The 127,208-nt window shown below is 40.9% G+C and overlaps 6 protein-coding genes and 1 long non-coding RNA gene across 13 annotated transcripts; 5 read left to right on the forward strand and 2 right to left on the reverse strand.

The window, feature by feature from the left end:
- The first annotated feature begins 3,023 nt into the window (after positions 1 to 3,023).
- Positions 3,024 to 7,735, forward strand: TAS2R40 (taste 2 receptor member 40). The gene is given in 6 exon segments (XM_077159080.1): positions 3,024 to 3,096; positions 3,514 to 3,575; positions 6,806 to 7,244; positions 7,247 to 7,543; positions 7,546 to 7,704; positions 7,707 to 7,735. Coding segments are annotated over 6 exon segments (1,059 nt in total).
- A 26,055-nt stretch (positions 7,736 to 33,790) lies between these two features.
- Positions 33,791 to 38,744, forward strand: GSTK1 (glutathione S-transferase kappa 1). 2 transcript variants are annotated; one of them, XM_077148355.1, is made up of 8 exons: positions 33,797 to 34,108; positions 34,674 to 34,755; positions 34,947 to 35,075; positions 35,391 to 35,491; positions 35,700 to 35,735; positions 37,472 to 37,588; positions 37,972 to 38,065; positions 38,406 to 38,744. In XM_077148355.1, the coding sequence occupies exons 1-8, from the start codon at positions 34,037 to 34,039 to the stop codon at positions 38,453 to 38,455; spliced, it is 681 nt and encodes a 226-aa protein (XP_077004470.1). In that variant the 5' UTR covers positions 33,797 to 34,036; the 3' UTR covers positions 38,456 to 38,744. The 2 variants fall into 2 exon arrangements, with proteins under 2 accessions (XP_077004479.1, XP_077004470.1); XM_077148364.1 differs by lacking the exon at positions 35,700 to 35,735 and having other exon boundaries at positions 33,791 to 34,108.
- Positions 38,745 to 43,692: 4,948 nt separating this feature from the next.
- TMEM139 (transmembrane protein 139) lies at positions 43,693 to 45,858 on the forward strand. Of its 2 annotated transcripts, XM_077164644.1 has the most exons (3): positions 43,693 to 43,722; positions 44,664 to 44,913; positions 45,135 to 45,858. In XM_077164644.1, the coding sequence occupies exons 2-3, from the start codon at positions 44,681 to 44,683 to the stop codon at positions 45,514 to 45,516; spliced, it is 615 nt and encodes a 204-aa protein (XP_077020759.1). In that variant the 5' UTR covers positions 43,693 to 43,722; positions 44,664 to 44,680; the 3' UTR covers positions 45,517 to 45,858. The 2 variants fall into 2 exon arrangements, with proteins under 2 accessions (XP_077020759.1, XP_077020749.1); XM_077164634.1 differs by lacking the exon at positions 43,693 to 43,722 and having other exon boundaries at positions 44,643 to 44,913.
- Positions 45,859 to 47,586: 1,728 nt separating this feature from the next.
- On the forward strand, positions 47,587 to 67,712 carry CASP2 (caspase 2). 4 transcript variants are annotated; one of them, XM_077148376.1, is made up of 11 exons: positions 47,587 to 47,743; positions 49,492 to 49,642; positions 50,371 to 50,538; positions 50,684 to 50,765; positions 51,355 to 51,449; positions 51,722 to 51,898; positions 57,406 to 57,534; positions 57,690 to 57,780; positions 61,184 to 61,333; positions 61,540 to 61,649; positions 61,816 to 67,711. In XM_077148376.1, exons 1-11 carry the CDS (start codon positions 47,670 to 47,672, stop codon positions 61,945 to 61,947), a joined length of 1,359 nt encoding a protein of 452 aa, XP_077004491.1. In that variant the 5' UTR covers positions 47,587 to 47,669; the 3' UTR covers positions 61,948 to 67,711. The 4 variants fall into 4 exon arrangements, 3 of the variants coding, with proteins under 3 accessions (XP_077004491.1, XP_077004510.1, XP_077004498.1); XM_077148383.1 differs by lacking the exon at positions 47,587 to 47,743 and adding an exon at positions 47,778 to 48,009 and having other exon boundaries at positions 61,816 to 67,712; XM_077148395.1 differs by lacking the exons at positions 61,540 to 61,649; positions 61,816 to 67,711 and adding an exon at positions 57,866 to 57,926 and having other exon boundaries at positions 61,184 to 61,292.
- Positions 48,027 to 79,854, reverse strand: LOC143673645 (uncharacterized). The gene is made up of 4 exons (XR_013170497.1): positions 79,736 to 79,854; positions 69,347 to 69,509; positions 49,523 to 49,646; positions 48,027 to 48,732 (listed from the first exon to the last, which is right to left on the reverse strand). It is a non-coding gene; the product is annotated as an uncharacterized LOC143673645 (long non-coding RNA).
- Positions 72,953 to 104,359, forward strand: CLCN1 (chloride voltage-gated channel 1). 2 transcript variants are annotated; one of them, XM_077148429.1, is made up of 23 exons: positions 72,953 to 73,212; positions 76,024 to 76,141; positions 76,420 to 76,551; positions 77,164 to 77,292; positions 77,539 to 77,672; positions 78,890 to 78,967; positions 79,428 to 79,506; positions 85,554 to 85,679; positions 86,059 to 86,143; positions 86,390 to 86,491; positions 86,815 to 86,899; positions 87,171 to 87,320; positions 92,846 to 92,915; positions 93,107 to 93,217; positions 94,879 to 95,092; positions 95,340 to 95,473; positions 96,805 to 97,049; positions 97,446 to 97,557; positions 97,891 to 97,973; positions 98,217 to 98,255; positions 101,207 to 101,311; positions 101,401 to 101,487; positions 102,117 to 104,359. In XM_077148429.1, the coding sequence occupies exons 1-23, from the start codon at positions 73,033 to 73,035 to the stop codon at positions 102,486 to 102,488; spliced, it is 2,970 nt and encodes a 989-aa protein (XP_077004544.1). In that variant the 5' UTR covers positions 72,953 to 73,032; the 3' UTR covers positions 102,489 to 104,359. The 2 variants fall into 2 exon arrangements, with proteins under 2 accessions (XP_077004544.1, XP_077004536.1); XM_077148421.1 differs by lacking the exon at positions 79,428 to 79,506 and adding an exon at positions 80,106 to 80,184.
- Positions 103,851 to 113,319, reverse strand: FAM131B (family with sequence similarity 131 member B). The gene is made up of 7 exons (XM_077148413.1): positions 113,226 to 113,319; positions 110,491 to 110,600; positions 110,141 to 110,176; positions 109,738 to 109,831; positions 109,242 to 109,439; positions 107,743 to 107,886; positions 103,851 to 107,518 (listed from the first exon to the last, which is right to left on the reverse strand). Exons 1-7 carry the CDS (start codon positions 113,251 to 113,253, stop codon positions 107,046 to 107,048), a joined length of 1,083 nt encoding a protein of 360 aa, XP_077004528.1. The 5' UTR covers positions 113,254 to 113,319; the 3' UTR covers positions 103,851 to 107,045.
- Positions 113,320 to 127,208: the final 13,889 nt, after the last annotated feature.

Here is a 127,208-nt window from a genome sequence, read left to right on the forward strand (position 1 = left end):
TAAATTCAAAATTGAAAAATATATAAATATAAATTAGAAATGCTTTATTCATAACATTTTATTTAACAATTCGTCAACTTTTGTTTCGGAACCAGAAATTCTTCACTATTTCTTCCACACCAATACGTCCTTGTGAAATCCGATATTTCAAGAAGCAAAATGAACACAGAATTCAGCCTTGACTAGGAACCATTAACTAAGAGTGACATTCGGTGTTACTTAGTTTAATAACAGAAAAGAGCAGTTCACAAGCATAGATATTTGCTAACAGGGATAGAATCCTTGCACAATCAAGGTATTCGTAGGAGTCTGGTGTTCTAGTGTGGCTGTACTTAATATCTGGTCTTGAATCACACTAGAGCATCCTTCACACTACAGACAACAATCAATAAAAGTGCACAGAACAACGGGAGGTTATTTTTAGAGAAATAAGTTTTCACAAATTTTATCACATGGTTCAAGACATCTGCTATATTTCAGAAAACTAATTCTAACACAGTAAAATCACTCCATGCCAGATTGATTTCTCCATAATGGTTTTATAACTACTTGTGGATGCCTTTGGATTGAAATATGCAACCCAAAAGACCAATTGCTGGTGAGCATACATAAAGATTATTTTCCTCACATCATGTGGATAAGTCCATTTCTCCAACCTGGAACTCTCCTTCAGGACTGTGCTGTGACTAAGGAAACTACCCTACGTGTAGTAAGTGCCATCACTATGTTGTGTGCACAATACATCAAACAGCCTCCTCCAAATGCTCTGTGACTCAAGCTCCAGGAGGAGACCTAGTTCCCAGTGATGAATATTGTGGCTGTGATATGTCCCATTTGTAACTTCTAGCAGAAAGCAATTCCCGCTGAATAATGCAAATGGATAGATTTAAAGTCTGTGTCCTTACAGAACTTGCCCATGGTGCTTAAGTTTTATTGCAGCCTCTATCCCAAGAGCAGCATCTAAAGGCCCAAGAATCCCCTACATCAAATTGTTTAAAGTTTCCTCTATTCACAAAAAAGATAAGTTACTTCCTGGTGTTGTGCCTGTCATAGGCACTCTGTCCAAAAGATTTTCGATCTTATTACTAAAAACGGGTCTTCATCGGCTGCAATAGCAAAAGTCCCAGTTTTTTTTTTAACATTTTTTAACATACATCTTTTTTATTTCATTGCCATTTTTTCAGTACACTGAGCAACAGAATTTCTGGTTACACTCACATTTGCACCTGCTTGTATCTTTTCAGAATGCACATTTTCCGCTACATTCAATAGACTCTCTTTTACAACTTGCTATCTATGAAGGATTTCATGTACCAGACAAATTTTTGTACTTAAATACACAACTGCTCATTTTATGAACAACCAAAACAAACACTGTTAGCATTTGAATTCTATTTATCACACATCATTTCCATCAGTCTTTGTTCTTACAATGGTTTATTTCATAATGGCATCCAGACTGTTTTCCTAAATTACTGATGCCCCTTGCAAAATAAACACAAGAATGATCTTCACTTTTACAAAGTGGAGTATGTGGCCCTCTCAGTCTATCTTCTTTTTTCTACCCCTCATAGAAGTATGGGTACAAGAAACATGCTGCTTTTCCAACGCTACATAATGGATGTGATTTCCACCAGCCAAAAACTCAGTTGTACAAAATGTTATTTTTTTTTTATAATTCAACTTGTAGATTGGTCTTCTTCCACCTGCTGGAAGGACATGTCCTCTCAGTCTTCTCAGAAAGTCGCTCAGTCACTTCTGCAAGGATGGTAAGCAGTACTGTTTCTGTTGCTTCATAATTGACCCCACAGCCATACTATAAACCATAGGGTAAGTAGCTCTGAAGGGCAGTGGCTCACCATCCCTACCTCCTCCACAGTAGAATCACAATGGGAAACTCCAAAAAAAATGCTAATGTTTGAGCTCCTACTCAAGTGAATTTTCAGAATCTTTTTGAGGTGAGACATGGGGTATGGATGTCTTTTAAAAGCCCTTCAGGTAATTGAAGTAATTCTAATCTCTAGTCAGTGCTGAGAAGCAGGATCTAAAGAAAGCAATAAAGAACTGGAGTCACCTCTTTTTAAGCCAACCTGGCAGGTTAAGTCACTGCCCTCCCTGCTACATGGAACGTGACTCCCAGAGGTGCAAATCTCCCTGCCAACGTGGGACAGAACTCCCAGGGATGAGCCGGGACCGGGCATCAAGAAATTGAGAAAGGCTTCTTTACCAAAAGGGGGAAGAGAGAAACGAGACAAAATAAAGTCTCAGTGGCTGAGAGATTTTAAACAGAGTTAGGAGGTTATCCTGGAGGTTACTTTTATGCTATTATATAGATATCCCTTTTTAGTTTATGGTGTATTGGATGGCTGAAGGGAAATACCTGAAACTGTTGAGCTGTGTTCCAGTAGCCTTGATTCTTGAAGAATATTGTATAACTGTTTAGGTTTTACTGTGTGATCATGTGATTGTGAAAACCTTGTGTCTAATGCTCCTTTTATTCAGGATATAGGCAGATGAATAAAAAATAAATAGATAAATAATAGAGGAAGATAAAGGATAAAAATTGGGTATATTAAAATTCTGTGGGTCAATGAGAGGAAGGGGTAAAGGGTATGGGATATATGAGTTCTTTTTTTTAAAATTTTTATTTCTTTTTCTGGAGTGGTACAAATGTTCTAAAAATGATCATGGTGAAGAACACACAACAATGTGGTGATATTGTGAGCCACTGATAATATGGTTGGACTTTATGTGTGTGCATATTTCTCAATAAAAATATTTAAAAAAGAAGAAAGAACTGGGGCCAGATACCTACATGCAAAGCTTACTAAGAGGCAGTAGTGCCAGCCCCACTGCAAGCAGCCACCATCCCAACAGCAACACTCACCTAAGCATATACATAAATTAACGGAGGAAGAGTGGGAGAAGGGGAGGGTTTCTGGAAAGGGCAGCAGAGTACAGAGTTTCTGCTGACCCCTCCCAAGAACTCTTCCCAAGAACTCTCCTCCCAAGAAAGCCCACACATGCCTCCCTGCCACCCAGGTGGTGTTGACCAGGGAAGCAGCAGCAGTCACAAGAAAGTGATTACACCAGCAGGTGTGAAATAAGGGACACTGTCATTTGTCTCTGTGCTCATTCCAGCCCACTGGAGGTCCTTGGTCTTGAAGAAGGAGAGAGAGATATCTCAGGGCCCAGCCTGTCCCCCTCCAATTTCAGCACCTAAATTTGTGCCTGGTAGAAGGGAAAAGATAAGATTTAAATCAAATATGAGACGAAACTGAACTGAGTGTTAACAATCAAGAAAGAGTGGAAATTATAAAACCTGACCCAGGTATCACTTTGGAATGGGAAAGGAGAGTCAGCAGCACAAAGCTGAATACGACGGTTGAAGGGGAAAAAATGTATTCATGTTTATCCCCCGCCCCAAGTTGACATTACTCCATAAACGAATTATACCTTAGCATTTTCTCAGACACATCAGGCTTAAACACTGTCATTACCTGATTTTCTCAGGATTTGACCTGCCTGAGGTGACACCTGTGTCCCTTGGGGATCAAGAGGACTTGGCATGGGGGGTGAGGTGTGGGGATCAAGAGGACTTGGCATGGGGGGTGAGGTGGAGGAATCTCTTCATGGCCGTACATCTGTCCTTCCACTGGCCTCTACTGAAGGTTCCACACTTCTACCTGAGCCCACGCTTGTGAGGTCTCCTTGATGTGACCACTAGAGTCTTTCAGGATCCACTAGCCCTGACAGTGTTCTGACATGAGCTATGTCCCCCAAAAAAGATATGTTGAAGTCCGAACCCCAGTACCTCAGAATGTGACCTTATTTGGAAATGGAGGTGTTATGGATAGAATTAAAGTTAAACAAGTCCATACTGGAGTAGGTTGAGCGCTTAATCTAATAGACTGTTGTCCTAAGAGAGAAGGGGAGAGGAGACACAGACAGACACAGAGAGAAAAGAGTTATGTGACAACAGAGCCTGAGATTGGGTTATGCTATAACTCAAGAAACACGAAGGATTTCCTTCCTATTGCCAGAAGCCTGGAGAGAGACATGGAACAGATTCTTCCCTACATGCTTAATAGGGAGCAAGTTCCTTCTGACCCCTTAATCTAAGACTTTGAGCTTCCAGAACTATAAGACAACACAGTTGTTTAAAGACATACAGCATGTTGTGCTTTGTTATAACAGCCCTAGGAAACAAAGACACTCAGCACCCTTCTGAACACTTTTTGTGGCACAAGGAAGATCCAGCAGCTCTCTTAAGCATGGATAGGCTGTAAGAGATTCAGGGGCTTCCAGGCAGCCCTCTGTGTCTTCCACAACCCCATGAAGACATGAGTAGGAAGCCAAGACGCAGTCCTAAACTATTCTAACTCTTCCCTGCCTCCTCTTCTCTCATTCCTCTCCTATTTGGAAAAGCATTATTAGTTTGTGAGGTTGAAGGACAAGAAGGAAGTGAAAGAAAAAAGGTTGTCCTAATCAAATATTCTTCCAAGTCTCATCTGTCCTGTACTTAGTCCAAAACTTTTGAGCTTAAAAGCCAAGAATTTGAAACCTTTGTCCTTTGGTTCCCCAAAGGACAAAGATCTATGAGAACTTCTGTAAAGTACAGTCTCCCTTCTAGTTTTCCAGATGAGAAAGGAACACAAAAGGTAAAAATGAATTGGCTCTATACTCCTACAAATATGGTGCTGTGAGTGGATCAGAGATGGCAGCTGAGACTGCCAGCCTGTGCAGAACCTCAGGTCCACTCCCACCCCCATCCACTGCTCTCCTCCCTACCCCTTCCTGCCAGTGTCTCTGGGGGCTGCTGCAAGGAGACTCTGCCCATCAGCCCGCTCTGCTCTCATTTAAAATCACAGAAAAACATGAATGAAAAACAACAGCAAATTGTACCAGAAAAGTACAAATCAACAATTATGTGCAAAAAACTTGGGAAGATGTTATATACTGCAAATTTGCATAAGTTAGGGCAAAATAAAGAGAGGAGTTTGATATTTTTGGAATATGTGAACACTGCTGACAAATACTACCCTCCTCTATTAGGAGAAGTAACAGAAATTAATGAGTATCTTACAGAAGATACATAACTTATCAACAAATCTTGTTTCCAGGTTCTGGCTGTTATGAACAAAACTGCCATGAATATTCCTGTGCAGGCTTTTGTGTCAACATGAGTTTTCATTTCTCTCTGTTTTGCAGTAGACTTCTTTGTTTTATGCTAGTTTTATACAATATGATTACATAATATAGGACATTCTTATAATGATAATAACAATAAATCTCCTACTTCTTTCTTTTAAATAAAATGAACCTGGGGCTGAGGAATCCATTTTTATCATCCCTCCACGAATATTATTTAAAAAATAATAGGACAAACACTCTGGTAAATGGTGACTGGCACTTGGCTTCAGTGTCAAGAAGACAACGAGGAATTCATGGCGACCAAATCAAACTGAAAAGTGAATGCCTTGTGATTAATGAGTAGCTGCAACTCAGTTTTAGCTAATTCATGATACAAAAATGCAGATCTGATATTGCCAAATTTTCCAATTTTTGAAGGGAAGGCAGATTTTTTTGTACATGTTTGTAATCTCCTAAATTTAAAATGCTGGCCAATAATTAAAAAAAAAAAAATTCTAAGCCCTGGGTGAACTAATGATCTCCAATATTAGATAGTATAAAATAAAACACATCTCCAAGACAGATTTGGCCCAGTGGTCATCAGTCCCTAGCTAAGACTGGTTCTTAATCCTGGCTATGCTCCCTATGACATTTTAGCTTTTTAAAAATATTGCATGCCCAGACTCTATCCCAGATTCTGATTTGGTGAGTCTGTGATGAATCCTGAACACCTATGTATACTTTTTTATGTGCCAGAGATAATTCTGTTTTGGGGCCAGGGTTAGGAAACATGCTCCTAAATAAGGAAAATAAATTTCAAGTTATGCATTTGGTTGCATTTCCCAACTTTAACACCATGTTCAGCATACTCTGAAGCTTTCCCAGGCTAACACTCACCTGATTTCTGTCAGCATTTTCCCTGAGCCTCAAATAGCTATGTGGATCTCACTAAGTTGTCATTAGTTGTGCATGTACAAACAATGAAAACTTTCTTGTTCCCTTTTAACCCAAAGGACATCCAATTTGGGTCTTTCTGTACATGGCTTGAGGATACTATAATAGCTGGCCTTTCTGAAAGAAACTTGATTTCAAGTAAAAGTTTTTCATGTATAAGCTGATGGGAATTTCTCATTCACAAGTGTGGTAACCATAGGAATATAAACTCCTGCCTCTAAATCAGGGAGACAAAAAAAAGGCAGCAGGACAAAGCAGATAAAACAAACTGTCTAGGTTTTTTACAGATAATTTAGCAGTGAATAAAGGTATTAAAAAACAAGTAAAAAGGCCATTGAGACACTAAAATTCCTAACCTGTGATTCTTACCCTTTTAGATGAATATGGACTCAAAGTAAATAAGGTAGGAAGGTAGTGTGAGAGAAAGCTGTTTTAAAATCTTTCCAATGACCTCCTAAAAGCCCAAGACAAATGGGTCTTTGTGGAAAATGGAGATAGAACTAGTAACCAGATACTCTTAGGGTTTGCATTTCAAGCCTCTAATTTATAGCCATGTGAAAAGCAAATGAAGAAAAATTGGAAATGACCATTAACTGAGAAAAAAAAAATTACAATAACATTGAGCAAGGGTCAGCAAATTGCAGAGCAGGTACCAGTTATTGGCTTGGAAACCTGAAAGTTGGGGCCAAAAGGATGGCCACTATGACACGGAGACCAGGATAAAGACACAACAAGGTTTAAAGTCATTTTCACCTGGGTGCTCTCTGGAAGAGAGTGCACCACTGGCATCACTGGAAATGGTTTTATCATAGTCATTCATGGGGTCGAGTGGGTTAGCGGCAAAAGACTCCCTATTGACGACTACATTCTGTTGATACTGAGCTTTTTTAGGCTCTTATTATAGATTTGGATGATGCTGGAGAATATTTACAGTCTACTATTCCAAGCCTCTTATAACCAAAACATAGTATATGTACTTTTCAAAGTCATCATTATGTTTCTGAACTATTCCAGGCTGGCTGTCTGGCTCAATGTCTACTATTGACTTAGACTCATGAATTTTACTCACCTGTTGTTCCTTATGATAAAGAAGAAACTCATGGGATGTTTATTTTGGCTTCTGAGGCTGTCAGTGCTCATTTCCTTATGCTTCAGCTTTTTCTCTCTACAGACATATTCAATTCAGATGCAAATAGTCCCATTCCTAGCCCCTCCTCCAACTCCATTGTGAGGCAGTGCTTCTCTGAGACCAAAGTGGTCAACACGGTTCTTCTCTATAATTTGGGGATCTCCATCGCTTTCCTCACGTTCATTTTCTCAGCCACACTGGTCATCATCTTCCTCAGGGGGCATACCCTACACATGGAAAGCAATGCCACCGGCTCCAGGGACACAGCATGGAGGCTCATATGGGGGGCCATCAAACCTATAAGCATCTTTCTCATTCTCTACATTTTTGTGCAGTTGCTCTATTTCTTTCCATGTCCAACATATTTGAGACCAACAGTTCCTGGAATATTTTGTGCAAAATCATCGTGGCTTCCTACCCAGCTGGTCACTCAGTGCTGCTCATCTTGAGTACTCCTGGGATAAGAAGAGTCTGAAAGCAGTTTCTGCACATCTTTACCTAAAAAAGCAGACTCTGTGACTGGAATCCAGAGAACACCACAGGACCAGGTGCAACCAGCTATGCCTTTTTTCCATCTAGACCTCTCTTCTCACTCATCTTTTCTACACCAAACCTGCAGTGGCTCTCCTCCTCTGGTAACTAGATCCTCTCATGAATGTTAAGTTGGTTTTTTAACTTGAGATTTTATGCAGGAGAAGCTACACAATTCAAAGATGGATTTATGAGAACTTCTTGACCTATGCTCATTCACATCCTGCCTAGATTTCCTCTCCACTTTCGTTCTTCCCAATCCTTAAGGAGAAGGTAACCAAGCATCTCAATTTGTTTGAGATAGTTTCAGTCTATGCATGTTGTACAGCTTGATTTTTCACTGAGCACCCTTCAATTCTCAAGGATATCCTGTCCTGGAAAATAGATAATATAGTCCCCTTACTTAAGGACACCCACAGTTAGACAAAACAAGGAGCAAAGCTAGTGAAGAGCACAGCATGCAGTCCAAGAAGTATAAGGACTACCAATAGGCCTAAAGAGAAAAGGCATTTAGAAAAGAAGGACTAGTCAAAATCATCAAGAGCTACAAATGTTTCAAGGAAAATGAAGACCAAAGAAAAGGCCTTTGTATTGACTAAAAGAAGGCCATGTATGCTCCTAGTGGAGTGAGGCAGGTGGTATCCAGACTGCAGGAACTTCCGAACAGAGCAGTTGATGAAAAAGTTGAGGGTGTTTGTAATTTTGGAATTTTGTCTGGAGAAACTCTAAACATGAAATATAGGATGGGAGGTGGATGCAGCGACAAGGTCAGTTGAGTGCTTTCTTTTTCCAAATGTGAAGGGACAAAGTGAGAAAAAAGGAAAGGAAGAATATAGGGGAAAAAATGAAGTAAGCAGGAAACATAAAGAAAAAGGAAAGAGCCCAGAGTGACTGAATCTGTACTTTGCTTAGCTCCTGACTCTGTGACAATCAATGCATGTGGTACCTGTGCCTCTAGCTTTACCTTAAGATAATTAGTGGGGCAAGGGCAGGTTACCTGGGAGTGGCTGTTTGGGAAAATGGAAAACATTATTTTTCACTGTCATTCAGAGTGATACAGTAAACAAACATTGCCTCAAAGGATTATTCACAAAATAAGACACCCTACTCCCAATATTTTGGCACTAGCAAATTGGGGATTTGGGATTTCCTTGTATTAAGTAATTTTAAAATCATAATTAAGTGAGGAAAATGTGTAAGAATTGACCACACTGAACTTACATAATTCCCAAATGAAAGCATCGGTCGGTAGCAAAGACCAAATTCTGAGCTGCTGGGCTCTAAAGTACATTTTCAGAGAGTTTCTTACTTCTATAAACCGCAAAAAATCACACAGACACATGCTTTCCTTTCTAGTTCAGGCAGCTTGGGACTTTAACTAGAAAGTAACATATTTAGGAAAGCATATAATTTTGATAGTTCTCTTAAGCAATTTATTTACATGATTATTGAAGTTTGATATAGTTGTTATTACAAGGCAAATTAGATTTTGAAGTTGTATTCCAATTCAGAAAGAAGAGAACAATGAATTATTTCCCAATTAATACACACTGACCAAAGGACACACATATCCATGAGGGTACTCTAATACATCACAGAGAAAAACAGAAAATTGGTTTAAAGCCACTATTTTCTTAATACGAACCATGCCAAGATAACAAATTGGGTAATCAGTGTGTTCATTATGAAGAAACATCCTATTGTTTGCAAGAGCCAAAAGCAGCAAAGAGTTAACAAGAACTTCAAGGATAATAACATTCCCATCAATGCCTCACCTTCAACCAAATTATCTCTCCAATTCTTCTTCCTCATCCTTTATGTAAAATCTACCTAAGTTTCTAGAACAGGCCAGAAGACACTAGTATTAAATTGATTGTCTTTGGACAAAAATTAGAAGTCTGACATGAACGAAAAAACTGGACTTTCCTGGACTAAAGCCAGGAACCAAATATAAAGCCTGGCTTGCTGTTTGCCAGTCTCTTTGCTGGGACCCCCCCCCCATGCAGGCTCTACATGACACTTTCCTCCTCTCCCCACAAGAGGTTGAAAGTTATACTGCAAAGGAGTCCTTCGCCCACAAAGTCACTCTGGGCATTCATCTACCAAGCCCAGCATCTAAGAGGACTTTGGTTGCCAAGGGATTCCAACATGGAAGTTTCAGCACAGGGGCAAGGTATGCCTTTTTTCCTAATAACTGGTCAGGTACTCTCAAATGAAGACTAGACTAGCATTCAAGTCCTATTTAAGGGCTGTATTTTGGGGGTACCAGATTGTCCATAGCCCAGTATGATCTTTCCCTTCCAGTTAGCTAAGTGTCTGTCAAAATTCCACTGTGATTGGACAGAAAATAAAAACATATTTGCAAAGTCACCTTAAGGAACGGGGGAAAAAGTTGGAACTATTAAACTACCCCACTTGTGGAACTACTGATATTCTCTCAGGCATTAGGGACTCCCAATTTAATCAGCCAATCCCTTGATCTTGAGGCTTGCCCTTATGACACCTTTCTAAAATGGCAAAGGTAGGCCTGCATGTAATTATGCCTAAGAGTAACCCCCAGAGAGGCTTTTTTGTTGTTCAGATGTGGCCTCTCTCTTTAAGTCAATTCTGCAAATAAACTCACTACCTTTCCCCTCACCCCCACCCCCACTTTGACTCCCAGGAATGAGCCTGGCCCTGGCATCGTGGCATTGAAAATGACCAAAAGGGGGGAAAGAAATGGAACAAAATAAAGTTTCAGTGGCTAAGAGATTTCAAATAGAATCAAGAGGTCATTCAGTAGGTTACTCTTATGCAAACTTTAGCCAGGTATTTCAAACTACCCCAGTGTGCGATGCCCCAACCAACAGTGTTCCTGAGAACCCAAGGGAGCGCCCTGGGTTCTACCTAAGTTCCCATAAAAGTTTTTCTTAGTAGGTTTATTTTCTCAGAAACTTAAGACTTCCAAATTGATCCTAGGCCAAATAAGTCTTGAAACCTAGAGGTACCAGCCTGTCAAAGAATAACAACCTGGTTCATTCTTCTACCCCAGAAGGTCAACACCCCTTTCCAGCACAAAGAAATTAAAATGGTCATTCTCCAGATATCCCTGAACATTGAGAGAAAAATCAAATGAGAGGAAGGAAGTGGTAACTGAGAAATTAGGATTTAACAAATGACTGTGACTGCTGACTCATTATATGGCTATTTCTTTTTTTTAATGTCTAGTATTTTAAAATAACCAGAAGGAAATACCTGAAGTTACTGAACCTTAATCCACTAGCCCTGATCTTTGATAATGACTGTTTAACTATATTGTAAAAAAGAAAATGCTGCCATGTTTGTATGGACCTAATTCTGGATGTTTTGTTTAGTTCCATGATATATACGTATATATATATAGAACTATCTCTGTCAATACTACATGGTCCTTTGGGTAACTGTGTGACACCTAAGTCTCAGAATAGGACTTCTGCAGGTCTGAAAGTCAGCATTGCCACATAAAACAACTGTTGAAGACATTGAAAAAGAGATCAGGCTTAACCTAGAATTAAGAACAAAGCCAGGGTGAGCCACAGTGGCTCAGCAAGCAGAGTTCTTGCCTGCCATGCCAGAGACCCATGCAAAAAAAAGAAACCAATTGGGTCAGGACCAAGGTAAATCAGAATACAGGGGTAAAGAGGATATTATCTGTATTTTAGAACTCTACCTACTCTATGAGAACAAAGGAAGAGAGGTTTATTTTGCCTAAAACTTTAATTTTATGGTAGCACATAATTTAACTTAACCTGCCTGGATATATCATTTAAACAACCCAAACACATGGAGCCCAGTATGGGAATGAGGGTTTGTAATCTATATAGCTTAATTTAATACCTGGATACGTTCCACGGTATGTTGAGCAGATAATTTAAAAGTATTGGCAAAGTCCCTTGAGGGACAGGAGAAAAAATATGAAACTGTTAAATTTTCCCACCAGGAAATCTCCTGATACTGTCTTACACATTAGGGATTCCCAAGTCAATAGGCCAAGCCCTTCATCCTGAGGCTTGCTCTTGTGAATCTTATATATATAGCGGAAAAGCTAAGCCTACCTGTAGTTAGTTATACCTAAGAGTTACTTCCAGAAAACCTCTTTTGTTGCTCAGATGTAGCCCAATAAAGCCCAACTCTGCAAGTAAAATCATTATCTTCCCTGCTCCATGGGACATGACATCCAGGGGTAAAAGTCTCCCTAGTGACATAGAATAAGATTCCCAGGGATGAGCCTGGCCCTGGCGCTGTGGTATTGACAATGCCTTTCTGACCAAAAGGAGAAAAGAATTTGGCAAATAAGTTATAGTGACTGAGAGAGTGCAAATGGAGTCAAGAGGCTACTCTGGAGGCTTCTCTTATGTAAGCTTCTGCCAGATATTGCTATTTATCATGGTTTGCCAAACCCCAACCAAAATCATTCCTGCCAACCAAAAGAACACCTAGGGCTTTATCTGAGATTCTACAAATGTTCCATGCACTATGATTACTTTCCAAAAATCTACCATTTCCAGTTGGGTTCCTAGGCCAGATAAGTCCTGAAACTCAGAGTGTCCAGCCTCTCCAGAACGTCAACAAGTTCTATCACCCTATCCCATATTATGACAGTGCTTTCCAACATGAAAAAGTTAGAATGGGTACAGTCCAAATACCTCTAAACACTGGGCGAAAGATCAAGGGAGAAGGTGGAGTTATAACAAAGAAGATAAGATGAGCAAATGAGTATAACTGCTGACTCATTATATTGGTATTTCTTTTGGTCTCCAGTGTTTTGAAGCAGCTAGTAGAAAAACCTCAAATTGTGGAACTGTCACCCATACCAAATTCTGAAATCTGTTCTATAACTAATTGTTGCAGTGTGCCTTGAAATTTATTGCTTTTTTGTATATATGTTATTTTTCACAATAAAAATTAAAATAATAAGAAAGAAAAACTAAAAAAATTTGAATAATAAAAAATATTTAGTACTCCATCTTAGTTAACCTACTAGTATTGTAAGTTTTAATCAATAAGAGGGAAGGCAAGGGGTTTGGGATGTATGGGGTTTTTCTTTTGTCTTTTTATTTCTTTTTGGAGTAATGCTAATGCTCTAAAAATGATCATGGAAGTGAACACACAACTATGTGATGATATTGTGAATCACTGGTTGTACACTTTGGATGGATTCTATGGTGTGTGAAGGTATCTCAAATAAAATACATAAAAATTTTTTAAAAATTCACTGTGATTCCCACTTTTCTTTGAGTTTACACTGCATGAATCCTCTTTTATTATTCTCTCAGATAGTCTTATTTTGGGACTAGAGCAGAAACATCCACTTAATGAGAGCGTAGATAACAATAAGTTCAATCAACCTAAAACAAGTCTCAAGTTGGGAGGTCCTTACTGGAGAGTGAAAGGGGTAGAAATTCCTTACATATTCAGAAATATTGATTTGTGGGAGAAGGGGAAGGTAGCATCTCTTCAATGCCTGGAACACAGGGGAACTCTCTGTATCCCTCTTCTAAATTGGGGGGACTTGCCCAATACAGAAGGAGTAAAAGTGGAGAAATGATCATCTCAGGGTCTTTTAGAGAGAGGTAACATATTACACTGCTAAAAATTCTCTTGGTGGGAGGATGTGAACAATTTGGAAGCTGCAACAGGCCCAGGAAGGCAGGCCTGGACAGAAAACATCAGTGGATATACTAACAGTCTGGGGAAAAGGCAGGAGGAGAAGAAACTGTGAAAGGGAAGGTGTGAAGGTGTTGAGTGCTGAAGGCAAACTTGGCAGAGGGGAGAATTACACCACTTAAAGCACCTGCCTAGGCCTTTGGAGATAATCCTTGAAAGAATCCAAACAAAAAGTCTTCCAAGAGCTTTCAAGAGGAACATTTCTGGGTGGGACCCTTCACGGTTCAGGGTGTGGCACTGAGAAGGTTCTCTGTCTGTGATACCAGTCTGTCAACCAACTTCAATGCTCAACATCATTAGTCATTAGGTGACTGCCAATCAAAATCACAAGAAGATACCACTTCACCCCTGGCTAAGATGGATAAAATGAAACAGACAAACAATAACAAGTATTCATAAGGATGTAGAGAATTAGAACATTGCTAGTGGGATTGTGAAATGGTACAGCCACTTTGAAAACCAGTTGGGCAGTGCCTCAAAAAGCTAAACATAGAATTATGAGTATAAATCAGCAATTCCACTCCTAGGTGTATACCCAAGAAAATTGAAAACACATAGCCACACAAAACCTTGTTTATAAAAGCATTGTTCATTACAGCCTAAATGTAGAAAGACCTCAAATGTCCATCACCTGATCAATGGATAAACAAGATGTAGTACATCCCTTCAATGAAATATTACCCAGCGATAAAAAGGAATGAAGCTCTGATACAGGCTACAACATGGATAAACCTCGAAGACGTACTAAATAAAAGAAACCAGAAACAAAGGCCACTTACTGCATGATTCCATTTACATATCAAATATTCAGAATAGGTGAAGCAATAGAAACAGAAAGTCAATTAGTGTTTGCCAGGGGCTGAGAGAAGGGGGAAATGGAAAGTGACCACTAATGGTTAAAGGGTGATGGAAATATTCTGGAATTAGTTAGTGGTGACAGTTTCAAACTGTGAATACACTAAAAATCATTGAATCATATATTTTAAAAGGGTGAATTTTATGGTATGTGAACTATATCTCAGTAAAGCTATTATTAAAAAGAGAGAAGCTTGGCTTTGGACTCTGGCTCTGCTACTTACTTGTTATGGGGCACAAGCATTTTATTGACTCTCTCTGAACCTCAGTCTTTATATCTGTAAAATGGGAATAATAATAATAATAATAATATTACCTACCTCCTAGGACTACCTCATTTTAAAGAAATAAGTGAGTTAAAGTATTCAGACCAGCGTCTGGCAATTTCTCAATAAATGTTAGCTTTTAGAATCAAAAGATAATGGACTTACTCCCAAAGGTTTAGAAAATAGATAGATGGATAAATAAATAATAGACAGATAAGATAGAGAGATGACAGATAGAAACATGGTAGAATGATATGGCAGATGTGGCAAAATGTTAAGTTAGAATATCTGGGTATCTGGGTGGAGATGTTTTAAGTCTTTGCATAGGATTTTTGTTATTTTTGCAACTGTCCTGTAATTTTGAAATTATTTCAAAATAAAAAGTTTTAAAAAACAAAACAAAACTGGTGATTGGTTGATTATGGAAAGGAAATCAGTTAGCTGAAGGACAGCAATGTGAGAGAAGCCTACATTTTACTCTTGATTACTCTTTTGTATCATTTTAGTTTTAAAAACTGTGTATACATATCATATCTTAGATAAATAAATAATTCATTAAACATTGTAAAACAAAAAAGGTAATAGAACTGAAGTTGAGAGGTGGGTGTCTGGAATGAGGATATTCTAAGCAGGCCAGGTATAAAAATGCCAAAGGTCAGATTGGGAGGAAAGCACCCACAGGGCTGAGCCTTTACAGCGGTCCAATAGACTCAGGGCTAGGACACGCCCTCCAGGTCAGCAGCAGTCCAATAATTTGAGTGGCAGGAGAAAGTAGAGGTGCCCTGCAGCATTCAGCTCCTGCACTGGCTCCTGGAGTATGCCACAGTTTAATCCCTGGCAATTATTTAAGTGCCTATTTTGAACAAAGCAGGGCTTTAGGCCAGGGGTCAGCAAACTTTCTGCAAAGGGCTAGAGAGCAGATATTTTAGGCTTTGCAGACCACATGTTGTCTCCGTGGCAATTTCTCAACTCTTCTGTTGTAGGGCAAAAGCTGTCACAGACAATGTGTAAATGAGTGGGCATGGCTGTGTTCCAATAAAATTTTATTTATGGACACTGAAATTTGAATTTCGCATCATTTTCACGTGTCATGAAATGATATTCTCTTTTGACTTTTTTTTCAACTATTTAAAAATGCAAAAACTATTCTTAGCTTGTGGGTGTACAAAAACAACTGGCAGGCCAGATTTGGCCCACAAACTGTAATGTGCTGACTGCACTCCGTATACTCTCCAATCCTAGGCAGGGTATGCCACCAAACCCCAGTCACATTTCACTGTGAGCCAGGCACACTTATGAGGACAACATTTTAGATGTTTGACCATCGCAACTTTCCCAATATTTCTGACACTTGTAATCCATTTTCCCCAGCTTCCCCCATCGTCGTGCGGTACCTAAAGCACCATCCTTTAGTTCGTTGTAAAAACAACAACAACAAAAAAAAAAACTAATGCCCTATTCCCGTATCCACCACCACCATTATGTAAAGGACAAGAACAGATACAGGGCTCCAAATTTGTTTTTATCTAAATTTGCGAAAGCTATTACTCTGAAGCTATTCAATCAATAACAATGAGTAAAAAGTGGTAAACAAACTCCTTGGGAATGTTTTGAAGGCTACTTCTCTGGCTTGAAAATAATCTGTATTTCCACAATTACATTTGCATAATTTCCATAATTAAAAATAATGCCCCTTAAACCATCACTGGCAGAAGCTGAACAGGAGGCTGTGGGTTTGGTCTGGCATAGGAATGTTCATATGTTTGTATTCTTTATAAATGATGGAGTAACTGGCTGATTTAATGTATGGTGGTAGGAAAGGCCTCGAGTCCATATGACACGTGGAAAGAACTTAGACTTTGGTGTCAAAGATTTAGATTTGAGTCCCCACTCTGGGTGATCTTGGGAAAGTCACTTAATCTCTCTCAGCCTCAGTTTATTTATCTGGAAAACTTAGATGATCCATTATATCTGCCTCAGAGGGTGGTTGTGAGGGTTACAGGAAATAATATAAACATCTGTAATAAACTATAAACCACCATGCAAATTTTAGTGCACTTATTCATTCAGCAAAAAATTATTGAGCGTATGACGAAGCACTGAGCTAGGTGCTGGGAACTGAGAACTCGAATACTAACGTAAAAAAAAATGTTCATCCTCCCGGAACTTGTAGACTGGGAAGGAACAACCAATTAAAGTTACAATGTGGGAAAGACTTCAGTGGAAATCCGTGTATTGTGCAGTCAAGGATGTACCTCAAACTTCAAATGTTCACAATTAAAACTCCTTCCCTAAAAAATGAAATTTGATCTCCGTCCTTTATCTCCTTTGGGAAAACAAAAACAAAAGCAAAAATCCTGAGGATTAGTCTCATGAGACCAGTTATGAAAGACCAGGATTGAGAAAGGGAGAGATTTTCCACCAACCATTCTTAGAGAACCCCATCAGAATCTGAGATGCAAAACAGAGAAGGGTCCCGTTATGTTTAGCCCTCTCCAGGGAAATCTTTTTGCGTCTTCTACTTAGAACCCTCAGAGACTGCAAACAAATCCATGGTTTATTCAAACCAGATGCTGGGTCATAGATTATGGCCAGTAGCCCTGAGCACAGCTGGGATCATGAGTGATAGAGATGCTTAGCAAAGAGAGGCAATGCACTCTCAGAAAAGAGAGGAGACCTCAAAAGACCCCAGTGTGGTTTCTTCTCTTACTGCAATTCTCAGTGAAATACAACCACATATTCACCCCTGCTCATAAAGACAGTGAGAGAAAAGTGCTTGCCTTTGGATTCCAAGTCTGAGGAAATGCCTTGGAAAACTCAAACTAGCCACTTGCATGCCTTGCCTATACCGGGCCCTGCAGTCACACTCCCACATTTCATCACAGCTATGACTTGGCTCCCCAAGCCACAGTGGAGTATCTGTTGGAAAGGTTCTATGGGGAAGGGGATGAGAAAGCTGGATTTTTTATTTGTTGAAGTTGAAGATAGGAGGAGCCAGGAATAAATCCCCAGATTCCTTGCCCCAGCAGTGGGTCTATCTTACTCAGATTCCCCCCTCCACTTGAGGATCCCCTAACAGGCAATGGGATCACCAAAAAAAAAAATGGAGGGAAGCATTTTCTCTGCATTCTTTTAGTGTATGGAGAGTTCAATAGGGAATAGACAAAAGAATAAGTACAGGTCATAAAGTGATTCGAGTGTGAGAAAGGAAAGGCCATTTGACTTTGTGGAGCTCTGATTTAGGTATGTTTGATCAGTCAGGCTACTGCTATAGCTAATCAGTGCCCAGACAACCTCAGTGAATAAGCCCAAAAGTCCAAGCAGCAAACCCAAGAGGAAGGCAATACACTGCTGGGATCTGCTCTCTAAGCCGCCTTTGCCTTTGTCTTTGCCTTTCACAAAAGAAAAATATTCGTTTTCAAAATTGGGAGACTGTAACTCATCTTTCTATTCCCCTGAAGCCCTTAGCCAGGACCCCAGTCATAACGCAAGGTAACAAATGCCAAATTGAATCAGTCAATCAATTAATTAAGAATAGTAAGATGAGCAAGTAGGGTAAAATTATTAGTGCTGGAGTATATTGTTAGCCATATGTTTATATTTTATATTTCTATTTTTGACTCATTTGTCATTTCTCATTAATGATTAAAGCCTAAATTGTGTTCAACTTTATGTGAGTTATCTTAATATAATAAAATAAAAAATAAAATACTGTAAATTGGAGATTGCTGCAAACTTTTTGACGAATTAAATCGTTAAGCCATTTTAAAATGTCTTTGCCTTTTTGCTTTTCAAGAATTTTAACTAATTCTTATGCCTCTATTCTAATAGTAAAGAGTACTAATATGATCATTTTGGGCACTGTTCTAGTTTGCTAGTTGGCTTTTAATAAAAGGGGATTTATTTAGTTAACATATAGTTCTTCAGAGGAAAGGCAGCTAACTTTCAACTGAGGTTCTTTCTTACATGGGAAGGCACAGGGTGATCTCTGCTGGCCTTCTCTCCAGGCCTCTAGGTTCCAACAACTTTCCCCGGGGTGATTTCTTTCTTCATCTCCAAGGGCCCGGGCTGAGCTGCGAGTGCTGAGATGCAGTATGCTGAGCTGCTTGGGCTGTGCTACGTTGAGCTCTCTCATTTAAGCCAGACAATTAAATCAAACATCATTCATTACAGCAGGTGCACCTCCCAGCTGACTGCAGATGTAATCAGCAACAGATGAGGTTCACGTACCATTGGCTCAAGTCCACAGCAACAGAACTAGGTGCCTTCACCTGGCCAAGTTGACACCTGAATCTAACTACCACAGGCACTAATCATATTAACTCTATTCGTTGACAGAAGTTTTTGTTTTTATTCTCTGAAGGTTCAGTAAATGAAGAATATGTCTGGCACGTCCTGTTATGAGGAATTTATTTGAAAAAAGTCAAATCCTATGCTCAGAATCTCCATCCTGGCCTGGGGAAATCTTGACAAAACCCTCTGTCTTGAAATGCTTTATACCTGGCTTCTATATCTGTTCATCTGCCTGGGCTTTCCCCTATTTCTTTGACAGCTAATATTTCAAACACCCTGCAAACAGAGTGGTCACTCACAATCTGTACACTTGATTAGCTGCCACCTCTGAGGTAATCAACCATCCGGGTTTTAAAACTGAAAGTCCTGTAACCACAAAACCCCTGGGCAAACCAGGTCAGTTGGTCACCGTAGCACAATTCAAGTGATTAAGGCTATACCATGTTTCATCTACAACCACGATATTCACTCCAGTTCCATTCCTTTATGGCCAGGACACACAAGCACATGCCTCTGAACTGTGCATATGCACACACCACCACCATCTGCTCCATTGGCTCCCCCATTGTCCCCAGACCTTTCAGACTGGTATGCAAAGCTCTCAAACCTACCTTTTCTGACAGATCTTTGTGCTTTATTTTATTCACTTTACTGAATATAATCATTTCAAGGGCCAGATGGTATGACTCTTTTTATTATTATTTTGGAACAGTTCAAACATATGCAAAAGTAAAGAGAATAGTACAGTGAACTCTTATGTATCTATTACTCAGCTTCAACAACTATCAACATTTTGTCAGTACTGTCTATTGCAAGCTTTTGAGAAGGGAAATTAAATGATTCAAATATGTTTAGTTGCTTTAACACAAAAGAATGTGTTGGTTCTTTGGATCCAAGCTAAATATTTAGTTCCTATTAAAATTGATTATGTTCTAATATATATCTAGAAATATACAATATCTGAAATATGCAAAAATACATATTACGTTTCTAGTAAAGATGTATATCTTTCTTCTAATTTTCTTATCATGGGTGATAAAAATCGAAATCAACTCAAATAAGCAAAAGTAAAACGGAAAATTATTAAAATGATTCAGGGGCACTCATAGGATCCATTTAGTAAGGGTGACTTCATGAAAACTGGAAAGTCATGAGGCATTCTCTTTTTTTTCTCTCTTTCTCCTCTCTCTCTCTCTCTCCCTCTTTCTGTAACACATACATACACACACACAGGAGCCGGCACCCCCAACTCTCTCACCAAACAGTTCTTATCTCTATTTCTCTCTGTGCAGCTATCTGTTTCAAGCTCCTCCCCTCAAGCCCCTCCCACTGGAAGAATAGTCATTCATTCCATGTGCCCTTATCATCCCAGTTTGCTTGTAGTTTCAGGTTGCCATGACCACAAAGCTAAGCAGTCTTATAACTCCAGTGTGTAATATTGTCTATGGGTTTCTGTGTCTTTTAGTTGAAATTCTCAGAAGATACTCTAACTAGTCCATCTTGAGTTAGGGTCTAAGGAATTATAACAGGAGGCCAGATGATATAACCTGCTGCATATTTTCCTTCAGGAGGGGCTGTGGAAGCATTTCAGTAAAACAGAACATGGGCTGGGATTACAAACATATCTCTCCAACCACGAATTCTGTGAAGAATCAACTTCAGGTGTATTCTTCTAATACATTACAATATCAATATAGGTTGAGAGTGATTATGCTTATAATAATATTGCAATATCCCTCTGAGCTGTTGTTTTCTAACTATAATCAAAACAAATAAAGGGTCTTCTTTTACCAGTTAGGATAGTGTGTGCATATGTTTTAGGGACGAGGAAGAGGTTGAAGTTGTAGCACTGTGGCTGTGTCATTTCCGCTAACTTCCATTCTTCGTCTGTGATTTGATCCCCTTCACATTGGTATAAATATGATAGTTCTCTGAATTTCAGTCTTACAAATCTATTTGTCCGTCTCAAAAATCTTTAAGGAAGATCCTGCTGTATTTAGCTTAAATTCCTCTAAAAGTGGTTCTGCTTGTTTTTTCCTACCTCGTCGTTTTTAATTTAGGCTCTATAACACAGATCTTGCAATTGTCATGTTTTCTCTCCTCATAAAGCAGTTGAGCAACCTCACATTTAAGCAGTTTTGCTCTAGTTATAAACTACCTGTTTCTATTCAAACATTTGTAAAAAAAATTTAAATAAAAATCTTCTTTCAAGATCTCTTTATCTTACATTCCCGCCCGCCCACCCCCCAAATAACAACAGATTTTCATTACTTTTCAAGTATCTTTTCCAGTTCCCCTAAAGAAAACTTATGGCTATCTCTGAATTCTTAAGTCATTCTTAAGCGAAATGTTGGCAAATAGACTGGGGTGGAGGGGTGGGGGTGGGATTGGCAGGGGGTGGCAGGAAGGCAGTCTGCAGGGAAGAGGGTTGTCCTGATGTGTAACATTTGCTGATTTCTATCATGTAAATACTACCACCATGTTGGAATTCAGCTACCAACGTGATTTCTGAATGGAGAGTTGTGAAGAGAGGCACACAATCTGCACCCCGGAGTTGGTAGGATCTCCAGCACACCAGCCTCTCTTCCTCTCAGGCATCATACGCAACTGTTGGGGGTATGGATTCTAGAGTCAGGCGGCCTAGATTTCAATACGGGCTACTACAGGTACTAGCTTTGTGACCTTGGGCAATTTGCTTAACTTCTCTGAACCTCAATCTCCTCTTTCGTAAAACTGGGATAAATAACAATCTCTGCCTCATGGGCTCATTGTTGAAACATGCAAAATTCTTAAGAGTGGTGCTTGCATATAATAAGAATGTAGGACTGAGATTTTGATTGTGTTCTTGGATTTATTGCTACTATATGACATACTCTTCGTGTTTGTAGTGCAAATCTTTTCTGCAAAGGTATCTACAGCTCCATTTCAAACACATCTCTAATTTCACTATATGAAGTTAACTAGTTTCATCTCCCAGTTTAAGCCAGTTTCCTGTGAAATTCCATTGGGAACTCAGCTAGTGATCCTTATTGGTAGCCATGTCTAAAGTCTATGCAGAAGGTATTTTCAATTAAGAGTTGCTTATCTTATTTAGTTATTATAAAAAATTAAAACCAAAGCCATATTATCCCTGTTACAGGGTGGTTAACTCCCTAATCTTTAATCTCCGAATCTGTTTCTCTTGCTCAAAAGATGACAAGATGTCTTCAAACCTTACCATTAACACATGATTTATTTTCTGCCCAATCACAGAAAGAAACCATAAATCAGTTCAACAACAGTTCAGTTCAATAAACATTTATTGAGCAGCTGTATATATACATGTCAGATATTTTGCTAGATAGTGAGGATATAAAGATTAATAACAATTATATAGAAGCAAGGAATTTTCCTATCAACAAATCCACTAGTCTTTCTGGTCATAAAATATTAATTTTTTATGAACTCAACAATTCATTCTAAAACTTAGTTAGAATAATAATGGTCCTTGCATAGTTAATATCTCTAGTTTATTAATAATTATTTTATTGTAACCATTATATAATTTTATTATACTATTAATAACTTTATTTTAGTATACTACTTAACATATTTAATATACTGATATGACCGGAAAACAAGCATAAAAATAAAATTTATTATCTGTGGGAACTTAAGATACAATAAAAATGAACTACATCTAAGTAGCAAAGCATAGATTATTTATTAAATGACACTGGGGAAAAGGTTTACTGTTGGGAGAAAAATATAGTTGCATCCTTTCCTCTTACTTTATACAGAGGCAAATCCAAATGAGCAAAAGGTCTAAATGTGGAAGGTAAAGTTATAAAACTAATAAAAGAAAAGGTTGAATAATTTGTGACCAAAGAGTGGGAATAGCTGAGACCCCCAAAAGCTCAAAACAAAATGCAAAATTTGGGTTTCTGTTCAATGAAAGGTACAGATGACAGTTAAGGAGAAAACATTTACAACATATAAAAGCTACAAAAGTTCAGCATCTAGATTACACAAGGAAAATGAACAAAATATATATACATGTAAATAGGCAGAGAAATATGGTCAACAAGGAGAAAAAGAGATGCTCATCCTCCTTTGTAACCAGAAATACGCAAATTAAAACAAGACACTATTTCATACTCATCAGAATAGCCAAAAATTACCAAGTGCTGGCAAAGATATTGTTCTAGTTTGCCAGCTGCCGGAATGTAATATACCAGAAATGGAATGGCTATTAAAAGGGGGAATTTAATTAGTTGCTAGTCTATAGTTATAAGGCCGAGACACTGTCCCAATTAAAACAAGTCTATAGAAATGTCCAATCAAAGGCATCCAAGAAACGATACCTTGGTTCAAGAAGGCTGATGAAGTTCAGGGTCTCTCTCTCTCAAGTGAGAAGGCACATGGCAAACACAGTCACAATTTCTCTCTCGGCTGGAAGGGCACATGGCGAAGACAGCATCAGCTGATAGCTTTCTCTCCTGGCTTCTGGTTTCATGAAGCTCCCCGGGAGGCACTTTCCTTCTTCATCTCCAAAGGTCACTGGCTTGTGGACTCTGCTTCTTGTGGCTACGTCATTCTTCTCTGCTATCTCAGAATCTCTCATTCTCCAAAATATTTCCTCTTTTATAGGACTCCAGTAAACCAATCAAGACCTACCCAAATGGGTGCAGACACGTCATCACCTAATCCAGTTTAACAACCATTCTTGACTAAATCACATCATCCAGGGAGATGATCTCATTACAGTTTCAAACATACAGTATTGAATAGAGATTATTCTACCTTTATGAAATGGGATTTATATTAAAACATGGCTTTTCTTAGGGGGCATACTTCCTTTCAAACCAGCACAGATATGAAGAAACAAGGACCTTGGTGTTGCTGGCAGAAGTGTACAATCATATTTTCATCTTGGAGATCAATCTGTCAATACTGATGACTCAGGGAGCCATCCTGAGTAGGTCCCCAAGGGGAGCTCAAGTACAGGTTCTGAAGGGGATAATAAGGATATTCCTTGAGGCATTACTGTGACACTAGAGAGTTGAAGACACCCCAGACTAAGAGAATGGATCAGTAAGGGGTGGATGCACAGTATAGAATATTAGACGGCAGTTAGAAGTAGTGAACTGGATTATAAATAGAACGTGGAAAGAATGTTGAGTGAAACATATAAGGAGCAGGACAAGATCTGTAACCTAGTGTCATTTGTATATATGAAAAATACCTTAAAAACATACAAAACAACCCTATGCATTTTAGGAGGTGATATTCATGTCCAGGGAAGTGAACAATCACAATAATGCCAGTATCTAGAAGAGGCATATAACAGGCTAATAAGCCATGTAACATGGCTTTGGACACTTGGGTTCAAGTCCTACCTCTGCCACTTACTTGTTGTCACCTTGGACACATCACTTAACCTCACTGAAATCAGTTTCTTCATTTGAAAAATGGGAGCTGACGATTATATTAATTATCATTTGTTATTAATTATTTCTATGATATATAGTGTGTGTTATCTATTATAATATTTAATGTGGTACTTAATTGTTTATTAATTATTGTTAATGAATGGTTATATTAACTATTAGTTAACTGCTAATGGATAATCATTGTTTAAATGAGAGGTAGTAACCTGACAGTTATGAGGATTACCTAAGTTAATTCACCTAAAGTACTTAAAACAGTGCCTGGCACTTAGTAAGTACACAATAAGTATTGTTATAATCGATCACAATAGTGGCAGATCAATAATGATACAAGTCAAGGGATCAATGGTGGTAGAGAAAGATAAGATTAAAAACAAGCAAGGGAGAAGATTTGTATGTTTGATAATGGTGAGCTATGAATGGAAGGGAATGATTAACTTAACTTTCTGTATCTGTTGTTGAAACACACACATACACACAAGCACACTCAGAGCTTGCTCCCTGCAGCAGTTTACAATATGATGGGGGAGACAGATAACAACAATATAATGTAATAAGGGAATTAACTGGGTGGTAGGAGAACACAGTGAAGGACGCGTAGCCTGGCTTGGAGGTCCACACGTGGATTCTGGAGAATAGCAGTCTTCTGGAGCAGTATGGTTTAGGGCCTAAGATTTGGGATCTGGGTTAGAATCACAGTTCTGCCTCTTACTAGTCTGTGTGATTTTTGACAAATTACACCCCACAAGCAATGGCACCTAAAAAACATCTATTCCCCATGAATATGTGCAGAACTCAAGGACCTAGCAGAACCTTGCAGTCATCTCTTTAAGAACAATCCCCCCTGAATATCACCAAACATTTATATGATGTTAACCTAGAGGTGTAGAAATGCATCTCCTTTTACTGATTTTATTGCTTAGCACACGTTGGAGATGAGTTGTCTCATTCTTTTGTAATCCTGCACAAAGTAAGGATGCAGAGGATTTAGATTCATACTAAATCTTGAAAACAGAAGGGGGTGATGACTGTGCTGACTTTTTTAAAATCAGGAGGAAGTAATTGCCTGTCTGAAGCAAAGGATCTTTCAGCAATTGGTTCACGGACTCCTGAAAGCCATCCCACATGCTCTCATTGGTATGTGACTATAGGCTGCCAACTATCCTGTTAAAAAGAAATCAACTAGCTACACACATTAAATTAGTATCTAGAATGTTATTTTATCCTAAGACAGTGGTTCTTGATCCAAGAAGGAGAATTTGGTCATAGGAGAGTTCACAAATCCCAGCTGCAAAACACTCACTAGGTTTGTTCACTTTTCTCCCAGAAGGAGCATGAAGATAAAAATACTTGAGTGACCTAAAATTTGCTTAGGGAGTGCCCTTACAAGTAAAGAAGGAAAAGAATATCATAGAAATTCCTTAAGGCATAATTCCCATGACCAGAACATGTTTTTTTTAGCAGTTTTGGAACCAAAATTTTGTAAGGGAGAGTAGACAAGTTTCACTCTAAAATTGAGAACAATTACAAAGGAAGTGACCATTAAAGTTTAGTTGTAAATCTACAGATGCTAGCAACAGATTAAAAGGTTCAATTTCCACCTCCACCACTTGTTCAAGTTTCCTAATCTCTCCATGATTCAATTTCCCCGTCAATAAAATGGGGATGATGGTGATAAGAGTATTTACTGAACAGTTACTTTGGAGAACAATTTACCAATTTCCTCAAAAGTTAAATTAAACTTACCACAAAACCAGCAATTCCACTCTTAGGTATCTACCCAAGTAAATAAAAACATATGGTCCACGCCAAGACTTGTTGCAAATATTCATAGAAGCATTGTTCATAATAGCCAACAATTGGAAACGATACAAATGTCCATCAACTGGGTATAATGGAATACTATTCAAAATAAAAAGGAAAGAAAAAAAAACACTGATATAAACTACAACATGGATGAACCTCAAAAACCTTATGCTAAGTGAAAGAAGCTAGATGCAAAGGACTACATGTATGATTCCATTTATATGAAATTTCCAAAAAAAAAAAAAAGATATCTATAGAGATCATCAGTAGTATCCTAGCGCTGGGGCTGGGAATGGGATGGGATTGATGCAATCTGACACTACAGAACTTTTGCTTTTACCCCCAGAAAAATCATGTTCTTTTAATCCTCATCCAATCTTGTGGGAGCAGACCTATTGAAAGGTGGGCCCTGTTGATTAGACTGTTTCCATGGAGATGTGATCCACCCAATTATGGGTGGAATCTTTTGATTAGATTATTTCCATGGAGACGTAACCCCACCCATTTAAGGTGGGTCTTAATTAGTTTACTAGAGTCCTTAAAAGAGAGTCTTAGAAGAAGAATCTTAAAAGAGAGAGGGGTCAGACCTGGACATGGAGAGCAGAGAAATGAAACCAAGACCTAGATATTTGGAGATGCTAAGCTAAGAGACTAAATCCAGAATTTGCCCCAGAGAAGCCAAATGTGGGTCCACAGATGCTTAGAGTGAAAGCCAGTGGAATCCAAAACTGAAAGCAAGAACCTGGAGCAAGGACCAGCTGAAGCCAGCCATGTGCCTTCCCAGCTGGCAGACTTGTTCCAGATATTGGTTGCCTTTCCTCCAAGAAGGTATCCTCTTGTAGGTGACTTAATTTGGACATTTTCATGGTCTTGGAATTGTAACTTGTAACTTTAATCTCCTTTGTAAAAGTTAATCCATTTCTGGTATATTGCATTTGACAGCTAAAGCAAACTAAAACATCTGGATTGTGGTGTTGGGGTGTTTCAGTTTGCTAATGCTGCTGGAATGCAGTATACCAGAAATGGATTGGTTTTAAAATGAGGTCTTAAAATGTACAGTTCTAAGGCCATGAAAATGTCCCAAAGTGGATGCCTTCACTCAAGAAAGGGGTTTCTGTCACATGGGAAAGCACATGGTGACATCTGCTGGTCCTTTGCTCCCAGGTTTTGTTGCTTTCAGCCTATGGTTCCAGTGGCCTCCTCTCTGAGTTTCTGTTTGTCTCCAAGCATCTGAACTCTCTACTCTCTATATCAGCCGAGAGCCAGTAAACTGATTAAGACCCACCTTGAATGGGTGGGTCGCCTCTGCAAGAAAACAACCTAATCAAAATGTCCCACCCAACAATAGGTCTGCACCCACAAGACTGGATTAGAAAAATATGGCTTTTTTGGGTTACATAACAGTTGCAAACTAGCACATGGGGTGATGGCTATGAAACTCTATGAATTGACAAAAAAAATTATTGAATAGAATACATAGAATAGATGAATTTTATGGGATATAAATTATACCTCAACAATATTGTTTAAAAAAAATAGTACCTTCCTTGTAGGTTTGTAATGTGATTAAATGAGGTAATGTTATAAAGCACTTAGCACAGTGTCTGACGTGTAGTAAGTTCTATGTGTGTTTGTTAAGTAATGAAAATAAAATTTGTGGCTATGTGATTCATCACATAAGTAAATTGCTAACAGCTCCTGTATGTTTGTCTATACCACAGGAGGTAATTGTTAAGCAATGGAATTAATTATCTTCTATAAAATACTTCTCTAAGATTATATGAAGCTTAGGGTCAATCAAGACGAGGCTCCAGTGGAACTTGTCACAGGATCTGGCCTCTACCTGCCACTTCTTCAGTCTCATCTCTTTTCATTTCGCTCTTTCCAAATCCTCCAGCTGAAGAGAACTTCTCTCAATTCTTAGAGTCTAGGCAATGGGCTTTCACACATGTTGCTGGCTCTACATGGAATATTTGCCTACTCTCCTTCTCAATGGCCTAACTCCTACAGACCTTTCAGATGCTCACTTAGGGTCATTCCCCTTGGGAAGCTTTCTCTGATTCTTTCTAATTGTACCCTCCCCCACCACACGTACAGACACACACACATACACATACTTTATATTGAATTTGCCTACCAACTATTTTCTTTTTGATTCTGTAATCAGAGGGAAAACCAATTTTTGTATCCCCAAATACTCAGAACAATACAAGGGATATAAGAAGCACTCAATAAACACTAGTGGATCAATCAACCAGGGTTGTTTTTAACCCCCAGAAGACATTAGGCAATTTCATCACCCCCAAAATTCCCCTAGGGTCAATTTTCAGTCAATCTCCCCACTCAGGGAAAAACACTGATCTGCTTTCTGTCTTCTCTGGAAATTTCACATGCTTGAAATCATGCAGTATGTAGACCTCGTGTCTGCCATCTTTCATTTAGCATAGTATTTGATTGTCACTACTGGGAAGAGGAGGAGTGTTCTTGGCATCTAAGGGTAGAGGCTACGAATACTGTTAAACATCCTTCAGTGCACAGAACAGCTCCTCATAACAAAGAATCATCCAGATCAGTATGTCAATAGTGCAAAGGGTAAGAAACCCCGGGCTAATGGAATAAAAGTGTGACTTCATGAACAAATGAATTCTTTTTGAGACCTGAATTAAAGGGGATTGTTCTCTCTAAAAATGTTTCAAAATTCCTTCCCTTCCCTCAGCTTGAACTTTGATTCTCTAAAAATAGCATTTCCAAAGAACTCCCCAGAATGGGAGAAATATCAGTTGGATGATTTTTACATCAGAGGAACCTGGGATGCTCTGCACAGATCCCCTTCAGACACAGCCCCCAGCTGGTGGGTGATGCCAGTAGGCAGTGCTCAGCTGTCAGCACTCAGCTGAAAAGAGTCACCTCAACCAAGCTCAGGCCCCCGACAGCCCACATGCTAGGAGACGATATAAACGTCATGCCTCTCTTCCATACTCAGAGCCACTCTGAAGGCTAACCCAGCTTCAGAATTTCTGGTGGGGTCAGCTGAGGCCTTTGCCAAGACAGCATCACAGCTCAATTTTTCCCTCAGCCTGATCCTGCTCTTCCCTCGCCTCCCCTTCCTATCCTTCTCTTTCCCTGTCCCTCTATCCTCTTCTCTTATCTTCCCTCCCCTCCCTTCCACGGGTGGTAAGCATGAAAACACTCCTGCACTAACCTCCAAGTCTGCTTCCTAACTAGAGCAGTATAAAACAATGCCTCTGGCTTCTAAAAGCTATTGTAGGACATGAAGATTTTGATGTCTTTTTCAAGACACTAATCTACAGTGAAAGAATACAAATCAATGGTTGGTTGGAGATGGAGGGCAGAGAGTGGTGGTAGGTAGGGATTTAAAAGGGTCACGAGGAAACTTTGGAGTGATGGGTTTGTTCACTATGTTGATAGTGGCAATGGTTTCACAAGTGTATACATATTCTAAAATTTGTCAGTGCATATACTCTTTAAATATATGCAGTATTGTAGTTAATTATACATTAATAAGGCTGCTTTATAAAAAAGAAGACATTATCAAAGCCATAAAGAGAGTCCGAGAAATTAAGAAATCTGTACATAATCCCTAATATGCCATTTTCACTTTCCCATTTTCTTTTGTTTTTGTCCATATGTACACATACTTTATAGACGTATAATTAAGAAAATTTGTATATAATCTCAAAAATGGCTATTTACGTTTTCCCACTTTCTTTTGTTTATGCCCATATGTATACATACTTTATCAAAGTGTAATTACAGCATATGTTAGCTATTCTCAGCTTTTATGTCTTGTCACACTAGTATGTCCTCATGAAATGTGAGCTATTTCAATTAAATTTGCTATTAATCATATTTCAAGTGCCTCAGTTTACAAAGATTTACCTCTCTTAATACATCACTGCATATTTGGAATTAGAGCTATAATAATGTAGATTTCAGCCTGTACAATTTAGTATGGTTTCTTAACTGAGAAACCTAGCATGCTGAGAATTTCACGGAATCCTTGGTAAATCCTTAGAAAATGTCAAGCATTTCTGAGAACCAGTGATGTGAATATACAGTTGTGTCTTGGCAAATATTATATCTGAACATTGTGTCACACAAATTGTTACATGGTCTTCATATAAATAATAACAGTCTTCTTGCAATCTGCATCCCCTTCTGCCAGTAAAAAATTTCTAAAGGCAAGTTCTTTCCTAACTTTTTCTTCCTTACTTTCTTCTTTACTTCTTCCCCGCTCCCTTCTTTCTTCCAACCCACTCTTCCTCTCCTCCCTTCTTCCTTCCTTCTTGTCTTCCTATTTCTTTCTTTCCCTTTCTTCCTTCCTCTTTTTTTCTCTTTTTCAACATTTTTTTTTAAGTACATTAGGTATAAATAATGAAAACTCCCTCCCACCCTGTCTCCCAGTCACCTAACTCCTCTCCTTAAAAGCAACCAATTTTATCAGGTTTTTTGCTTCTCCATCAACAATACCAATAAGAATATATGCTTATGTGTATACAGGAAAACTTAGTGTTTTGACTCTTAAAAAAAATGAAACAATATCACCATTTACCACTTGCTTTTTACACTTATTAATATAGGATGTCATTTAACATTAATTTCTAAAGAACTTCCAAATTCTTTTTGAAGTTGCAAAGTATTTCAAATATTAATATGATGAATTATTTCCCCTATTGATGAACATTTAGGTAGTTTCCAATCTTTGGGCATTTAAACAATGCTATAATGTAACCTCATACTATATCATATTGCATGTAGGTAAGTGTATTTTGAATATAAATTCTTAAAATTGGAATTGTTGGGTTAAAGGGTGTGTTACATTTTTAAAGCAAAAAGATATTACTAAACCGCCCTCCACAGAGGTTGTACCATATTACGCTCTCACCAGCTACATAAAAGAATGAGTTTCCACATATCCCTGCCAACAAACCGAGTCATCAAACCTTTTGATCTTTATTAACTTGATAGACATAATGTAGTTTTACCCCAAAATTTTCATAAGTATGGACAAGCACTTTTTATGTTTGAGAACCATCTATATGCCATTTCTGTGAACTGTTTTGTTCATATCATTTGCATATCTTTTTACTGGGCATCTGTGCTTTTTCCTCACTGATTTTTAGCTCTTTCACATTAGTATAATTAACTTTTTAACTGTGACATGATTGTGACTATTTTACCCAGTTAATGCTTTTTGGTTTACTGGATTTTGCCAAAGTTTTTTTATTTATGTAACTGAATGTATCAATCTTTTCTTTTGAGCTTCTGCTTTCAGTGCTATAGTTGGCAAGTTTGTTTGCACTCCCAGATTTTTTTTTAAGTATTTCCATAAGTTCTTTGGGTACTTTAGTTTCTTTTTTTGTAATAGATAAATATTTGATCTGTCTGGAGATGCTCCTTGTATAAGGTAAAAGGTTCAACTACTTTTTTTAAACCACCCAGTTGTCCCAATTCCATCTATTGACTAGACCATGTTTTACTAATTTGAGAAGGCAATAGATTTAAAGCAGTTCTGGCTTTAATTCTTTAATTCCAAACTATATGATTATAGCTCTATTTGTTGATATTTCAAATATAGCCAGTATCCATAGACTCTCTTCTATGAAAGATGAAAACACCACTTATCTCATTCCTCCAATGTTTTGTAATTATATTACGTTTAATTCCTCTATTGATTACTCTTGCTACTTTAAATAATTTATTTGCATCACTATTTCCTGTTCCTAAAACTCTAATCCATATCTAGATAGCCCCTTGGAAATATTAAGATAATACATAGAAATGTACATCTTTTTTTTACTGTCGTCCCCATTCCATGTTATCCATAACAGAGCTCAGGCATGTGATGATAATAATGTGATGATGATGATGATAAAGTGTATGGAGGCAGGATGTAAAACCAGTGGTTTTACAATCCTATGATTCTTAAAATAAATATCCATGAGTACATACTGATATAAATAAATGACTGAAAAAATAAGTTGAGGGAAGGGACGAGTCTCCTTTCAGAAAAATTCCAACTAATAAGTATAGAAAAAATAAGGGAAATGGAAAATCACCATTAGAACCCCACAGTAATATCTGCTATAGGCAAGATCCACTGATGAATGATAAAATTGATGAGTGGAAGTTTAAGGAGCACCAGAAATATTGTATAGAATCAAAGTCCCTCCCTCAAAATATTTATTAATTACTATAGTAGTGTTAACATATGTCCATAAATTCTTTGATATTCGTCTCTTTGGTAATCTACTCTCCTCCCACCCCCCACCCCCCACCTCCAGTGTGGCTGCACTTAGTGACACCCTTCCAAAGAACAGAGTGTGTAAAGGGGGAAATAGTGACTTTACAATGGAGAAATTTGACAGACACCACTTTAACCAAGCCATCAGGGTTAACATCAGTAATAGGTCAGGTGGATACCATGTACCCCCTGACATGGTGTCAGGAGAAGGAGACTTCCAGCTGTGTTATACTTCCCCCAAATCCATAATCCCAGTGTAATCATGAGAAAACACCAGATAAAGCCAAACTGAAAGACACTACCAAATATCTGACCAACACTATTCAAAAGACACAAGAAGAGGCCAAGAAACGTCATAGATTGGTCGATACTAAAGAGATACGATGACTAAATTTAATGCAGTGTCCTGGATTGGCTCTTGAAACAGAAAAATGTCATTAGTGGAAAAACTGGTGAAAACCAAATAAAGTCTGTAATTTAATTAACATTAATGTACCCATGTCAATTTTGATCATTGTCCCTGGGTTATATAAGATTAAGATTAACATAAGGGGGCAGGCCATGGTGGCTCAGCAGGCAAGAATGCTTGCCTGCCATGCCAGAGGACCCGGGTTCGACTCCCGGTCCCTGCCCATGTAAAAAGAAAAAAAAAAAATTAACTTTAGGAAAAGCTGGGTGAAGGTATAGGGAAATTCCAAATATGAAGGTTTTTATAAATATGATCCACTTTTAAAATAAAATTTTATATTAACATGTGGAATTAGCTCTTAGATACTTTAAAAATTAATACTACTAAAGAAAAACGAAGTATAATTTTTCAGTTTCAGAAATTGTCAATTACTTTAATCCGCAAGTAGGTAATGGTAACATATGCTACGTTCCGCTCTATGTAAAGCTTTACATTGTGTTTGTATTCTGATAGCATGGAATTGTTTTTTTCTAATAAATACAAATGAGAAGTGGAATCTTTATGATGTGTTCTCCAATTTATTAAAATTATTAATATTAAAAATAACTAACAAAATTAAGCGGGTTTTTAAATTCCATGATTCTTACAATAGTCCTCATATAAAACGAAACGACCTATTTGCAAATATAAATAGGGCAGACCATACCCTATTATCCCTCCAATTGGTTGCAGCTGGGCCGCCACATCCCCTCCCACACCTTCTCCTTTCCACTTGCTCAAAAACTATGTATCCAGCCTGGCAGTAAGCCAAACTCTGAGAAGAACTAACATTTACAGGAATCCTTTCATTGATATTACATTTAATCCCTACAACAACTCCATGAAGTAGGCATCATCACTACTTATCCTCCATTTTTATGAGGGACGAAGAAACTGAAGTTCAGAGTGGCCACGTGACTTGCCAAACGCACAAAGCTAAAACGTACGGCAGGAATTTTCAAACCACCACCTGTCCGTTCAGACTCAAACCCTACTCGGGCCAGTGACTACACACGGCGCCCTGGGGGGAGTGGCCCCATCCTCCCGCCTCCTTTGCCCGACCTTCCATGTAGAACTTTCCTGCCCGGGGGCGGGCTTGTCCAGAGACAAGCGGCGGCGGCCCGGCGGCGGGCCAGGCCAGGAAGCGGACTGGTGCCTGCGCGCTCCCTAGGAAGGAAACTCGCCCTTGGTCGCTTCCGGAGCCACTCTCGCGCCGCCCTCGCTGACCTCGGATGCTGCAGAATGGGACCTCTGCCGCGGACGCTGGAGCTCTTCTACGATGTGCTGTCCCCCTACTCCTGGCTGGGTTTCGAGGTGACGCCAGGGGAACCGCCTCGCCAAGGACTGGGGTGGGGGCGGGGGAGCATAAGCAGAGGAAGGGCACAGGGACAGAGATCTCGTGAAATTCCTGGCGCTGTCATTTGTCCGAGCTTCTTGGCAACCCCGGGTTAGGACAAATAGAAATGACTGAAGGTCGCTTTATGTTTTAAAATGGGACAGAGTCGCTGGTCCCAGGCCGAGATCTTATATCCTAGGCAGCAGCTTTCCCTACAGCACTTTGGAAGAAGAGAGGCACCTCCAAAGAATCAAGGAGAAATGCATGACACCGCTCCCCATCCTGGCTCTCTGATGTCAGTTTTGGGAGATGGGGTGCAGAATAAGATAGAGACAGCCCACAGGAACTGCCCCTATACTTGGAAAGATTTCTAGGAGTGGAGGGAGTTTTGTCATTTCAAACCAATTTACGTCCTCACAACCCTGCAGGGCTCTTAGAGCCTCGAGGTAATCCATTGTCTTGAAGCACCTCTTCCCCTTCTCTCTGTCATTAGACTTGTCATAAACCAACATACTGGCTCATTCTTTGCCTCTGCCTCTGCAGATCCTGTGCCGATATCGAAACATCTGGAACATTGACCTGCAGTTGCGCCCCAGCCTCATAGCAGGGATCATGAAAGACAGTGGTATGAAGGGAGTTACATTTGGGGCAGGGGACAGGTGGAGGAAGAGTGTCTTCAAAGGCTCAAGGGAGCTGCCCTCAACTGGGTCTTTATGCATCAGCACCTAATAATTTGCCTTTTGCCTAAACCCAGGAATGGTCCCTCAACCCTTCTTAAGCCTTCTCTCAGCAGTGTGCCCAATGTTCCACTTGCAGGAAACAAGCCACCAGCTCTACTTCCCCGGAAAGCCAAATACATGACCAAAGACATTGAACTCCTGAAACGGCATCTTGAAGTCCCCATCTGTTTCCCTAAGGATTTCTTCTCTGTGATCCTTGACAAAGGTGACAAGAGTAGGATGTGCATGGGATTATTGGGTGGAGATCAAAAAAGTCTAAGAATGTAGGGCTAAGAAGGAGCGGCTGGGAAGACAAAATTATCTGAGGTTTGGGAAACCTCAGCAACAAAGTTGAGTGAGCAGAAGTTTGAGGGGAAATCAAGTGGTAGGAGAGTGGGACAAATTGGTCATACAAAACTTGGTGAAAGCTTAAGGGTGAATGAACTCTGGGTGTCATCAGCAGGAAAGAGCTGCCTTCCACAAGGAAACAAGCTAGGGGTGGGGGGTAGGGGTCCTATCTCTGAATGTCTCTACCCCACAGGAAGTCTGTCTGCCATGCGATTCCTCACAGCTGTGAGCTTGGAGCACTCAGAGATGCTAGAGAAGACGTCAAGGGAGCTGTGGATGCGCGTCTGGTCACGGGTGAGGGCAGGGCTCTGGAAACCCGTTTGTTTCTCTGTGTAGGCAATAGCCTGACTTGGGTCACCCTAGATGACTTTCTGACCCTCCCCTGGGCCCATTTTCAGAGTTATGATCTGGCCCTACCCACGTGATTTGCTGACCATCTGTCCTCCACCCACACCACTTTTTTTTTACCACCCCTTTCTGCTGAGTGTTCTCTCCTTCCCAGGATGAAGACATCACGGAGCCCCAAAGCATCATGGCTGTGAGTGTACCAGTTCTGACCCCACTCTTCTCTTAAGGAAGCCAGAGCAGTTGGCATTTGGGAGCGAGAAGGACATTTGGTTGTTTTGCATTTTTGTTGTTGTTGTTGTTAATTTTAATTTGGTAATCTAAGTCAGTGTTATTTGGGGAGAAAGAATGTCAGTGTGTGATGGGACAAATTACTGAAAAGTTGGAACTAAGAGGACTAGCTAAAGAATATCTGGGTGCACAGATGGTTCAGTGGTAGAATGCTCGCCTGCCATGCTAGAGACCCAGGTTCAATTCCCAGCCTATGCACAAAGAAATAAATAAGTAAATAAACCTGATGGTTGAAAGAGAAAGTGCAAAGGAACAAGTAAACAAAATTTACTTGAAATTTTCAAATGACTTGAAAAAGTCAGTGTTGGCAAGTCTTGGCTCCATAGACTCCAAGACAAACCTCACCAACACTCCCGGAGGAGAAAGCAGGAGCCGGCAGGGAGAAGAGGCTTTAAAAATACAAAAAGTCAAAACTGACCAAAACCAGAATTATTCAGAAGCCTGAGTGAGAACAAATAGAAATAGCTCAAAACACTGACATTTGTGCCACAGATGCAGATATGAGAAATAAAAGTTTTTCTTAGAAATAAAATCACAAAATTCAAAATAATATTTTTACTTCAGTTTATAAAACATAGTTTAGGCATATTCAACTGAAACATATGAAATGGCAACTTACACAAAAATTAAATATATAAATTAAAGACTGACCAATGCATCTGTCAGGTTTTTTTTTTTTCCTGGATAATATATGTAATTTTTAGCTTGCCTTTTCTCATAATATTTAACACTTATTTTCCATGCCATTTTATATTTCAATCTTTTTGAACACATAGTTCTTAGTTTCTAAATAGCATTCCATTCCATGGACTTTCTTCTTTACTTAACCACTCCCTTATTATTGAACATTTGGATTGGGAAACAATTCTCTGAATTAATCAAGTCAAAGACAGTGTCCCATTAAAATTGATCACATAATTTCTTTTGTCCCCCTCCAGGTCTGGGATGTCAGGTTGCAGGGGTTTTCAACCTTAGCTATACATTAAAATCACCCAAAGCACCTGGGTGCCCCCTCCAGAAATTCTGATGTAGTTGTTCTGTTGTATGACCTGGGCATTGGGATTTTTTAAAGCTCCCCGGGAGAGTCTAACATACAGCCAAGGTTGATAACCACTGACTTAATTAAAATGGTAAAATCCCAAACTACAACAATATACCCATTTATCCTTCTCTTGAAACCAGGCAGGTGGTTGCAGCCACATTCCCTACTTGGAAATCCTCAGGAAATCCCGTAGGGATTAGAGTCCACTCTTGTTTTTTTAAAAGCATGAGATATTCAAGGATTCTGAGAAGTATGAAGGAAGGAGTCCTGGACTTGAATTCAGGGGACTTGGATTCTAGTATTAACTCAGCTCCTAATGAGCTCTTAACTCTGAGCAAGTAATATATAACCTCTGGACTTTAGTCTTCTCATTTATAAGATGAAAAGGTTGGGCTAGTTGATCTTTTAAATCCTTCTGACACTAAATTTCTCTGACTGTGACTTCTGTGCCACTTGCTTTCTCTACTAATCTCAAGGATAGACCTCCACATCATGGGTGGGTGAAGACATTGCATGGAGAACTTAGGGGTAGAAACTAAAAAGGCCAGTTTCCTCCTGAGATTAGCCTTAGTTGTGTCCCCTACCATATCCCCTAGGCTGCAGAAAAGGCTGGGATGTCTACAGAACAAGCACAAAAGCTTCTGGAAAAGATCTCAACACCAAAGGTGAAGAACCAGCTCAGAGAAACCACAGAGAAAGCCTGCAGATATGGGGTGAGGAACATTTTATGTGTATTTCCAACGCCCATCATAAAAACAGAGACAGAATCTCTGCTGTGTGCCCATGCTTCTGTCTCAGAGACCACTTCCCCCATAATTCCTCTTCAGCTCCCACAAACAAACCACATCCTCTCCCTTCCTTTTCCTGAGTCCAAGAAAAGGAAGGGTAGGAGGTAGAGAGTGAGAAAGAAGGTAGGGTATCTAAAAGTTAGAAACAGAAAAGTCGCCTTGGAGCCATGGAGCCTCTCATCAAACACCTCTAAGCTGCTTTGGCTCCTCTGCTTCTGTGACCCCAAACAAGTATTGACTCCAGGTTCTTAACCCCACCCTAATAAACACCATCACTGTCCTTTTTGCTCTGTAACTTCTTCCTCCAGGCCTTTGGACTGCCCATCACTGTGGCTCATGTAGACGGTCAGACCTACATGTTATTTGGCTCTGACCGTATGGAGTTGCTGGCACACCTGCTGGGTAAGTTAAAGGCTCAACACGGAGCCGCCCTTGACCCTCTTGAGCCGCCCTTGACCCTTTTCCCAGCGCCATTCCTAGTGCATCAGTTAACCAGAAGGAGGAGTTCAGAGCAAAAAAATGTTCTTGGCACTTCCAAAAACAAGTCTTCTGAGGACACAGTGCTGCTCTTGGTTGAAGGGGGAGGAGCAGCTCTCACCCCCCTGGGAGAGAAGGAAGCTTTGGGCCTTAAAGCCAAGCAGAGCTCTTCCTAGAAAACCCTGGGGGCCCCTGAGGGGCTAACCTCTGCTCCTAACACACCTGAGGATGCTGTGTGGATGGGGATGTAATTTTCTTCATCCAGGTGAGAAGTGGATGGGCCCTACACCTCCAACCCTGAATGCCAGACTTTAAGAATGCCCAGAGGAAGCAAAACTAGAAAAAAGCAAGTCATTCTGCTCTACCCGTCATCCACAGCGGACCCTGGAACTCTGATTTCCCTATCTGGTTTGAAGTATCCTCTGTGACTCTGGGGTCTATCTCCCTTCCTCCTAATCCCCAGGGGAGCCGTGGAGGGGGCTGCCTGGTATATGACCTACCGTTGATCTTTTGTCTGCCTTTACTTTTAGGCCTCACAAGTGCCTTTCACAGAGCCCCAAACTCTGCTTTCCCACAAAATAAACCTCATGCATTAGGAAAAGTGCTTCTGGTCTGTGTCTGTCCTGGTGGTGTTAGTGTGTTATTGTTTCTGTGGTCACATCCTGCCCACTTCAGGGGTTCATGAAAAAGGGTACTTTTGAACTCTAAATAAGTATTCCTTCATTCAGATAAGATTTCTTGACATATACAGCAATATACTACAACTGAAAATAGGGGATAATGTCCAGTCTTTAAAAATACAAGGGCAAAGTAAAAAATATCACTTTATGTTTACTTTATTTTTACAAAGTAAAAAATATGTCATACTTGTCATAATATGCCTCACAGATATTACATGTTCAGTTTCAGACTATCACAATAAAGCAAGTCACACAAATTTGTAGGCTTTCCCGTTCATAAAAAGTTATGTTTACGCTATACTATAGTTAAATGTACAGTAGCATATGTCTTTTTTAAAAAGCAATATATATATACCTTAGTTAAAATGTGACCCAGAGATACAAATGCTGTTGGGAAAATGGCATAGCTAGACTTGTTCGACACAGGGTAGCCACAAACCATCAATTTGAGTTTAAAAAAAAAAAACAAAAACAATATCTGCAAGTTGCATTAAAGCAAAGCACAATAAAACAAGGTATGCCTGTATGTCAAAGCTGCTAAAAGCATGGTGAGATGGAGACAAGATTTTATGAATAAAGATGGTTGGCTCCAATATTTGTGATTTAAAAAATTGTAAACAACTTAAATATCTAATAGCAGGAGGATGCTTAAGTAAATTATGGTACATCCAGGGTATACTGTTTCAAAGCCATCAAGTACTATACTTGTGAGAAATTTTTTAAAACATTGGAAATTCTTAGGATTTAATTGTTTTAGTTTCCTAGTTTCTCAAGCAAATACCATGCAATAGTTTGCCTTAAACAATGGGAATTTATTGGCTCCTGGTTTTGTGGCTAGCAGTCCAAAATCAAGGTATTATCAAGGTGCTGTTTGCTCCCAGAAGACTAGCATTCTGGGGCTGACTACTCATGATCCTTGGTCCTTGGATTTTCTGTCATGTAGTGATATACATGGTAACCTTTCCTTTTTCTTCCCTGGTCCCATTAACTTTCAGCTTCCAGCTGCTCCCTCTGGCTTTTTTCTGCTGATTTTCACTCTGCTTGAAAAAGGACTCCAGTTATCAAAATTAAAGTACAACCTAATTCATCTGGGCCACACCTTAACTGAAGTAACATCTTGAAAATATCTTATTTATAATGGGTTCACACCCACAGAAATGGATTAAGTTCAAGAACATGTTTTTCTGGAGTACATAGCTGTAAACCACAACAAAATATCAATTGGAAAAAAAACAGATGAAAGTATACAGTATTGTATTAGTTTCCTATTGCCCTATAACAAGTTGCCAGAAATGTAATGGCTTAAATGTCCTACAGTTCTAGTGATCAAAAGTCTCAGTAGACCAAAATCAAGGTGTCTGTTAGTTTCTTTCTGAAGGCTCTAGTTCGTTTTTCAGAGCTGCTTTGAGAAGTACCACAGAGTGGCTTAATCCACAGGAATTTATTGGCTCACAGTTTGGGGGCTAGAAAGGTAAAATTTAGATATCAGCAGGTCATGCGTTCACTGAAGTCTGCTGCATTCTTGTGGTGGCTTGCTGGCAATCAATTTCTTGCCTCCATCACGTGGCGCTCTGTCCCTTTAATCTCTTCCTGTGGCTTCTGTTTCCATATCCAAAATTCCTTTGCTTATAAGGACTTTAGTCATATTGGATTAAGGCCCACCCTGCTTAGGTTTGCCCTCATTTTACTAGGATCTTCAAAGATCCCGTCTACAAATGAGTTCACACCCACAGGACCAGGGATTAGAACTTGAACTTGTCTCAACCACAAGGAGAACCCTTCAGCTTCTAGAGACCACCTGCATTTCTTGACTTGGCTCCTTCCTTGCATCACTCTTACCTCTTACTATCCACTGTGATCTCCTGCCTCCCTCTTTCAAGTACCTTTGTGATTACATAGTTTCCTCCTGGATAACCCAGAATAATCTCTCCGTCTCAAGATATTAACTTAATCACATCTGCATCTTTGAAGGGCCATTATTTAGAACAAATACCACAAATATGATCTCAGTTATGTCTCTATCATGATGTATAAAATTATATTTCATTACAGTATTATGTTGATCCGGGAATAAAATATTTCAAAATACTTCACTTTTACCTGTATATCTTTTTAATTTCCATTTAAAAAAAAATAATTGTTCCATCTGTTTAAAACAGAAAAAAATATGAAGATATAGCAAGATTTTAAAGATTCACATTTGGGTACAATTGAATACTCTCCCCATTACTTTTTAAATGTATCAATTGATTAACTTAATCCTGAGGTTTATCCCAATTTTAAATGGAATAATCTCTTATTGAAGTTGCATATTTCCCAGCTCTGCAGTCTTCCTTCAAAGTCTTTAGCATCCTCTTTTCCTATTCCAGTTGAAGACTTTAATTTTCTCTACATAGACTAGAAATATTCTAGATTAATCATAAAGATGATATTCAGTAATATCCCTTACACACTTAATTTAGACCATAATTTTGAACTACCAGTAGGATCTAGCAAAAGCTGTGGAATCTAAATGCCCCTGTATTTTTGGTAGCAAAGAAACTGTTAGTTCTTCCTCTACCTCACTTCTGAGTAATAGTTTTCAGGTGGTTATGTAATATAAAATTTATAAGCAATTATGTCAGTAATCAAAATTCAATATAGAACCACTTTCTTATATTGTTATTCAAATTCCAAGCTTAGCAAAACACTTAAAATGTTTTATATATTTATTTTCTTAGGTAAAATTCCTTGAAGTAAAATTCTGTTGATAAGGGGAAAACACAAGTAGTAATTTTAAAACAGATTATACATGCATACGGTCCCCTTCCAAAAAAAATGTATTGCTTTTTTCTTTCTTTGCTTTGTATATATGTTATATTTTACAATGTAAAAAGTTAAAAAAAAAAAAAAAGAACATAGCCTTTTCCAGGGTACATAAAAGATTCAAGCCAGCCCTGGGTAAGCATAAAGAAGAATTTGAAACCATGCAAAGAAAAATAACAGAACATATGGGAATGAAAGTTATAATAACTGAGATTTAAAATACGCTACAGGCATAAAACAGCAGATTTGAAGAGGCAAAAGAATGGATCAGTGACCTACAAGACAAAGCATAGGAAATCAAAAACAAAAGAACAGATAGAGAAAAGAATGGAAAAATTTGAGCCAAGGTCTCGGTGAACTGAATGACAACACGAAGTGCACAAACATATACATCATGGGTGTCCCAGAAGGAGAAGAGAAGGGAAAAGGTGCAGAATATTCGAGGAAATAATGGCTAAACACTCTCAACTCTTATGAAAGACATGAATACACATGTCCAAGAAGCACAGCACCCTTCAATGGAATACACACAAACAGATCTACTCCAAGACATTTACAAATCAGAATGTCAACTGCCAAAGATAAAGAGAGAATTTTGAAAGCAGCAAGAGAAAAGCGGTCCATCACATACAAGGGATGCCCAATAAGACTCAGTGCTGAGCTCATCAGAAACCATGGAGGTGAGAAGGCAGTGGTATCATATATTTAAAATACTGAAAGAGAAAAACTGCCAAAAATTATTTATCTGGCAAAAATGTTCATTAAAAATGAGGGAGAGTTTAAAATAATCACAGATAAACAGAAGCTGAGAGAGCTCATTAACAAGAGACCTGCCCTATAAGAATACTACAGGGAGTTCTGAAAGCGGAAAAGAAAAAGGAGAGAGAGAGAGAGGGTTAGAGGAGAACATAGATGGAAGATTATCATAATGGTAACTAAAAGGATAAAAAGAGATCTGACAAATAAAAGCCAAAGGATAGAATGGTTAAGTATATACTACTTTAATAGTTATAACATTGAATGTTAGTAGATTAAACTCTCCACTCAAATGACAAAGATTAGCAGAATGGATTAAAAAATATGATCCACCTATATGCTATCTAAAAGAGACTCACCTTAGACCCAAGATACAAATAGGTTGAAAGTGGAAGGCTGAAAAAAGGTATTCCGCACAGATAGTAACCAGGAAAAGAGCTGGGATAGCTATTCTACCAGACAAAATGGGTTTTAAATGCAGAAACTGTTCTAAGCGACAAAGAAGGACAATTGCGTGTTAATAAAAGAAGAAATAGCAATTATAAATGTTTATGCACCTAACAAGGGTGCCTCAAAACGTTTAAAAAAACACTGGCAAAACTGTAGGGAGAAACAAGCATCTTTCCAATAATAGTTGGAGACTTCATCAATAGATAGAATATCTAGACAAACGATCACTAAGGAAACAAAGAACTTGAATAAAATGATAAATGAACTAGACCTAGCAGACATATACCAAATATCGCAGGGTATACATTCTTCTCAAGTGCCCCGTGCATCATCTGCCAGGATAGACCACATATTGGATCACAAAACAGGTCTCAATAAATTCTAAAAGGCTGAAATTATACAAAGCACAGTCTCTGATCATAATGGAATGAAGCTGGAAATCAATAACAGGTGGAGAACAGGAAAATTCACAAACAGATGGAGTTCAATCAACACACTTGTAATCAGTGGGTCAAAGAGAAAATTGCAAGAGAAGTTGTAAGACAAATGACAACAAGAACACAACTTAAACTGCCTAGTAATTAAAATGCAATGTGCACTGAGAATAAAACAGAGGAAAGGTTAATTCTAACTCTGGTCCTAAGTACAAAGATCATTGATAGGGAAAAAAATGTTCTCATTAAGACGCTGTAGGGGTGGGTGGAGTGAGTAAAAGCAAAAAAATCAAGACGGGGCAGTCAGAGGTCTGCAGGAGGGAGGAAAGGGGAGGAGGAAGACTGGGCAGGGACTAGGGGATTGAGGTGGAAAAGAAGGTGGAGCTAATGGGCTCCACCTTCTCTCCTCCTCCTGCTCCCCCCACAACCTACTTTCTGCAGAGTCTGGCTGAGACAGGTGAGGGAGAATCTTGTAGGGCTGGTGTCACGGGTGATAGAGTGTCATTGGATTGGGGCTCGGGGTTAGGAGGGGATCCGGACCCTTTGTCAAGTCTGTGACTCCTTGGTATACAGAGTTCAGGGAACTCCTGACACGCTGGGTTTGGGTTATGGGCTGCCTAGGCATTCTTGCTGTGTTCCAAGGAAAGAAAAACCTTCCTCTCCCCTCCAGCTTCCTAGCTTCTGAGGTTAACTCCTGAAAAGAAGCCTGAAATCTGAGTTAGGGCTAGCAGGGGTTGGGGGCACCCTGCCTGATATGGGGTATAGAAGAAAACAGCAGTTATCTGGGCCTTTGTCTGTAAGGTTGTTTCTCAAGTATCTGTGTCCACGTATATTCTCTCTCTCACCCACTGAAGCATGGGCCGAGCAGGAAGGAAATGGGAAGACAGGTGTCAGGGGGTGCGGAGCTCTCTCCCCCATCCCACCCACCTCGGGGTCTGACTGAGGGCCTCTGACTGAGGAGGTGGAAGCGACAGTCAAGGGCAGTACCAGCCCCATCACCTGAATTCCACAGATACCAGTGAGCAGTGAGGCCCAAGGCAGGGCCCTCCCAGGACTGGATCTTGGATGATATAGAGGGCCAGAGCTGAAAGGGAGACCCCAGGAGCAAAGAAAAAATAAGAAGGCAGAGCTATGTCACCATAAATTCCCATGAGGTCTGGGAGCCAGAACTCCTGGCCTGATTTCCTATAGCTATTCTAACCAAGCTGATACCATGGACAACAGTGTGGTCCTAGAGATAAGTACAGAGCTGGAGGGAACCCAACAGACAAGTTATTTTGGCCATCTACTTGAGATTGAAGAGCCTGAAACCCAAAGCGCATACTATGATTACTCAAGTATCGGATATAGCCGTGATGCCAATTGCTAGTTTAGACACAACTATGTGTCTTTTTGCAGGAGCCTGGAGAGGGGCCATGCTGCCCAGACACTTGCTGGGGCGACTAGAGAAGCCGATTTTCTTCCTGTGCTGTGCCTCCTTAATCCTGGGGCTGGTTTTGCTGGTTATAAGGCCAGACATTGCCCCTGTTGCTTATTTATTTTTCACCTTGGGTGGCTTTTTCTTGTTTGCCTGCCTCCTTTCCTGCTTTCTGGAATACGGGCTTCGATCAATGCAGACAAACAGCCCAGGACCCTCAGACAGTGCACGGTAAGTTAAGGGGTGGGCAGAATGAGAGGAATACACCTTGACACAATTCTCCCTGAATCCCTCTAGTTTCTCAGGTATAGTCTCTGCTTTCCCGTGTCACGCGTCAGTGAGAAGAGGGGCCAGCAGTCAGTAGAGAGGGTCTATTGCCAATAGCAGACAGCAACAGTTAGAAAAAGGGCTCCTTTCAGGAAACCACCCCGACCTTATTTCTCCTCCCTCAGGGATAATGAAGCCTTTGAGGTGCCAACCTATGCAGAGGCCGTGGTGCAGGAATCACAGTGCCGCCCCCAAGAGTTGGGTGAACCACCACCCTACAGCAGTGTTATCCCTCCAAGACTTGAGGAGGGAGAGCCAAGCCATCCAGAGGAACGTAGGACAGCCAGACTGGAGAAACGAGCGGGCTCAGAGGGGTCTATGAACCAGAAAGGAAGACCTGGATTGGTTCCAATCAGCCTTAGGCTTCGGGGACCACGGGCTGTGTCCACTGTTCCCGATCTGCAGAGTTTGGGGGTGCCTCCCAAATTGGAGCCTCTTACTCCACCTCCCACCTATGATGTCAGCCTTGGTCACCTTGATGATGATGTTTTCTATGAAAACAACTGAACACCCTCCTGAACTACCGTCTCATGATATAGCATCTCTCCACATCCGACCCATTCATTCATTTGACAAAATTTCCCAATGACTACTATATATCAGGAGCTATGTTTCTACCTGTACATCACAAATGAACACAAATGAACCTATAAGGGATCAGGCTATACTATATCCTTCCCAGTTGAGATGTGGGTGACATAGTTTGATTCTTGCAACATTCAAATAGTTACCTTACCCCAAATCAAATATTTTCAGAGTTAGATTATGGGGGAGGTGGGGAAGTGATCAAGAGACTGGAAAAGGAAGAAAATAAATGACATTTGAGTGACAACTTGTTTCTTTTCCAGGTGCTTTGATTCTATTAAATTGCTTATGCTTTCCAACCTTGTGAAGTATTATTATTGCTTTCATTTGAAAAATGAGAATCCCCAGGGTCAGGGAAGTTTGATAACCTGCAGAGGGCACAATACTAGTAAATCGTGCAAAAATTATTTGAACTCTGCTCTTCCGATTCCAAAGTTCACTGTGTGTTCAATACAAGATAATAGGAAGCCAGGCTATCCATACATTCCCAGTCCCTGTTTTGGGGCAATTGCTGACAAGAGGTAGAAGACTCTTCATATTAACAGAATGGGGACCAGTTGTGGCTACAGATAGGGTGGGCTGAGTGTGACCAGGAGTGTGCTTACCCTTCCCTAGGAGCGAAGCTAATCAAAGCTCCAATGGGGTGCAGTTGCTATGTGCCTCCCCAGCTCAAAGGCAGGAAAATGTCCCCACTACAGGGTCCCTTTTCTGACAGGAAGCAGTGGAGTAACTTTCCCCAGGTAGCAGAATTTCCAATTTTGAGAATTGGTGACTGTGACAGTCAGAATGGATAAAACGTGAGTTTCTTGGCAGAGAATGAGGGGAGGAGTGGAAAGGAGACAAAGGGGGCATGTCTAAGACTTCTGATGGGTTTCTCTACCCGGAGGGAGGAGAAGAGGACAAACTCGATCAAAGGAGTTTTACTGGGAGGCTATGAGGTGGTGGGCTGATGCCTAAGATGTGACAGCACTGAGCAGGGGAAGGGGTACAGCTTGTACAGGATAGTTGGGGCGGGGGAGGGAAAGGAAAGTGGATTTTTTATTGTTTACCTTGGGAGTGAGAAATTGGCAGGCTAAGCTGGGAGTTATTGCAAACTTGTGGCCTCCCAGGGCTGTAAGTGCCAGAGGGAGGATGTTGGATAAGGGGAGTTATAGCAGGAATGCAGCTGCCAGAGATGGGATGCAAAAACACTCATACAACTGCCATGTGGGCTGGAGCAGTTTTGGTTTTGCAAAGGGGTCCCTGGAAGTTACGAGTGGGGGAAGTTTCCTGGAGTGGTTACTAAGGGTCGGTTATTCCAAAGGGAAAAGGGTTCTGCCTAACAACATCCCTTTGAATAGTCCGTCATGAAGCACGGGGGCCACTTACCCTGGGTTTTCAGCCGCATCCTTGCACTCTAACCATTAGGAGTTTACTCCAGGGTCCCTGTCCTGCTTCATCAGATCCCAGTACGGAACATCAGATTTCTTGGAAGCATGTGCTGCGGCTGGGATGTAGGTTTTAGCCAGGGGAAGAAGTTAAACCACCAGTAACCCCACCGCTTCTCAGGGGGTGCACTCTCCACTGAAGCTTTCATTCATTGGGCTGCTATTTGTCTAGGGCCTTCTAATAGTCTGCACGTATTCCTCACCCTGGCTCCAAAAGCTCAACTTTAATAAAGTGAAAAATCTGGTCATGCCTTTCTTCATAAACTTAATGAGATACGCAGGCATTGGGGACGGGTGGGAGTGGAGAGGAACTAAGGGAGTAGGAACCATGATTTCCGCGGGAACCAAAGACCAATCGGATTCCCGCGTAAGATACGGCCGCCTCCTCGCTCTTCCCCCTCCGCGTCTCTGTCCCCGAAGCGCTCTCTCTCTCCCCATTGGACGGTGCATCCACAGGCAGAACTCTGCGCCTGCGCACGCACTAGCACCGGTGGGGCGGGAGCCGGCCCCACGTAAGGGTGAAGCTGGGGAAAGGCAGCGCGCAAGCGCACTGTGCGTCTGTGGTTGGGGGAGGGATGTGGAGGAAGCGACCGCTTTCGGTTTGTTTGGGTTGTGGGCGGTGCGCGCACAGCCCGGGAAAAGCGGGAAATGGAGGCGCCAAGCGCGGGATCCCGGCCAGCCTTACAGCAAAAGGGGTTAATGGCCGCTGACAGGGGGCGCAGGTGAGTGGGAAAGGGTCCCAGGGGCCCCCACTGGGGTCCAGGAAAAGGGGATGCGAATTCCAGGCATATGGCCCTTGCGCCCCCTCCCCTTGGAGCCCCTGAAAGCAACCCTGTCAGCACTTCTGCGGAGGGTGGGAGGCCCAGCTCAGCACCTCGATCCGCGTTGAGCCTAGTGCAGCGCAAAGAAGGGCCTCTGGGGCTTGTCCTTCGTGAGCCAAGACTACCTCTGCCTCCCTTCGTGCATCCCAGGGGGGCGCTGAATGATGGTAGGTCTTTCCAGGCCTGCAAATTTGGGCTTTTATTAACAATTCTCTATTCTTTTCTCTGGTTCTCCTATGAAGAACTGTACTCCGTCCCCTTAAAAATCTTGAGACCGTACGCTTCAGCATTCTGTACAATGTGCATTTGGTTTGGATTGAATAGGTCTTGATCCGTATTGCTCTGGGTAAAATGAGCACATTTTTCAAAGAATTCACACAGATTTTAAGTATTTTGAGAAGATATAGACGTTCCTGTGACTTCAAGTGTCTGTATCTCTTGCCCCAGTCATTCCATTTTTTGGCCGGTATCACCCAGGATAACATTTTAATGCCCTTCATCCAAACCCAGAGGATTAATTTAGGAATTCAGAACAGTAATCTTGCAGAAATACACAGAATCTAGACTTAAGAATTTTGTGGCCCATTCTGCACCTTTTCCAAACGTTTGGAAAGTTCACATTTAAGTTCCTCCCCATAATATAGTGTACAGGAAGGAGCAGGTTTGTGGAGAGTTTAATTTGAAGTGATGCTTCAGATGAAAATTAATGAGTTGTTGATTGAAAATTCACAAGTCGGGAGTTGAGAGAGTTCTGAGAGTAAGTTGAGAGCTTGGATGAAACTGTCTAGAAAGAATGTCTTTGGGGAAAGGAAAGAGGAGAAATGATACAGTCCAGTGGACAATCAACATTTAAGAGCAGGCCAAATGTCCGTCCTAGAGAGAATGGTGTCCTGGAAACCAAGGAAGAAGAAAGTTTAAAGGAGAGAATGCTTACTGGTAAACTAAGGGAAAAAACCTGAGTAACCTGCTCATTTTTACTATGCATCCTATGGAAATACTCAGCATCTAGCTGGGATGTTATCTTGAAGTTGGCCTAGTATTCACTTACCAGGATTCATATATGTCATCACTGTTACGCATTGGTGTGTTCTAAGATGATTCTTAAATAGGATTTTTTATTTTGTGTTGTTATTGTAGCAGATATTTACTAAAAGTCTGAGGTAACGGGTATTATTGTAGAACAGAAACAACAGGTTAAAAGGGAGTTTCATTGTCCCAAACCCAAAATTCATTGGCCACTTTCAACCCTGGAATATTTTCTGACCATTTCCGCAGCCTAAGGATACTACTTGTGCCTTTTTGAGTTCACTGCCTCTGAGACCCTGTTTTTCCCTCCTCTAACTGAATCCCTGGCCAAGATGCATGGAATTTCATGGAATTGATTTTAGATGCAATTTTTTTCACCACATCTTAACATCTTTGAAATCAAGTGCGATGAATATATTCCACAAAGAATTACACATTATTTCCTTATAATCAATGTGTTGCTATTAACATGTCTTTTATATTAACCACGTGCAATAAAATATTCTGAACCTTGCTTACTATAAGTCCTTTCTTTTTGTTCTTCCTACCCACATCTCTTCCACCCCACTCCTTGTGGGCCATGTCTTACACTAACTGCCTTTCCCTCTCCCTTTTATCCATAGGATACTGGGAGTGTATGGCATGCATCCTCACCATCAGGAAGCTCTAAAAAAGAACCGTGTGATGTTGGCCAAACAGCTGTTACTGAGTGAACTGTTAGAGCACCTCCTGGAGAAGGACATCATCACCTTAGAAATGAGGGAACTCATCCAGGTATCTGTAAGCAAAAGAGAGAAGCCAAAAAGATAAATTGGTTGTAGGGATAGAAACAGAATACAATAAATTGTGAGAATGATGTAATTCCTTACCAAGGAAATGAAAATGTCCTTTGTTTTAATTCCTACTTTCTAAAACAAATACCATACAATGGATTGACTTAGCAAGAATCTATTGGTTCAGTGGTTGCAGAGGCTAGATGGCTTGCTTCCTCCTAGGGTTGGTTTCTTCTACCTGGTCAGTATTCTTTTGGGTTCCTTGGCTTTCCATCATATGGCAGTACACATGGTGGTGTCTTCTTTCTCTTCTGGGTTCTGTTGACTTGTACTTTCTTGCTTCTGTGGCTTCTCTCTCTGTGACCTTCTCTATGAAGCTTCTAGTAATAGGATTAAGACCTATCCTTTTTCAGTTTGGCCACACCTTAAGTGAAGCAACCTCATCAAAAGGAAATATTTACCATGGATTCACATATACAGGAATGGATTAAGATTAAGAAAAGGCTTTTCTGAGGTGCATACTAAGCCACGACTCCCTTTCACCTTAGAACATTTTAAAGGAAAAGATACATAGTTCAAGAATAACGGGAACAAATTCACCCATGCATACTTTCCTATAAAAGGAATTCTTGAAATGAATGTTGATACTACTAGGAAGCTCATTTGGAGAAAGATAGTTACAGCTAAATAAGTAAATATGACTTTACATTTTTTATTCTTGCATCTTAGGCCAAAGTGGGCAGTTTCAGCCAGAATGTCGAACTCCTCAACTTACTACCCAAGAGGGGTCCTCAGGCTTTTGATGCCTTCTGTACAGCCTTGAGGGAGACCAAGCAGGGTCACCTGGAAGATCTGTTGCTCACAACTCTCTCTGGTCTTCAGCATGTACTACCACCGGTATGGAACCCTAGAAGTATGGTATATTGAGAAGGGTCAGTTTGGCAGGAAAAGAGTTTTTGATGCATGGTGGGGGAGACTAGATTTTTATTTGGGCTGAACTATCTCCCTAAGGCTTGACATGGTGGGTGCTGATTTCTTACAGTTGAGCTGTGACTATGACTTGAATCTCCCTTTCCCAGTATGTGAGTCCTGTCCTCCTCACAAGCAGCTTCGCCTGTCTACAGGTGAGGATTGATGGGATAAAAGGGATATGATAGATTGACTTCTCTTTTGTTATCTGGTATCTGGCTTTGCCCTAGCACAATGTCTGTTTTCATTAATATTTAGAATAGTCCCCTCAGTGAATTTATCAGTCTAGCTGGACACTTTAGATGGGGTATTAGGTAGGCCTATTTCCCTTCCCTTACAGATTATATTCCTGTGGTGATTGGCCCTTGGAGTAAAATGTATGGGTAGGAGATTTTTATATGATTGACCTGTCTTCTCTATAAAAGGGAATTATTTTAGAATGAGAAATGACTGCACTTTAGGCCATTAGCATGCTGGTGTAGTCTAGTGATTACAACAGGGATTTTATCAGCTATCCCATTCTGTCCTTCAGTGAATTGACCACCTTCTCCATGCAGGCTGAGTGCAGAGAATCCAGTGATGAGCAAAAGCAGGCAGGTTCTCTGCCTTCGTAGAACTTAGAAATAAAGTAAGAGAGACCAGTGTTTATCAAAATCCAAGTTCAAAAGGTTATCTGAAGTTATAATGAAGTTTTAGGATTGATGCTTAGATTTTATATTAGTTTTTTGGCTCTCTTTGCCACAGATACTGTAGAACACTCCCTGGACAATGGAGATGGTCCTCCCTGCCTTCAGGTGAAGCCTTGTACTCCTGAGTTTTATCAAAGACACTACCAGCTGGTGAGTCTTGCAGAATGGCAAGAAGAAAAGAGTTAGGAAATTAGATACCTCTCTTGGGCATCTGAACCTTGTTTGTATGTACATTTCCTTTCTGCTTCATTAGTCAGGAAGTTGTTGCTGATTGAATATCTTTTCTGTGCATCTCCCCGTTTTGACCTCACAGTGTTCAGAGAAATATGATGTCTTTGTTTTCTTGAAATTTCTAACCTAGTAGTGGAAGCATAGTTTCTATCCTTAAGAAGCTCGTAGTCTAACTGGCCTCTTCTCTCCAGGCCTATCGGTTGAAGTCTCGGCCTCGTGGCCTGGCACTGGTGCTAAGCAATGTGCATTTCACTGGAGAGAAAGACCTGGAATTTCGCTCTGGAGGGGACGTGGACCATAGCACTCTAGTCAACCTCTTCAAGCTCTTGGGTTACAACATCCATTTTCTACATGACCAGACTGCACAGGTACCTGAGGCAAGAAACTGATATGTAAATCAGAGGGCTGGGTTGCACTTTAGGACCAGAAACATCTGCAGCTCTTGTACCTGCTGGAGTATGTCTTCTAGGAGTTATATATATATTTTTACTCACTTTGTTCTGCCTCTCACCTTGCAATTTAGTAAAAAATAATTAAAGCTATCTCAGTGTTGATATCTCAGGGTAGCTGTGCCTACATAGAGTAATAATACTCCAGGGTTGGGTTCTCTGTTTATATGTTCAGAAACTTGATTCCTAATCACTCAGGAGGTGCTGAAACACTAATATTCACTCTAACCAACTCAGAAAAATATTTGTAAGCCAGGATTATTCAGGGCATTTACCTCTTAGTTGGTACTGCTACTTAGGAATCAAAATTTTAATCAAAAGATTATTTTGGGGAAAAAAAAGATTACTTTGGCAGATCTAATTCTAGCAAATGAAAGTTTGCTAGAATTAATAAATATTCTGTGGCAATCTAATGAATTAGTGTAAGGGGAAATTCCTTTATCTTATCGGTTGTGTGGCCACAAGTTACATCTTAAGGTAACTACTTCTGGAATAGATTCCTACAAATCATGAACATTTTCATAAGAGGTTATTCCTTGTTAACCTCAGTTGGGTTCGTTACTTTTCTGCCTTAAGATATTACTATTTTGAAATCAATAATAGCCTATTGGTAAATGTATACTGTCTCTTTATTTTGATTCCAAACTAATTGTACTTTACTAAACTTGATTCGGAGTTGTCAGTAGTAAATTAACCTTTCTAGAAAATTCACTTTGATCTGTTGAGGTGGGAGATCTTTGTTTTGTGTTCCGCAATGTCTGTGTTCTTTGTTTTTGTTTCCCAGCTGTTCTCCTGTGAGAATAATTATGTATTTACTGTACTTCTGTTAAGGCCAGTTTCATCATTAGGTACCTGAGTGTTGCTCTTTACGTGCTGTTTCTGCCAGCTGCCCAGTCATAGCCCATGAAAGTAGTAAACCCACCCTTGTTTCAAAGCTATGGCTGGAACAGCTTCTTTAGTCATCAAATATTCAAGCAGGTTAAACATTTTCCTGAGGAGGCTAAGTATAGGACATCACCCATAATTCCTACAAAAGGAATCCCTGTTAAATCACTTAACAAAATGTAACATATATGTTTTCTTAGAGGTTTTGGTCTACCTACTCCTTTTTTTAGGAATTTATTATGTCATGGTTTCAAAATTTTTTGTAGTTGATAAGCAATCTTTTATGTCTGATATTTAAAGATACAGCACTTAGTCATCAAGTCAACTATGAAATGCTTATTCAGAAACTTTGAGTAGATGTGGTAGACTCACCGGCTGACTTCATAAATACCATTCCCATTTAGTGAAACCTGATGCAGATTTAAGGATCTATTAAACCCATAATTATCTAATTATTCTATAGCTAGAGTTGCAGTAGAGTTCACTTTTGAGCACTTTATATTGGGGGGACTAGATTAGCTACCAGAGATTTTTTAAATGTTTAGACCATGAGTTCAGGGAACTTCAATTAAATGAGGGAATCCTGACTTCAGGGGGAAAAAATATCCCCTTATAATCTTAAGAGCCAAGTAAGATTAAAGGCAATGTATTCTACAGTAGTTGAGGAAGAAACAATCATCTGGGTATCTATGTTCAGAAGAATAAAGAGAGGTAGTTGAAACTTGAGGTGACTTTGCAGAATAGAAGCTATTAAAACAAAGAGAAGTGGTGAAGGCATCCTAGGCAGGGAGAACACGTTATAGACCAGAAATGTGTATGTCATATTAAGGGACCCAGTGGAAAAATCAAATGCCCAAGGCAAAGGAGTACCAAAACTAAGTTTGAAGATAAAATAAAACCAAAATGCAAAGGACCTTAAATGTTCTCCCAAAGAAATTGGAATTCCTTGTTTTGACATTGGAACATGATTAGCAAGTTTTGAACAGAAAGGTGATAGATCCACAGTGATAATTCTGAAGATTAAAATGACAGTCTTGTAAGGGCCGGTAGAAATAGTGATCTGTGGTAAGAAATAGTTTGGTGGCTAAGTCAAAACATAGATGCAAGGTGGTGAAGGCTTAGACAAGGATATTGTATCAAACGGGAAGGAATATAAGGTGGTGCAATGGTGGCTCAGTGGCAGAATTCTCGCCTGCTGTGCTGGAGACCCGGGTTTGATTTCCAGAGCCTGCCCATGCCAAGAAAAAAAGGAAGGAATATTTGTGACAGGTAGTACAATAACAATGGCTCAGTGGTACTTGATGGCTAAATAACTGCATTATGATGAGAGATGGAAAAATGCAGATGGAATCATGGGCCTCAGAGGAAGTTCAGGACAAAGAATATAAACTTGGGTATTATCTATGTAGGAAAAAATACTTATTCTTTAAATGAGAGAGCCTGAGATTCAGAGATCAAAGGAAAGAGAGTTTAGAATTGCAAGAGCAAGACTGACCTTGGTGTATAGCTATGCATGGTAAGATCCCTGTTTTGATTTGCTAATGCTGCTGGAATGCAATATATAAGAAATGGATTGGCTTTTACAAAGAAAATTTATTAAGTTACAAATTTACAGGTCTAAGGCCATGAAAATGTCCAAATTAAGGCATCAACAAGAGAATATGTTCACTTAAGAAAGGCCACTCATATCTGGGGTTTCTGTCATGTGTGAAGGCACATGGCAATATCTGCTGTCCTCTCCTGGCTTCTGGTTTCAAGTGGCTCTCTCATATCCTGTGGGCCTTCTGGTGTCTCCTGGGGTGTTTTCCTTCTGCATCTCCAAATGTCTGTGTTTCAGCTTTCTCCAAAATATTTCCCATAAGGTGATTAACAACCACCTCAATGGGCAGGGTCACATCTCCATGGAAACAACCTAATCAAAAAGCCCAAACCTACAAAGGCCCAACATGATGGGATTAAAAGAGCGTGGCTTTTCTGGGGTACATAACAGTTTCAGAACAGCACAATCTCTATAGTCTAATCCTGAGGTATGGAGATTTAGAAATGTGAGGAGAAGAATCAATGCCTGGCAGTGACCAATCAAACTTTTGAAGTTATAAACCAGGGAGTTATAATAGGTATAATAATTTGGTACATTAAACATCTGTACAAAATACTCTCTTCCTGGTGGGACCATTCAAGAGACTAAACTCTTTAATCACATAATTGTTTGAAGAGCTAAGAAACAGCCAAAAAAATTCAGATTTTTTTTTCCTAGCAACCCTTTTTGAATTTAGGGATAATCCCATTTAAAACTGAAAAATGATATAGAAAGTGGTATATTTTCCTTTAGAAAAACTTTTCTCCTTGCTAGTGATGGGGAAGTACACTGCTTCTCTTATTGTCCAAAGCTCATTTTTAAGTATTTCTCATCACTCTTTTGTCATTGCATCTACCACTTGAGAGATTACTGGTTCTAGAAATACAAACACTATATAGTACAAAATGAGATACATTTTAAAGTGGCACATTTCTTATTACCATGTGGTACTGACTTTTAACTTGTGTTTGGGTCAGAAACTGCTTTGAGAATTTAAGGATGAGCTATGGGTCATTACCTGCATTCCCTGGAAAATGCAGCAACCTATAAAGTTGTGCATACAATTTCAGAGGGTTCAGGCTTTTTATTCTCTTCTGTGTTCTCTACCTCCCAACCAGAAACACCCGCAAGAGTTAAGAACTTGCTATTTTTAGAAGTACTGTAATTTTATCAGACATAAATGTGCAAATCCTATTTTAGGTTGTGCTCCATTTGGGAAAATATACCCTAATGACTAATCCTCATTTATTGATTGGGTTTAGTCTTATTAAATTCAGTTACAGTGTGTGTTCTCACTTTGGGCTTTGTTGTCTTCTGTTTACTGACCTAATAGTCTCATTAAGTTCACAGTGCTTATGAGTAGGTACCCAGGCATACATATTTTTATTTCCTTCTTCACCAAAATTAACTTCTCTAACTATATGTTAAATATAATTTAACATATATGGTCAGCTCTAGAAGAACATTTACAGTTATGCATTTTCCAGAAATTATGTATTCTTGAAACAAAGGGGTTTTGAATATCTTTTATTCTCTTAAGATTTTCATTGTTATAGTTGTCTTCTGTTTGTCAACAACAACAACAAAAAATACTTTCTCAATAAAGCCAATTTCTCCATTTCCAGTTAAGTTGTAGACTTTGAAGTCTTTTGAATGTAGTCTTTCCAAGCAAATAGATCAGTAGTTCTCAACTTTAGAGTACGTCAGAATCACTGGAAGACTTGTTAAAACACATATTGCTCGGCCCCAATTCCAGATGATCTGATTCAGTAAATCTAGGGTGTGGGCCAAGACTCTGCATGAATTACAGTTCCTAGTGTTTTTTATTTAGGGATAGATGCGGTAAATGCAAGATATATGTGTGTTGTAACTGTTCTGCTTAGATAGCATATTTTTCATCTTTATTACATTTCTTTCAAATTAATAATAAGCTGAACTTGCTTTTTTCTCTGCATCTCTCAGAAGAGATGACCCAGACTTTTGACTTACAGAGGGAGAGCATGGCCGATATGGTTTAAAAACTCATATCAAATGATTATACTATTAGGTATAGTATAACTTTCCTTTATTTAATGGACCAAATGCTTGAGGTAGAATGGTATGCATGTATGGCATCTTAGTGCACCATAAACTAGATACTTAAGGTGGACTGCAAAGTTGACCAGTAATATGATCCTTTGAGAAAACGATATTTATCTTTAATAGGCATGCATGCAACAAAAGCAAATATTTGCAATATGTACCAGACCCAGTGATAAATCTTATTTTCTTATAAAGTGAAAATTGCAGCCTTGAGAAACTAAAATAACTTGTTCTGATTTATGTCACCAAAATTCAAACCTAGATAAATCTGATCCCATAGCCCATGTATTTTAATTATTACCCTGTACAGAATCCTTCTGTCATAGTGTGCTCTTCACTAAACAAAATGTTCTATGTAGACATTATTATTCTCTTTGGAAACTTACATTCTCAGACAGAAAACAACTGCTATTCTCTATTATGGTGCTATTAACCCTTTGACACAGAGCAATTTATTTTCTTGTAATTGAATAAGATATATTACTTAGTTGTTCACACACTCACCTGGTGGTCCCTCTTGAACATTTAAGTACAAGGGCATTTCTCTAAAGAAGGATCTGGTTAATGATCTGGGAATGGTGTCACAGTTAACGAGCTGGTGATTAGCTTCATTACTAACTTACTTTAATCCAGGAGTCTGTGAATTACATGGAATTATACTCAGAACTTCATGACTGAAGTTATGTGCATTTTTCTGTTCAATTTATAGATCTCTTTAGTCTCTCACAGGGTCCATAACTTCTAATACCATTGATCTTACTTAAACTATGCAGAAAATATTTTGTCTTCTAATAGCTTAGGGTTTCAAACAGATAGCAAAGAAAAACTTATACTGGTGCTGACTACAGTGAACAACACTAAAAAAGTGTCTTTCTCCTAGGAAATGCAAGAGAAACTCCAGAATTTTGCACAGTTACCTGTGCACCGTGGCACTGACTCCTGCATAGTGGCACTCCTCTCTCATGGTGTGGAGGGTGGCATCTATGGTGTGGATGGCAAACTGCTTCAGGTGTGTATCATCTTGTGGCAGCTGACTGTTGAAACCAGGGTGTTCGACTCTGCTGTCTGCCTGTCTTGCCAGTAATAGCTACTGTTAGATAATAGGACACTTTAGGATATCTTACTGACTATTGAACCTCCCTTCTTATTTAATCTTTCTGGCAGCTGCAAGAAGTTTTTCGGTTCTTTGACAATGCCAACTGCCCAAACCTACAGAACAAGCCGAAAATGTTCTTTATCCAGGCCTGTCGTGGAGGTGAGTGCCCTGGCAGACCAGCACCTGGGTGGTGGCTCCTGGGCAGCCTCCCACCAGCTCTCACTTTCCTGTTTGCTCCTCTCAGGTGCTATTGGATCCCTTGGGCACCTCCTTCTGTTTACTGCTGCCACCGCCTCTCTTGCTCTGTAAGTGTCTCCCAATGCATGGGTTGTGCTGGGACTTGGGCAGCCCATGGCTCTCAGGTTGATCAGCTCTCTGTGCACCACCATAATCCTGTTCTCAGGTTTCTTTACCTTCTTTTCTGAGAACTCTTACTTTTTTCCCATGCTTATTAACTCTGATATACTTTTTTTTGTTAATTCATTCAGATTAAGGATTTTCTCTGTCTCCTCTTCCTATCCCTCTCACTTTATCCCCTTCCTTTTTTCTCTTACTTTCTCTTCCCCTTCCCACTTTGTTTTCTTTGTCTTCTTCATTTCTTCCCTTTCGCTACTTTCCTTTTACTTCCTTTTTCATCGGTGCTTACATTCTTGCCTCCTTTCTTCTTTATCATTCATGTACCATGCAAGATAATAATACATAATCCCTATGTCAGTCTTTGACTTCTGCTCTTTTATGAGCTGCTTTTGTCCTTCTTTCTTGCATGTAGTCTGTTTTTACACCTTTCAGAGCCAAAAATGCCAAGAAAAGACTCATAAGGCACAGGCATGCTCTCATTCTGGAGGAAAACTGTTGTAATTGAAAGTTCTGACAGTGAAGTCAAATTCAGGTTCCACCACTTAACTAGCTCTGTGAAATTAGAGGTTACTTGATATCCCTCAACCTCAGTTTCCTCAATATAAAATATTGATAGTTGTACCTAATTCATAAGGTTGTTGTGAGGATTAAGTAAGATAATGCATATTAAGGGCTTACTTAGCACAGTACCTGGCGTATAGTAAATTCACAATAAATGCCAGTTATAACTTATAACATGATCATTGCTCTTAAGGAGCATATGGTTTGGTTTAAAAGTCACCTTGTCTAAATAGTCAGATAATTAATTTTATCTGCATATTCAAAAACTGAAAATGGTTAATGTCATTGTTATTATCTTCCTAATATTACACTAGAATATAATTTAAGGTCCTTCAACTTGACTAAGACTATACTAGGTACTATCAGGAATACAAAAATGAAAGAAAGTGTGCCCTCTGTCTTTAAGGAACTTACTAATTACTCAGGAAAGTAAAGCAAAAGTGCACGAAGTAGCTTGAGAATAGTTTGAAAGCCCCATATAAACAGGGCAGACTTTAGTGAGATACAGACTGTATATATGAAGTACACTGTAAGGAGTAGATCATTTAAGCAAGCTTAGTTTGACGAGATTTCACAGACATTTGAACTCTCAATTTGGACCCAGAATGATATGATTTACATGGCTGTACAGTAGCAGATTCTTTCACAAGGAAAAGGGAATACAACATGATAAACATGTCAAGATAGAAGAATGTGCCCTTCCCCACATAAAAAAAAAAAAAAATGGTGCTCTGAGCCAGAGGTATGCCCAGTTCTAATTAAAACAGGTGTTCTGTGTAAGTATGTATTGAGCTTTGACTGGTCGCATAAGGTGGAGCCAGTTGATCATAGGCAGTTAGTCACTACTGAGATTTTGGACTACAACAGGTAATAACAGCTGTTGGAAACTTAAGAAATAGTTGATGCATTGTTTCCAGAAAGGTTGCCATGGCAGGAGCTTCACTAAGGAAAGGGTATGTAAAGACAAAAACTTATTTTTTTTTCACTGCTGTATCCTCAGGCCCAGAACCCTGCTGAAACATGGTAGGACTGAATAAATATTGAACAGTTGGAAACTAATCTGCCTAAAAATTGTAGCAATAGTAAAGGTAGAAACTGATATAGGGATAATGTGAAGAAAGAAGTATCAGAATTTGTTAATAGCTCTGAGGCATAAAGGCAGAAAAGGAGTTTCTTTTCTTTTTTCCTTTTGAGAGACACATTCAGTTTGTCTTATTCCCTTTGGGGGGGCATAACCAGCAAAATAAAGTTAAAACATTCATGTCATTTTATCTTCCTATATTTCAAAAAGATATGTATAATGTTGGGTCTGGATAGGGAGAAATTGGTCTTTTCTGAGGTAATCTGAATTTTTCTCTTCCTCTTCTTTTCCTTAAAATTAAATCTTTCAAGGAATGCTCAGTAGCCAATTGTTCCTTTGAAAATTTGAACTCACCTGTCTTCCTACTTTAGTTAATAGAGTTATTATCTTTAAAAAGTACTACCTTTAGTTGCTGTCTCCCTAAAAGAAGCATAGACTCTTTGTGGGCAGGGACTTTTTCTTCACTATATCACCAGGACTTGAAACAGAAACAAAGCCTGGAAAATTGCAGTTGCTCAATATTTATTAAATCAGTAAGTCTTGGTCCTTTTCTACACAATTCTTCAAGCTTCACTTCCTTCCTTTTTAAGCTTTTTTGAATATTGCATGGAGCAGGAACATTGTAAAAGAGCAGACTTTTGTCTTTGGTGTATTAAGTTGTGAGCCCTCTCTGTCTTTCATAATGACAGAACACCTACCCACACGATATAAGACAACAATAAAAATAAGAACCTCTTAGATAGAGGACACTCAGGTTGGGCATGTTCTCAGGTTGGGCATATTCTCAGGTTATGTTGAGAAATTACTGCTAAAATTGAATAAATGTGTTCTTTATCAATTTTGCGGGAAATAATAGTCAAATTATTCCAACGTTTAAGTATCCCTCTTAAGATTTCCCTCTTAATCTTAAGATTAATTTCCCTTTCATCTTGGGTGACTGCTATAATTATCTTATGAAATGAATGAACATGTAGTAAGTGATGGAAAAATAGTATCAAAAACACCCTAGAAACAACTGATCATGCTTAAAGTTATAAATTTTTTAATTAATATGTAGATTTGAGGTTGTTATTTTTAAATTGCATAGATGTAATAGTCATTTTTGGTTCAATAACTTGTTTTCTTGTTTACATGATAAAACTATCAGTATTTCATTGTGTTCTCTAATACAAAGCCCCATGCTTTCTAACTGTATTACTTATTCAACAAGTAAATCATGGGCTTCAATTACTTTTAGGTCCTTTTTCAATTAGTATTTAATTCGATGCTTTTCTTGTCTTGCACAGTAATAATAGAAAATGCTCAGGTCATGTTTGTCCTCATGTGCTTGAACATGGGCCTGCCCTATAGAAGGCACCTCCTGTGTAATGGCTGCATGGTGGGAGAGGAATGAGAATAATGATTTATTTATTATTATTTTTATTCATCTGTCATAGTTCGGAGACAACAACGGAAATGGCTTTTCCCACCCAAGTTTGTAGGAAACCTGGGCTTGCCTTTGACAGGTCTGAGAGGGATGGGAGGAAGTAACACCTTTGTCCATTCTGTCTTACCCTTCTATAGATGAGACTGATCGTGGGGTTGACCAGCAAGATGGAAAGAACCATGCAAGATCCCCTGGGTGTGAAGAGAGTGATGCTGGTAAAGAGGAGTTGCTAAAGATGAGACTGCCTACTCGCTCTGACATGATATGTGGCTATGCCTGCCTCAAAGGTATGTGAAGTTCCAGAAGAATGATAAGGTAGAGAGTTTAAGAGACTGTATTCACACACTCTTAGACTTAAACTTTTTATTGGGGGTAGGAGGTGCTCTATGACTGGGAAGAGTACAAGGGGCTATAGAAGTCTAGTTTGATAAGTCTAGCTGTGGGAGTGTATCCCATGACCTTCACACTATGGTTAACACTGTCCTGGTTGCAGGGACTGCTGCCATGCGTAACACCAAAAGAGGTTCCTGGTATATTGAGGCCCTCACTCAAGTGTTCTCTGAGAGGGCTTGTGACATGCATGTAGCTGACATGCTTGTTAAGGTAAGTCCCTTCAGACTGGGTCTATGAATTTTTTTGCATCTTCATGCTACTCTGCTTTCCTCCTGCCTCACACTGTTTTCTCGTAGTCTCTTTATCCTTTCATTGCGTTGGTGTCATGAACGCACCAGATTCTCAGACTTTGGACTATTGGTTTCTGTCTTTCCAGGTGAATGCCCTTATCAAGGAACGTGAAGGCTATGCCCCTGGCACAGAGTTTCACCGATGCAAGGAAATGTCCGAGTACTGTAGCACTCTGTGCCGTCATCTCTATTTATTCCCAGGATACCCTCCCACGTGATCCCACCTCCCCATCAGTCATGCCAAATGGAGTCCACTGGACCGCAGGTGTGATAGAGCCTTTTCTCTTCAGGACGGACGATTTCTGTTCTTCCCTCTCAGGGATATGGGAATCTCCCAGGCTTGTTTCATATGCCCATGATCTCTGCTTTGAAGCTTGGGGCTACAGGCAGGCTCCTCCTATGTGTGAAGCTCTTTACCTGTAGAGCTGCTCTGGTTGGATTTGTTGTTAGGAATGTTTGGCTGCAGTAGAAGAGGCTGGCAAGTAATGTGAGGAACACAGTGTCTTTATGGGAAGAGGATGTGTGGGTTTCCTTAATTTATGTGTTCGATTCCTGCCCCTCAGGCTTTTGTAAATTATGCTTGGGTAATTGTCTTTATTAGTATAGTTAAGATGTTTCAGAGGTCGTCTCCTGTCTTTTCTTATCCTAGACCCATTTTTCCCTAAGTGAGAGTTTGAAAGGTGTCCTAATTTAATGTAATGTAGGCATTTTCATTTGGTTTTGAAAAGCCAGACATGACTGACGAGAGACACACGCTGCTGCTGTGTGTGCTAAAATGACCTATGCATTCCCTTCAGTACTACAAAGCTGCCCAGTTGAAAGGGTGATCCTCTCAGCTCCACTTTTGGAATCTAACCTTTCAGCAGACGTTAGAGTGTGGATGCCTTGCATCTGTAATTCATTCATCTTTGCCCATGGAAGTTCCTAAGATCTTTTACTTGGTTGTTCATTCTGGGACCTTATTATTGAAATGAGCCTTGCAGAGAGTCAACAGAAGGTGGATAAGCATGGTACCTTCCTCATACTCTGTAATCATATCAACATTATCTTCTGTTTTCTTCCTAAGAAATGTCCCTTTTCTCTTCGTTATAATTCTCACTTGCATTTAATTGAACTATAATGCATATCTGGATTTTTATAAAGCTTCCTAGTTGTTGTCTCCCTGCTTCCTGTTCACTTCTCCCCACTTTACATTTATTTCATCCTTTTTATTGCTGCATCCAAATGTTTCTACTCCTTCATTGGATCATTCAACTGTTTCATTGGATCATTCTACTGTTTCAGGTTGCAATAGTACCTTGTTCCTTCTTTCTTTTTCAGTATTAAACTTGAGTTCTCTTTGATTTTATATGGCCTTACTTCCTTTTCTCAAAGTTTTCTCCATTTTAGTGTGGCTTTTTCTATACATGTTATTCCTTCAACTTAGATTCCTTCTTTATTTCTGCTTAAATAAAACTAATGTGTTAAGTCCTTCTTTTCTACTTTCGTTCTTACCCCAGAATGAAAGCCAAAAGATTAGCTTTTCAGAGTCATTTTTGTTTTTCTGGTTTTTTTGTTTTCAATGTGTATCTAGTCATATCCCTCCCTTACTTAGAATCCTTTGGCTTCCTGTTACTGCTCAAATAAAATCCAAGCTCCTTAACTTAGTATAAAAGGGCCTATGAGATCTGGCCTCTGCCTTTCTCTTGAATCTCATTTGTTAATTTCTTTTTAAGCTCCAATCCCAGTGGGCTTCTGTCAGTTTCTCAAACATCCTGAGCTCTTTCTTGCCCTAGGACCATTACGGGCATGATTCCTGGGTCTTTGAAGCTCTTCATTCCTTCAGCACTCTTGACATGACTGACATCTTTATTCTTCCATTCTTGGTTTAAAATACTCCTTTCCTGTGGAAGCCTTCTCTAAGCAATCTTCACCTGAGTTTTTTTATTATTATATCCTGTTTATTTCTGCTTCCTCTACTAGTTTCTAAACCCCATGAGGGCACAAACTGTGTCTCTTTTATTCTCCAATACGTTTTTAGTGCCTGACACTTAGTAGGTCTTCAATAAATGTTTGTTTGATGAAGGAAGGAAGAAAGCAAGAAAGCCAGCCCTCACTCGAATCCTACTTGTTTGATCGAATCCCTTTGCACTTAGTAGACTGTATACACAGTTTAGTGTTTGTACTCTATTTTTCCATGTGTTCTGTTTTATCCAATGGTATTATTAGTTCCTTGAAAACAATTGTCATATGTGAAACAATTTCCTTATATCTCCCACAGTGCCTAACACAGTGCTAGGTCTGTTGTAGTTAAGGTGCTAAATAAGTATTTGTACTTTCAGAAAGATGGTTTGAAGACTTGTTGCCCAAGTCTTCCCCTTGGATCAGTATAAGATGGAAGTACTTGGGTGATATAACCTTCCCTCTGCCAGGATTTTTGTATTGCCATCAGGTGCCAAATAAATCCTCATATTTATTACCAAATATGTGCCTGATATCTCTGTTACTGTAGATAATCAGTCTTCTGAAGTCCAGATAGTTTCATTTACTTAGCCCCTTACAATATTCCTCACCACCTCAAAAAAGCATGCCAGAACTGAGAACCCATTCTGATTTTGCATCTGTGACTGTTTTTGTTTATAGAGGTATGACCCCCGTCTCAATGGGTGTGGCCGCCACAGGCAACTACCCAAAATATGCTCTGTGATTTCTCATGGTTAGATAAAATGGAAGAGTCATTAGTAAGCAGTATTGGCTCTGGGTGGGTGTTTTAAATTATGGGATGGAGGCTGGAGAAACCAGTTGGGCTGGAATAGGAAAATGAGAGAGTAGGGATGATAGAATGTCATTCTTCACATGGTTCAAGTTGGATTTAAAGTTTTCTAGGTGAGCAGAGATTGCAAGAAAATTCTAAGGGAGTATGGCAGAGATGTAAGCAATGAACTGTAGAAGCTGAGATATTCTTGGCATGCAGGGTATCTAAAGTAGCTGCCTGGAAAGGGAAATGTGCAGGTATGGAGTGGCTATTGAGTTTAACAAAAGATTGGAGATTCTGTAGAGCACTTTAAAAGGATATGGACAGTTCCTAGTGGAAGAGGGTAGGTTCTCGAGGAAAGATTGAAGAGGGATTAAGGTGAGCCAAAGCAAGTCACCAGATGGAGGGAGGAGAATTGGCTGAAGAAGAATCATTGGGGCAAAAGGATATGAAAAATGAACTGAAACTGATTTGTTGTACTGCATGAAAAAAACAACAACAGTGAGATAGCTCCAAGGGAAGGTAGGACATAAGTCTAAAATTAAGAAATTATGGAATAGTGGTAGTAAAGAAAGTACCTGCTTTCCAGGACAGGAAAGATTTTTAAAGATATTATATGTTGGAGATTATCGAGCAGCATCTGTCGCTGAACCTGAGATTCCATGTCCTTGTCATCCCTGCCCTTGAACAAGCGTATCAGAGGTTGAATTTCACAGCTCTGTTCCCTCCAACCCTCACCCTCCCTGCTTACCTTCTGCCAGGGGATTCTCTTCTAAAATTATCCCCCTCCCTGAGCCGAGGGCTGCCTTTCTTTACTGCCCTCCCCCATCCTATTTCTTACAACACAGAAGGAGAAAACAAGAAGAAATGAAACAGAAACAGATAGAGATGCTGGACCAAAGCTATGATTTTTAAGAGAAAGGGAAGAATTTGCTAAGGAAGAAGATAGTAATAATAGCTACAATTTATTGATTGCTTAACATGTTACAGGCACTGTACTTGGAACTTTGTATTTTATTCTCACCATAGTACTTTAAGGTAGTCATTTTCCCATTTTTTTCAGAAGAGGAAAATGAGTCTGAGACTTTAAGTTATACAAATGATCAAACTTATGTACCTTTAAGGACATAGACTCTAGAATCAAATGGATCTAGTTTTGAATGCTGGGTTCTGACTTTTAAATATCGGAGACCTTGGCTAGGGTACCTCAGTAGACTTCAGTTTCCTCCATGTAAAAATGAGGACCTTTAAAAGCCCCTGTGAAACTTAGAGGTGCAGCCTCTTGGAGGGCAGTGTGGTGGTTCTGCAGGAGGCTAGGGGTAAGGTTGCATATGGTCCTGAAACCCCTTGCTCATATATACCTGAAGGAACTGGGTGTAGGGACACAAATGGACATTTGCACACTGGTGTTTAGGCTGTAGTGTTCTCGATTCACTATGAATGGAGGTGGGCTAAGGGTACAACTGAGGAATGGAAGGGGGAACTGTGGTATATACATACAGTGGACTGCTAAGCAGCCATAATAAGGAATGAAGTTGAGAGGCGTGAAACTAGGTGAATGAACCTTAAGTTAGACTGTATGTTGAATGAAATGTTGAAACAGAAAGACAAATATTATCATGCCTCACTCATATGAACTAACTGTAATATAAAAACTTGGTGAACTGAAGTCAAGAGCATGGGTTATCAGATTGGGGCCTATTATAAAGGGTCCTAGATTGTAATTTCTTACAGTAGTCACATATATTCAAGAGTTATAACTGTTGTTTCTAAATTCTGAGATAATGAGCTGTTTGTATATGAGACTCAGAGTTAGATCTCTAATGTGAAAGTTAACAGCACCCCAGAACTGCTTAAAAAGTTGATAAAGGAATCAGACTTTGACTAGAGATATGAAGGAAGCTGATCTGGATAGGACTAAGGTAGGTCACATTACGGGGTAAAGTATGATATCATGTATTTTAAGCTTCAACTTCTATGTGACACCAAAGGCAGAGATGTTTATTTGATGCAAAATTTATATTTTGGGTAGCACATTACCTAATTTAATTTGTATGGTCAGTTTCGTTGAACACCATAAGTACATGGAATCTTGAATAGGACTTGAGATCTTGTTGGTTTATCCAGGTTACTGTGATGTCCAAATATATCCCAGAGTAGTTTGAGCAGTGAATAAAAAAAGTATTTGCAAAGTCCCCTTGGGGAACTGAGGAGAAAGGAGGAAATAGTCAACTTCTCCATTTGGAGAATTTCCCATATTCGCACAAGAAGTGGGGTCAACCATATCAATAGGCCAAGCCCTCAATCTTGGGATTTGCCCCTATGAAACTTAGTTGTTCGAAGAATAGGTTACGCCTTCTTAAATTATGCCTAAGAGTCATGCCCAGAGAACCTCTTTTGTTGCTCAGATGTGACCTCTCTCTAAGCCAAATCAGTGAACTCACTGCCCCACCACCCCCACCTCACCCCCGCTACGTGGGACATGTGCCCCACCACCCCCACCTCACCCCCGCTACGTGGGACATGACTCCCAGGGGTATAAATCTCCCTGGCATCGTGGGACAGAACTCCGTGGATGAACAGGGACCCAGCATCATGGGATTGAGAAAGTCTTCTTGACCAAAAGAGGGAAGAAAGAAATGAGACAAAGTTTCAGTGGCTGAACGATTTCAAACAGAGTTGAAAGGTTATTCTTATGCATTATATAGCTATCCCTTTTTAATTTATGGTGTATTGGAGTGGCTGGAGGGAAGTACCTGAAACTGTTGAGCTGTGTTCCAGTAGCCTTGATTCTTGAAGACAATTGTAAACAATGATAACTTTTACAGTGTGACTGATTGTGAAAACCTTGTGCCTGATGCTTCTTTTTTCCAGGGTATGCGCAGATGAGTAAAAGTATAAATAATATGGGTGATGAGAGGTAAAATAAATTGGGTAGATGAAAATACTCATGGTCAGTGAAAGGGAAGGTGAGGGTAAGGGAGGAATGAGTTTTTTTCCTTTTTTCTTTTTCTTTTTCCAGAAGGATAAAAATGTTCTAAAAATACTTATGGTGATGATACACAACTATGTGACGATATTGTGAGCCATTGATTGTACACCATGTATAGACTGTATGTGTGTGAAAATTTGTCAATAAAAATGTTTTAAGAAACAAAAATAAAAAATATAAAAGGTCCCTGTGAAGGTTAGTGATGCATGTCAGTCACACAATGCAAACAGATCATAAATGCTAGATACCTGTTAACCATTTAACATAATAAGCTTCAATTCAGTAATACAAGTTAACCTTCAGTGCTTACTGTGGGTCAAATATGAGGCTAAGTTTTTTGCCTGTGTTATTTTATTTTCTTAATCCTGAAAATTGCTGCTTTTCGGCATATGAGGAAACTGAGGCCAGGATGTGAAACAAGATTTGTCAGCTTGAGTGTTTGCTCTTAACTAGCAATGTTGCTTGTTTTCTTTTCCGTAGCATCCTATTTTTTTTTCTCCTCACTTGTTGGGCTATAAGTTTTTCCCATTGAACTGGGAGAATGAACTATGACCCAAGGACTTCATTCCATCTTAACCTAGATGGGTAGAGATGTGGGTCAAAGTATGTTATGTTTGATAAAGAGGAAAGCTGAAGAAACATCTGTCAGGTGTTCCAGGGAAAGCTAAAATACAGGATATTGAAAAGGATAAAAGTGTTTTAAAATGTGGGGAAGGCAAGTCAAATAAAGAGTAAAGAAATGTCCTCAGAGAAAGTTGCAGCTGCCTATGTGAAATTTTAGAAAATAGGCATGCATTCAGTACTAGGCTGGATGTGCAGTGGAAAGTGATGAGTGAAAAATACCCTTAAAGAAAGGATAGTAGTAATACTGCTCAGTAGGTTGGGGGAACTGGACTTAAGGTGAGGTGAGAGTCTGAAAACAAGGGTGTAGTCCAGAAAGAAAATTCATGCTTAAGTTCTTTTGAGGATGTCAGAGGGTTATCTCATATACAACCACCTGTTTTCCTGCCACAAAGCTTTTCCTCCACACTGTATCCTATACTGTCACTTTCCTCAGCCTTACTTCAAATAGCAATTCCATAAGCCTTAACCTTTTAATATCAATGACTACATTAGATTATATTTAAAACCCCAGAAGAATACATACCATAGATGTATGTTTATAAATTTGCTTCCAAATTTACGAGCTTCACAGGACTCCCAGAAACCCATCTTTGGCCCTCCATATAAGAACTAGGAAAGGCAGGATATTGTGGGGCAGGACATAGTTTACATTTAATTTTTTTTGTCCTGCAGAATGATAACCCATGAGTTTTTGGGGTTTTTTTGTTTATTTGTTTAGTTGTTAAATTGTTCACCAAATATAGTGATTTGGAACTCTGTGTACTCAAGAAAAACATGTTCTTAAACATAATCCATTCCTGTGGGTGTGAACCCATTTTAAGTAGGCCCTTTCGATGAGGTTACTTCATTAAGGAGTGGCCCTGGATGGATCTTTATCCTATTACTGGCAGAATAAAATTCAGATGAATGGAGAAAGCCATGGGAAGCAAGGAGCTGAAATTGAACAGAATCCAGGAGAACTGAGAGGCTGGAAGAGGCCACCATGTGCATTGCCTTAAAACCATGAGCCGATAAATTCCCATTGTTTAAACCAACCCATTGCATGGTATTTGCTTGAGCAACCAAGGAAACTAAAACACCAAGTAAGCTAAAGACTGGGTTTTGTAAAGCCAAAATGCTATATGGTATTCATAGTCATTGCAAAAATAATTACTGGAATTTTCAAAATTTCAAATGAACCAGCTAAATATATGATTACAACTACAATTTTTAAACCGATATACATATTTCATTCAAGGTCTTGGTTTGGCTTCTACATCTTACTCACATGCGTTCCCTGTGCCAATGTACTTCAAAACAGGAACTCTTGGAAGTCAAACCCAGTAGTTGTGTTGATTTCGAAGATGACAACAGCTGCCAATCCCGAATCCTAGCTTGTTGCTTGAGTCCTAGAAATCCTGTCTTCTGATGTCATACAATAAATTGCATTTCTGAAAAATAAAATCAGGCTTTAGATTCCTTTTAAACAGGCCATGTTCCCAAGCTTTTCAGCACCAGACCAAGCTCAAGCATGCTTCTTTTTTTTTTCCCCCAAACATACCCCCAGAAACCTAAAAGGCCCTTCCTTTTATAGAGGTCTTTAAGACCCACACTCAATCCAATTAAAGTTAATATATGAAATGATTTCTTAGATGAGAACGTGTTGTCAAAGGTGAAAATGGCACCTAGTCATATGGTTATGAAAAATGGTTCTATAAAATCTCCCTTTCAAAATTATGTTCAAAGGTGTTTAAGACCAGAGGAGATTATAAAAACTTAATACACACAATTCATGTATAAGAACAATGCTCGTCACATGTAGTGGCACTGAGGCTCTGATGCATAGACCAAAGAAAGGTAGACTAGTCCTTTTTTTTCTAACATATATTCAAAACATGGATATGGTCTAAGTATTAATAGTCCCTCCTGAACTTCAAAAAGATGAATTTAAAAATTATAGTGAAGTTGTATGTGCTGATGAAAAGTTTGCAATTGACAGAATCTGAGAGCCAAGCCATTAAAGTGTGTAAAGCAGGAGTTTTGCTGTCAGGGGTGGGGTGAGATAAGATGATGGGCCCAAAGACTGGTCCAGTCTAATTCAGGCCAAGAACAGTCTCAAAAATAAGGTAGCCTGTGGTTTCTCAGTTTGACACCACCACAAGAATGGCCCTTGAGGCAAGTAAAGGAACCAGCCAGTAGCAAATCATTGGCCAGGGCAGTGATCACAGATATGATCTGGGGCCATGGATGATGAACAGAAAACCTTTGAACAAACTCTTGAAGTGAATGTCTTTGCATGTCCTGTACACATCTCCAAGCAGCAATTTCTGGGATTTGGAAAATTGTTAACCTTTGTAAAATTTTTCCCTCATAAAAAGATGATAATAGAACCCTGGAGAGAATATACCACCAAGGTAGACCCTCCCGCTGGAGTGGGGCTGGGTGAAAATTGGAAAGGGCTTTGTGTAGCACATGACTCCCTCCATATCTGGCTACATCCTACAAACTCTTATAGGTGCCCATGAAAGAGTTGCAGTTTGGACAGTAGTGGTCCATGTCCCACAGGACATAATGCCGAAGGAGATGCAGCAGCCCATTACACTCAGCAAGCCCAGTCTCCCATAGGAAAGCCACGTAAGGGTACGTTACATGAAGAGACAGCACATCTGGACCTGGTAGTCAAAAGAGACTGGATAAACACAGTCTGCATGGCAATAGCATTGGCTTGAGGGCAGGCACTGGCTGGGCCGAGTACAGAGGAGGTCATGCCTTTTCCATTGGGATTTTCCATCAGCTGTGGTCAGCCCATGCATGGGCACTGGAGACATAGGGAAGGAATTCTTAATGGCCACCATTTATTGGTGCAATGGGGGCACAATTGGCATGGAAGAAGACCTATTGGCTGTCTGGTATGGTCCTGTCAGGCACCACACATCACCAACCTCCAACCCATGAGATTTTGTTTTAATATTCCTAACCTCGAACACAAGATAATTACTCATAACCTTGCCCTCCAACATGAGCAGCCTGTACATTTCCTTGACCTGCTTCTGATTTCAAAATCAGGCGTTTAGAATTGCAGTTGGTGTTTCCTTTCTAGACTGTACATGCTTGTCTGAGGGGTTTCCCGGTCTCATTGATCTCTGCCTTCAAATCTCAAAATCCATGATGAGCCTGCTGCATTTTAGGGGCCTTTCTTAGAAGTGGTGAGGAAGCCGTAATTGCATTCAATATTTGTTTCTTGGAGTTATCAAGTTTCTACAGAAACTGTTTACCGTCAGCAGAGCCAAACTCCACAAAGTGAAGCATGGCTTTTCCATTTCTGAAGCCCTTTAAAGAACGTAACTTCACTTACAGCACACTATTTTCTTCATTAAGAAATTCTTCCTTTCATCTCACAACAATCCCTTAGATCTTTTACTCATTCTTTGCCTGAAAAGAAGATAGATATCACAGAACCTTCAGTCCCTCACATCATCATCACACATCTGTAATCTTTGAGGGTGAGTTTATAAGCTTTGAGGCTTGGAGGATTTAAGTTGGAAAAGGTACTGTTAATGGCATGCTGAAAATAGTGAGCTGTTAGTGCAGTTATTGTTCATGGTTTCTACCCACTTGCTTTGGATGATTTCATTTAACCTAGACCAAAACTAAATTGTAAAACAGATTTTTTATGTCCCTTATACTGTGTTCCCTGAACATGGACTATTGTGGGACAAACTCTGCTTTGTGATGTATCCTAAACTACACTTTGGCCCAAGTTTGTAACTTTTTTCCCCACTAATTCCCTGCTCATCTAAAGTGAGGAAGAGTTCATAGGGGGAAAAATGCCCTAGGAAAGTTGATGAGAAAAACATGATGCCAGCTAAAGTAGTGTGGCATTGGTCAAAAATTAATTTATTGACCCAAAAAGGGAAGACGAGCAGAGTGTACTTCCCTATCATCTTTTATGTCTGTCAGGGTCATCAGGAGAAGGACTCACTCCCATCCCACCTCCACCGTCCATAGGCCTCTGGCCTACTTCCTCTATTCCCCTGTTATCTATCTAACCTACCCTGATGATGATGTACCCTGGGTACTCTACAGTCTATATGGAAGCTTAGTTCCTCCTACTTCCACCCCATAAATCTGGGCTGGTCATGTAGCAGACATGTATCAGTCTGGGGAGTGGGAGAAATCCCAGAACCCAAGCCTCTGTCTCCCTGCTTCTCACAAGCATCCCACACCTAATAGGTGATAAGGGTGGGGCAAAGTGGAGGCCCCAAAGCTTTATTAGCAGCTTCTGGCAGTCAAACTAAGAAAAGGCAGTGAGCTAGACAAGAAAACTGCAGTGTATGAGTTGGGAAGGCTAGTCAGACAGATTATAGTACAGATGAGGACTAAACGTTGGGATGATACAGAGCTCAGAACAGCACAACAGGGAGAGATCGCAGAGAGGCACCAGCTGCTATCCCAGGTAAGTTACTCTCCAGAGCATTAAAAGATCGTAGAATCATTCTGTCCAGTACCGTATTCCTCACTTTTTCACATACTGAAGAAAAGAGGTGGAAAAATTAGAGGATTTAAGTGCAAGTAGGATTTCTCTAGGAACAGATAGGTCTGAGAATATACTAAGCAGGTTTCCATCCTGAACTGGGCACTATTTATAAAGGGAGCAAAGACATGGGCTAGAAGCCTATTAGTAATTAAGAAGGGGGACAGCGTTGCTGGCTCTGCAAAGGGAATTCCCTGTGGGGCTGTCCCATAGGTTCTCTTTCCAACCCCCACCCCTGCACTGCTCTCACACCTGCTTCGACCCCAAGCAGATCAAATGTGGCAATGGGGGGTCATGTGACGGAGAGGTAGCTATAAATAGCTGGGGGTGGGCATGCTGCCCCAGACGCCTTGGGGACAAGCAAGAGGAGAGGCTTAAGGAACTGTATTGGGAGGCGGACAGAGGCAAGGAGGCCAAGGCCTGGCCCGGGGGGAGGGGACATGGAGCGTTCTGAGTCGCAGCGACTTGGGGGCGAACAAAGCTGGTGGGGCAGTGCCCCCCAGTACCAATATATGCCCTTTGAACACTGCACCAGCTACGGACTGCCTTCTGAGAATGGTAGCCTTCAGCACAGGCTCCGAAAGGATGCAAGCTCCCGTCCCAGCGCTCACCCCACACAGGTACAGTCCTAAGGGGTATGAGGAAGGATAGACTAGAGAAACAGTAGTAGGATAAGCTGGTGACAATTACATATTAGATGAAAAGCTGGGACAGTTTGTATCTGTGTGTGTGTATGTTAAAATAATAATGTGTTCAAAATATGAAAATCCTACAAAGGTCTGGGCTTATACAGCCACCTTAATGTAAACTTATGAGATATATATGTACTTTTATGTATGCCTTTACTAACAGAATAACCAAATCATATGGGGAAACACCAGGTCCACACATGCATGCCTAGTTTGTGCTTATGTAATCTGCATTAAGTGATTGGCGTAGGAGGTCATACTTGTGTGTGCTGCGTGCTGCCTCTTGCGCCCTCACCCACATGCAGTTCCCATCAGATTTCTCCCACCATGACCTCCAATAAATACACAAATAAACATGTCTGCAAAAGGCAGAAGAAAGGAGTTAGGATAAGGGGAGAAAACAACCTAAACTGAAGATAAGTGATCAGAGATATATCAATGTTAGAATAAGCAGAAAAAGTGTGATCAAACGCTTCTGTGGAGAGATTGATGAAGTAAGAACCTTTTAATGTTAGGTATTAAATGTTAGGTACCTGGAAAGGCACCAAGATATGATCCCAGTGAGAGGAGTTTGTAAACTAATTAGAAGTTGCCAGGAACAAATATCATCCAGGTTTTGGGATTGCTTGGTTTCTGGACATCTAGAAAAGAACTGGGGGTGGGCACAACTAAGGGAAAGGGTGGGAAATTGTGAAAAAAAAATTCAGGTTATACTTAGTAAGTAAAAGTACCTTTCACTCCAAAGAATTCAGAGTGTGAAAAAAAGGATAGAATGGGTCCGGAGGAACAAGAAATCTGAGATTTAGCTAATGGGAAGCCTAAGTTTCCTTTCGATTTAGGGGTATCTAGGAGAGGGGTTGGAAATTGCAGGGTAGATGTGCAGGTGCTTTCAGCATTGTGTGTCAAGAGAATCCAGTCTTGGTTGCAGAGTGGTCCCTAAAGGTAGATCCTAAGGGCAGCGCTGTGGAATCAGTTGGGGAGTGTGGATATCAAAGTTAGTGTAGGTTCAAATGGAGAGTTAGATATGGCTTCCTGGAAAAGTTGGGTCTGAACCAAGCCTTTGAATTGAAGAGAAAGCCCCATCCTCACGGCCTTGGGCTCATTCTCGCCTATGCAGAAAGTCATATCTGGGTGGGACAACGAATTAAGTAAAAGTGCAATCTATGGCACTTTCTGGGATAGTGAGGAAACTGAAAAAACCAGCAAGAAGCTTCACGCTGGAGACAGTGGTAACCTACTTTTGGAAGCAATCAGACTGGTTTCCACAGGGCCCTGAAAACAGTAAGAGGAGTTTGCATTTCAGTTTTTCTTTCTTTCATTTTTATTAAAATTAAAATTTCAAATTTACAACGAAGTTGAGAGAATGGCATAATGAATCCCAAAGTACCCATTACCCAGCTTTGACAGTTGTCAATTCTTTGTCAGTGATCTTTCTTCCAATCTTCGCATTCCCCCCCACACCCCTACACATACACACACTGGAGTATTTTTTTTTTTTTTAACAAATCCTAAACGTTGTATCACTTTTATACTTGACTTTTCATTTCTCCATTCCCTTCTCTAACCCTGCTCTGGTGTGGCAGTTAGCACTGAACCAGTCAGAACAGATTTGTCTCTTTTAATCTTTCCCAGCCCAGATATTGATATGAAGCACCTCCCTTCCTAATCTCCACCAGTTTGGGCCCTAAGGGATTTCAGCCAGCCTGTGGAAGACTGTGTGCTGAGCTCCATTGGTAGTGTCTTCTCTCTCTAGGTCTTCGCTAAGCTAATTAATGAGGGAAACAATCACTAACCTCATCCCAGAAGACCAAACAGCCATGAGCAGGGAAATTAGAGTGTGCCTGTCCAGGACTGAGGCGGAAATTCTGCTGCTCTTATTTTGAAATCAGATCTCTTCTACTGAGGCTCTCCCAGAATCAGCCACATGGCCTAGTCTGACCCTGCCCCCAAAGGATGGAGTTAGTGTGAAGGCTAAAAGTGGATAGAGAACTGAAGTGCTGTACAATGGGATGAGGAGGGTGGGCTACCAGATCTGATCAGAAGGATGCTGCTCCATCTTCTTCACATTTAGGTGGGTATCTGATTATCTTGCTGTAGGGAGAAGTGGATTGACTTGCTTTATCAGGACTGGTTCCTGTTTGTGTACAAGCACTTGTATACAAGCACTGAGTGGTGAGGCTGATAGACATAATTTATCCAAGCTTGATAAAAGGATCTGAGTTGCCTCAAGTAAGTCTAGATAACCAGGACAAAGTACAACCGAGAGGCATTTTCTAGGCAGGCCAGAATGTCTTTACCCTGTCCGTATTAATATCCCTAGGAGGCTAATCAGTGCAGGGAGGTCGATGGAAAATTGTAGAGAGAGACTGAGAGACAGAAAACATAGTGACATAAAACAGCTAAATGGTACGGATGCCAGTCTCAGCACAGTCCTAAATCTCTTCTTCAGGGTAGAAATTAACTCCTTGATGAAGGCTACCTTAGACCAATATGAGTACAGATTGAGGAATGGATGGAGAGAGGGTGAGGATAGATGGAACAAGGGACTAAAGTGGCCAATGGACAAATGTGAGATGGGTAGTTGTGATCAGGGACCAAAAAGCCATCTTATACACAGTCATAGTATTTTTAAAAGCTATTTCTCTCTCTCTCTCTCTTTTTTTCTCTGTGAGTATATTTGCTTCTCTCTATTTCTCTTCTCTTCAACAAGATAGAGACCTTTACCATTCTCCCTCTGTCCAGATCTATGGGCATAACAAAGAACAGTTCTCCGACATCGAGCAGGACATGAGGATGCCCAAGCAGATGGACTCCAGTGAGACCATGGACAAGGATGAGGATCACTATTCTAAATGTCAAGGTGATGGGGACTGAGAAATAAAGGAATCTGGAATACATGGAATTATAAGGATTAGGAGAATAATTTGGATGTCCCATTGCATGTAACTCCCCCACCCTCCCACCTACCTCCCATGCTTTCTGAAGGGGCAGGGGCAGTCATTAGCAGAGAAGTGCTAATGATAAGATAAGACAGACAAGCCCCTAAAGTCCTGATGTCTCCTCTCCACTCCCCAGTCCTACCCCAAAAGTAATAACTGGCTAGCTGCTTTTCTCTTTTTTACCCTTTTCTCTCCCTAGATTGTCTCCACCGCCTGGGACATATTGTAAGAAGAAAACTAGGGGAAGACTGGATCTTCCTGGTGCTTCTGGGACTACTTATGGCTCTGGTTAGCTGGAGCATGGATTATGTCAGTGCCAAAAGCCTTCAGGGTAAGTTTAACCTGGGCTGTTATCCTCATCCTCTCCCCACACTGAGACCATTTCTAGAGCTTACCCTAGGGTAATGTGTTTGGGGAGAGAATATGATGCACAGAGAATGCATCAAGTGAGATTCTGGCCTTGGAAAGACCAGACCCAGATCCATTTCTCAGGCTCCATCCAACTGCAAATACCCAACTTGTGGGTACCCCTCAGACAGGGTGACCTACTCTTCCCAGTTTTCCCAGGAATTTCGAGGTTTTAGTACTGAAGGCCAGAGTCCTAGGAGCCCTCTCAGTCCTGGACAAATCAGAGTGGTTGGTCTCCCTATGGCCTCTAATGTGTTGCTTCTAGTCATGGGACTTAAGTGTGATTTGCAGCACTACCATTTACAAGTGGTGACAACTGAACAAGTCACTTCACTTCATTTCATGTCTAAAATGAGAATAATACCATCTCCTGCAGGTTGAAGAGAATAACCAAGACATGAGAATGCACCTTATAAACTGTAATGTGCTGTGACTGTACAAGTCTTGGTGATACTACCATAGTCATCAGCCGCTCATCCATACTCTATGTTTTTTTTTATCAATTCTGGCTAACCCCAGGCATGTGTCTCTGTAGCCTACAAGTGGACCTACTATCAGATGCAGCCCAGCCTTCCTTTGCAGTTCCTGGCCTGGGTCACCTTCCCACTCATACTCATCCTCTTCAGTGCCCTCTTTTGCCACCTCATCTCTCCACAAGCTGTTGGTGAGAATTTCCCATGGGACTCCTACCCATGTCATCCCCATAATCTTACTGACCTGTAGACCGTTCCACTCTGGCTTCCTCCCTTCATCCAATTCTATTCCCAGCCCTTTTGTCTGCTTTGGCATTGTCTTCCCCACAAGAACCCTTTTTGGCCCTCCCCAATCCCCATTTCTACTTTCTGGATGTTCATCTCTCTTCTACCCTCCAACTGTAACCTGCACGAGATCTAGTTTTTAATCATTTTAGGCTCTGGAATCCCTGAAATGAAGACAATACTTCGTGGGGTTGTCCTGAAGGAATATCTCACCCTGAAAGCCTTTGTGGCCAAAGTTGTTGCACTGACCGCTGGGCTGGGCAGTGGCATCCCTGTGGGCAAAGAGGTAGGTCCAGCAGTTACTGAGGTGTGAGTTAGGAGAGGCACTCAGGCAGCACAAAACCTCGGGGGCACTGTCAGAGAAGTAGACCATGAAAGACAGAGACTGAAGTCATGGCGAAGAGGCATTAAGGAGGGGAGCTACATTGAAAGGCACTAGTCCTGGAGTGGAATGACACAATGTCAGACCTGGGAGGGCCTTAGAGCAGAATCTCTCAACTTGGGCACTATTCACATTTTAGACTGGATCATTCTCTATTGTGGGGGTTTTCCTGTGCATTGTAGGATGTTCAGTAGCATCCATGGCCTCACAACCCTAGGTGCTGGTAGCAAACCCCAGTTGTGACAACCAGAATGTTGCCAGTCATCACCAGATGTTCCCTGGAGGCACAGTTGGTGCTGGTTGAGAATCACTGCCTTGGGCATAATCCAGAACAATCCCTTGTTTGAATATGAGACAACTGAGACCCTAAAATGATACTGGGTATTCTTCAAGGTTACACACTTAGATCCCCTTTAGTTCTATACTCAAACCCATTCTTGTCCAGCTACCGCTGAAGCACCACACAGCAGCCAGGGTAATCTCTTAAAAAATGGAAATAGTTAACATTTGACTTCTAGTCAAGAATTTCTAATGACTTCCCATTTGACTTAAAATAAAATCTTAATTTCTTACTGCAGTCTGCAGGGCTAATGGCCTATGGTGATTTGATTCCTCTCTGTCTTCTGTCCTCTGAGTCTGCCCCACATTCAGTGTTCAATCCACGAAGACTTCTTTCTGTCCTCGACCACTCCTAGCTTGTTCCCCCTTCTCAGGGCCTTTGCACTTGCTGTTCTCTCAGCCAGGACCACTCTTCCTCCTGACATTCACAGGGCTCACTCATTCACTTTGTCAAAGGCACCACTCAATTACAGTCTGCTCAGGAAAGTCCTGCCAGACTGCCTTACCTAAATATACCCCTATCCCACCTGGCCTATCTTGTCTCTCTATTCCCTTACTCTCTTTTATTTCCTGCATAGCCCACAGCACTACTTGAAATGATATTTTACTGGTTATCGTCTTCCTTCATCTCTGGGGTGAAACTCCATAAGGCCAGAAATTCTGTATTTCCATTTCTAGTGCAAATGCCTGGCACAATAAATATTAGGTAAGTGGATGATTACCACAAAGCCAACTATCTGGACCCTTTCCTTCTCACCCCTTGCTCTCCCTCTTTCTTCCAGGGCCCATTTGTACACATTGCCAGCATCTGTGCTGCCGTCCTCAGCAAGTTTATGTCCATGTTCTGTGGGGTATATGAGGTAAGTTTGAGAAAGTAAAATGAGGGAGGGGCCAGTTGTTAGAAGAGGGCCAGATTTGTGTACGGGGAGTGTGGAGGGAGGGCTGCATTTGCTCTGGGCTGGCCATGATGCTGAAATGGGGCACTGCACTAATCCAGGCTCCTTAGTTTCCATCCACCTCGCCCCACAATCACCATCCACTAGCCACATAATGCCTGTGTTTGGCCTCTGCCTTCCCCCATATGCCCATCTCTTTTTTTATTTTGTGGCCCTACATTGTGGCCTATACAATGGTATGCTCCCATGCTACCCCTGCAAGCCCACCCTGCCCTACTGTGTCAATTCCACTTCCCCATCATGTTTCCCTCTTGTGCATCCCTGTCCCTTTGTAGTTCCTGATCCTTCCACCCTGCCTCTTTTACCTGTGACCCACCTGCCCCACCACTCCACCTTCCTTGTCCTGCGTGCTTCTCTGTTGCAGACCGTGCCTGGGCAGCTTGATCTCCTGGTGTCAGCCTGTGCAGTGGGCGTGGGATGCTGCTTTGCAGCCCCTATTGGAGGCAAGTTTCACTTCCTCCCTACCCCGGTTGCCTAAGCAAGATTTGGAAGGGGAGATTGGGTGGCTGCCATATGCTTTGAAGGAGGGCTCACTGAAGCACTGGTGGCTGGGCATTCAGGGAGTGACCAAGGATCACAGCCACTGGATTCCAGGCACCCATATCCTCCTGACAAAGGGAGGTGCTCTCTTGAGACTGGTTGCTATTCCCTGCCATCTTTATTGGTACTTACTCTCTGACATCATTTTCTGAATCTCTTGCTGGTACCACTCTTGCCCTGATTACCCCCATCTCCAGCCCCTTTCTGGTTATTATTTATTGGCATACCTGCCAGGCATATATTTGCCTAACTTTTATTTCATTTTCTATTTTGGCCTTGCACTATGAGGTCACTTCCTGTTTGCCAAATTCACTGAGTTACTCTTGGCCTAGGGGCTGGATGACTTCTGGAGTCACAGGGGGAGATAGGACCTCTATGGTTCTTTGTGGTCTTGGCCTCTCATTCTGCTTTATTCCCTATCCCTGCTTGTTCTCCTTTCCTCTATCTCCCATCCCTTCCCTACCCCTCCCACCTGTCTTTTTATCTGTCTCTCCCCTAGTAGCAGCCATACTATTATACTGATATCCTGACAGTGGGCTGTGCTGTAGGAGTCGGCTGTTGTTTTGGGACGCCACTTGGAGGCAAGTGATTTAGCCCCTCCTCAATCAGTCCTGACCTTGCCACCAAAAGTTTTGTCAGCTTTCCCAAATGCTTGCATTACCAATTTACTTATTATAATAAAAAAGAGCTGCCTTTAGTGAGCATTTACTATATGCCAGGCCATTTCCTAAACCCTTTATATTTAATCCCTCTAAAAGCTGAATGAGACTGATATTATGGATGAGAGAGATGAGAGAACTAAATTTCAGAGTGGGTAAGTGACTTGAGCAAGGTCATTTGGTTAATAAATTGTAAGGATAGGAATGAAAACTGAGGTACTCTCCATGCCCCCCCTACTTACAAAAACACTTATTTCAACATAGAATGTATTTTGCCCTGCACTTATTAAATCCTTTTACAAGAAATTCTATGTACTTTTTTCTCCAGGGAAAAACTTACATTTCATTGTGTTTTAGTAAAGACATAAGAGTTTGGTGGACCTTATTTAGATTATTGATAAACTTTAAATGAGAACTACAGATGGGAATTAAAGGATAAATATTTTGTGATAGCAATTTAAAATTGAATTTCTTTCTATGTGAATAAGGCAAACTGATTTTTTTCAGTTTATTTTCCTTATGGATAAATGATAAATGGACATAGTCAGAGAAAGCAGTAATGTTTGTTTATTTAACAATCAAAATTAGTTTTAACCAGATTAACAGAGCAGGGATTGTTTGAATTATTCATTGTATTCACTGGTGATAAAAAGAACACCCAGTTGAGGATGAAGAAACAGCATTGCAGGAAAGGCATGCGCTTCTTAAAAAGCACCAGCCATCCTGGGTGTCTTTTCAATTATGGAAATGTAATCAGTCCTTTCCTAGAGGAGTCTCCAAGATAGCTAAAAGTGACTCAGCTCAGGAATATATATGCAGATACGAGTATAAAGTTAATGAAAATGTATCATGCTAACTCACACCAACACCGTGTCGGTGCGCGCAGCATAGACAGATCAGGCAGCAAACGCGTTAGTTACCATCCTGTTTGCACTTCAGTTGCCAGCTCTGGTCATTAAAGTCATTAGTCCCTGTCAGTGAAGGATAATGTGTTTGAATTTCTACATATGTTGAATGTTCACACCTACATTTATACGCACTTTTGCCTTTATTTACTCTTTAACCTTGCAAATCCAGAAGGTCTGCAAATATTTTTAGACAGGAAGAATTTTTTGTTGTTTTTTGATCAGCCAAATTCTGATTCTGATTCTGGTTCTGGTTCTTCTCCTTCTCCTTCTCCTTCCTCCATGCTGTGTGGTGGTGGGTCACATTTCATCCTTTTCCCATGCGATTATCCCCTTGTTGCAGCAGCATCTCTTGGATTTTTCTTTTGGGGGGAAGTGCACAAGCCAGGAATCGAACCCAGGTCTCCCGCATGGCAGGCAAAAATTCTACCACTGAATTACCCTTGCACCCCCTCAGCCAAATTCTTTTAAGGTGAAGAGAATCTGAGTTTTCTGAATGAGATTGGAGTTTCTGGGATGAATGAAGAAGGTTCTTTATGGTCCTGTTTAGAGTATGGGAAAGATGAAGACCATAGGAAAGTCACAAATTAAACCTAACCCTTGGCACAAGAACTTGTTAAGCACTGAAAAGTTGTCGAGATGCCATGTTCAATCTGTTTGTAGTGTGACAAATCATGAAAGTACTTGCAGGTGGCATTACTTGCTTGTTTTTCTACAAATGTAGAATAATTCTGAAGAAAAATTAGTATTAAGATATTTTATCCACTGTGTAATCAACTCAAAAGTTGTTTTACAACAGTGAAAGGAAGATAATTCAACATTCGGTCGAAACAACAAACATCTTTTTGCTTCTGTTATGTGCTAGACACTGATGGATCCTGTGATCTCAGCATGCTCACAGTTGAGAAGGTAGACAGACAGGCAGACGGGTCACAGCCTACCTGAATAAGAGTTTCAATGGCTACCTGTCCAAAGTGCAGTTGGAAGGAGCCTACTTCTAACCTGCTTGGAGTAGCCAATGAAGCTGTACATAAAAGGTAGTTTTTAATTTGAGACTTAGATGATAAGTAGGGGTTTTCAGGAGAATGATGAAGATAGAGTTTTCCGGACAGAGGAAAGAGCATTGCAAAGTCAAGTTTTGGGGACCTGTAAAGGACAGTAGATGAGTGTTGCTGGAGGATATAGGAGAAGGAGTAATAGGAAATGAGTCTAGACAGCAAATAGGCACCAGATCATGAAAAGCCTTGTAGAGACCATGCAAAAGAATGTAGATTTTATTCTCTAGGCTAGAATTTGCCAAAATGTGTTTGATGGAACACAGTTCCTCATGGTGTTAATAGATTTAACATGTAGAAAATAAAAATAACAAAACAGATGTAACATGTCAAGAATAAATGAGTTCAAAAATTTTGAGTTAAACAGATTTTTTTTTTAACTGGAAAAGTTATCAAAATATAATATGCTAACGTGCCTTGTGAATATCCAAGGAGGTTCTATCTAGAACAGTGTTTCCCACAGAACTTTTCTTGCCGGGACCTTCTCATGGTACTTGTAGTATCTCATGGGCCTAACTTTGGGAACTGCTGTCATGGCAAAAGGAATCATGGGAGAATTCTGAACAAGGAAGTAACATGAGCAGCTTTGCATGTTTGCCTGGTCCTGTTTGCAGCTGTGTGCCAGATAGAATTGACCACTTGGGACTGGAGTGAACAAGATTAACAAGAAAAGTATTGTCACGGTCTTGATGCTGGATATCAAGGGCCTGAACTGGGATAGAAACAGAAGAGATAGACAAGAGGATGATAAATATGAGTGATAGAAAGCAAAATTAATGGAACCTGATGATTGATTTTTATGTGAGGGTATGAGGAATAAAAGAAAAGGAGGAATCTAGGCTAACTTCCAGGTTTCTAACTTTGGCGATTGGGTGGATGGTGATATTAGTAACCTGTTAGTAAACAGGTCTGGGGGAAGTTGATACATTTTTCACTTTGAATACATGGAGTTTGAAGTTCCCCTGCCATATCCAGGTGGTGTTGAGTAGATGGCTGGGTGGCAAAACTGAAGCTTAGGAAACAGACCTGGGCTGGAAACATAACTTAGCTCATCAGTAGCCTAAAAGTGGTGGTTGAAATCATGGCACAAATGGAATGGACAGAGAAAGTGTGTCTATGAGTATCAAGCAGAGGTGAACAAGGACAAAATCCTGGCTACGGCAGAGGCAAAGGAGCCAGTAGAAAAGACAAAGAAGGACCATCCAGAGTGAAAGGAGAAAACAAAATTACAGAACCTAAGTGACTAAAGAGTTTCCAAAAGCTGTTTGTGTTTTGAGTACTGTATTTCCTTTTAGTAGCACATTTTCTGTTGGCACAGGCTAATATTAAAATCAGTTCTCATTCCCAAGTATATAGTGACAGACTGGTAGGGAAAATATCCCAGAACCACATCATGGGAAAGAAAATCTAGCCTCAGATTTAAAAAAATTCTTGTAAAATGTCCATAAATTGGATAGCTTACACCCAGACAAATCAAAACTGGTTTTGTTACTGGTGAAGCAGAAGACACTTGCTCCCTGTGATTCCCCACTGTGTTGAATCCTCCTTTGAGGCCAAGGAAGCAGCTGCCTAATTTGATGTGATTGGAGGAGCAGGGGCAGAAGGAGTGGTTGACAAAGGTCTGTCTGTGTCAGATTATCCAATCACTTACTCCATTTTCTGAAATTCCACCCATTCTAGTCTCTTCTGTTGTCTTTCTTTCTTATCCTATCCATTTTAGGAACAGGTATTGAGCCCTAATTCTGTGCCAGACACTGTGCTAGGTATTAATTTACAAGCACTTTCAATCCAATGAAGAAATCAGAAATATAAACACATAATTAGATCTGAGAGTGATAAACTCTCAATTCTGAGAAAGCATAGATGAGGAAGGGACTATGGGGGACCTACCTGAGGAGGACCAAGAATGGCTTCTCAGAGAAGGTGACATTTGAGCTGAACACTAGGAACTTTCTGCCAAAATGCAGCAGTGACTCCATGGGAGAGTAGCCATTAAGCCACCATCCCCTTAGCACAAATGACTTACTGTAACTAGTAACGTAAGTAGTACTATCACCTATGAAAGGGTGGGCAGAAGTCCTATAGCACTCAAATGATGTGACTTTTGAATATAGAGCAGGGGGACGAAGATGATTGGGGCATGAGATGCTACCCAAGAAGGGAGGCAAGTAGGGGTCTTGGGCAGGCCAGCAACTTTTCACCATGAGTAGAAAGGAAGATCCTGGAAATAATCCTTGCCTAGTTCATGATATTTCTTGGTTGCAGGTCTCTTTTCATTCCTCTGATTACCTGTCACATTCCTTTGATACCCTTCCTTGTTCTTGATAAAGATGAGGCAGAGTCAAGTTTTAGTTAATTTTGTCATCAATTTTTACTTTGTTCCTAATCAAAGTACACCCCCTTGGTTCTTAATATATTTAAAGACTCCTTTTTTGGTTTTTTTGCATCTCTTGAAAATTGCCTCTTAACACCCTCATTAGCCTTCCTACTTTGTCCTTACCAACTCTTGCTATTTTTTTCTCTACATCTACCTCATCATTCTCTGCTCCAGCATCTACTCTCAGAAATAGTACAATTTAGGACTACTGATTGGCCTTCTTTTTACCTTACCACCTTTCTTAAGCATGGTTGTGCTTAACTTTTAGGTTCTTGACACCCCCCCCTCCCCTGGTACTCTGCTTTGGTCTTTTTAAGTAGATTTTTTCTATTACTTTCTTTCTTTCCTTTAAATGAATCCTCTGCTTTCTTTTATTGTAATACTGAGTTTCATCAGTTCTTACAAAGCCATGGCTTATTTGTTTTTCTTATTTCTTACCAATGAAAATGCCCTAGGGTACTTGGTGTATGAGAAGAGGTAGGAAAGATTAGAGAAGGATATTAAGGAGAGTCCTGGTAACTCTTGACCTCTGCTTCACAACTCTCACGAGAACCTCCTCTGGAAGCTTTCCCTCTTTTGACTTCTCTTCAGAATTCTTCCACCCAACCTTAAATCCCCACAGATATAAGATGGTTGTGATCCCTTCCAAACCCCCTACTTTCTAAGGGATGGGTAGTGTATGGCCACCTGATCTTCATGTTTGCAGGTTGAGGGCCCACCCAAGTCCAATCCCTTTTGTACCTTGTTGAACCATATCCCTGGCCTGCAAAACATGCTCTTAGCTTGACCAAGTAGATGGTTTAGAGCATAGGATTCCAAGAAATTATTACTTTCTGCTACTGCTTTCCCCCAGATTCATGTTTTGGCAAATGCTCCTTGGCTCCATGGGTAGGGAGTGTGAGAGAGAGCCTTTCACTATTGTTGGCACCTGACTATACTTCCATGCCTCTATAGGAGTGCTGTTTAGCATCGAGGTCACCTCTACCTATTTTGCTGTTCGAAACTACTGGCGGGGATTCTTTGCAGCCACATTCAGTGCCTTTGTTTTCCGTGTGCTAGCAGTGTGGAACAAGGATGCTGGTAATGGGGCGGCGGGCAGGAGGATGGAAAGTGCAGGAGGTGGGGGGGGGAGGCTTGGGGTGGACCATGTGATATAAGAATGTGGTAATGGGGTGTCATAGAGGGAAGCTTTGCAGAGGCAGTTCAGAAAAGGAATATGTGGGCATTATTTGGGAAGCTGACCAAGACCCAAGAAATAGGGGGAGGGGGGTATACAAAAAACAAAGATTGGTAATGGAGTAGGTGAGTAGCAGTTTATAGAAAAAAGAAATTGAATGAAAGAGGAGAAATTGGGATTGAAAAAGCAGGAAGCAAGGAATTAATCCTTAAAACTGATTATCTGTGTGTCTCCCTGTTTTGGGGTTTCTGTGATGCTCCCACCACAATCCTTGGCATATAGTCACCATCACTGCTCTGTTCAGAACAAATTTCCGCATGGATTTCCCCTTCGACCTGCAAGAACTCCCAGCCTTTGCTGTCATTGGGTCAGTGGGGTCCCCCCCCCCCCCCCCGCCTCTGGGAGTGGTGAGCAGGGAGAGGGGAGAGGCCATGGATTAAAAGGGATTCAAACTGGGAAGAAGGTGGGGTGGGCATAGATAAAGTAAATTTTGCTAGCGGGGAGGTGGGTAGGAAGTAAAGGTGGATGCCTGATATTTATTTCCCCACAATGCCTAGGTCAGAGGGAGGAACTTTACATTTCTATAACCAGGTTTCAACTCTTATACCTTCAGGATTTGCTGTGGATTCCTGGGAGCTGTATTTGTATATTTGCATCGCCAGGTCATGCTTGGTGTCCGAAAGCACAAGGCCCTCAGCCAGTTTCTTGCTAAGCAGTGAGTCACTGCCCTTTGTTTTTTCTTGTCCATTTAGACTACTTTCTCCCAGAGTCCCCCCTTTTTCTTTATGGAAGAAACGATGGCCTTTAGGTGGCTTACATGAATCTATTAGGAGGCCCGATGCTGTGGCGGGGCGTAGTATGGCCTCTTCTTTAAAAATTATTTTTTTGGTTATGAGAATCTTCTTTGTTTGAAGACCTGAAACTACAGTGGACTACAGGAAACTTCAGCCTGCCAACCCGTTCAACAAAGGGGGGGAGATTCAGTGTGATGTTTAGTATGGGTTTGCTAAATTAGTTTAACTCTTGTTTCTTTCTTAGCCGCCTGCTGTATCCTGGAATTGTTACCTTTGTCATCGCCTCGTGCACCTTTCCACCAGGAATAGGCCAATTCATGGCTGGAGAGGTCAGTTCTGCAGGAATCTGATGGCTGGGGTAATGTCAGTGAGCACCTGACTCAGTTACTAAGCCAGGACTTGGGCCCCAGGGAAAGGAGGAAACAGCACAGATGTAGCTCACGTTTCTGAGAATATGTGGTTTTGCCCTAAAGTAGAAATTCTGTCTGAGAAAAGGGCAAAGGGATTCTTGAATAATGAGACTGGGGGAGCAGTTCTCTGAAGAAAGGAAGTAAAGTATATCTCTGGAGAACCTTCCCCTTTTGCCTCTTCCTCTCACAGCTGATGCCTCGGGAAGCCATCAGTACCCTGTTTGACAACAATACATGGGTAAAACATGTGGGTGACCCTGAACGCTTGGGCCAGTCAGCTGTTTGGATCCACCCACAAGTCAATGTTGTCATCATCATCTTCCTCTTCTTTATCATGAAGGTATTACTCCCTGTGCTACTGACACCCTAACCTCTACCTGTCCCCAACCTAGGAATCCAGGATTTACAGGGGGAAAGAAGGAACAACTTCATCTGGCCTTTATTCCACCTAAAAAGAGATAATTTGGAAACCATGGCATAATTAAGTTGCTCCTTTGTAGAAGTGAAACAGTATATGGGGTAATTACTCCATTCATGTCAACTTAATGATCTTTGGCATAATTATTATAGCCCTTCTAATGGTTCCACTTGTTAAATTATTAATGCGTTACAGCAACCAAGTAAACAAGGACATGATAGAGTCTAGCATATGAATAATTATATAAAAACCTCAGATAAATTAACAACCCCATCCACACACATGTAAGGTAATTAGGTACCTCATTCTTCACGTATCCAAGTATCCGTTTTTAGATGACTTACACACCTACACATCTATTTTTCCCCCAGTCTTGTGGGTAATCTCTCTTCCAGAATTACAATGGAGATAAAATATTTAAATCAATTTTATTAGGACTATAAAGAAGTTTTACAAATGTTATTATTCTCTATTTAGTGAGGCTATGAAGATTTTGCCATTTTCAAACTATCTTCTCCCAGCTTCAATTAGGAAACAAAAGCTGATTTCTTTTACATCAGGTCTTTTTCAAATCCATCAAGGATCATTTATTTATAGACTACTCAATTACTGCCTTATACAAAGATATTTTTATTTCCACCCCTGGTTGTGACATCTGTTACAATTGCTGATTTGCTCTTTTTTTTTTTTTTTTGCTGATTACCTTTTTACTAATAGTATATCTTGCTGAAATAATCCCACAGTTTCCTTTGTATATAAGGACCGTCATGTAAATCTATCACACTGTACTTTCATGCTTTTGAATACCTTGCTGTTAACTTGCTTTTATGCATCTTCATTTTCCCAGTATGAGTCACTAGTTTCTATTTATATTGCAATATAAATATAAACATAAATAGTTAATGTATTCATTAATTCAACAAATGTTATTGAGCACCTACTATGTTTCAAGTACTAATTTCTTTAGCTAAATTTACACTTATGGTTGAGAAAAGTTATTTTAAAATTTCCTTTCTAGTTTTTGATGCTGATTTAATATTCTTGTCAATGATCTTATGCAGATCTCCCTTTAGCATTTCTTGTAGGGTCAGTCTAGTAGTAAGAAAGTCCCCCAACTTTTGTTTGTCTGGGAATGTGCCCCTATTTTTGAAGAACAGTTTGCCAGATATAACATTCTTAGTTGACAGGTTTTTTTGCTTTCAGCACTTTAAATATGTCTTCCCACTGACTTCTTGCCTCAGTGGTTTCTGTTAAGAAGTCATCATTTAAGCTAATTGAGGCTCCCTTGTATGTAACATGTTGCTTCTTGCAGCTTTCAGAAGTCTCTATCATTGACATTTGACAGTTTGATTATAGCTTGGCATTGTCTGGGTCTATTTGTGTTTGTCCTGTTTGGAGCTTATTGATCACATCTTTTTAAAATTTGGAAAGATTTCAGCCATTATTTCTTTGAATGTCTCTCTGCCCCTTTTTTTCGTCTCCTACTGGGACTCCCACAGGTTCCTCAGGTTAAGTTCACTTTTCTTCATTCTACTTTCTGCTCCTCAGACTGGATGATTTCAATTGTCTTGTCTTCACGTTCATGGATTCTTTCTTCTGCCAGTTTCAATATGCTATTGAACCCCTTTAGTGAGTTTTAATTTCTCTAACTGTAGTCTTCAGTTCTGTTTGGCTCTTTTCTATATTTTCATCTCGCTATTGATATTCTGTGTTTATCTTTTCCTGATTTCCTTTAGTTCTTTGTCTATATTTTCTTTTGGCTCGTTGAGTATATTTTGAAGTATTTTTTTTTTTAAGTCTTTGCTTTGAATATGCAAGATCTGATCCTCCTCATTGACAGTTTCTAATGTTTCCATCTTTTCTGGGGCAATCACTTCCTCTTTCTTTGTATGCTTTGTCTTTTGTTGAAACCTGGATATTTTGATATCTTAATGTGTTATTACTGAACTTTAGACTCTGAGATGTGTGTTCCTTATGCTTGGGTCCATTTGTTACTAGGACAGATCTTTCCTTGAATGCTAGGAGCTAGCAAAAAGAAACTAAAAAGAAAGCACCTTTCTCTGCCTTTGCAGATTATTCTGTGTGAGTGCTCTTCTTTAGAGTTTGTTCATACAATGAATTTAAGGAGTAGCTCCAGGCCAAAGAGTAGGGACCCCTCTGATCCTTGTTGCCCATGCACCTCCTCTTGGGCATGCCCATTCGGCCCTCGGAATTTCCTCACTTACAAGGTTCTGAATGTCCCCCATTTCCCTAGGAAACAGTTTCCCAGGCATTGCACTGTATGCTCTGCAACCAGCAATCCCTTGTCCCAGGCATCCAAATGACTGCTTTTCCACAAAGTTCTGTGGAAAGCTCTGTGAGCCTCCTCCTACGTGCAGGACAAGTTCTGGGACAGTAAGTCCCTCAGGCCACCACCAGCCAGATTGGGCCAGACACACATGCATCCAGTGTATGCACAGGGGTTACTCCACTCCTTGTGGAACTGGCTCTAGGGATCTGCACTGGGAGTGAGAGCCAGCCCCACATTGAACTGGGGTGTGATGGAAGAGGGGCCAGTCAGGATGCCAGAAGATCCTACTACTTTTTATTATTTTTTTTGCATGGGCATGCACCAGGAGTCGAACCCAGCTCTCCGGCATGGCAGGCAAGAACTCTGCCATTGAGCCATCGTGGCCCTCCCAGATCCTACTACTTTTAAGTAGACTTTTTCTTAATTGGACTGTTGCCCTATACTGCAGCTCTTTATCTGTTTTGTGGAGCTCTGAGAAAGGTGTTTCTGCCAGTTCCTCCTAGTTATCCAAAGCTTCTGTGGGGGAACAGAGCCCTAAAGCTTCTCACTCTGCCTCTTAATCCTGAATCACTCTTAGCTTCCCTATTAACAAGACTAACATTGTTACCTAGTATTAAGTTCTCAGCATAGCTGGAGGCTCTGTAGAAATCTTTTTGCTTCATCTTCATTGCACAGGTACTTCTTCTAAGGGTCTAAATGTAAAGGAACCTGTGATAATGGGCCTCTATTTTCCCATTTTCACTAGTATTAGGTGTTTAAAACCTTGGGAATTATTTGTGTTCCACATCACTTACACTGCATTTGGACCTTTTCTTTGCTGTGTCAATAGCTATAAAAGTTTGCTAATTTCATATATCATTCTTTGCGCTAAAGGAGTTAATAACTTCCATGCCCTCTGATCTTGATGCTGTTTTCATATAAATCTTGAAAGATAATCTCAATATTATCCTTTGAAATCAGACCTATCAGTCATCTATTACCTCTTTTACTCTAGCTTTCAAATAACCTGAGTCTGCAAAATCCTTTATGGCTTTCATGTACTTATTTCAAAAACAGGATATAGAGTAGTTCAAGGGGTCTCAAACTGTTAAATGTCAGAATCACTTAAGAAACTTGTTAAACTGCAAGTGTCAAGAACTCCATTCTCCAGATAGTCTGATTTAGCAGTTTCCACTGTGGTTATTCACCTTAATTTTAAACAACCTCTTAGGGTGAACATTACCATTAGGTGTTTTAGCAAATATGAGCTCTGAGAAACTTTTTCTGCTTTATATGAATAGTATTTGTCCAATCTACCTTTCTTTCATTTCTTCATTCTTTCCTTCCTTCCATCCTGCCTGTTTACCTACCTATCTACCAATCTACTTACCTCCATCCCTCCCTATTTACCTACTATCTTAGTTTGCCAGTGCTAATATCACAATACAACAAACTGACTTTGGCTTAAATAACAAGCATTTATTAGCTCAAGGTTTTGAGACTCGAAGAAGTTCCAGATGAAGATATCAGCAAAGCTTGCTTTCTCCTGCCATCTAGAGTGTCCTGGTGCTGGCTGCTGGCAATCCTTGGGGCTCCTTGACTTGTGTTTCTGCCTCATTACATGGTGATCTCTTTCTTTCTGGCTTCCGTGATTTCTGGATTCTTATGATAAGGCTTCTAGTAATACAGGTTAAGACCCACCCTGATTCAGTGGATCACAACTTAATTAAAAAGAGCATCTTCAAAAGGTTTCATTTATAGTGGATTCACACACACAGGGACGAAGATAAAGAATAAGCACAGGTTTGTTGGGGGACATAATTCAATCGACCACACTTACTTACCTATCCACATTCTACCTTCATTTATTTAGCACTGTGTTGATGCAGAGAAAACGTAGAGATACCGAAATGTGCTCCCTGTCCTCAAGGAATTCTCAGTCTATATTCTTTTCATGTTGTACACTTAATCTTGGAACTCTGAGCCTGTTTTAAATGGTCTTATTCCGACATGAAGACATACATGTTTTGTGATTTCAGAGCTTCTGCATTGAAGCCTTCTCAGAATCTTCGTAACCACCTCTTGAGATCAGTCTTGGCTCAGGGGAATTCTTTCTAAGGTTCAGAAGATTAAGAAATTTATTTTTCATTAGTTTACAATGCAATTATTGCAGTTTTTAATTGTAAATGCTTCCATCTTGGCATTTTTTTCTGACTTTTAGCTGCTTCCATTTTGGATCTAATTAGTTCAAGACTCTTTTCTAAGCTTTGCTTATTTTGAAAGTGACATATACAATTCATGCTTAATTGATATACATCTATCTCATAAGTGTATTGTTTTTACAGATCTTTCAAAAATTCAACCGTTATTTCTTTTCACATTCTATTCCTTGATTCTTTTGCACTGTTTGCTATAGAATGTGCCTATCGCTTTTGCTAAAATGGTCCCAACCTCTATTGGAATACTACCTGACAAAGTTAGCCTTAGAGATCTTTTCTATTATATTGGCTGACTTGTCTGGCTTTCTCGATTTACCCTTCCAGTATGGCCAGAACAGAGCAGATTTTTTGATCCCTTGTTTAAAGTGATTTGATGTCAAAGGAAATGGCTTCGGCAGGATAGATTTCCTATTAAGTTCTCCTGTGAGGCCCACTTATAAATGGCTTTGTAAATGACCATATAGAGGCTAAATTAGTCACACAGTAAATCACTAAAGCTTTAAATTGTCTGCCACTTAAAACTGGGGCCCCTTTTCAGAAACATAACACTGGCCAGGAAAAGGTATCTTCCAACTACAAGACTTTCAGGCTACTCTGCTGAAGTGAGCTTTCTGGGCTAAGTGGGCACGATGGACAGGAGTCTTTTGGGGCAGTGAAGCAGGTGTCCTCTGTGACCCCACTTCTTGTTCTTGGCTGCTTAAAGTCAAATATAGTCATTTGATATAGAAGAGTTTTGGGTTAGTCATCTGGAAGAATTTATTGAGAGTGCATTCTTAGAGAACCACATGTTTTTTTATTTTGGAAGAAGAGTAACAGACAAAAAAGCTTCAAGAAGGATTAGCTATCCCAGGATTTCTGCAACTCAGGAAGTGGTATGGAGGAGGATAGCGGGAAGGAAGTTGAATGTGAGTGTGTTGGGGGAAGGCGAGAGGGTATTCTGATGTCTCTTTTTGCCCTAGTTCTGGATGTCCATTGTAGCCACCACTATGCCCATACCCTGTGGAGGCTTCATGCCTGTATTTGTATTAGGTAAGTTCTGATGGGAAGCCTCAGATATTACGGATGACTAGAATCTACGGTACTAGGAAAATAAGGAAAGTTGGGGATGCTGGGGGTTTGTATTTCATCTTAGTGTCCAAGAAGGGGTTGGCTTAACTTTGAAATCAAGAGGATAAGGAACTTGGGTTTCTCAACACCTTCCTTTTTAAAATTTCCTCTAGGAGCTGCATTTGGAAGACTGGTAGGCGAGATCATGGCAATGTTATTCCCTGATGGTATCTTATTTGATGGCATCATCTACAAGATCCTACCTGGTGGCTATGCAGTAATTGGTGAGACACATTCCTACCCTTCTATAACCAAACATTAAGGGCCCCAACTCTCCACACTCAGACTCTCCCATGACATTTTAATTCCAGGCTACATATTATGGTTTTAATTTAATGCTATTTAATTCAAATTTTATTCAAATAATCAACCCTGGGCTCTGACTCTCATTAGCTGTTACTGAACTTCTTTGAGCCTTTGTTTCCTCATGAAGACAAGGGATTATGGGGATTAAATTAGGTGATAAGGATAAAAAAAAAACCCTAGGATTGTGTCCAAGTATTTGGTAAGGGTTTTTCTTTCTTTCCTAAGACTTACAGAAACAATAATGACAGTGACTGACTTAGAGCCTCCCAACCAGCAGATGTGCTAACATTGATGGGAATTTAAGAGCACAGGATTAAGAACTAAGAAGCATGGACTTCAGACATAGCCCAGCGCTTGTCACTTGGAGTAACCATAGAGCAAGTTAGCTGCCTTTATGGGCCCTAGTTGTTTTTTTCTAAAATGATTTCTGAGATATCTTAAAGCTCTAACATTCAGAGAGTCCATAGTAACCATTTTCTTATTAAATCAGTTGTCCCATCAAACTAAAAGCCATGTCTAGCACAGTGATCAATATAATCCCCAGAATTATTACACCACTTCCCTTCCTCCCCTCTTCACAATGTCAACACCTGAGGCCATGTGTCCTCAAGCTATGGAAATGCTAGCCAGTTTATAGTTCACATGGTTACCCTACTCCCTCATCAGAGTGCCTTTCTAAAAGCCTCTTTCATGTCATCTACTTTTATTCCTTATCTTCATACCTCTCAGGTGTCCTTCCCCATCCTTCTTCATGTACATTTACCAGTATACATGTCTCCTATGATAGTTTTTGTCCCCAACGTATATTGTACGCATCGTCCAGTAGTGTCATTCCTCCCAAAAGTTCCCTTTCATGACTTTTCTTGTTCCATCTTCATACATGCCTTCCCCTTCCCATACAATAAGTCCCTCATATTCAAATGTAGTTAATGCACAAAGGACTATTTTTGTTGATGGAAAAGCTTAAACAAAAATAAGACAGATTCTATTATCAAAGAGTTTATAGAATCATAAAATTTTAAATATACAGTGCCTTGGAAATCATTTCATTGAACCCTATCAATTTATAGACAAGAGCATAGGATTCCAAAGGATTTAAACTCTACTCATACGTTGAGAAATAGTAGACTCAGGATTTGATACAGGTCTAACTGTTTCAAATCCATAGCAATGATCCTTGGGTTTTCACGCTGTTCAGTTATTAACTGTTGGCATTAAAATCTGAGGCTCAAGGTAAAATACCATACTGGATTTTAAAATGCTCAGTTAAGAATGATCCAAATTTTCAAAAGTGAGGAGTGATTAGGACATCACTATCTTCATTTTATAAGTGAAAATTTTGGCACACACAAAGATTTTGAGACTTGTCGAAAGTCACAGAATGAGATAAAAAACTATTGTTTCTGAAGAGTTCAGCATTCTAGACCCTAGTATTGACAAATCATTATCTAAGATGTGTTGTACCAACCAGGGTCATACAACCCCACTCTTAGGTCATTCCTTTCACTTCCCCAGTGTATCTCTCATGCCAGCAATGGCAGTGCTAATACACTTGGTATATTGTTATGTCTTATTCTAGGAGCAGCAGCACTGACGGGTGCAGTGTCTCACACAGTCTCCACAGCTGTGATTTGCTTCGAATTAACAGGTCAAATTGCTCACATCCTACCCATGATGGTGGCTGTTATCTTGGCCAATATGGTGGCCCAGAGCCTGCAGCCCTCCCTCTATGACAGCATCATCCAGGTCAAGAAGCTACCGTACTTGCCTGACCTTGGTTGGAACCAGCTCAGGTCAGGGGTACTAGCTGGAATTTGTTCAGATTTGATGGGGTGGGGGTAGGAGGCTCTAAGTTTGAGATTAGGTTAGAGTCAATATTTGGAAGCATGTATTTTATTGCAACTTGTTTTTGTACTTTCATATAATTTATAAATATTATGAGTGACCAACTGCATGGAAAGCCTCCTGGGAGGAATGTAAGAGAAAGTAAAGGGATAGGCATATGGTGGGCCTAACCTACCATGTTTTCTTCCTCTGTAGCAAATTTACAATCTTTGTTGAGGACATCATGGTACGGGATGTGAAGTTTGTTTCAGCCTCTTGTACATATGGGGAGTTGCAAACCCTTCTCCAGACCATTACAGTCAAGACTTTACCACTGGTTGATTCAAAAGGTCAGTGGGAAGGAAAGAAGCAAACTTGTGATATGGCCTAATGACATGGACAAGGTTGACATAGAGGTAGAGGAGACAGTGTGGCATGGGCTGTCTTTAGGGGCCATCCCATCCACTGGAGGAGGCCCAACCTATGTTCCCATAACACATGACAAGAAGACAGTTTAAAATCCAGTTAAAAAAAAAGCTATGGTCCCTTATGTGGATCCTTTTGATCCTTACCTAAACCATACCTGTTCTTTAACGCCCAAGTTAAGGAGAAAATGGAATTGTTCCCATGGAGGAGGTGAAATGATTTAGTAAACAGTGATTCTGCACTTCCTTTCCTTCACTATCCTTTCTGCCTACTTTGATACTTTCTCCACCTTTGTATTGTTTCTTATATGTTTACATATCTGTGTCTTGTATTTATCATTAGAGTGGGTATGCCTTACAGATAGAGACTTTAACTTCTATCTCCCTCAAAATGCCTTGCTGTTGGTATTTACTAGATATTAATTCTTGCCCAGTGTTTGAATTAGTGAATTACTACAATAGAGAAAAATCATATAGGAGCCATTAAAATTGTTAGTTAGGATTTCAGATAATCACGGTATCCAAATTGCTCAAATTAGATCAGTTCTAATGTCTTCCTAAAGCCCACCTACCTTCTAAGTATCCTTTAAAGCAATGGATCTTAATTGGTGCAGAGTTCAGCCAATAAGGGGAAGGATTTTCATAATAATGATTAAGACAATAGTAAAATTTCTCTAAACAACACTGCAATTTATGACCTTAAAATGTAATGAAAATGAAAAAAAAGTAATGAAAATGTTAGTTATTGTAACTGAATTTCTAAAAATGTATCAAAGACCTTACAAGGAAAAGTAGGCATTTTGATTATATCCTAGAAGGATCCTGGTAGTTTAGCTTATTCCAGGATAGAAGATAAAATGTTTGTGTAACTACTAGAATTCTTTCAAAGTGTGTTCACATTTCAGCTTATTTGAATTGTTTTTAATGTTTCTTTTTATGTGGACAGCAGTGATGGGCCTATTTCAATACTGGGCTCATCTATTTGGAAAAAGCTTTATAAGGCCTATAGCAAAATAAGTAAAATTTAGTACCATTTAGTGTACTTTTGATTGGGTCTGTAAGTGCTAAATGGGTGAAATAAAGGGGATGAGTAAGGTCAATCCTGGAAGACTTGTGAAATTAGTTTCAGAAAGAAATGGTAAAGTCTTATAAAAGAAGAGGGGCCACTGAGTTCTGTTGTTCCTGACCTGATCCTGCTGAGCAGGATGGAGCTGGAGGGAATTGAGGCCTCCAGGTTGGGTCTGGATTTCCCCCAGATTCCATGATCCTGCTGGGCTCTGTGGAGCGGGCAGAACTACAGTCCCTCCTGCAGCACCACCTGAGTCCTGAGCGGAGGTTGCGGGCGGCCCAGGACATGGCAAAGAAGTTGTCAGAGTTGCCTTACGATGGGAAGGTGCGTCAGACTGGGGAGGGGCTCCACGGTAGCCACTCCCAGGGACGACCAGAGTCCTTCACCTTTGTGGATGAGGATGAAGATGAGGATCTCTCTGGGAAGACCGAGGTGACTCAGTTGGGAAGGACTTGGGGAACAGGATAGATCAGGGGCAAAGCAGAAGTAATCAGCAGGGATCACCAGTGGCATCTTCTTTTTTTCTGATTGTTGGGCTCGTCTGGGACTGGTGCAGGGAAAGTAGAAGTAGGGAGGGGAGAAACTGGTGTTGACAAAGCTAGAAATTCTGGATCTGGAGCCTAATAGACAAGTGTCCTTAGTTAGGTCCAGGTACTGAAGTAAATTAGGTTGAGGTTGATGGTATGGATGAGAAGTCAAAGGGATATAGGAATTCTGAATAGAAGAGAAACAATAGAATTAGATTACGTGGGATGCCAACTGTGAAAGGCAGTGAAGCACTAGGCAGCCTCTTTTCTGAGACTGAAGATTTTTACTATTCCTTTACAGCTGCCTCCTCTTTCTCCTTCTCACCCCTTTCCTGCTGCTCCACTGTCCCCTGAGGAACCCAATGGGCCCCTGCCCAACCACAAGCAGCAGCTAGAAGCACCAGAGACTCAAGGTGAAGATTCTTCCACCATGCACCCCAACTCATGCTCTGTTGGTTATCTCTGGGCTCTCCTTAACCTAAGGGTTACTACTTTGTGGAGATATGAGGCTATAGGGTTGGGGGAAGGAGTTCTTATTCATTGATTTTCTATCTTACTGTCCCAAGGATTGGGAAGAAGGTAATTTAGGAGGGTAAAGAGAGGTGTCTATAGAGATGAAGCAGCTGGGAAATATGTACATTGTGATGGCACCGTATCAGGGACCACTTTGGTGCTCCTGGCCACTTCCTCCCAGGATGGGTATTACTGTGTTTCTGTTTCCATCCATTCACCACTCCTCCTCTCAGGTCAAGGATCCTCTATGTGCTTCTTGTCCTTGATGCGCTGCTTGCTGGGCAGACCTCAGCCCACAAAGAAGAAGACAACCCAGGTGAGAACTTAGTGGGGAGGGAGGTTACAGGAAAGGAAGCCTGTCTTTGAGGATTGAGAAACTCATGGTTCTTAAGTCAGAAGGCATAAGACCCCATCACAGAGGAGAAGTTTAATCATGGTTTAGCGATGACGGTTTGGAAAGGAGACATCTACACCCTCATCAGGGAGAGGTAGCTACTGTTTCATCAGAAACCATGGCAGGAAAAGGAAAAGAACTTGAGCCTATGTCTTTCTTCTCTAGGATCCAACAGATCTAGTGGATAATATGTCACCTGAAGAGGTGAGTAAGGGAAACAGCCACCTGGGATGGATTGTCCTATCATATGATGCTATTGCTATTTTCTTTGACCTACTTTATTATATGATATTATTATTAAAATCTGAGTCTATATGAGAAAGTATTTTGAGAGGTTGGTATGATTATGGAGAATATATGGTGGTATTCTAGGAAGAACTATATTAATTTCAGAAGAGGAATGTCTCCATTCCTCTTAAGTCTCCATTTACAAATGAAACCATGGTCCTAAGATGAGAAGAGCCTTAGAGAGGCTGTTCAGGAAGGATGAACATAACAATGTAGGAGAATAGCAATGAAACTAAGATGGGGAAATCAGTGTCTGGTGGAAATTATTATACAGGATTGATCAAGGCTCTGATACAAAGGGCAATTAGAAAATGTCAGGAAGTGAGATTGGGAAGGAAAGCCAACTGCAACCAAATAATGACAGTGGTACCTCTTCAGGGCAAATGCCTGTTTCCTATAAGAGGCATTTATCAAGAGAGAGAGAAAACTCAAGCATACTGAGCGGGCTTGCTCTCCAGGAGTGAACATCATATGGAGCTGTCCTTATGAGCAGGAAGCTAAATAAAACTGATTAGAACATAGTCAGGAGTTATGGGGGAACAATAATAAAAAATCAAGTAGCAACCATGTCATTTAATAAAAGAGAATGCAGGTTCACTGTAAAGGCTGAAATGGTAGAGCTTTTAATGTATTTAGCTGACAAAAATACATAGTGGATATGATTTTAAAATAAATATCTTATTGGACATCCAGAATAAGTTTATGCCTAAGATTAAAAATAGTGCTTTGTTGGTGGAGAGTTGTTGCTAGTGACAAGAGAGCATGGAAACTCTCACAGCACACACAATTCTGATAAATGACTTTTGGAAAAGTCAAGTTGATGGTCATAAAGGAAAAAAGAAAAACTATTCTTTCTGCTCACAAACAGAAATCAGATAGGCCATATCTGCAATTAAGGAATACCTTTCTAGGTTGCTAAAACCAATAATAATAATTTTTCAAAATATACCAAAGAGAGAAAGTCAGTGAGAAGATCAGTGAGACTGTTTAATGACCATGGAAAATAAAGTGCAGCCAAGGATTTAAAAAAAAAAGATAGTCCATATATTTTTAGCTTACATCTTTCATAGGGAAGACTTTAGGGAGCTACCAACTGCCACGTGATTCACTGAGATACTTTGGAAAGATAAGGTCCAACAAGAATCAAAATTCAAGATATTTTGAATATGGTTTTCAGACTGGATCTAGATGACATCTTTGATAATGTCAAGATGACACCTATGTGAATACTAATGCAATTGAATTATAAGTGGCCAGAAATCCCTGGTATGACTTGTTTAATTCTGCAAAGCTATGGTTTATAACCTGTGTTGATTTTTTTCAAGTAGTGGAAAGCATCAGCCCCAACAACAAGCATCCTCCTCTCCTTTAACAAAAGCTGGAGGTATACCTGGGAACACTAATAGCAGTGAAGGCTAGAAGTCCAGGTCCTCCTCTTACTTATGTAGTCCTGAGCAAACCTTTTAACCACTCTGCACCTCCATTTCCTCATCTGTAAAGTGGAGATATTGATAGGGTTTTTGTGAGGATTAAATGAGTTAAGGCATGATTACAATTAGAATAATGTTTGGCAGACAGGGAGTTTGCTGAAATTATTGTTGCTATTGTTGCATCTTAAAGGAAAGCAAAATGGAACTAAGGAAGGCCAGAGATGATCTAGAAAAGACTAAGAGGAGAGGATCAACGAAACCAGGGTTGCCAAGAGTCTCACCCTATCTTGTCTATACATCTTTTCTACAACATTCTTGCTGAGTGGCCATCTATTCTGAGCTATAAAAGCAGGCTAAATCCTCTGTATTCTTTAGTTGGGAAGATGAAGGTTTAAAGTATGTATCACTGTAGTTCTCCCAAATCTGGGAAGGACAGAGGGAGTGAGCATCACTTCCGAGCTAGGTGGTGGCCTTCGGTGATATGTTTGAGGCTTGACAGTTGTAGATTTGGACATATAGGAGAATAAATAAAATGCTATATTATTCAGAAGGCAATGATTGAAAAGAGATCTTAGAAAATTTTAGATTAATTTATGAAAGCTCTATCTATAATGGATTATTTGGAATCTTGATTTGGATATAGATGTGCATATCTAAAGTCAAGGAGGATAGTTGTCGTTTGTGCCTTAATGCTTCTGTCATAGTCAGAAAACCCGACTTTGCTAAGTCAAACTAAATTCCATATGATCCAATATGGCTCTTTAAATTCAACCAATACTTGCTGTGACCTGACTGTGTATTAGGCCCATGTTTGAGTTTTTTCACAATATACAGCAATCAGTGCCACATAATACTCTCAAAGGCTTTACACCTACTAGCCAGAGTAACGCAAATGCCAGTACAAGACTGAGTATGATCGATGCTATGAAAAAGAGAGGCCAGAAAAGATCATAGGAATTGAAAAGAAAAAAAAAGTGCATCTGTTGGGAAAGTCAGAAAATACAATATGAGGGTAGGGTAGGGGCAGGTAAAGGGAATCCAGATAGTGAGAAGGGCAGAAGCGTGGAAGAACAGAAAGCAGCCTGGTTTGACAGGAGTAGTAGGTGTATAGAAGAGTAGTAGAAAATAAGGCTGGAAGGATAGGTTGGAAGTAACGAGGGTTTGGGACAAGAGCGAGAGAAAGATATGGGGGACTAGAAGAGGAAGAGATGTTCTGAGTAGCAGAGTGAAGGGTCGATTTGGGGCCTGATAATGGAGGAGAAGGGAGGGTACTGATGGGTCCATTAGGAAGAATGGAGGAACATCTAGTGATCTGGAGGATCCATATAGATCAGAATTCTAGCCTGGAACTCAGAGGGCTGTTTGTGGTCAGAGCCAGGTACCTGAGGTTGAAGGGGCCTCCACAGTGGTGGACGATTGCCCTCCTCGGCCCAACAGATTGAAGCCTGGGAGCAGGAACAGCTGAGCCAGCCTGTCTGCTTTGATTGCTGCTGTATTGACCAGTCTCCCTTCCAGCTGGTAGAGCAGACAACCCTGCACAAGGCAAGTCTTCCTTGCTGACTACCCCAGGCTTTATTCAGGGTAGGGAGAGGAGGTGGGAATGTGGGCTGACCTGATGCTCTTTCATGCAGACTCACACGCTGTTCTCGCTTCTCGGCCTCCATCTTGCTTACGTGACCAGTATGGGGAAGCTCAGGGGTGTCTTGGCATTAGAGGAGGTAATGGTGATTTGTCCCCTTTGAGCAGCATAAGGAAGGGGGTGAGGGGGTAGGGGTGAGAGTTGAAAGGAAGGGATAGTGTTAACATCTCAGAGGCTCCTGAATTTCTGTTTCTCATGCAGATATTGGAGGGGGGCAGGCAGTAAGTGAGAAGCCACAGTCCTGAAGGGAATATAGTTTTCCACCCCAGATGTGACCCCACATGATTTTCCATGGATGGGATGGGTTTGGGAGGGGGTTCAGAGCGTGGGTTTACAGTTTCATAGGAGTTCTGACAGGTGATTCCGAAGGGGGGGGGGGCAGTAGAAAGAGGGAAGAGATGGGAAATGGCTGAATGAGGCCTGAAGTAGGGTACTAGAAAGGGGTCAAAAGGAGGCTCTAAGTCAGAACACCTGGAAATTCACTGTGATGCAGCTGGATTTTTTTGTCATACCCCCCTTTATAAATTTTTCTGTCTTCTTCCTTTGATTATTCCATTGTCTATCTTTCTGTTTTGCTCTTTCTTTCTGTTCCTGTACTTTTTCCTTTTGTTGTATTTATTTGTTCTTCTCTCATGTCTGTTTCTCTCATACTACCACATCTTCACTTTCCATTTTTGTTCCCTCTTTTCCATTCCCATTACACCCCAGCTACAGAAGGCCATAGAAGGGCACACAAAGTCTGGGGTGCAGCTCCGCCCTCCGCTCGCTAGCTTCCGGAACACAACATCAACTCGAAAGAATCTTGGGGGGCCACCCCTTCCTGCAGAGGATTGGAACCTGCCTGAGAATGAAATTGGGGCCACTGGAGCAGGAAACGTAGCTCCAGCCTCCCCAGAGACCCCACTGCCTTCCCCCTCTCCAGAGCCTCCTTTCTCCCTGGCTCCAGCCAGAGTCGAGGGGGAGCTGGAGGAGCTGGAGCTGGTGGAGAGTCCAGGGCCAGAAGAGGAGCTGGCTGACATTTTGCAGGGCCCCAGTCTGCGATCCACTGATGAAGAGGATGAGGATGAACTGATCCTTTGACCACCTCCCCTGGACCTCCTCTTAAAGACTATCTAAAGGCCTTATAAAAGAGAGTGGATTTGGGGGGGGATCGAGTATGTCCTGAAGTTGGAGATATCACATCAATATTTTGGCTGCTCCTGGCTGTTTAAAAATGTGATACTGATTGTCTTAGAGCAGGAGTCAGAATTTGGGCAGGGAGTAGCCTTGCTCAATTATTTGGATCCCTTCCTCCCATTGCCAGATAGGAAGTTCTGACCCTGTGAAGGGCCCCTGATATTCCATAGGCTTCCTGAGTTTCCCTGTTGTACGTGTGAGTGGGAAACACCCTGACTCACTCTTTACCTCCCTCCAACATCCTCTTTCCCCCAGTTCCCAATGCCTTTCTGGCATTGCCTATCTGTCCTACAGTTTCCATAAAAATTGGGAGAAGGGAGACTCAGCATGACTGTGGCCTGCAAGTGCCATATAGGATGAGATGGGACCACCTCATGGCCTCTTGGACTGATCACCTCAGAAAAAGCCTTCAAACCATCCACAAGCAGCTTCTCCCACTGCTTCCCAGTCCTCCCACTTACCCTACATCTATTCCCCACGGTTCTCCTACAGACTCCATCCTGTCTCTCACATTTTGTCCCCAGACCAGGACCATTATTAAGGCAGTAAAAGGCCAATCACATTTTCCCTTCCTGTGTCCATTTTAAAGCAATGAAATGTGGATAAAATGAGTATCGAGGGAGGTGCGTGGAAGAGAAAAGGCCACCAAAAGGCTCTTCTATGTGGAAGGGACAGGTACTTTGCTGCCGAGCAATCATGGTATTATTTACCACTGTTAGCAGAAATCCCTTCTATTTCATATCACCGCTTCCTTTCCCTCCACTTTCCAGGTTACTTCCTAGAAAATACATCCTCCCCTTCCCCAGTATAGTCATCGACTTGTCCTGCCCAAGGGTCAGCTTTGCCCTGGAGCTAGTCTTGCTGGGGCTTCTGCCAAGAAACAAGGCTCAGAGCTGTGAGGTCAGTGGGTCACTCAGACACAAAGTCCTCCTTAGAGACTAGTTCATATTTCTCCTCTAGGAATGGAGCGTTGAGAATCCAGCGTTGGTATGGCAGATCCCTTTGATGCTTAAAGTCAAATCCTTATCCTCTCCAAGCCAGCAACAGGGAGCCAGGTGCTTGCCATTAACCTGCCTTTTCTGTAAAGTGAGGCCAGGTTGGCTTAGTCAGCAACCTTGCTCCCATACCCAAGGCCTTTCTTCTTCCTCCCTAATGCCTCATTTTGTTCTGCAGTTGTGCCCCATCTCCAGCATTCTCCTCCTTCCCCTCCCATGCCCAATCTCCTCCATTCCCCAAATAAGACACTCATAGTCAAAGGATGCCAGCACATTCTCTTTAGTGCCACCGAACACAGCCTCTAGTGCTTTCCAACAGTACTTCCCTTCCACCTCCCCAGACCAAGGAGAGAGGCTGAAGCCTGGGTAGGGGGCCTGGCAGTGGGCATTCAAGCCCATGCCCATGTGTATATAATCTATAATATTTATATATATTTATTTATATATAATTCTCTCTGTAATATATGTCATAGAATCTCTCTTGGGCCTGGGGTGGGAATGTCACACTGAGAAAACATGCTAAGACTGGCCGTAAAAATGGATATTCCCCAGACCTGGAAAATGGAGTATGAGATGTCTAACTGGAAACAAGGAGAAGGGAATCAACTTATGCCCCAGAATCCCTTCCTTAAAGCAAAGATAAGAAAGAAGATATGTAGGAAGAGGGGAGAGGAGAGTAGAAGGGGAGGAGTGGAAGATTTGGATTTTCCTTTAATAAAGTGAATTGATTAAAAGTGCAACCCCTCCCCCCCCAAAGAAAATCATTTAGCAAGAGCAGTTTCATTCACAATAATATAAAAACAGTCCTATACCAGGACAGCTGTAAAACGTGCTGCACAGCCTTTAACCCCAAAGGAAAAGCAACCCTCCCCCACCCACCAACAGCCTCTTCCTGCACATGCCCCTTCCCTCCCCCTAGAATACGTTAGAAGCAAACCCCCATGCACCCTGCCTCAGCACCAGAAAAGCAGTCCCTCCCTCCAGAAGAGTCCTAAAATGGTCCCAGTCCAGCTACTTGTGTCTTGGCCCTCTTCAGAGTGGGGTGGAAGCTCCTTGTCAAAACGTAGACCTCCACCTGACCTTTGGTCTGCAGTGATGTGCCAGCACCCTGGGGATGCCAAGCCCCTGTTCATACATGAATCCTTTTAGAGTCTTACCATTTTTTAGTCATTTTTCTACAGGCTTCTTTGGGGAAGGGAGGGAGGAAAGAAAGCTGTCTTAGCCTACCTTTCCTTAATTTCCCAGGGCCCTGAGCAAAAACGAATTCTAATGAAAGAACCCACTTCCTGTATTGGATGTCCGTGAGGGGTGTGGGGCAAAATACAGACCAAAAACGGGAAAGGGCACTAACAGGAAAAGAGGATGCATTTTTAAAGCAGGTTGTACAAGGAGAGGAAACATGGACCCCATGGGAGGGGGATTATATGATTATGCAAAACTCCAGGGACCTGTGGTGGAGAGGAGGAGGATGTTCCCGCAGTGGATATGCTCTGCCACTTCCCAGACCTCCTAAAAATGAGGTCCTGGTATCTAGCTGAGTCAGACTGCATTATCCAAAACAAGAGATATCTTGTGTTGAGGCAGCTTTAGACTAGCTAAGTGACTAAGTGAACATGTTTGTTCACCATGCCTGACTCCCGTATGTCCTCAAATAACCAACCTCAGGATAACCATTCTCCCCCTCCCTTGGAAGACATGGGACCCTGCCTTGGTTGCAGTTCAGGAGCAGGTTTGTGTGACTGTAGATGCTTAATGGGGTGGGGGTTTCAACCTACTCATTCCAAAGAAATAAAAGTCTGGGGTCTGTGGGAGTCGTTTGTGACCACAGTCATGGAAAGGACAACATTATTCTCTTCCCTGTGGAAGACAAAAGTAGTAAAATACCTGGCAGCATTTGGGTGGGAGAGGGCCAAAAGGATTTGTAACTGGAGCCTTCGATGGATGCAGGGAATGAGGGAAGAAATGACCATTGGGCTTCTCTCCTACCCAAATTCTCCCTTAAGCCAAAGGTTAGGGATGGGGTGCCACTGCAGTGCATAGGGGTAATATACTCTCTAGTTTCACAGATGCTTCTACTTCACTCTGCCCCTGTCCCTTGACATCATGATGTCTTACAGCAGTGCTGGGGCTTAGGTGCTGCTCAGAAGTCCCCACCAGAATTATGAAAACTGGGTGTGAGAGGGCAAACTGTTTTAGGGGCTTATACCTCCCTGTAAACTCATCCTGGAATGAAGAATACTCTAAGTCTCTTCTCTTCCTCCAGCAAGAAGCCTGGGCTGGGAAGGAGAATAACTGTGAGGCTGTCTTGGGAGTCCTGGGAGGAGCTGAAGAAGGGCAAAAGGAGCAGAGTGCCCACTCCGCTCCTCCGCAAACAACCCGTCCAGGCCTGGGACCTCAGCAGCACCAGATTCCTCCCTCCACCCCACTCAACCCTGAGTCCCCAAGAAGTTATAAAAATGTAGAAAAGGCAAAGAGAAAAGTGTAAACAGCTCCAAAGAATTAGGGGGGTGGATGGGGGGAGACACAGCCCTCATGCTTACCCCCCTGGCCAGGACACTCACATTCTGTGTCAGTATATCTGAGACTGGTGTCCCCTTACCCTCTCCAGTAGGGGCTCCCAGAGCAAGGGGTGGAAGAAAGGCAGAAAAGGGAAGCAAGAGTTGTAGCAGCCAGCCCTGGCTAGGTCCTTCCCTAGATCCTTAGGATCCTCTTTTCAGTCAAGGGATAGTCAAGATCCCAGAACAAATACCCATATCTGTTCTTGATTTCATCAGTGGATTTCTTGTCTCTGGGCTGGCCTTAATATAAAGTCATGTCATTGCGCTCCATAAATCCCAACTCCCATGTCCACCTCATCCTTGACTCCTGATCTCAGAAACCAAATTATCATCTTAGGGCAGATTCTTCACCCTCTAAGGAAACTCGCCCTTTAGGTCGTTTCCCCTGTGTCCATCATGCCATGTCCAACAGCCCCTGAGGTCTCTTCCTCATAGTGGGCATGAGCTGGGGCCATACACAGAGTCTGGAAAAGCTAGAGCAACATGGATAAAGGAGGCATTCAGACAGCCACAGTCAAGGCTCCTGGAAGACTAAATCAGGGAGTGAAGAACTGAGATCCAGTCTACAGCCACAGGCCGCCCTGACCTCCTATCCTCAGGCTCAATACACTGGAGGCTTCACCTTCGCAAGCCCAGAACTTACAGCCACAGGCCTTTCTCTCCCAGCCACACAAAGTTTGTAGACATCTAGTTGCCTGGATCTCAGTTCCCAGACCTGTAGTCTCTAGAGTGTAAGCCTGGATAAAGTCACTTCATGCTACTCCATTTTTCTGGCCAGGCCTGGAAGTTCCTGGTTTGCTTGCTGTCTTCTACCCCAGTTCAGCTGTACTGCTGGGGGAAGGGAGGGTGTTGGTTGCAGTCATGCCCCTCAGGTGGGTATGGAAGGCAGGGCATGGGGTGAGAGGAAGCTAGTTGTTGGCCTCACCCTCTTCCTCATCAAATGACTGCACACCTGAGGATGTGACATCAGATACCTTCCGGCTGAGAGCAGTGGACATCTCTGGTTCTTCTCGTGGGGAAAGTGACTCCAGGTCCCGGCATCCAGCATCCTCTTCCTCCTCAGGGGCCAATGGCCTCTTCTCATCCTCGGCAGGACCCCTTGCCACATCCATACCACCCACCTCTGGAGCCCAATCAGTATCTCCTCCCAATAAAGGTGGAGGTTCCTGAGCAGAGTATCCAGAAACAGGCTGGGAAGGCCCTATTTCATGCAAGCTGGGCTGTGAGTCATCAAATGCAGGGCCAAGATAGGATCCTGTAGCTGGAGAGGCAATGAGGGACTGGTCACTTGCTTCCCAGGCATCTGATGACCCCAGACAGTACATGCCCTGGGACACATAGGAGTGAGGCCATCCATCCATGGGGGCTTGAGCTAGGGCATCTGCAAAGAGAATGATGGAGGTCAGTGGAGTCAGAGTATCAAAGGCAATCCCAACAATACAGAGAATTAAGAATAAGACACAGAGGGACACAGAGTAGGGAGGAGAATAGAAAAGCAGAGATAAACAAGAAAGTCTTAAAAGAACAGAAATGTGAAGAGGTAGCCTACATTAGTTGGAGTGAGCTCTCAGGCCTCAGGGATTGGATTCTGGAACTATCACTCACCCTGACTCTCCATCAACTCCTGGTAGTTGTCACTGTAATTGCAACCCAATGGCTCCTGGGTGGAGTTGACACTCATATCCTCACCATCCATGGAAGACCATGCCATGAGTGTGGCCTCAGAGATAGCAAACTGTTCCATGACACCTGGGAGAAGGAAGGTAGTTACCACAAGATACCTCAGTGAGCCCTCAGACATGTAAATGAGGTGGAGGACCTCTTAGTGCAGTGCTGTTCAATAGAAATACAATGTAAGCCACTTATGTAATTTTAAATTTTCTAGTAACCATATTAAAGAACATTGAAAAGAAAAAGGTGAAAATAATTTTAATATATTTAATCCAATACATTAAATATGTATTTATATTAAAGATTATCATTTCAATGCATAATCAATATAAAAATTTTTAATATTGTATTTTCTATTCTTTTATTCATTCTAAGTCTTTGTTATCTAGCCAATATTTTTCACTTACAGCAAGCACATCTCCTTTCAGACTGGCCATATTTCAAGTTCTCAATGGCCACATGTGGCCAGTGGCTATTGTATTGGACAGCACAGCCTTTGTATATGCCTCCCAAACAATTCAAAATCATGGGGGACTTCCCAGAAATTCAGATTTAGGATTCCAAGAGGAAAGAGTTGGGGGTCTTCTGGTGAGATATCTTTAGGGATTGAAATAAGGATTTCCAGAAGTTTATTTTTGGAAGTTTTTAGGATTAGGAGCTAATATTAGGATGTCAAGGACAATGGAATCTATATGGGAGGTTTTCAAATCAGCAGGGACTCTCCAGGGGAGCATTATGGGATTGTGGGTCCATAGTTATAGCAAGTTGAAAATGCAAAGGATTGAAAGGAGATAGAAAAGAATAGTGAGAATGGGTAGACTTGAGGGTTCCTATTCTAGTCAAAGCTATGAATAAATTGAAGCTTATATTGCTAACTGCTCTACCTTACCCCCTTCCCACTGATACTTCTCCCACCATGCACACCATCAACACAAAGACATTTCTTTTTTTCTCTCAGACCCAGCACTCTTCCTAAGTACCTTATTATGACCTGCCACTAGGGCTTGTAGGTACACATATCTATCACTGTACCTATACTAATATCCTGGAAATAAACCTCTGTTGTATACCACCCTGTCACTACCCAGTACCCTGGATCTTCTAGTGATTGTCACAAGTAATATGTCTAGTAAGTGAATCCATGACAACAATATCTTAATGCACAAAGGCCAGAAGAGATTCTCAAGGTCTTCCTTTCTTTTTCCTCAAGAAACATGAGTAGAAGCAAAGTCTTTCAATCCCAAGGCCACTGTCTTTTTTTCCTTTACTAAGAGAGACCAGGAATGAGATGGACCCACAATGCAGGAGAGATAGCTTCTAGGAAAGGTGGACCCACAAATCCCATATGATTCCCCTTTTTTCTAAGATGATACTAAGGATAAGTTTGTGGACATTTAACAGGATTAACAATTGAGGGTTCAGGGTAGAAGTACCTGCTAGGAAACGTGCCTCCTTCTCGCCGTCACTGAGGTCGGAGTAAGCATCTGTATCCCTGCGCACGGCCTCATGGCTATGTTGCGGCTGAATGGCTGGTGCCTTCCCCCAGCCCTGCCACTCAATCATGTGGGCCACACGGCCTTGCCCCATGGCTGTGGGCTTTGTCACATGGTCCTTCATGCTTCGCGAGATCCCTAAGGGGCCAGATGTTCCCCATATCCTCCAGAATATCACACAATACCCATACCAATTCCTCCCCATGAGCCCCACCCAAGTCCCATGGGACGCCATCCCTCCTTCAGGGCAGATATTCCCTAGGACTCCATATCTGAAGGGCAGCCTAAGGGATGGGAGAAGGCTTGATGGGAAGGGCAAACAGGTTACAGATACAGGGATAAGGGTCTTCTTCAGGCCTGAAGGAGCAGGGAGACCAAGGCCAGGAGCCTTTCAATATTCTCCTGTCTAGGTGCATCCCCAAGTTGGGAGTCTCACCTGAGAATGATGACTTGGCCAGGGCCCCAATGCCATAGGCGTTAGAGTTTCGCTTAAGCTTCGGAAGAATGGAAGTGGTGTCCTCCATGGAGAGCTGGGGTAGGGAATGTGGGAGGAGGGGCAGAGGAATAAGAGGGTATGGGGTGCTTTATATATGGGAGAGTTCATGTTTTCCAGGAGGAAGGATATGAGCTAGGGCAGGTGATAAGGAAGCTATTATTCCCAACAGTTTAAAGGTGATATATTCCCAACCATCTCTGAAAACTGGGGTTATGTAGAGAATCTGAGGGATCACAGTGCCTGTTGGAGGGGGGAAGCACTGCATTCTCTGGAAGATCTAAGGAAGAATACAAGGAAGAGGGGTTAGAATGGACTGGGGAGGTCATGTGGAAGTTGCACTCACATTGATGCCATCCCAGGAGAAATCTGTTCGAGTTTGCTGTGAGGAAAGAAGGCAAAGGAATGAGTATCTCAGGCACTTCCAAGAATCCAAGTAACCCTATCTACCTCAGAGGGACTTCCCAAAGTGCATAAAGTAGGGCTTTCCTGAGATTAACATATGAGAGTTAGGATCTCAATGTGGAACATTTGGCATGTATTTTGAGTGAAGTGAGGAGAAATATTCTATGAAGGTCTGTCTGAAGACGTGTTTGGATGTCTTTGAATTTAGAAAGATAATTTGAGGATCAGACAGCTAGGAACTGGGAGGCTTTGATCAGTTCGGTGAGGGGGGAGTTGCAGCGAGGGCCTCACCTCAGTGGACGGCCGATGGAGGCTGCTCCCATGCAGTGAGCTGGTGCTGTCCATGTTGATTTGGTCTACATCCTTCAGACCCTTCCAGTCCACAGCAATCACCTCATTCCCTGAGACAGAGGAAGGGTCATTAGTCCAACTTTACAGCCCTTCACCCAGCAGGCCCCTACTTGTTTTTCACTTTTTTTTTTTTTTAATTCAGAATGCTGAGGCCTCAACACTAGAACTATCTCTAACACATCTTTCCCAGCCTCTCCATACCCTGCCCCTTCCTTCCAGCTACCATTCCTTCTTCTGATTAGAGATTTCCTTTTCCATACTTACTGTCCCCAAATTTGGGGGGACATAACAATGGCGGGGGAAATAAGATTGCTGAGCCCAAAATTCTGTTTTAGTTTAACTAAGCATAGCACACTCAGAGAAATGTCATATGGCCATTTTGTTGCTTAAATGGAGGGGTCGGTGGTTGGGTTTTAACAAGAAAACAACTCCCATTCTGTCCTGGGGAATCTTTAAGGGTATCTATATGTGAGTTGTGTTTTTCATCTATTATATTTCTATAAATAAGGACAAACTTTCTCTAAAGGGAAGTTTTTCTAGCAGTGGGTTCTACTATTTGTGGGGTAGAAGGAATAAATCTTCCTTAGTGGACCCTCCATAAGAGTTGGTGAATTTGTCTGACAGGAAGGAAATCTGGTGGGGACAGAAGTAGGAGTCAAATAAAAAGGAGTGGTCAGCCACTCAGAAGTGATGAGAGCAGAGAAAGGTAAACAAGACTCATAGAATGAGATGGAACATTTCACCTGACTGTTGGGAGACAAGTGTTTGATCAACACGGTGGGGGTGTGGAGAGGAAAAGGACAGGAGGGGACTTAATAAAGATAGGAATTAAGAGAGTTGGAATTCCAACCAAAGAGAAAGCAGAAGACAATGGGAGAGGGTTGAGGGTATCTGAGGGCAAGCGGAGAAACTGGAGGATCAAGGAGGATGAGAACTGTTAAGATGAAGCTTGAGCTCTTTCTGAAAAGACCTCCCTGGTGTGAGGGCAGGGTTGTGGCTGCTAGAAGTCTTGGGGAAGAGCCATCTGAGAAGTTGTGGAGGGATTCAAGCATCAGATGGCTGCAAGAACCATCTGACCTTACAGGTCATTTCTATATATGAAGATTTATGACGCTGAGCTTCAGATTAGTAGTTCATTCTTGGGAACGGGTGCACTGAGTGTGGTCTTAAGAATGTGGAGGCACCTTCATGACATAGCTAGCATAAAAGGAAGGGGGCTGTGGTTCATTTGGCTAAGTGAGGTAGGATCCCTCCAAAGTGGCCTCACTCTCCCTTGGGGCTACAGTAAAGTGGAACCATGGGTCAAACTGGAGGCTGTGGCTGGGGGAGAGGAGTAAAGATAGAAGTCTGGGGGTAGAGAGCAGGGGTGGGGCAGAAAACAATCCCTGAGAAGGGAGTTGGGGGAAGGAAGAGAGGGAAAGAGGGGAAGGAGGGGAGGTGGCCTTGGGAGAGGAGGGAGAGCTGAGTCAGAGTCTTGGGGGGGGGGGGCAGGGAGAAGAGGTGAAAACAGAGGAGGAGGGGGTGTCCATGGAAATAAATCAGGTCTCAGAGAAATCAGGCTTCCGGAGAATGAGTTTGTTTGTAATAATAATACGAATTATTCTCTCAGCCTGAGGTCACTGGGGTGTGTAGGCGGGAGAAATTGGGAGCTGGAAGGAGAAAAATTGGAAGGTTGGGACAGAGTTGGATTAATTTGTTGAGCTGTGAGAGTGGGGTGGATGCATAGGGTGGGGGTTAGGGGACAGTAGTGAGGGAAAGGCTGAGGGGAGAAGATGGGGAGAAGAGGAGAAGACAAATAAGGAGGCGCCTTTCTTCCCTCCCCCAGTCAAAGGTAAATAAAGAGCCGGTCCGCCCTGCCAGCCCCCGCTGACAGGTGCCATCTAGTCCCAGGTCCTTCCCAAGACTGGGCCCCACCCTCTCGGTCTTCCGACCCCTCCAAACCTCTGCCTCTTCCTCCCGCCCCCAGTTCACCGGGTCTTCCCTCCACCTCACCCCACCCCAGCCGCTCTCCCTCCGGACGTGAACCCCATTCCTCTCCCTGAGGAACTAGGCTCATCCCGCCCCCACTCCAAAGGGAAAATGCACGTGAACAAAGAAAATCGGGGGAGGCAGAGCGACTGAAAAAGGCAAAGGAGAGGGAAAGAGATGGGGGCAAAACACCAAAGCCAGATGGAAGGGCGGGGGGTAGACGTGAGAAAGGGGCTCAGAGGCTGAAACAGAGGCTGGGGGTCTTAGAAGGGGTCTGTTCAGAAATAGAGAGGGGTAAGAAGGTGCAGCGGAAGGCATAGTAGAGGCGGATGGCCTGGGGCTGGAGGGATGAGGAGATGGGAGAGTAGAGGAGGGCGACGGAGGAGAGAGGAGGTTGACAGAGAGATGATGGAGAGAGGGACCGCGCCTGGGGGAGGGCAATGGATGGAAGCGTGAGGGAGACGGAGAGAACGAAAAGAGCCGAGAGAGACGCAAGTCTTGAAGGCACGAGAGAGGAGCGCAGAGGAGAGGGGAAAGCAGCGAACGCGAGGGGATGGAGGGAAAGTGAAGGCGTGAGGCAGGGCAAAGCGGGTGGAGGCGCGGTACCCAGAGGGGAGAGGAGAGGGATGGGGGAGGGGGGCCGGAGGACTGGACCCGGAGGACCGAGCCCTGCCTCCGCCCGGTCTCCACCCCGCCGCGGTACCCACCCACAGTCCGGGAGCCGATGCAGCCCATGACTCCGGGGGGCCTCCGGGGCCGGGGCCCTCACAGACTCGGGGCGGGCGCCGGGGGGAGCACCGGGAGCCGCGCCGCCGCCCCAACCGCTCTGCAGCGCCGCGGCTGTCTCCGCTCGGCTCCGCTCCCCCCTCCCCTCTCCATCCCTCCCCACGGCAGCATCCGTCGCTGCCGCCGCCGCCGCCTGGCTCCTCCGCCCGGCTCAGCTCTGGGCGGCGCGGAGAGGGGGCGGCCCGGGGATTGGCTGAGCCTGGCACCTCCCCGCCCCTGCCCCCCGGAGCCCTAGCACCTCGCGGCGCTCTTCCCGGGGTGCCCGGCGGTCTACCGCGGCCTCGACCGCTGCTTCCCTCCGTCTGCCCCTCCCCAGCCCCACGCCCAGGGCTTCTCACGGATTCCCTGCTTGGCTGTTCCCGGGGCTGCTGGCGGAGAATGCCTGGCTTGGGTCTTAGGAACTGGGTAAAGAACTCAGGGCCCATTCTTAGGCTCTGGTTGATTGATTCTGAGGGTCGGAGACTGGGGATACCGGAGAGAAAGTGGGATGGGGGTGAGCATAATGTCTGGGTGAGGGGCCTGGCCCCCACATTCCGCAAACACTTGTTTACTTCCTGGAGGTTGCATCTGGGACACAAGCAAACAAGAATGTGATTGGATACAGCTTGTGTAGCTCTGCGTTTCATGTGCGGTATTTTGTCTACCCAAACAGATTGTGAAGTCCTTGCAAGTGGCTCATGTATTATACTTCTCCGTGCTCTGTCAATCGCTGGAGATTCTAGGACAGGGGTGGCGATGGTGCAGAAAATCTACTCCAGGCCTGACAGAGGGTGGGGGTCATATACTGAGGATAACTATTCCAGCTATAGTGAAATTAAAAATTCAGGACCTCTGCTAGAAGACATAAATCCAATCTGAGCTTTGGTCTTCTTCTCTAACAAAATAAAGCATTAATGTCAGAAGGCAGTAGAAAGAGCAGGGAATCATCCTCTGACTAATGGGGAACCCCTCTCCCCTATGGGTAAAAGATTGAAAGAGGTAAAGATCTAACTTGCAAGGATCAAATGAGCACAATATGTACAGCAGGCAAGAAATGGAGTCCAGAAAAGTCACATAAGAAAGGGCAAGAAGACCCTTCTGTCTAAGTAGCACTCAGGAAAGCGAAAGGAAAAGAGCAGAGCAGGTTGGTACCATGAACAAGCAAGTGCTAATCCAGAGGCGGTTTGCTCTGTACTTGCTTTTATGACCCTGGCTGGGGTTGGGCAGTGGGCCAAGGTTTCCTGATGTGAGTCTGTAACAGTCAGGGAGACCAAGTCCTCTGGGAGCAAACTTTTTAACTTTTAGATTATGAATGGGAAATACTAAGCCTCAGGGAAATAGCCACTACATTCTATGGAATACCAGTTGAGAGAGGTGGGTGCAGAAGACACCAATAATCTGATTACAGATTGGGAGATGAGATTATGGAGAAAGAGCACATCTTTGGTCTATGTGCATTAAGGCATAAATGAAATTTTCATCTATAAAACCATGGGGAAGAAGAGCAAATAATCAAATATGGGTCTGCTTAGATTTTAATAATCCAGTATAGCTGTAGCAGGATCTGATTGATATCTCATTTCAACAGTGGAGACAATTACAAAGTACTTTTAGCATATATACTATTATTGGTTTTCCAAAAGAAGTATCAAATGGCCTAGCTGAAAAGGAAAAAAATGTAGATAGATTTGCAACAAAACCAAAAAGCAGCCTCCATTGCTCCAGCAATGGCCTCAGGCCCCTAAAGTTTGAGCAGAGAAAGCACTGAGAGGGGAATTGCCAGGTAGGGAGGTATTGGACCAAGTGACCAGTTCTGCTTATGCCCTTCCACCTAAAACTGCTTTCCCTTTGGAGTGCTCTCTTTTTCCCACTATCCCTTATTCTGACCCAAGCATGGATACAAACCCCTTCACTTGGCTCCTTGACACAGCTGAATCAGACTGATTTATCCAAATGACTTAAATCAAGTCAATACAAGGGATCCCAGATCTTGCAAACTCAGTCCTATCCCACACTGTCTGGAAGGTATTTCCAACACCAAAGACAGGTCGAAAAATCACAGCCACAGCCCTGGGCAGCTTCCTTCCTGCTTCCTGCAGGGCTTCTTGCACCAGGATCCTCTTACTTCTCACCATTTAGGGGCATTTGCCCAGCGTCTTTAGCACCTTCTCAGCAAGGCCAAGGATTCCAGTTCTAGTATGAACTGAAACAGGCTTTCTGGGAGACAGTTTGACAGTGCTGATCAAAAAATCTTTAAAATGTGCATTATTGTTATTATTGTTGCTATTGCTAAAGAGTGGCCCAGCTATTTCATTTATAGAAATATTCTAAGGCTATACGTGAGAATATAGACAAAAATTTAATCTGCAGCACTTGTCAGGACACCATGTATATAATAATGAAAGAGTGCACTAAACCCAGGTATTCAAAATTGGGGATTAATTAAATAAATTATGATACATCTCTCTAAGAATACTATGCAGCTGCTAATAATATTTTATAATAACATTTGTCGGCAGAAAATTATTAATGTTACATTGTGAAATTACAAAAAAAGGCTATAGTTTTAAGAATTATAGTACCCCAATTTTTGTTTAAAATATTATACATACATACATTCTTTTCCTGCCTTTTATCAAGTTTTCCATCCCAAGTAATTTCTAGGATGCCCTGAGGAAAGCATATATTCTACAAATCTCCAACTCTACTCAGAGGTTACAGTTTGACCTTCCATGAAATCACAATATTAACCAATCCATTTCCAAAGTCTAAAAATACAGGACTGTGGCAGAATGCCCTACTACGGCACTGGTACTTCCTAACTGGCTCTTTTTGGGACATAACCCCAAGGTGAAATTATCCCTCCCATCCTCTCTATTTTCAGCTGGTTCCTGCTCCTAGTCTCCTGTGGATAACTCTTGGACAGAAAGACAGAACAAGTTCAGAGACAGTACAGTTTTTTGGTCTGTTTTACAGAGGTTCTTGTCCTAAGTTTATGGATAGAATCCAGAGTCCAGAACCTTGGATAGGAAAAATTATATCTTTATGTTTACTAACTGGTAACTGAAATCGAGCATTTTCTTTTACCGTGCATGTAGGCAGCAAATCGCAATAGAATTAGAAGCACTTGTGCCTTTATCATTAATAAAAATCACAGATGTTTATTTTACAAAGCAATTGTTGCGTATTTTTACAACATCCTTCATGTTCATTACTACTTTGAAATTATGGTAATATTGAATCTACTCTAGATTTTATTTAGTGCACTTATAAAGAAGCAGATATATTGCTTTATCTTAATTTGATAGCTGTATTTTTATTTGAATAAATTTAGCTTTATGAAAAATACTATTGATATTTGAAAACATTGTCTAGGATTGGCATTGGTCTTTAGACTGGTCTATACCTTTCTTTTTTCTTTTTTTTTTTTGGTATGTACAACCTGAAATTTCCCATTTCAACTACTTTTATGTGTACAATTTGATGATATAAATTACATTTGCAATTTTGTACTAACACCATGAACCACTATAAAATATTTTTCATCACACCAAAAAGAAACTCCAAACCCATTAAGCAATAACTTTCCATTCTCCCTCCTCCACTCCAGCCCCTGGTCATCAATATTCTACTTTCTGTCTCTATGAATTTCCTTATTTTTGCTGTTTCACACAAATGGAATCATGCAATCCTTGTGCTTTCGTGTATGGCTGATTTCATAAAAAATGATGTCGTCAAGGTTCATCCATGTTGTAGCATGTATGAGAACTTTATTCCTTTTTAAGGCTACATAGTATTCCATTGTGCGTATATATTACATATTGTTTATCCATTCAGCCATTGACAGACACTTGGGTTGTTTCCACCTTTGAGCTATTAAGAATAATACTGCTATGAATATTAGTGTACAAGTAACTATTTTTTTTTGGTCCCTGCTTTCAATTCTTTGGGGGTATATAAAGGAGTGGAGTTGCAGAATCATTTGATAATTCTATGTTTAACTTTTTGATAAATCAACAAGCTGTTTTCCACAGTAGTTGCGCTATTTTGCATACATTCCTACCAGCAATGGATCAGGGTTCCAATTTCTCCACATTGTCTCCAACACTAGTTATCTTCCAGTTTTAAAAGAAATAACAGCTATCCTTGTGGGTATGTAATGGTATTTCTTCATGGTTTTGATTTGTACTTCCCTAATTGGTAAAGATGTCAGCATCTTTTCCTGTGTTTATTGGCTATTTATGTATCTTCTCAGAAAAAGTACACATCTTAAAATTGGATTATCTTTTCTTCTTGAGGTATAGGAGTTCTTTATACATTCTGAATATTAAACCTTTATCAGATATACAGTTTCCAAATGCTTTCTTATACTGTAGATTGTCATTTCACTTTCTTGATGTCCTCTGATATATGAAAGTTTTTAATTTTGAAGAAGCCCAAATTATCTATTTTTCTTTATGTTGGTTTGTGCTTTTGGTGTCATATCTAAGAATTCATTGCCTAACCCAAGGCCATAAAGATTTTCCCATTTTTTTCCTGCTATTTTTTTTTGGGGGGGGAGCTCTTATTTTTAGGTTATTGATACATTTTGTGTTAATTTTTGCATATAGTGTTAGATAGGGGTTCAATTTCATTCTTTTGTATGTGGATATCCAGTTTTTCCAGCATCATTTGTTGAAGAGACTAGTCTTTCCTCCTTGAGTGAACTTAAATGTGTGGCTTTAATCCTGAACACTCAATTATCTTCCATTGGTCTATTTATCCTTATGCCAGAGCCACACTATTTTGATTATGGTAAGCTTTGTTGTAAGTTTTGAAGTCAGGAAGTGCTATTTCTCCAACTTTGCTTTACTTTTTTCTAATAACAAATTTTTTATAATGCACTTCCTTTGTAATCCCATGTATTTTATTTCATCCATTTAACGTTATTCCGGTGAGACACCAAGGGCTTTCCAGAAAGCCAAAGGTTGGCTTACAACAAAGTTTAAGAACCCCTACACTCTAAATGCATATGAGGCTTGGGAGTGGGGGTGGGGGTGCGGTTTCCTACTTGTGCAGGGGTTTGGTCCTGTTAATGGTTCCAACTGAAATGACCAAGCAAGATACTTAAGAGACACTAGATCACATTTAAAGGCCTGTGAAAGGATCCTATTGAAGGAGGAAGAGGTAGAAAGTACAAAAGAGAGGAAGATTAATCAATACTGAGTATAAACTCCTAAGGCAGTCATAGGTGCTGGGAGCAAAACTCAGGGAGAGGTATTAGGCTCAGACAGAGGTAGTCTTGTTCCACTATTCTAGCCGAAGGAAAAATGGGCCAGATGTCAGTAGGTTGCGTGTTTCGTGTAGGGAAGATGAGGGAGATCCCGTCTGATTGTTTCTATTTTCTCTGAGAAGTAGGAGGTGAAATCATCTGCTGAGAGGCAGGGAACGGGGGAGATAGAGAATAAAATAACAATAAATAATATGCAAATATAATCTTACAGTTGACAAAAGTTTTCAGTCTATTCTAACAACAACTCTATAAAGCAGACATTATCTTTGCATTGCAATTGAAAAGTCTGGAGTTTAGAGGTCGATTAACTTTCCTTTCCCCAAGATTAACCAGCTGGTAAGAGAAGGAGCTTAAACTTAGCTCCTCAGCTGGAAAATCCATTTTGGATCCTGCAGGCAATAGCTTTATATTTATTTGTTTTTAAATAGAGTTACTTGGTTCAGGGAAATTTAATCGATACACATTTTTTCCTCTCTTGTCTTTCTTTTATTAAAGAGTGACCATATGCTTAAAAGGGGACTGAGTCTCCCTACATTTCTAAATTTTGAAGTGGAAAAGCAATTAATTTTCCTCAGAGTGACTTGCACCCCTTGCTGTAGGTCTTTGGTGCTATCAGAATGTCCTGATGTGAGAGTGTCTCAGATCCTACTTATCAGTGTTAGGTATCTTATCAGAATTTCTGAATCTTGGGGCTCCTGAGGGGGGCAGCTGGCTGTTCAGGCTGCTCTTAAATTCACTCAACCTTGGGACAGCCCTCAGTGGTTCGTAGGAGGCCCTATTGCTTAAGCACCAGAGCAGGAGGGTTGATGCTGAAGGACCTTGATAAAAGGACTGTAGTAAACTGGCTGTGGGGTACCTGGAATAGCATGGAGTCTGGGCAGCAAATCAGAAGGCTCTGGGGCTCAAGATGAATGGGAGGTTTGTATTCTTTTGAGTGAGAGGAATTTCTTCAGTGCTTAGTGAACAGGATGACATATAGTATGGCTTAGAGTGGCAGGTAAATTGTATTTCCACAGAGTAGGAGGTGGCCACAGAATCTGTCCTGGAGGTTTGGGTAGTTCTTTTTCCTACCCCACCCCCCACCTCCTACCCAGAGTAATCGATAGAAGAGGTTCCTGGCCACTGTTCTGGGGAAGGGTATTTCCCTGGACAGAGCTAGATTGCTGAGGAAGGAAGGACATCTCTGGGTGGCTTGTAACATCAGATCTCAAATTCCATAGTAGAAGTTTTCTGATTTCAGGGTTGGCTGGTGAGAACAAAATGACCTCACTTCACCAATACATGATCTGTTGGACAGTGAAGAAGATAAAACCCTTTAAACTAGCATAGATTATTGCTTGTGAGAATTCAGCTTGTAGAAGAAGTTTGAAACCTTTCCAAGATATACGGAATTGAAGGGGAACTCATACCAATGTACAGCTAAATAAGGAAACTTGGCAGCTTGTATAATGGTGGTGAACTCTCTCTCCTTGGTGCAGTCCCCAGAGAGATACCTCCATGCATGAGTCAAAACCTCCTGACAAACATCGTGGGCAGGTCAACAATCACAGAACTCACATTTCATAGACTCCCATAGTCCCTTGTTCAGCTCAGAAAAGTGGCCAGACAAATGTCTCTCTAGTATCTTGAATAGAGGTTATTTTGTAAATTATCAAGGGAATGGATTTGCCCTTTCTTTTCTCCCAGAAGCAGGTCTGTGGGAAAGCTGGAGATGAAATACTTCAGACTTGGGGGTCCCATCCAGACATTCTAATTACAATGGCTATGCCAGGCATTCTGGGCTAATGAACTCCTACATTTCTGCCAGAGTAGAGGTGAACTTGACCCAGAGGGCCTAGAAGAACGTTAGTGCTTTCTTGCTGCTTCCTAATCAGGTCCCAAAGCACATTCTGAATCTCAGAATATCATCATCACATTTAGGTCAAAGACAGCAGAAGACCAGGCTGAATGCTAGGAGCAAGAAATAAGGACCCAGGGTCTGGACAACCATAAGTCAGAGGCCAGGTAAGAAATAAAATACAGAGTTCATTAATTCCAGAGAGCTGAACCAGATGGGATCTTCAGAGGCCAAACAAATATTCGCAAAGCCCAGACCTACTAACAGAGAATGGGAAAGATCAACTATGTAACACAAGGCAGTTGTGTACCCCAGCTTCAGAGACCCCACCTGCCAATTTTATACCTCTCCTTCCAGAGAAAACCAATGAGAACCTAGAACTAGAAGGCTTTTCCTGACCTTCACTAAGAGCTGCCTAACTGGCATTTATGAGCTCAAAAAAGAGGAGCAGCAGATATCACACTATGCCTCAGGAGCTTTCCTGCCTCCATCGCTTGGACCCCTTAATCCCACCTTTATGTCCAACTTCTCTAAGAGAGATATCCTGCCTTATGCATACAAGGCCTCTTCCTCAGGTACTAAAATCCTGGCTCTGAACAATAGCCTGGTTGCTGGAGCTCTGTTACTTCTGTTAGACTTCTGTCACCAGGTGACAAAGGAGGAAACCACCTCTTGGATTCCTGAATATTACCCCCTTCACAATTTCCCAAACATGTGCACTCCTCAGCTTTGGGGATGTCCTGCAACCTTATTGTGCTGGTTTGAATCTATGGTGGACCCCATAAAAGCCATGTCCTTTAATCCTCATTCAATATTGCTGGGTGGGAGCATTTTGATTGTGTCCCACCCAATTGTGGGTGGTAACTTTTGATTACATGATTTCCATGGAGGTGTGCCTCCACCCATTGAAGGTGGAGTTGCTTACTAGAATCCTTTAAAAGAGGAAACATTTTGGAGAGAGTCCCTTTTTGGTAGAGCTCGAGAAAGCCAGCAATGCCGCCATGTTTGCCATGTGCCCTTCCAGCTGAGAGAGAAACATTGAACTTCATTGGCCTTCTTGGACCAAGTTGTCTTTCTCTGGATGCCTTAAACTGGAAATTTCTGTAGACTTGTTTTAATTGGGACATTTTCTTGGCCTTAGAACTGTAAAGTAGCAACTTATTAAATTCCCCTTTGTAAAAGCCATTCCGTTTCTGGTGTATTGCATTCTGGCAGCTAGCAAACTAGAACACTTATCTTGGACTTATTTTGCAAATGCTTGCTTGGACTATGATCTCTTTTTGCTGCAAAGTCTGATTTCCTATAACCTTTTCTTCTTTCCTATAGCTGAATCTGGCTCAAATGACCTGTTCCTGAGACACCTGGGTTTCAGAGAGAGAAAGAGTTCATTGCTAGTTGAGAGTTATGTTCCATGTAAGGGCGGAGGTCAGAGTTTGCCTTAGAAAGAGACCATATCTGAATGACAAAAGGAGTTTTCTGGGGGTGACTCTTAGACATTAATTATAAGTAGACTGAGCTTTGCCATTAACAGAAATAAGTTTCATAAGGACAAGTCTCAAGGTGGACAGCTTACGACATGGCAAGTGAAGTCACTGACCTCCCCCGACTATGTGGGACATGACTCCCAGGGGTGTAAGCCTCCTTGGGAACGTGGATCAGAAATCCTGGGATGATCTGGGATTCAGCATCAAGGGATTGAGAAAAACTTCTCAACCAAATTGGGGAAGAGAAAAATAAGGCAAAATAAAGTCGATGGTGGAGAGATTTTAAACAGAGTTGAGAGGTTATCTTTAACTTATCCTTACACATTATATAAATATCCCCTTTTTAGTTTAAGATCTATTAGAGTGGCCAGAGGGAAGTACAGGAAACTGTAGAGCTGTGTTCCAGTAGCCAAGTTTCTTAAGATGATTGCATAATGATATAGCTTTTGCAACATGACTATGTGATTGTGAAAACCTTTTTTCTGATGCTCCTTTTATCTATGGTATGGACAAATGAGTAAAACATATGGATAAAAAATAAATAATAGGGGGATCAAAAGTTAAAATAAATTGAGTTGATTCAAATACTAGTGGTCAATGAGACGGAGGGTAAGGGTATGGCATGTATGAATTTGTTCCTTTTTTCTTTTTTGCTTCTTTTGCTGCAGAGATCATGTTAAAAAAATGATTATGCGATGATATTGTGAGCCATTGATTGTAAACTATGTATAGAATGTTTGCATGTCGAAAATCTTTGTACGTTTGTTGTTCACAATAAAAATATCTTAAAAGTTGATTGAGAGCTTAACTTATTAAATTAGGAGCCCTTACTGCTTAAGAAAACATCAGGAGGGTGGACCACTGTGGCTCAGCAGGCAGACTTCTCTCCTGCCATGCTGGAGACCTGGGTTCAATTTCCAGTGCCTGCCCATGTTAAAAAAAAAAATAAGAAAACATCAGGAATTCCCTAGGTAGGGAAGTTTACTAGTTTTACCTTTTTTTCCAGTCCCTTAACAAGCTTTGAAAATACTTTTTCACTTTCTGCCTAAAATATTCTGAAATGCATCTAGATATAGCATTAACTTGTACAGAATATTAATATTTTATTTCTTATTCTAGGTTTCATGTCAAATTAAGCTGAATTAGGTTTTTAAAATAAACTGACCAAATAGGTTAAATTAGGTAGTATGCTAGAGAAAATTTAAATTTGGGGGAAAATAAACATTTCTTACTTTTTTTACTTTTTGGTCTTGCACAGAAGGTTTTATACTCTGTATTCTGATTTACTTTAGTCTTCACCAGCTTAGCTTCATTCACATCTTTAATCAAAGTCTGATTTCTTTTGCAGTATCTTTAACAGTTGCTGAATGGGTAATGCTGACTTTCAGAGCTAGAGAACTTTAACTCTGAGTTTCAGGTGTCACACAGATAATTAAAAGTTCCAGGGAGCTACCAGGTCATACAAAGAGCAAAGCACTTCAGATTTTAGAAATAACAGTTAAAGCTTAAGAATAAATATGACTGCTATAAGAGCTTACAATTTAAGCCCTAATTTTCTTATAAGCATTTTTAAATGAAGCTACTTTCAGAAATAAAAACATTGTAGACAGTTTTTTTATACTGACAAACGATAGTAGAGGTTTTGTCATTTCATTTTTACACATTTACCAGAGTTATGTTAATTAACAGAGAAAATATAATTTATATATTCATCCTGCCTCTCTTTCAAAGTTTTTCCTTGTTGCAGATGGAGCTCTAACTTATAGCTGACCATATATACTTTTTTTTTTGGAGGGGTGTGCATGGTCCAGAAAGCATGCACATATACTTTTAGAGAAGCATTAGAGCAAAGCAGTGTGTGTGACAAGTAAATTTGACTGTTTCTATGATCAGTAGCCTTTTTCTAAGAATAGCTAAAAGTATGACTAACAGCATCATACCATTGTTTACTGTCATACAGATTAGTGTCGCAGCATAACATGGTCAGTGAGTACATTGTCAAGCTTTAGGAATTTTTATATTATCTTTAAATATATGAATAACATTTTAAACATTGCAGTACTTCCCAAACACCTCCTATGCAATATGTTAAACTATTTTTGCACCTTACTTTTACAAGGTGAAAGAACAAATTCTTTGTAACAGTTTTCCCCTTTAAAGTGAGAAGGCTTTTCTTCTGAAATAAAGGATAATAAGGCTAACATAAACATTATAAGGATAACATTCTGAAGTAAAATTTTGTCTTCTAGAGAGAACGGTTGGATGATTAAGAAATACTTTTTTAAAAAAACTTTTCATTAAGAACAGACTAACAATTTACATTATTTTAATATGTTAACAGAGAGAAAACTAAACTTTAGTTTGCATGAATACACAGTTTGACCCGAAAGTTTTTCCATTAAATAATGTGTATTAATAGGCTTGTTAAATGTTTGGTCCGCATTGACTATGACAGACAGAATTCACTTTTATAAACCTTCTATAACTTTCTATGTTCATTCAGGACTTATAGTCAGCATACAAAAACAAAATCTACTTTAATTAGAAAATATGATCATCTTAGTATGGAAAATAATGAAAATACTATTTATCCCACGTATAGTCTTTATTTATCTATACTGCATATAATGAGAAACAAATTTGATGACAAATTCACAAGGCTTTTTGAACATGTTTCCTTCCTTCCAATAACAGCATTCATGAAGGGGAAAAGAGACAGAGATACTACAGCATAATGGAAGAAGGAAAAAATTCATGCTTGGGTTTAGAATGCAGTCAGGCATTTATATATTTTATACGTATAACACATAAATGATTACTTTACAATATGCCCAAAATTTCTCAGTCCAGTCCAGCACTAACTTCAAAGATCAGAAAAGCTTCAAGTTTGAAATATCATCAGCTTTCCAATATTTAAGGGATTTATATGTAGAAAAAAACCTTAAATTTTTCTCAATGTTATTCCCAAGTGCTGAATAATACCAGGAAAATGTTAGATCACAAAATAAAGTTATGGCTTCTAAAAAAAAACTAGTTTAGAGCTCTATTCAAATGCTAATTTCTTATTTAAAGGTTTTGTAAGTGTCATCTTTTCTATGAGATCTTCTAGGGTCATTTTTTTCTATCTGCCTTTTAAACTTTTTCTAGCATTTTTATTCCTTTATTAAGATAAGCAGCAGATACTTTAAATACTAATGTCTTATACTATGCCTTGGTACAAATATATTTTAACTGGAATATAAGCTCTTTGAAGCTAAGACTTATGTCTTTCTTATTCTTGATAGTACTTCCTAATCTGATTATGTAACATACTCACAAAGCATTCTGTCTGATGTTAACAAAGCCACTACAAATCTAAATTCTTCCACATACTGGAGTAATGAATGGGAAAGTAATTAAAAATTAGATTCTTTCAAATCCAAGCAATCAAAGTTACAAAAAAAATTTCATTTATATTTCTTACTAAAGTTAGTTGATTTCTTAAAGAGGATATATTTGAAACATCAGCCTATCTTTATTTTTATTATATTTTCTATGTATCATCATTACCAGGTGCATTGCTCAGTTTATATAACCTAACTGTTTAGTTAGGCTATTTATTAGAGGAATTTTGAGAGTGTATTTATAATACTACATATTTTATCACTAAGCTTTTATAAATTTATGCAGAACATACATACTTAAGCAAAACAAAATCACATTTGTTCAATTCAAAAAGTTTACCATAAAATTCTTTCTACTGGAAGTTAGAAAAAATCTCTTTGCTTTCATAACATCCTAAAATAACAAACAACCTTAAAAGTACATTGACTATTAGGTTCTGGAAAATATACTACAATTATTTAACTTGTCCCAAGCCTAAATCCAGGAAAGCTTTTCCATAGTTCTCAAGGACTTTTCATTTTACTTACTGAAATTTGGCAATCAGATCTTATTTAATTACTACTTTCCCAAAACTATTTGTATTTAATAATGATTTGATTACTACAGTTACCATTGCAAAGGTCTTATTGGAAAAGAAAATAAGTTTAGCAAACATGGCCTGTTCTGAAACATTTTTTCCTATGCCTATCACTTCTAATCTCCAGGGCCAGTAAAAAGAATTTTAAGCTACATCTCCCCCATCTCTCTGTATCCTGTCCTTACCTTATAGCTGCCTCAGGTGCTTAGACCCTGGGGACAGGGATAGGTGAGATAAGGAAAAATGAGGTCTGGTTTGTTGAGCCTGGTTTTTAAAGTTTTAGATGAGGGCAATGGGATTTGAGTTTCTACACCTTTCTTTAAATTATTTCCAATTATTAGATCTATTGCACTTAAATGTGTGAACCAGACGATTGGAAAAGGGCTTGCCTTTTTCCAGAGGCAGCCCTCTGGGGAATTTCAGGGATGGTTTCTTTCTAATGTCCAGGTTTGTTTACAGTGATTACAAAACTAAGGTTTGCGACTTGCTGCCCAGAAGTTTTTCTTCTGGGACTGAATATATATATACAATTGATTATTTTTAAGCAATTTGAATAGAGCCCTTGGGAATTTTTTGTTAATTTGCTACTACTATCCACAAGTATGAGAACGTACATTGAACAGGCAGACACACACAACAAACAGAAACACAGAAATACTTTTGAGAGGGACAAATGAAAGATTGAATATACATTATCTTACCCCATTTCTGCCTTTGTGCAGAACAATTTTAGAGCCATTCCCAGCCCATTTCTTCTCTGATTCTGCATTATATTAAGGCTAGATTGTGTTATAGAAATAGACCGTTTTCTCATAGCTTCTAACTAAAATCTTCAATTTCTCTGTACATCCCAAAGGTTCTCATTTTAAGAATTTCCATAATCAGTAATTTGGAATACTTGACCAATACAAATGCAGAAAGACACCAACTAACACATTTAAATACATTTAACACTATATATTTAAATAACGCACCAACTATAACTAGATCAAACACACCAACTAACAATTAAACAAGCATTAAACACTCACTATACCTGGGTAACACACCTACTAGCAGCTAAATAAGCCTACTTAATTTCATTGAACTCCAATTAATTGTTGGATTACTTATTTTCCAGGAGGGTACTCAACAGACAAACTCAGGTCAGGGCCTCAAACCCATACAAAACCCATACAAAACAGTACCCAGAAAATAGAAGGTGTAGCGGTTAGAGCAACGAGGATCGTTCTAGAAGCAAGAGCCAGGACTTCAAGCCGATAGGTCTAAGTAACTCCAACCTCCAAACAGACTTCCCAATTCCCTTCTACCTTGATAATCCAGCCACCCAGTCAAATGTCCAGCCTTGGAACTGGAAACGGATTCTCTTTT

This window comes from Tamandua tetradactyla, chromosome 1 (assembly GCF_023851605.1).
Source record: "Tamandua tetradactyla isolate mTamTet1 chromosome 1, mTamTet1.pri, whole genome shotgun sequence".
Lineage (NCBI taxonomy): Eukaryota > Metazoa > Chordata > Mammalia > Pilosa > Myrmecophagidae > Tamandua > Tamandua tetradactyla.

Bases quoted from the DNA above. Each gene is read 5' to 3' on its own strand.
- GSTK1 (XM_077148355.1), top strand. From the start codon at position 34,037: ATGGGACCTCTGCCGCGGACGCTGGAGCTCTTCTACGATGTGCTGTCC. The intron at 35,492-35,699 runs GTGAGGGCAGGG...TCTCCTTCCCAG, and splicing joins GGATGCGCGTCTGGTCACGG to GATGAAGACATCACGGAGCC. The intron at 35,736-37,471 runs GTGAGTGTACCA...CATATCCCCTAG, and splicing joins AGCCCCAAAGCATCATGGCT to GCTGCAGAAAAGGCTGGGAT.
- TMEM139 (XM_077164634.1), top strand. From the start codon at position 44,648: ATGTGTCTTTTTGCAGGAGCCTGGAGAGGGGCCATGCTGCCCAGACAC. The intron at 44,914-45,134 runs GTAAGTTAAGGG...CTCCTCCCTCAG, and splicing joins GGACCCTCAGACAGTGCACG to GGATAATGAAGCCTTTGAGG.
- CASP2 (XM_077148376.1), top strand. From the start codon at position 47,670: ATGGAGGCGCCAAGCGCGGGATCCCGGCCAGCCTTACAGCAAAAGGGG. The intron at 57,535-57,689 runs GTGTGTATCATC...TCTTTCTGGCAG, and splicing joins TGGATGGCAAACTGCTTCAG to CTGCAAGAAGTTTTTCGGTT. The intron at 57,781-61,183 runs GTGAGTGCCCTG...ACCCTTCTATAG, and splicing joins TATCCAGGCCTGTCGTGGAG to ATGAGACTGATCGTGGGGTT.
- CLCN1 (XM_077148429.1), top strand. From the start codon at position 73,033: ATGGAGCGTTCTGAGTCGCAGCGACTTGGGGGCGAACAAAGCTGGTGG. The intron at 86,144-86,389 runs GTCAGTGGGGTC...TTATACCTTCAG, and splicing joins CCAGCCTTTGCTGTCATTGG to GATTTGCTGTGGATTCCTGG. The intron at 101,488-102,116 runs GTAATGGTGATT...ATTACACCCCAG, and splicing joins GTGTCTTGGCATTAGAGGAG to CTACAGAAGGCCATAGAAGG.
- FAM131B (XM_077148413.1), bottom strand. From the start codon at position 113,253: ATGGGCTGCATCGGCTCCCGGACTGTGG. The intron at 110,601-113,225 runs GTGGGTACCGCG...CCTCTGTCTCAG, and splicing joins CATCGGCTCCCGGACTGTGG to GGAATGAGGTGATTGCTGTG. The intron at 107,887-109,241 runs GTACTTCTACCC...TCCTTCTCCCAG, and splicing joins GGAGGCACGTTTCCTAGCAG to GTGTCATGGAACAGTTTGCT.